The 137,362-nt window shown below is 40.8% G+C and overlaps 1 protein-coding gene across 1 annotated transcript; it reads right to left on the reverse strand.

Annotated features, from left to right (window-relative positions):
* Nucleotides 1–39,605: 39,605 nt before the first annotated feature.
* Nucleotides 39,606–114,722, reverse strand: LOC143349039 (uncharacterized). The gene is made up of 2 exons (XM_076779901.1): nucleotides 113,275–114,722; nucleotides 39,606–40,187 (listed from the first exon to the last, which is right to left on the reverse strand). Exons 1-2 carry the CDS (start codon nucleotides 114,377–114,379, stop codon nucleotides 39,820–39,822), a joined length of 1,473 nt encoding a protein of 490 aa, XP_076636016.1. The 5' UTR covers nucleotides 114,380–114,722; the 3' UTR covers nucleotides 39,606–39,819.
* Nucleotides 114,723–137,362: the final 22,640 nt, after the last annotated feature.

The following is a 137,362-nucleotide window of genomic DNA, read 5'->3' on the forward strand; positions in this document are numbered from 1 at the left end:
GTGAGTTGACTATGAAAAGGATTAAAATTTATTTTTGAATCTGTTGGTAACGTTGCGAATGACACGAAAATGGTAATAGGGTTTCGAGACCTAATAAAAATGGGGTGAAAGATCTACTCGTATACCTCGTCTCTAGAATCTTTGATGAATCAATGAGAATCAAAAATAATCTAGCGAGGAAGCTCTATATTTATGATGACCTATGCAAAGCGGATCGCAGCCAATTTGCTAATATTATTTAGTCTTTAAGTAACAATTGCATTACCCGGTTGAGAGTGATACGATTATTAATTAAACGCTAAATAATATTACCCAGGTCTCACCACGAGGAGGTTGCTGCGAATGGAGACCCAACCACCCTCCATTAATAAAGATCTTCTGTGACCAACGATCGAAACAAACGAAAGTGCAACCAACGAAGAGAGTTGAAAGAGTTTGTCTTCAAATAAAAATAGCCTGCCTAACATAATGGCTAACCAAACGCCAGCCTAACTATAAATTTAAATTCGTTTATTATAACAAGAAACAATTCTAAATTCGCAGCCATTAGCTCGGTGTCACCCACGAAGAATAACTTTTCGTGGGTGACACCGATTACCAGGTCTCACCACGTGGAGGTTGCTGCGAGTGGAGACCCGAAGGGAGATAGATGGAATCAATGTTCCATCGATCTCCCTTTCACATTCTTACAAGCTAGGTTACTAAACTAGAGAGATAGAAGGAAGCAATGCTCCTTCGATCTTCTAGTTTAGTTGTACCAAGTAATTATTTTATTAAAAAAGGAGTGAAGCTAAATTGTGGGATACGCGACGCGACGCGATGCTGAACCGTGCAGCAGATCTTCGGATCGAATCGACACTGCCCTTGGTAGATTGATTTCTATTTCTAGAAATCGATCTGTCATTGGCAGGCGACTGGATCTTTCGGACAAACTGGACGGCCGATCACGTGTTTCGTTCGACGAAACAGCGGTGGTCGAAGCAAGAAACGGGAGAACGAGTCGAGAGAAGCTACTTGTTAAATAATTACTTGGCAATATCGGGAGACGCATACAATAGGGACTTAAAATTAACGTCGAAGCTCGAGTCTGGTCAAGTTGAAGCTAAAATTCGAACGATAGAAGGAAACAAAGTTCCTTGACTTAGTTGTACCAAGCAATTATGTGGTTGAAAAGAGGGATGAAGCTAAATCGTGGGATACGCGACGCGACGCGATGCTGAACCGTGCAGCTGATCCGAGGATCGAACCTACTGCCCTTGCTAACTCGATCTCAACAAGAAAACAGAGAACTGCAACTCCGAATCGAGGTCTCCATTTCTCCAACGCAACCCGCCGGGAGCCCGAAGGACCCGACTTAGGCTGTCTGACAAAGAGAGAGTACCTGAGACAGAGTCGACTTCCGCTGGAAGGTGTGCGTTTCCGCAGAATACGGAAACTCCACACCTTCCAGCGAAGTGCCGTTTTCCCTCGATCAAGCTTACCAAGGGAAGGCGATTAGATCTTTCGGACCAGATACACGGCCGATCACATGTTTCAATCGATGAAACAGCGGTGACCGGAAGCTAGGAACGAGGGAACGAGAGAAGAAGCTACTTGTTTAATAATTGCTTGGTAGGGCGTGGAAATATGTACAATAAAGAAATCTTCGACGTTAATTTTAAGATTCGCGACGAAGCTTAAGACTAATCGACTTGGAATTAAATGTCCCTCGGCGGTTGTGGCGTCGTACTTCGATGTCCCGAATAATCTAAATTTAAACTGAAATCAAAATTAGCATTTATATTAGTGTGATATGGAAGGTTTAAGCTGAAATATGAGAATAAAAATCTTATATTAATCTGTGTCATTGAGACAAATATGGTATATGCATGGACACCATGTTATAGATATCAAAACGATCATTCGTAATAATGAAAGAAACTTGGATTGAGACACTAAGTTTAATTAACTCCAAACAATTAAACGAAATGGAAGGATTACAATAATAAATATAATAATGAAAGATACTTGGATTGAGACACTAAGTTTAATTAACTCCAAACAATTAAACGAAATGGAAGGATTACAATAATAAATATAATAATGAAAGATACTTGGATTGAGACACCAAGTTGTTAATTTTAACAATCAAAACGAAATGGAAGAATCAAAATAATAAATATAATAATAAAAGAAACTTGGATTGAGATACCAAATTGAATTAACCCCAAATAATCAAAGGAAATGGAAGGATTACAATAATAAATATAATAATGAAAGAAACTTGGATCGAGACACCAAATTGCATCAAACAATCAAACAATATGGAAGAATCAAACTAATAAATATAATAATGAAAGAAACTTGGATTGAGACACCAAATTGAATCAACCCCAAATAATCAAAGGAAATGGAAGGATTACAATAATAAATATAATAATGAAAGAAACTTGGATTGAGACACCAAGTTGCATCAACCTCAAACAATCAAACGAAATGGAAGAATTAAACTAATAAATATAATTTTGGATTGAGACACCAAATTGAATCAATCCCAAACAATCAAACGAAATGGAAGAATCAAACAAATAAATATAATAATGAAAGAAACTTGGATCGAGACACCAAGTTGCATCAAACAATCAAACGATATGGAAGAATCAAACTAATAAATATAATAATGAAAGAAACTTGGATTGAGACACCAAATTGAATTAACCCCAAATAATCAAAGGAAATGGAAGGATTACAATAATAAATATAATAATGAAAAAAACTTGGATTGAGACACCAAGTTGCATCAAACAATCAAACGAAATGGAAGAATTAAAATAATAAATATAATAATGAAAGAACCAAGTTGAATCAACCCCAAACAATCAAACCAAATGGAAGAATCAAAGTACCTCTACAGATAATTACGAGAATTCGAGCAAGAACGTAAAAATAGAAATTCATGAAATTCTACAGAAACAAATACAGTATATGATTAAAAACAATATTACATTATTATATCCTGCAATATTATACATATCAGAGCAATCACATGAATTCGAAAAACAAGGTACAAGTAGAAACAGAGGAAAGGAACATTCATAATAACCAAATAAAATCAGACAGATAAATAAACAAATATAAATAAGGGGAGTGGACTTACTACTTGTTGTCAGTAGGATAGGATAGTTACCACTGGGCCAGCTGTAAATTAAGAAAATATTCAAATTAAAGCAACATCAGTTAGGCAAGTAGAGCGACGAAATTGGTATCAATCGATAGAATAGAAGTGGGGAGAGCAATTTTAAATAGTTCTTACCAGTGGTCATCACGGTCCGGCACTGGTCAGTAGTGGTCAGCAGTGGTCAGTAGTCGAGTCTGCAGTGGTCAGTAGTGGTCACTAGAGGTCACTCCTGGTCACTTCTGGTCACTCCATGTCCCCCCAGTGGTCACTGCTCCACGAATAGCCTGACTTAGGCTCGCGAGACCCGATTCCCCTGAACGCTCCAGGGGTACTGAAGAATTTGCCTAGCGGTAGTCCTCGAGTGGGGACCTCGAAGAGTGGGGAGACAGTATCAACGCGAAGAGTTAAGAACCGCTTAGTCAAGAGAACTATTTCGATTGGTCCCAACTCTTGACCATTTCTAGATCCTCACTGGACCGTTGACCTTGATGTCAACCTCACTGTTGACCACCAAAAAAGAAAGACTCACATTCGCCTTCTTTCTTCAATTCGCGAAACTATCCAAAGCACCTAAGCTCACGTACGTAAGCTTGTTCTGGACACCGGTCTGTCGTCTGATGACACTGTTATGAATCAATTTTTAGATCTATCAAGACACTTATGTATAACCTCCGTATCTGTAGTATCACTCATTTTCTATTCGGTAATTTTCGTTAATACGAGTCTTTTTGTACATCAGTTCGAACAGTTGCCATACTATTCGCTAAATTAGTATCGATCGCGAATACACGCGAGTTGACTATGGAGAAGAGATTGAAAATTTCTAAATCTGTTGGTAACGTCGCAAGTGACACGAAAATGATGGTAATGGTAATCAGTGATGTCGGTAAGTAAGGTGTACTCGTATACCTCGTCGATGGTAAGATGCTAACCCTTCTGCCGGTAAAGAAGACTAATCTAACGGTTGTCGATAAAACAGAGAACTCTCTCTGCAGTTACATACGTATTCTCAACTGCAGGTAAGGTGCTTGTGGTTGTTGTTCGGAGCACAGATGGCCGAGTAATTCGTACAGGACTATTCCTCTGGCAATTTCACCCTTTCGACCCTCCAGCTAGAACGAATCGTAATGGCCCATAAATCCCCGCTTTTTTCCTAGGCACCGGATCGTTTTTTTACGCCCGAACAAGCGAGTGTGAAGAATCGAATAATTATCTCTCCAACTCGCAATTAGGCCACCACGGAAGAACTTCTTCTCGAAGGCTTCGTTTCGACGCTGAAGGTCTCTCTCCCGAAACGATGCTCCCCGGTGTACGACGCGCTCGAACTTTTGAACGGGACGATCCGCGACCGTTTCCAACGATCACGCGTGGCGATTAAAGTTACGGATCGTTACGCGTAATCGACGCCTCAATTGTACGAACTACCTGCAGGGAATCGTGCCTACGTGGCACCGTTACGAACCGCGCTAGAACTGATCGAGAAAGGCGGCGGAGGGTGCAATTAAACGATGACCGGTTAGTCGAATCAGCCGTCCAATGATTAAGGAAAACGACTCGCGGGAGACGATCGATCTTGTCACCGAAAATGAGAAGGAGCTGTCCAGGGTCCACCGGTAATTACGTCCTTTCGCCGGGGCCCCCTTGATGTCTCGTATCCGCGCGGAATCTCCCGAGGCCTCGAGAGGGTTCATCGATAGCTCTCACCTACGGTCGGGCCACTTCGCGCAACCCGCTAATTTTCCTAATAGATTAAGCATCGGAAGAGGTTGTCATTTCGCTGGCACGCTAAGTGAGCCCGGGCACCGTGCACCATTGTTTCACAAACAAAAGACGGCCGCTTTGCGAGTCATGGCGGCGCGCTTTGAACGCCCCTCGACCAATCGACGGCCGCCTTTAGCGAGCGCCAAACTACAAAAGAAACCGGCCCCGGAGATGATTGAGATTTTCTGTCTGAATTGCTCGCGCGACCTCAGGAGAAACTACCGCGACAGATCGGGAATAATAGGAACAATCGGGACGACGGGGAACGATAGGAAAAGTTGCAAACGGTCACCTCGAATCGATATACTGCTCGATGGTATCTTTTATCCCATTCTCTCGCCACCGTGTAATCCACGGTCACCGCGTTATAGGTCTTAAACTCTAACTGCAACATCGAATGATAGTGATTTAGGCTGACTCTTAGGCTTGACTGATAGACTCTTGATACGTTGTTGACGCCTACTGGAGGCGGTGATTAGAAAGGAACAGCGAGCATAAGAGGGACTCAGGGCCCACATCGCCGAATTTGATATCGTTATTAGTTCTGGGGACACGCACAGCAGGGCGACACACTCGTTAACGAACTTCCAACGCCACCTAGCGGGATGATACCTTCTGGTGTCGCAACCACGTTTTATTATTAGATCATTCGTGTATTGCTTTCTTTGTTATTTTTCATTAAACAACAGAATATAGTACAAATGGTGCTTTAGATCACGGATCCTTTCCCACGATCGCTTCCTTTGCTTAGGGTCGACTGTAGCGAAACACAGACGATGTTTAGGCGAGCTTATATCGAATCGGTGTTCTAATTCTGACCTCTATCTTGGTAGTTTCGATACAGGCGACGTGGAGTCACCTGAGCGATGCATGCTTTGATCTATTGCGTTAGTGAATGCTGATTTTAATCAGGAAAGTGTCACGAATATGTTGATGAAGTTTGAAAAAGGGAGAATAAAAATAAAGATTTTCGTTGTTGATTTATTATTGTAAATCGTTTATAACTTCAGTAGATACAGGGTGTTCGGTCAACCCTGGGAAAAATTGTAATGGAGGATTCTAGAGGCCAAAATAAGAAGAAAATTAAGAATTTCAATTTGTTGATGGAGGCTTCGTTAAAGAGATATTAACGTTTTAAGTTCTGAATGTTTTGATTTTTTTTCTCGGAAGTGTGTAGGATTTCGGGGGTATGTCTATTTACTAAAAATTATTGTAATTGACCCCCGCAACGGAAAATAATTTTTTCAGAAGGATTTGAAATTTTTTTTTTTCGTCGAAAAATTTAGACTAGATTTTCGGTAAGGAATTTTTTTCTCGAAAGCGTGTAGGATTTCGGGGGTATGTACAATGACCAAAAATAATTGTAATTAACCCTTATAACTAAATATAATTTTTTTAGTATGATTTGAAATTTTTTAATTTCTTCCAAAAATTTGTCCACCTACTCGAATTTTTTTCTCGAAAGTGGCTAGGATTTCTGGGATATGTGTATTCACCAAAAATGATTCTAATTGACCCCTGCAAATGAAAATAATTTTTCCGGAACGATTTGAAATTTTTGAATTTTGTCGAAAAATTTCACACATTCTCGAATTTTTTTCTCGAAAGTGGCTAGGATTTCGGGGGTATGGCTATTCAGCAAAAGTGCTTGTACTTGACCCCTCCAATTAAAAATAATTTTTTCAAAATGATTTGAAAGTTTTTAATATCACCGAAAAATTTAGATACCTACCCCCTGTCGATTTTTCTTAAAAGTTCGTCTTTCATTTTTAATAAATTTGTTTGGCGCTCTACAGAAAGGTTGTCTAATACTTTTTTGTCGATATCTATGAACTCTAGTTTCCCCCAAAATTTCAATGAAATATATTCACTATTGTAGTAGTTATGATCGTTTGAAAATTGGACCATTTCTATGGGGTTTTTCTCATTTTTCGAAGTTACGCATCAACTTTTCGAGTATTTTTGGAATTTCTACATATTCTCCACTAAAATACGCGTCGTTTGGCTTTTTGAACATTAAAATCCGTTAATCCGTTCAGAAGTTATGACATTTTAAAGATTCGCATGAAATTTCGAGGTTGTATTTTCTAGCTTCACATTATATTATCGATCAGGAATTTTTTTCTCGAAAATGCGTAGGATTTCGGTTGTATGTGTAATGACCAAAAATGATTGTAATCGACCTCTGCAACCGAAAATAATTTTTCCAGAACGATTCGAAATTTTTCAATTTTGCCGTAAAATACAGGCACCTACTACCGGTCGATTTTTCTTAAAAATTTGTTTTTCATTTTTAATTAGTTTGTTTGACGCCGTACAGAAAAGTTGTTTAATACTTTTTTGTAGGTTTCCATGAGCACTACTTCAGAAAAAAATTTCAATAAAATCCATGTACTATTCTAGGAGTTATGGCTGTTTGAAAATTGGACTATTTTTATGGGGGTTTTTTCACTTTACGGGGTTAAAGAACAACATTTTGAATATTTTTATTATTTATGCATATTGTCCATCAAAATACGCGTAGTTTGCTTTTTTAAACATTAAAATCCGTTAATCCGTTCAGAAGTTATGACGTTTTAAAGATTCGCATGAAATTTCGAAGAACCATTTCTGTCCAGAAATTATATTTTCGGTAAGGAATTTTTCTCTCGAAAGTGGCTAGGATTTCGGGGGTGTGTCTATTCACCAAAAATGATTGTAATTAACCCCTGTAACTAAATATAATTTTTTTAGTATGATTTGAAATTTTTTAATTTCTTCCAAAAATTTCAATATCGACTAGAATTTTTTTCTCGAAACTGACTAGGATTTCAGGGGTATGCCTATTAACCAAAAATGATTGTAATCGACCCCTGCAACTAAAAATATTTTTTTTATAATGATTCGAAATTCTTTAATTTTATCGAAAAATTTGCCATCTACTCGAATTTTTTTCTCGAAAGTGGCTAGGATTTCGGGGGTGTGTCTATTCACCAAAAATGATTGTAATTAACCCCTGTAACTAAATATAATTTTTCCAGAACGATTTGAAATTTTTGAATTTAATTCTTAATAACTTAATATTCTTGATTTTCGTCTTATTTTCGCCTCTAGAATCCCCCATTAAAATTTTTCCCAGGGGTAGTCGAACACCCTGTATATTAGGTTGTCAACTATGAAATGGAACAAGCTTCACGTTATTTATTTCAATCGCATACAATCTCATTTAGACGCTATATTTTGGCATAATTTGTTTTCCTTGTGAAAGGTACATCTTCTCCTCTTTCTAACTCATCGAATTGTCACGTGTGATGAGAAATGGATCATATACGATAATCGTAAGCGTTCATCGCAATGGTTGGGCAAAGATGAACCACCAAAACACTGTGCAAAACGAGACATCCACCACAAGAAGCTGATGGTCACTGTTTGGTGGTCTCAGGTGTCATCCACCACAGCTTTACGGACAAAATGATGAGAAATCTTGCGATTAAACAGCCAAAATTAGTTAATCGAATGACTCCAATCCTCCTCGCACGACAACGCTCAATCTTGCCCCCACTGACTATCATTTCTTTCAAAATTTAATCAACTTTTCAACTAGAAAGAAATTCAATCCCTTACAGGCTGTCAAAATGGCGTTTCCACAGCAAAGGGATAACCGAGCTACCTCTAAAATAACAAAAGTGTACCGATGATACAGGTGTATACTTTGATCAAAAAAATCGAATCCAATTACGTGGATTTTTGCTCCATTTGACACTCGACGACCTAACAGCTCGAACAGGGAACTTGCCCCCACTGACTATCATTTCTTCCAAAATTTAATCAACTATTCAACTAGAAAGAAATTCAATCCCTTACAGGCTGTCAAAATGGCGTTTCCACAGCAAAGGGATAAACGAGCTACCTCTAAAATAACAAAAGTGTACCGATGATACAGGTGCATACTTTGATCAAAAAAATCGAATCCAATTACGTGGATTTTTGCTCCATTTGACACTCGACGACCTAACAGCTCGAACAGGGAACTTGCCCCCACTGACTATCATTTCTTCCAAAATTTAATCAACTATTCAACTAGACAAAAATTCAATCCCTTACAGGCTGTCAAAATGGCGTTTCCACAGCAAAGGGATAAACGAGCTACCTCTAAAATAACAAAAGTGTACCGATGATACAGGTGCATACTTTGATCAAAAAAATCGAATCCAATTACGTGGATTTTTGCTCCATTCGACACTCGACGACCTAACAGCTCGAACAGGGAACTTGCCCCCACTGACTATCATTTCTTCCAAAATTTAATCAACTTTTCAACTAGAAAGAAATTCAATCCCTTACAGGCTGTCAAAATGGCGTTTCCACAGCGAAGGGATAAACGAGCTACCTCTAAAATAACGAAAGTGTACCGATGATACAGGTGCATACTTTGATCAAAAAAATCGAATCCAATTACGTGGATTTTTGCTCCATTCGACACTCGACGACCTAACAGCTCGAACAGGGAACTTGCCCCCACTGACTATCATTTCTTCCAAAATTTAATCAACTTTTCAACTAGACAAAAATTCAATCCCTTACAGGCTGCCAAAATGGCGTTTCCACAGCAAAGGGATAAACGAGCTACCTCTAAAATAACAAAAGTGTACCGATGATACAGGTGCATACTTTGATCAAAAAAATCGAATCCAATTACGTGGATTTTTGCTCCATTTGACACTCGACGACCTAACAGCTCGAACAGGGAACTTGCCCCCACTGACTATCATTTCTTCCAAAATTTAATCAACTTTTCAACTAGAAAGAAATTCAATCCCTTACAGGCTGCCAAAATGGCGTTTCCACAGCAAAGGGATAAACGAGCTACCTCTAAAATAACAAAAGTGTACCGATGATACAGGTGCATACTTTGATCAAAAAAATCGAATCCAATTACGTGGATTTTTGCTCCATTTGACACTCGACGACCTAACAGCTCGAACAGGGAACTTGCCCCCACTGACTATCATTTCTTCCAAAATTTAATCAACTTTTCAACTAGAAAGAAATTCAATCCCTTACAGGCTGTCAAAATGGCGTTTCCACAGCAAAGGGATAAACGAGCTACCTCTAAAATAACGAAAGTGTACCGATGATACAGGTGCATACTTTGATCAAAAAAAACGAATCCAATTACGTGGATTTTTGCCCCATTCGACACTCGACGACCTAACAGCTCGAACAGGGAACTTGCCCCCACTGACTATCATTTCTTCCAAAATTTAATCAACTTTTCAACTAGAAAGAAATTCAATCCCTTACAGGCTGTCAAAATGGCGTTTCCACAGCAAAGGGATAAACGAGCTACCTCTAAAATAACGAAAGTGTACCGATGATACAGGTGCATACTTTGATCAAAAAAATCGAATCCAATTACGTGGATTTTTGCTCCATTTGACACTCGACGACCTAACAGCTCGAACAGGGAACTTGCCCCCACTGACTATCATTTCTTCCAAAATTTAATCAACTTTTCAACTAGAAAAAAATTCAATCCCTTACAGGCTGTCAAAATGGCGTTTCCACAGCAAAGGGATAAACGAGCTACCTCTAAAATAACAAAAGTGTACCGATGATACAGGTGCATACTTTGATCAAAAAAATCGAATCCAATTACGTGGATTTTTGCCCCATTCGACACTCAACGACCTAACAGCTCGAACAGGGAACTTGCCCCTTTCTATCCGTACTTTTTCAATACGTAGAGCCGTTTAAACAGCCGACCTCGATCCTCCTCGATGCTAATAGAAAACCAGCGGAACAAGCTCGCCCAGAGCCGATATAAAGTTCCGATAATATGGGAATACGGTAGCTGGAATAGCTAGTAGTCCCTGGGCCGCGTCTGGGAGCCGAAAGCAGATTTATGCATTCGTAAATTGTACGCCCCTTAGACGTTTCGGGCGTCTCGTCCGAGGAATGGTCGTCAAACTTCTCCGTCGGCCGGGATCACAATGTACTTAATAACCAACAGAGCAAACCTTGTACGCGTACGAGGGGGAGGGGGGCTCTAATTTCGCGAGACTTCAATTTAGACGATTCGCCATGGCTCGCTCTTCCCGATAATCGCGCTTTCTCGCGTCCGGGGCGACGCTACACGAAGTTGTAAATCTTATCGAGTTAATTGCAGAGTGGTCGGTTCGCGCGCATTCGAGGCGACTTAAAATGCAAATGGAGTTTCGTTGCCACCAGCTCGCGATAATAGGTTTCTCGGATGAAAATTCAATCGTATATCTCGATGACCGGGAAATTGCGAGCACGGTGGTCCCCGGGAGCTTCCCGAGCAGTCCAGACCGGATGTCGGTCCACGTAGACCAAATACGCCATCCGCGGGGGCCAAGGTGGCCCAGGGAATAAAAAGGGAAACGAGGCTGCTTTTTTACCCGATCGTCCTCGATGCTCCCCAAGGACAGGGGAAAGGGACCAAAGGGGGGGAAGAAAGTGAAGGAGGAAAGACCCGGGGATCATGATTAATCAATTAGCGATCTCGGGATCCACCTAAAGCCAAAGGGACCGCCGATGACGCGGCTGAATCCCCCGGATTGTCAACCGATTTTCGCAGAGACTCGGTTAATTGTTCCACGATAAGAATTACCGATGCACTCTTACGAACGCGTTAACGATTTCGAATCTGTCGGGGAACGCAAACAGCGAACATTCTGCCCCGTAATCGCTCGCTCCTTTTTCTCGCCCCCTTACGGTTCCCAGCAATGGGCGACGCACGGTTTTTGCGGCCGTGAATAGAACCGCGCCGGTTTCTATCGTATTTAATTAATTCCCGGGCAAAAAGGATGGTTCACGCTCGAAATCCGCTCGGCCTGCCGTTTCTTTCGCGATCCGCATTGGCGACGGCATTCTTGCGCCATCGGTGTGTATCATTCCCGAGCGGAAGTTTATCTCTCATCGGGCGGACTAAACATCCGGTGATACGATTGACTTGCGTTAAATTGTGATAATTGAAATTGTTCTGCTACTGTGTGCACGGGCACGATTGAGATATTTAATTTGCCGTAGGAACAGATGGCGATGAAACGTCCAGGAAAGAATCCTATTAATTATTTCGCGGTAAATTACCATCGCCGGTTATGCGTATTCATGTATGTGCAAATTTAACCATAATCAGTGGAACGTTGGTGCTCTAATAAGCGGGATGGTTCAGACATGGCAGAATTTGAGAGTCGCGCGTTTGGTACACGCTAGAACCGAGACGATCAATTTTAGCGTTAACGGGGGATTCTGGGGGCCGAAATAAGACGAAAATCAAGAATACCAATTTTTTGATGGAGGCTTCGTTGAGAAGTTATTGGCAATTCAATTCAAAAATTTCGAATTGTTCTGGAAAAATTATTTTTGGTTGCAGGGGTTAATTATAAACATTTTTCGTAATTAGATATATCCCTTAAATCCTATCCAGTTTCGAGAAAAAAAATCGGGTAGGTGTTGCAATTTTTAGGCAGAAAAAGAAATTTTTCGAATCGTTTAAAAAAAATTTTTTCGGTTGCAGAGGTCGATTACAATCATTTTTGGTCATTACACATACAACCGAAATCCTACGCATTTTCGAGAAAAAAATTCCTGATCGATAATATAATGTGAAGCTAGAAAATACAACCCCGAAATTTCATGCGAATCTTTAAAATGTCATAACTTCTGAACGGATTAACGGATTTTAATGTTTAAAAAAGCAAACTACGCGTATTTTGGTGGAGAATATGTAGAGATTGCAAAAATATTTGAAAAGTTGATTCTTGACCCCGTAAACTGAGAAAAACCCCATAAAAATGGTCCAATTTTCAAACGATCATAACTACTATAATAGTGAATATATTTCATTGAAATTTTAGGGGAAACTAGAGTTCATAGATATCTACAAAAAAGTATTAGACAACTTTTCTGTAGAGCACCAAACAAACTAATTAAAAATGAAAAATAAATTTTTAAGAAAAATCGACCCGGTAGTAGGTGCCTATATTTTACGGCGAAATTGAAAAATTTCGAATCGTTTTGGAAAAATTATTTCTAATTACGGTGGTCAATTACAAGTATTTTTGGTGAATAGACATACACCCGAAATTCTACCCACTTTCGAGAAAAAAATTCAAGTAGAGGGCAAATTTTTCGGTGAAAAAAAAAAATTTTAAATCGCTCTAAAAAAAATATTTTTGGCTGTAGGGGTCAATTACAATCATTTTTGGTGAAGAGTCATATCGTCGAAATCCTACTCATTTCCTAGAAAAAAATTCGAGGTGTGAAATTTTTCGACAAAATTAAAAAATTGCAAATCGTTCTGGAAAAATTATTTTCGGTTGCGGGGGTCAATTACAATCATTTTTGGTCAATAGACATACCCTCGAATTTCTACTCAATTTCGAGAAAAAAATTCCTTACTGAAAATATAAATTCTGGCCAGAAATGGTTCTTCGAAATTTCATGCGAATCTTTAAATTGGCATAACTTCTGAACGGATTAACGGATTTTAATGTTTAAAAAAGCAAACTACGCGTATTTTGGTGGAGAATATGTACAAATTGCAAATATATTCAAAATGTTGTTCTTTAACCCCGTAAAGTGAAAAAAACCCCCATAAAAGTAGTCCAATTTTCAAACTGCCATAACTCCTAGAATAGTACGTGAATTTTATTGAAATTTTTTTCTGAAGTAGAGCTCATGGGTACCTATAAAAAAGTATTAGACAATTTTTCTGTAGGGCGCCAAACAAAATTATTAAAAATAATAAATGACTTTTTAAGAAAAATCGACAGGATGTAGCTGCTGAAGTTTTTCGACGAAAACAAAAATTTGTAATCGTTCTGAAAAAATTATTTCTAGGTTTTGGGGTCAATTATAATCATTTTTGGTCATTAGACATACCCTCGAAATCCTAACCATTTTCGAGAAAAAAATTCCTTACTGAAAATATAATTTCAGGCTAAAAATGATTCCCGTATCTTTAAAATACCATAACTTCTGAACGGATTGGACGATTTTAATGTTCAAAAAGCGAAACACCGCATATTTTAGTGTAGAATGAGTAAAAATTCTAAAAATATTCGAGAAGTTGTTCCTTGACCCCCTAAAATGAGAAAAACCCCATAAAAATCGTCCAAATTTCAAACAGCCATAACTCCTATAATAGTGAATATATTTCAATGAAACTTTTTTCTGAAGTAGAGCTCATAGGTACCTACAAAAAAGTGTTAAACCACTTTTCTGTAGGACGTCAAACAAATTTATTAAAAATGGAAAACGAATTATGAAGAAAAATCGACAGGGAGTGTCTAAATTTTTCGTCAAAAAAAAAAAAAATTCCAAATCATTCTAAAAAAAATATTTTCGGTTGCAAGAGTCGATTACGATCATTTTTGGTCATTAAACATACCCGCGAAATCCTACGCATTTTCGAGAAAAAAATTCGAGTAGAGGACAAATTTTTTTAGCGAAATTAAGAATTTTCAAATCATTTTGAAAAAATTATTTTTAGTTGGAGGGGTCAATTGCAATCATTTTTGGTCATTAAACATACCCGCGAAATCCTACACATTTTCGAGAAAAAAATCCGAGTAGAGGACAAATTTTTTTGGCGAAATTAAGAATTTTCAAATCATTTTGAAAAAATTATTTTTAGTTGGAGGAGTCAATTGCAATCATTTTTGGTGAATAGACATACCCCCGAAATCCTACCCACTTTCGAGAAAAAAATTCGAGTAGAGGGCAAATTTTTCGACAAAATTAAAAAATTTCAAATCATTATGAAAAAATTATTTTTAGTTGGAGGGGTCAATTGCAATCATTTTTGGTGAATAGACATACCTCCGAAATCTTAGCCACTTTCTAGAAAAAAATTCGAGATGTGAAATTTCTCGACGGAAAAAGAAAATTTTAAATCGTTCTGAAAAAAATATTGCCAGCTGTGGGGGTCAATTACAATAATTTTTGGTGAATAGACATACCCTCGAAATCCTACGCATTTTCAAGAAAAAAATTCAGTACGAACGGAACTTTAATTGTTAATAACTTTTTAACGAAGCCTCCATGAACAAATTGATATTCTTGATTTTCGTCTCGTTTTTGCCTCTAGAATCCCCCATTAAAATTTTTCCCAGGGGTGGCCGTACACCCTGTGTACCACGATTTTTAATAAGACGCTCTCCTGTTTTATGCACTTCGCGTTACGCGTCGCGCGGCTAATTGCAGGGAATTAAATAAGTTCCACGGTGCGTGCGAATGACTCGGGATCGTCTACCAGAAAAATTTCTCGTTTGACGTCTCGATCGTTTCGACGGGCAAAAGTCGAGGCGGTAACGGGCAAGGTAACAGCTTCAAGAGCTAATTAAATCAAAGGTTGCCGCCGCGGACCGGTAATAAAAGTAAGAACACGTCTAGGGATATGCATTATAGGTGGACGCAGCAATCAAATAAAAAGCTTTCAGAACCCAGATAAACACAACAGCCTGTGGTTCAGTGTTCTCCGACCTGTCGGTCTTCCGTCCTGTCGTAAAAACGAAGATTCGTTTAATTAACGTTAAAAGGGTATTTGGAAATCGATGCGGCCATCGGTACGCCTCGTAGGAGCAAGAAAGGGAAATCAAAGTATAAAATCAAAATCGACCGCGTCGCTGGACAGACTGATTCTTAACGAGCGACTGTCCTCTGCAATGTAAAAAGCATCGAAATCTCCGAGCATCCGAGTCAATTAACCGCTCGCTCTGATTCTCGTAACCAAATATGCACTGTGATTATGGCACGAGCTCTAACAAGGACAGAGAGGACTGCCCGTCGGATGGTGCAAAGGTCTTCAGGTCGCGTCTTCTACTGTTAACTTCGTTGTCCCTAATTTATCCCGCGACACGGCCACTCGTAAAATAAACACAATGATTCGATTAGAGCTCCGTAGTTTAGTGCGCGCGCAAAAAGGCTGGAAAAGTAGAGGAACGTGGCGAGAAGTGTGTCACGGGTTCGGTAAAAACGGAAGAGTCTACTAACGACTTCGGAAGATGAACCCTAATGACAGAAAGCTGGCGAGTTTTAAAGTCCCGGCGACCATAAGAAACGAAATAGGACCGTGATGGACGGAACGTTTCCAAATCAACACGTTCAAACAACAACGTTGAATTCTGTTACAGTGCAGACGTGTGTCTGGACAACTTTCTCGAAGGAAGATCCGTCTGTAACGATCGCCACCTATTCTGCAAAGGATCTTTGCTGGCCAGACGTCGACAAAATGGCGTGCAATTAGCGTCGAAAATTAAAGGAATACTGGTTGACAGTCACCGTAACTGTCGGAAAAGGTAACGTTGATGGAAGAATGCTTCAGAAGGAATTTTAGGTGGCGAAAACGTGGGGGAAGCCCGGGTCAATAGACGATAATTAACCGAGCTACCGAAAGGAAGCTGATTATACAAATGGTGTTGTTTCCGAAGAAAAGGGCTCCCGAAGGCGCGTCCGACGAGCCCTTTGAACGGCGGATCCGCGATGCTTCGCGGCGCGTATCGACGCCGACAGACAACGTCACGACGCATCTTCCTCGGTCTTCCTGCACGCCCAAGGTGCCCGACGATTACCAGTTCGCTGGCTACGGTGTCGAAATACACGGGCGCAGGACCCAGAGACGTCAAAGACAAATTCTAAACTCGATTATTTGCCAGCGCGTCGAAAAAGAAGAGCGTTGAAAGCTACGCGTAACCAGGGGAAACGGAGGAGTCAGAAGTCAGAGGTTAACGTAGACGCGAAAAGGGGGGGCCCAGCGAGAAAGCAAAACGACGGGAAGACGGGGGGAGGGGGAGAAACGCGAATAAAGACACGTGGGGGCAAGGAGAGAGACAGGGAGGAAAAAGAGGATGCCACTCGCGGACTTACGAACCCTCGGCTGGCTGCGGCTCCGGACTAATGATCGAAGAAAGGAGCCGCCTAAACGACCCGTGTCCTCGGGTGTTAGGCTCTCCTTTGGATGGGCCTGGGATTCGCTCGAGAGTCCAGGGGGTTCCCTCGTTACCAACTGCCAAAGACGGCCGCGTTTCGTAGCGATGGGATCAAGTTCAATGCGCACTTTCGAGTAGAAAAGTCCAAGATAGATCTAACCGGTTTTATCGCCTACCAAGATTAACCGACAATTTATCGCAGTGACTAGTTTTTCGCGGGACGAGACTCTAAATATCGTAATTGTCGCGATATTAGTTTTCGAGATCCTCGCGTGGAAATATCCCATCCCTAGCGGTGGGTCCTTCGGAGTAAGCCATCCGAGTTTCAGGCGGGGCGGCCACAAATTAACCGACACATAAAATAATAGACGCATAATTTTTCATCAACTGAACCCCGGTTCCCGGGTATCTCCAAGGGGCGCACCGTTCCTACGAAATCTACGATCGTTCTCTAATTTTGATCCCCCGACGGATTCGAGGCGAATCTCTGCGGCGTGTATTCATTCGGAAAGCACAAATCATCGATCGTTACGACGCCGTGGATCGAAAGGGTATGCAAACGACAGAAGCGAGCATAAAAGTGACCGGTCTCGAACGGTACAGGTGTATTTACACGCATACGTCTGACGATTAACCAAACGAGACAAGGGTCTCCCGTATCGAACACTATCTGCCCAATATCGAAACATCGCTGAGCGATTTCGTCCGTCGTGTTCGTCTCTCACCTTCGTCCGTCTCTGTCCGCCTCGCGGGATAGCTCGTCTCGCCATCTTCGTTTCGGTTTCAACGAGACAGCAGCTCGTCGTCCTGGTCGCACCGTAGCACTTCCCCTACTGTGCGTCTCTGTTGCATCAATAGCGCCAACGCATGCGTGCTGCAGCCAACTGGTTCCCCCTCTCCGACACGTTGGTTCCCCCACCACCTGGCGATGGTTTGTTCCGTCCTCGTCCTACCCCTGTCTCGCGCATGGCGCGTGTAATTTTCACGTAGCCCCCTCTTCGTCGCGACTGCTCGTCCTTGTCTGGGGCACGCGTGCACCCGTAGGTCCCTCCTCGTTCGACGGCCGCGTCAGCGGCCAGAGAGAGAGGGGAGGATCGCTTGCGCTCCATCGCAGCCGTGTCGGCGCGGATGAAGGAGAGCGGCACCCTTTGAAGTCCAGTTGGGAGCCAATTACACGAGTCACACAGGGCCGCACGCACCGCGTCTCTACCGCACCGAAAATATTATTGCGCCCGCGCCTCATAGATCGATTAAAACCGAGAATTATGATTGTGGCCGCGCGGAACGAAAGCTGGAAAAAAGGAGGGCCGCCGCGGCCGAGACACCCGAGGGGAGGGGATTAAGCGCTTAAATTAATTAACGATCGAGTCCCGAGGCCGGCACGGAAGCAGATGGAAGTCGGAATCGATTCGTGGATTATTGTTCCATCGGCGATTTTTTTTTTTTTTTCTTCGCCCGCCCGACGGGGCCGCGACCGGTTGTTTCCGAATGTTTTATCGGCCCGCTGAGATCCGTGACCAAGTAACGCGGAGAGGCGTAATATAACGACGTTTATGTACGCCCGGTCTCATTAGTTAATTATATTTGACGATATTTTCGTTTCGAGAGCACCGAGGGAACCGTTCCTTCGGCGTCGATTCATCACGCCGGAATGCAACGATAATGCGATTGCGACTCGAACAACGTGAACATCGAATCGCGAAGTTACCCCTGCCACGGGTTAGGAAAGTTGGAATTTGTACGTGGGATCAGCCATCTTGGACTGTGGAACAGGCGAAAATCTGAGGAGCTGTGCAAAGTGTGAGTTTAAAAATGCCATTAAAGAATGCTTCTACCGGAAGTGGTTTGTTTATTTACCTTTTTACAAGGCAGAATTCCGTACCTGAGATCCTACCTTCACCATCCATGCTCGTCTTGGCCCCACAGATTACCATCTGTTTCGATCTCTGTAAAATCCTTCGACGGGCTTCGATCCCGAGGAGGCCGTTAAGCGCCATTTGCGTCAGATTTTTGCCTCGAAAAGGACGGGAAAGGGTCGTAAATTTAAACGGGGAAATACATTATCGAATAAAGCTATATTCCGTCCGTGCTCGTATTTAACTAATTTCAATCGGCGATACTTTGTCGCGGAAGCGAGCACCAAATTGGCAATTAACGCGATTCTTCGTCAGCGTCGATTAATCTCTGCAACGAGAACGTAAAGTCGAAGGAGTTTTTCTTTCAGCGTCGCGTTGAATCAATTAGCGAGCGTTTTTTGTCGCGACCCGTGCCCCGAGACACAGGGCGAACGAAGAAACTGCTTTGCATTACAAATTTAATTGCGTATCGTCGCGTAATTCCAATAATTAGCGATCCTAATTAATTAGCGACATCGATGCAGCGACAAACTCCGTCCGTGCGCGCGTCTAGAATAACGCCGCGGAACCGTAAATCGATCATAACGATCGATAACGTTTTCTCGCGTAATTGGACCGTGCAATCGTTGGACGATAAGATTCCGAGGGTGTTTATCGGTACGGTCGATTCGCCGTTTTATTAAATCACGCTATCTTAATTAAACGAAGTGCTACTTGCCACATCGCCGCAGGAAATGAAGCGTATTTGCATTGTGCCCGAAGCTTCTCAGTCTTGTGGACACTGCAACGCAGCCCGTGTGCTTCGCGTTTCATTATGGCGAGACGTATCCCCGATAAGAGCGGGAGGATAACACCGGGAAAATTTATGGGTTCCCCGGTACGTCGTAAACACGAATTAATTATGCGATATTCGCAAGCGGAAATAAAATCAGAGAGTAAGAAGGGTGCACCCTCCCACACCAGGGAACGTTCTCCCTGATTCATTCGCTCTTGTCATGCGAGTTCGTAATTCGTCCACGGGCACATTCCTTTAACAAGTGTTGCTGTTTCCGCGAAAAGAGCAACGTGCCCCTGATTATTTTTGCACGGTGCCTTTAAAACCCGCCGGATTATTACGATTCCTCCGCTTCTTCGGCTCGGAGGAAGGTCGACGGCCATCCACGGACTCCTCTAGTTCTATTCTCGGACTACTATCACGCATTCTTCGCGCATTCTTACAGGACAACGGCATCCAGAGCTCTGTGCTTCTCAAAGACGATTTATTAACACTAGATTTAACCCTTAAATGCATGATGATGTATATGTACATCAGTGTTTTCTTCCTTACATAATTTCTAAACGGTAATTCAAACACAGTATTTTTTACTTTTAATAGGTGCTAAAAATATCTATCTTAGTTTTTGAACGCAAACTTTCATGATATGGCAGTTCACTTTTTTAACTGACAAAATTTGGCAGTTTGGCGCAACACTTTCAAATACACACTTTGGCGGTGAAATTGTAATTTCATTTTAGTGGATACTAAATAGTATTATTACGTGCAAAAAGTCATTCACTGCAGTAAGCCTAATTCGAAGACAATCGTATAATAGAATAGTACTTAGGGTACATTATTAATAGTAACTGTAATGCATACTGATGTAGATCTACATCAGTAAGTTTTCTTTATAAAAATATACTTTTTAGAAAAAAAAAATTTTTCTTTATTTTTCCCTTAATCTATGTTTAATTATCTACCTGTTTCAATTTATTGTATTTAAAAAGGAAAAATCATGCATTTAAGGGTTAAAGGAACACCGTCGATCTGACGGATGGAGATTCCGTATTTAAAATTGCAGAACACGTGAATATTATTTTTTAACAACTTACGGTGAATTTGATTGGTGCAATATACATATTCTAATTAAAAGAAAAATCGTATTTTGAGGTAATCGTCAATATGAGAGGTATCTATAAATATATGTACGATCAGTGCCCGTAAATCTAGTGTTAAATATTCGTTTTTAGTTTTTAATTATTTTGTTTGACATCTTAAAGAGAAATTGTCTAATACTTTTTCGTAGGTGCCCATGGGCTCTGCTTCAGAAAAAAGTTTCATTGAAATATATTCACTATGCTAGGAGTTATGGTCGTTTGAAAATTGGACCACTTTTATGAGGGTTTTCTCAGTTTACGTGGTTAAGGGCGAACTTTTCCAAATATTTTAGAATTTCTACATATTTTACACCAAAATACGCGTTGTTTGGATTTTGAAACATTAAAATCGGCTAATTCGTTCAAAAGTTATGACATTTTGAAGATACGCTTGTGACATTTTTGGCCTGAAATTATATTTTCGGTAAGGAATTTTTTTCCCAAAAATGGTTAGAATTTCGAGGATGTGTGTATTTACTAAAAATGATTGTAATTGATCCCCCCAACCGAAAATAATTTTTTTAGAGCAATTTGAAATTTTTTTTTCTCTGAAAAATTTGGACACCTACGCCCTTGTCGATTTTTCTTAATAATTCGTTTTCCATTTTTAATAATTTTATTTGACGCCCTACAGAAAAATTGTCTAATGCTTTTTTATAGGTACCTATGAGCTCTACTTCAGAAAAAAGTTTCATTGAAATATATTCACAAATGTAGGAGTTATGACTGTTTGAAAATTGGATCATTTCTATGGGGTTTTTCTCATTTTTCGAAGTCACACATCAACTTTTCGAATATTTTTGGAATTTCTACTTATTCTCTACCAAAATACGCGTAGTTTGCTTTTTTAAACATTAAAATCGTCCAATCCGTTCAGAAGTTATGACGTTTTAAAGATTCGCATGAAATTTATGGGAAGCATTTCCGGCCTAAAATTATATTTTCGGTAAGGAATTTTTTCATCGAAAATGGTTAGGATTTCGAGGGTATGTCTATTGACCAAAAATGATTATAATTGACCCCCGCAATCGAAAATATTTTTTTTAGAACGATTTGAAATTTTCTTTTCCGTCGACAAAAGGCACCTTACTCCCTGTCGATTTTTCTTAAATATTCATTTTTAGTTTTTAATAATTTTATTTGACGCCCTACAGAAAAGTTGTTTAATACTTTTTTGTAGGTACCCATGAGCTCTACTTCAGAAAAAAGTTTCATTGAAATATATTCACAAATGTAGGAGTTATGACTGTTTGAAAATTGGACCATTCTTATGGGGTTTTTCACATTTTACGGGATCAACGAGTAACTTTTCCAATATTTTTAGAATTTCTACATATTCCTTACTAAAATACGCATTGATTGCTTTTTTGAACATTAAAATCCTTCAATCCGTTCAGAAGTTATGACATTTTAAATATTCGTATGAAATTTCAGAAAAGCATTCCTGGGACTCACATTAGATTTTCGATAAACAATTTTTTTGTCGGAAATGCGTAGGATTTCGGGGGGATGTCTAACGACCAAAAATGATTATAATTGACCCCTGTAAATAACTATAATTTTTTTAGTATGATTTGAAATTTTTTAATTTTATCGAAAAATTTGCCATCTACTCGAATTTTTTTCTAGAAAGTGGCTAGGATTTCGGCGGTATGTATAATGACCAAAAATGATTGTAATTAACCCCTATAACTAAATATAATTTTTTTAGTATGATTCGAAATTTTTTAATTTCTTCCAAAAATTTGTCCACCTACTCGAATTTTTTTCTCTAAAATGGTTAGGATTTCAGGGATATGTCTATTCACCAAAAATAATTGTAATTGAGCCTCGCAACCAAAAATAATTTTTTCAGAATGATTTGAAATTTTTTAATTTAGTTTTGTTAACTTTTTAACGAAGCCTCCATCAACGAATTAGTATTCTCGATTTCCGTCTTATTTTTACCTCCAGAATCCTGTTGAGTACTGCTATTCTGTTAAAAATGAACCAAGATGCCATATTTGCTTCATTAAAATCAAAATTAGCTGCTACCATAGTAGATTTACGCGCAATTTTAAAATATTACATACCAATGAATTTGAAATAAAATGCTCGCCATTTCTTGCCATTATAAAAATTTCAATAAAATGAAAAATGAAGTTAATAAATTTTTGTCATAAACAAATTGTATTTCGTTAAATTGTTCAACCCCACGTTATTATACATAAGAAACCATTAACAATTTTTTCGTACGTCTTTCCGTTTTCGAGATATCCGTTTCGAGCCAAAACTTCAAAGGGTAGTTTCACCCCTTAAACTCGAGTTACCGTAGCTAAAAAAAATACTCGTCGATTATTTTTGGCTGCTTCATAAGTGCACGAAGTTTCATCAAAATCGAATCCGTAGCGTTCCGCGAACGTTCCTTGCGAGCCCGTGCGTACTCGTTTTGTTTGGTGCAGTCGATGGAAAGGTCGCGAAGAGACTGATTCCGATTCGAGGTACAAATTCCACGGATTATCCCGAGCGACACAGCCAATAAGAGGCTCTCGCGCGTACCTGGGTTTTACGACCTCCCGTGGAAAGCCGCGATCACGTAGCAACAGCGTACGGGCCCGATGGCATGCATGCTCTAATTTTGAATTATATACGTTCGTGGAAGGAATCTTTCACGGTAAGCCGGCATTTGGCACGGGTCAAGGAGATGCATCGTATATCAATTAGTTTTACCAAGACCTCGGTGTCCGTTGCTGGTTCTAGTTGCGACGAAACTGTCGCGGCCAAACGGCGTTAATTAAAATCGTCAGCCGGCAGGTATCAGCCGGAGGGGTTGCGTGGGATCGCGAAGGGGGAGGAAATAAATCCGTGGAAGTGGTGGGTGGCGCGGAGAGTGACCAGTTCGATCGTGCGGGCCCCATTGTATCATGGTTCATCGAGATATACGATGTAAACTCTCCTTCCCCCCTCTTTCACTACCTCTCACCCTGTTATTCTCTGTCTTTCGCCTATCGTCGCGGGTCAGGGCAGCTCTCCTCTTTCACCGGGCCTCGTGGTCCCAGGAAGGACCACCCACCCAACCTATACTTAGCGAGGTGTCGGCAAATTGAGCTATAGATGCCGAGGGTAATGCAACGGAGGGGTGTCGAGGAGGGGCTGGAGGTGGGGTACGGGGCGCAGGACCGAGACCAGCATCGTCGATACCATCCGGCGCGAGGTTATTAGGGACCTTGAGGGCCACCTCCGACCATGCACTACTACTAATTTCTTATGGCACCTGGTCCGATCTTTTACCGCAAAACCCCGTGCCCCCGAGTCTCCCTTTTTCACGGGATTTCGATTTAAGAATGGATCCTTCGACCTGGCGGACCGGTACCTGTCGTTATTACGACTCCGGGGCGTCGATTAGAAGCTCCTCCGACGCCAACCGACCGATCTCTTTGTCCACGGTTCGAAGGTTGCAGTCCTTTGCCCTTTATTTACAAGGCGCGGCAAGGGTGTGCTTGGTACCGTTTTCGTCGCGAGGCCCTCGTGAATCCGATCAAGGGAGTTTCGTAACTGCAAAGAACTACAAAACCGTAGCTTCTCACCTCCGGCGACTCATTAGTATCCCGAGTAACACCGTCGATCGCGTGTCGGAGGTAACGCCGAGGGCTCTCTTCGTGCCTTCCAGTTCCAGGAAGCGGCGGGGATAGCTTTGCGACACTTGGAAGGAGAAAAATCGCGACACTTGGAGAGGCAGCAACGTTCGACGAAATTTCACTTGCACGAAGCAGGAGGATTCGCCTGGAACGATTAGCGGGGATAATGTTGCGGTCTCGCGACCGCAGCACTTTTCCGGCATCGGAGTCGTCAATGTTTGTATGATAATGGCGAAGGTGTGGAGAAACTGAGGAGCAACGAGTGCTCGCGAGCAACTTAGGGAAGGCAGGAGACGCTTAGACAGCCTGGACAGAGAGAAACGACGGGAGGCGAGAGGAACGGGGGGGAGGGACAAGGAGGGAAGAGGAGCGGTCCTTTTGATGGAGCCTTTGTCGGGTCTCGCGGCGCTCCGGAGATTTGCAACTAAAATCGCCCCCTTCGCTTTGCAATCCTCACCCATGATTTGCTGCGAATTTATTAATGCGACGATCGGATCGTGTGTCGCGTTGCACCGATTGGTGCCCGTGCAACCGCGATGGCGGAAGGTGAATAGAGTATTTGGAGATTCGCACGGTGGTCCGCGGTGGGATTTGGCTCCGTCGCACAGTGGTTCGAGCGAGGAAAAAAGTCGATTGTTGCAATGTTGTATAACCAATTTCCGTTTATTATAATTGCGAATGAAGACGATTGAAGTATCAGAATCAACAAAGATTTCTGTAAATACCCACCTGATTGCAACGATATTATAACATGAAAGTTAGCAAATAGGGAATCGGCTATTTTGGGCTGCAAGTGCACCTACAAATAAACGCACTTACAAGTATCTGAAAAATTTAAGAAAAAATACAATTATGTAATTTGATTATGTTGACAATAAGTAAGTAAATTACATAAATAAAGTTAACGACAATCTCGTTTATTTCAATAGGACGTATGTTGAACAAAACGGTATTTTTAAGAATAGAATTGAAGTTTAATTAGACGTAACTTTTTTGCGTCAGCTAGCGTCAAAATGAGACTTAATGCTAATTGTGCACTATATTTTTAAGTTTATATCCAAATAGGTTTCAGCTGCGTAAATCTGCGATTTCGATATTGGGAGCATTTTTTCTGTAATGTTGATCAATGTCTGAAATATCTCGCTTTCATTTTGGGTCATTGATATCGTCTTAAATGGAGCCATATATCTTTTAACTTATCATTTCATTGTATGTGTTATTTTCTACAAAAAAGTACTAACATATTTATATCGGGAGACCATTAGTTTTAATTTAATGACTTAAGATTAATATTCAAAAGTCTCCGAAAGTAATGGTTTTTTGACATAAATATGTTGATACTTTTTCGTAGAGAATAATACATTCCATCTAGTCAGGTCTAGTCACCTGATTGGTAATCTTTGCAGTGCCAATCAAGTGAGAAACCCAATGACATCCACCTATTCCGCGCAAGCAGTACCAATGGGGGTGGAAGGCAAGACAAAGATGATTTTGCAATGCGATGGAATTTCCGGCAGGCTTGGGCCCCTGGACGTGACCTGGTCAGTGGCCATTAGGTCCAATCTCACGTTTATGATACCTGCAATTAGCCGTTGAAGACGACAAAATTTTAACACATACAATTCAGAGGATTCAAGAATAAACAGATTCTCAAAAAGGGCTGTACTGAAAAAATCGGTTGAAACGCTCGAGAAAATGTTCTCGGATATGCACCAATGAAGATACGATGCACATGCTTCTAGCTTCTTCCGATCCGTACATAAATAGTTTACGAACAGCGCCAAAGAAAAAGATGTTTGAACTCGACAACGATGCGATGGCTTTACTTGCAGAAGGCAATGATTAGGTATTACAAGGTAATAATTATATAAATATAACTATCCTTGTTTTTCATATTTAATTTATAACGTATTTTTCTTTACAAATCAGTAAACTATTTGTTACATTTATGTAAATGTGATATACTTTGCAACGAGAAAAACATTTCTCAATGTTTCGTCATTTACCACAAATTATTACTTCATTTTGGATCGGTCATTTCGTTTTTTGAAATTTTCACTTCAGATTTATAATTAGCAACCTCAAAAGCACGGCAATACCAATTTTTACGCAAATTGAATCTGTCACATCGATGCTATTGTATTTTTTCCTCAATATAGGTAGTTCCAACCACTGTACCACAGTGGTTCGAGCGAGGAAAAAAGTCGATTGTTGCAATGTTGTATAACCAATTTCCGTTTATTATAATTGCGAATGAAGACGATTGAAGTATCAGAATCAACAAAGATTTCTGTAAATACCCACCTGATTGCAACGATATTATAACATGATAGTTAGCAAATAGGGAATCGGCTATTTTGGGCTGCAAGTGCACCTACAAATACACGCAGTTACGAGTATCTGAAAAATTTAAGAAAAAATACAATTATGTAATTTGATTATGTTGACAATATGTAAGTACATTACATAAATAAAGTTAACGACAATCTCGTTTATTTCAATAGGAGATATGTTGAACAAAACGGTATTTTTAAGAATAGAATTGAAGTTTAATTAGACGTAACTTTTTTGCGTCAGCTGGCGTCAAAATGAGACATTTATATCACATTTACCACAAATTATGACTTCATTTTGGATCGGTCATTTCGTTTTTTGAAATTTTCACTTCAGATTTATAATTAGCAACCTCAAAAACACGGCAATACCAATTTTCACGCAAATTGAATCTGTCACATCGATGCTATTGTATTTTTTCCTCGATATAGGTAGTTCCAACCACTGTACCACAGTGGTCGAGCGAGGAAAAAAGTCGATTGTTGCAATGTTGTATAACCAATTTCCGTTTATTATAATTGCGAATGAAGACGATTGAAGTATCAGAATCAACAAAGATTTCTGTAAATACCCACCTGATTGCAAAGATATTATAACATGAAAGTTAGCAAATAGGGAATCGGCTATTTTGAGCTGCAAGTGCACCTACAAATAAACGCAGTTACAAGTATCTGAAAAATTTAAGAAAAAATACAATTATGTAATTTGATTATGTTGACAATAAGTAAGTAAATTACATAAATAAAGTTAACGACAATCTCATTTATTTCAATAGGACATATGTTGAACAAAACGGTATTTTTAAGAATAGAATTGAAGTTTAATTAGACGTAACTTTTTTGCGTCAGCTAGCGTCAAAATGAGACATTTATATCACATTTATCACAAATTATTACTTCATTTTGGATCGGTCATTTCGTTTTTTGAAATTTTCACTTCAGATTTATAATTAGCAACCTCGAAAACACGGCAATACCAAATTTTTACGCAAATTGAATCTGTCACATTGATGCTATTGTATTTTTTCCTCAATATAGGTAGTTCCAACCACTGTGGCACAGTGGTTCGAGCGAGGAAAAAAGTCGATTGTTGCAATATTGTATAACCAATTTTGGTCATTTCGTTTTTTGAAATTTTCACTTCAGATTTATAATTAGCAACCTCAAAAACACGGCAATACCAAATTTTTACGGAAATTGAATCTGTCACATCGATGCTATTGTATTTTTTCCTCGATATAGGTAGTTCGAACCACTGTGCGTCGTTGGATCGAAGGGCGCTAATCGTTCGGTGTCGTTAGGCTGTCACGGGGTCGAATAAACCGCGGCATCGATGGCAAATTGCCGGTCGGGGACCGGGGAGCGCTGCAATAAGCCGAAGATTGCACCGTGGCGGGGCGGGAATCGCGGATTTTGCAGTTTCCCCGACAATGTAGCGCGGTGCATCGGCGAGCCTGCGGAGATTGCATGTCCCGGCGTGCGCGCGGCCCCGGAGAAGACAGGAGAGAGCCGCGGATCGTCGGGCCGCATAGTCCGGGGAATACGAGCGTGGAAATATGAATAATATAGAGAGGAAAGGGGGACGGGAGAGTGGACGGAGAGGGTTGACGATGGCGGAACAAGGACGAGAGAAAGGTGGAGGCTGGTAGGCAAAGGCGAAGCGAAGGAAGAGCGGTAAAGGAGCGCGGGTAGAGACCACCCCGTGGCTTGTCGGCTCGTTTGATCTTCTCCCACCCCGACGACGATCCTCTTCCACTCCCCCCCGATTCCTGTTCCTCGCCTTCCTCTGCCTCTCACCGCCAGGCCCTCTCTCTTCCCTCGATCGGTCTCGTGGTCTCTCACCTGCGGAGAAGAGGCGTCCGACGCGTCAGAATCACACCTTCCACGACTACCCGCTCGCTAATAATCCGGACACCCGTGTGCGCCTGGGATGCTGTCGGGGCTTTTGTCTCCGCGAGGAGGCCTCTCGGTATCCCCCTAACACGCGATTGCAGTCGCCTCTCTAGCAACGATCGCGACTAAATAGTAACTCGACAAGTCTGGATCGGTGTGTGCGTTGGTCGGATCGTTCCGAGCACGCGGCCGGCGGAGTATCGTTTTTCAACCCTAATTGGATAGACCGTTCAAATACGGCGAACCAAGATGTCGGGAATGAAATGGAGGAGCACGGCGAAGTCTCTCCGAGGGAAATCCGAGGCACGAATATCGGATATCGTTTCGTACTATAGCTGGGCGTTATTCGAAGGCGCTACTTAATTATCCTGCGGCCTCTAATCTGCCTGCGCCGACACACACGCCACGCTATGCATCTACCGGAGGCCGAACCTAAGCCCGAAACCTAAATCTCACCTTAACTCCGAACCTAACTCAGACCTAGAGCTACGCGAAATCACGAGATTTTCTACGTTCATCTTCTGTTTCGAGTTACGAATATTTTCCAAGGTACGAGAATGCGAGTACAGACGCGCACGGTTAGTTTATAGATGTTTATGGGACGCCAGGCTCGTCGTCGCCGCGAATGGGACAGCTGATGAGCCGGTGTCCCCGAGGGCGATCGGCCGAGACCAATCAGCGTCCGTCCGTCCGCGCCCTAATGACACCTGCAGGCTAAAAGGCCATGATATTCAACAGTCGGACGCTAACGAACTCTCGCACCGTGTGATCGGCCGTGGACCGATTCCAATTCATTTTTCCACGTGCGAGTACGCGAGCATCGACAGGAAGAGGCAGGTGCGCGTTACGCCGCGCCAGGTAGCGTAAATGATAACGCGGTATCGGTTGCTGTTGCCGTTAATAGGTCGAACAGTTCGATCGGTCCGCCGCACAGTGGTTCGAACTACCTATATCGAGGAAAAAATACAATAGCATCAATGTGACAGATTCAATTTGCGTGAAAATTGGTATTGCCGTGTTTTTGAGGTTGCTAAGAAACCTATTTGGATGTAAACTTAAAAATATAGTGCACAATTAGCATTAAGTCTCATTTTGACGCTAGCTGACGCAAAAAAGTTACGTCTAATTAAACTTCAATTCTATTCTTAAAAATACCGTTTTGTTCAACATATGTCCTATTGAAATAAATGAGATTGTCGTTAACTTTATTTATGTAATTTACTTACTTATTGTCAACATAATCAAATTACATAATTGTATTTTTTCTTAAATTTTTCAGATACTCGTAACTGCGTTTATTTGTAGGTGCACTTGCAGCCCAAAATAGCCGATTCCCTATTTGCTAACTTTCATGTTATAATATCGTTGCAATCAGGTGGGTATTTACAGAAATCTTTGTTGATTCTGATACTTCAATCGTCTTCATTCGCAATTATAATAAACGGAAATTGGTTATACAACATTGCAACAATCGACTTTTTTCCTCGCTCGAACCACTGTGGCACAGTGGTTGGAACTACCTATATTGAGGAAAAAATACAATAGCATCGATGTGACAGATTCAATTTGCGTGAAAATTGGTATTGCCGTGTTTTCGAGGTTGCTAATTATAAATCTGAAGTGAAAATTTCAAAAAACGAAATGACTGATCAAAAATGAAGTAATAATTTGTGGTAAATGTGATATAAATGTCTCATTTTGACGCTAGCTGACGCAAAAAAGTTACGTCTAATTAAACTTCAATTCTATTCTTAAAAATACCGTTTTGTTCAACATATCTCCTATTGAAATAAACGAGATTGTCGTTAACTTCATTTATGTAATTTACTTACTTATTGTCAACATAATCAAATTACATAATTGTATTTTTTCTTAAATTTTTCAGATACTTGTAACTGCGTTTATTTGTAGGTGCACTTGCAGCCCAAAATAGCCGATTCCCTATTTGCTAACTTTCATGTTATAATATCGTTGCAATCAGGTGGGTATTTACAGAAATCTTTGTTGATTCTGATACTTCAATCATCTTCATTCGCAATTATAATAAACAGAAATTGGTTATACAACATTGGAACAATCGACTTTTTTCCTCGCTCGAACCACTGTGGCACAGTGGTTGGAACTACCTATATTGAGGAAAAAATACAATAGCATCGATGTGACAGATTCAATTTGCGTAAAAATTTGGTATTGCCGTGTTTTTGAGGTTGCTAATTATAAATCTGAAGTGAAAATTTCAAAAAACGAAATGACTGATCCAAAATGAAGTAATAATTTGTGGTAAATGTGATATAAATGTCTCATTTTGACGCTAGCTGACGCAAAAAAGTTATGTCTAATTAAACTTCAATTCTATTCTTAAAAATCCCGTTTTGTTCAACATATGTCCTATTTAAATAAATGAGATTGTCGTTAACTTTATTTATGTAATTTACTTACTTATTGTCAACATAATCAAATTACATAATTGTATTTTTTCTTAAATTTTTCAGATACTTGTAACTGCGTTTATTTGTAGGTGCACTTGCAGCCCAAAATAGCCGATTCCCTATTTGCTAACTTTCATGTTATAATATCTTTGCGATCAGGTGGGTATTTACAGAAATCTTTGTTGATTCTGATACTTCAATCGTCTTCATTCGCAATTATAATAAACGGAAATTGGTTATACAACATTGCAACAATCGACTTTTTTCCTCGCTCGAACCACTGTGGCACAGTGGTTGGAACTACCTATATCGAGGAAAAAATACAATAGCATCGATGTGACAGATTCAATTTGCGTAAAAATTGGTATTGCCGTGCTTTTGAGGTTGCTAATTATAAATCTGAAGTGAAAATTTCAAAAAACGAAATGACCGATCCAAAATGAAGTAATAATTTGTGGTAAATGTGATATAAATGTCTCATTTTGACGCTAGCTGACGCAAAAAAGTTACGTCTAATTAAACTTCAATTCTATTCTTAAAAATCCCGTTTTGTTCAACATATGTCCTATTTAAATAAATGAGATTGTCGTTAACTTCATTTATGTAATTTACTTACTTATTGTCAACATAATCAAATTACATAATTGTATTTTTTCTTAAATTTTTCAGATACTTGTAACTGCGTTTATTTGTAGGTGCACTTGCAGCCCAAAATAGCCGATTCCCTATTTGCTAACTTTCATGTTATAATATTGTTGCAATCAGGTGGGTATTTACAGAAATCTTTGTTGATTCTGATACTTCAATCATCTTCATTCGCAATTATAATAAACGGAAATTGGTTATACAACATTGCAACAATCGACTTTTTTCCTCGCTCGAACTACCTATATCGAGGAAAAAATACAATAGCATCAATGTGACAGATTCAATTTGCGTAAAAATTGGTATTGCCGTGTTTTTGAGGTTGCTAATTATAAATCTGAAGTGAAAATTTCAAAAAACGAAATGACCGATCCAAAATGAAGTAATAATTTGTGGTAAATGACGAAAAATTGAGAAATGTTTTTCTCGTTGCAAAGTATATCACATTTATATAAATGTATCAAATAGTTTACTGATTTGTAAAGAAAAATACGTTATAAATTAAATATGAAAAACAAGGATAGTTATATTTATATAATTATTATCTTGTAATTACGTAATCATTGCCTTCTGCAAGCAAAGCCATCGCATCGTCGTCGAGTTCAAACATCTTTTTCTTTGGCGCTGTTCGTAAACTATTTATGTACGGATCGGAAGAAGCTAGAAGCATGTGCATCGTATCTTCATTGGTGCATATCCGAGAACATTTTCTCGAGCGTTTCAACCGATTTTTTCAGTACAGCCCTTTTTGAGAATCTGTTTATTTTTGAATCCTCTGAATTGTATCTGTTAAAATTTTGTCGTCTTCAACGGCTAATTGCAGGTATCATAATCGTGAGATTGGACCTAATGGCCACTGACCAGGTCACGTCGAGGGGCCCAAGCCCGACGGAAATTCCATCACATTGCAAAATCATCTTTATCTTGCCTTCCACCCCCATTGGTACTGCTTGCGCGGAATAGGTGGATGTCATTGGGTTTCTCACTTGATTGGCACTGCAAAGATTACCAATCAGGTGACTAGACCTAACTAGATGGAATGTATTATTCTCTACGAAAAAGTATCGACATATTTATGTCAAAAAACCATTACTTTCGGAGACTTTTGAATATTAATCTTAAGTCATTAAATTAAAACTAATGGTCTCCCGATATAAATATGTTAGTACTTTTTTGTAGAAAATAACACATACAATGAAATAATAAGTTAAAAAATATATGACTCCATTTAAGACGATATCAATGACCCAAAATGAAAGCGAGATATTTCAGACATTGATCAACATTACAGAAAAAATGCTCCCAATATCGAAATCGCAGATTTACGCAGCTGAAACCTATTTGGATATAAACTTAAAAATATAGTGCACAATTAGCATTAAGTCTCATTTAAACTTCAATTCTATTCTTAAAAATACCGTTTTGTTCAACATATGTCCTATTTAAATAAATGAGATTGTCGTTAACTTTATTTATGTAATTTACTTACTTATTGTCAACATAATCAAATTACATAATTGTATTTTTTCTTAAATTTTTCAGATACTCGTAATTGCGTTTATTTGTAGGTGCACTTGCAGCCCAAAATAGCCGATTCCCTATTTGCTAACTTTCATGTTATAATATCTTTGCAATCAGGTGGGTGTTTACAGAAATCTTTGTTGATTCTGATACTTCAATCGTCTTCATTCGCAATTATAATAAACAGAAATTGGTTATACAACATTGCAAAAATCGACTTTTTTCCTCGCTCGAACCACTGTGCGCCGGTTTCGCCGGGTCACCTATTTGACCAAGCAACCGTTCAGTCGATTAATCACCGTTTGACAGTTAAATTAACGGTTCCATTAGGTTCTCGCAATATGTCTGGCCCCTAAACGGTGTCGAAACTCGCGATCGCGTTTGTTTTCCAACGCGTGCAATTCTCCGCGTGTCATTAATAAACCGCTTAATAAACACGCTCCGGTTACGGAAACTAGCGGTCTTGTCCGATACTCTACAACCACTAACTAGATCTGTCTAGGCGCTTATCGATCTACAAGTTATTATTATTATTACTATTAAACGTGGGGTATTACGTGCGTGGCCGTACCCACCTCGAAAAACTCTGCGCACTGGAAATCCTCCAAAGTATACGGTTCGTGTAATAACAGGGAAAGCCGGTAGCCCCGCAATAACAAATGAAAACGTAATGGCGGAAGTTTGACGTCGATTTCGTTCGCCTGACAGCCCGGTAAACGTAAAAATCAAAGCCGTCGATCGATCATCCTAATATTCGGGAGGATCTCGCGACGATCGAATTCGCGGGCAGTGCGTGCGCGTGGAATGATCGGAGATTCAGGATGACGTCAGGTTGACGGAACGGAACGAAACGGAACGGAACGGATACCGGATAGGTTAATGGTAAGGAGGCTGAGGACCGAGGCATGGGTCTGCCAGCGGCTCGGCTCCTGATTACAGACCTCCGGATCCCCTACACTCTCGCTCTCACCTCGGTTATTGTACCCAGCGAGGCCGTAGCATCGCTATAGATCACCAGTTTGTCCGATCAGCGCGGCCAGAAGTGTTGCAACCCGTGTGCGTGGAGGTGGTCCCTGGCATTCCAGTTTCCCGAGAAATTTATCGGTGGCGTTCCGCGAGAAATGGGAGACGTAGCTGGGGAACTGGCCCCCGCCAGGGCGTCGTTTTCGCGACGGCTTCCGAATTCGATCGGGGAACGAGGAAGCCGTCTGGAAATAGAACGGACAGGGGGAAAACGATCGAAGGAAACCAGGTTAATCGTCGAAAGAAGCTTCAACGACTTCTGATCGATGCAGTGATATAATATTCTTTAAGCGCCAAAGGAAGTGGAACGGTTCTCCGTAGATAATTGTATACCTTGTATGCTACGTGCACACGGCTGTTTAACTTTGAAAATGGAACGCCGTCGATGTTCCTTGCAAACGTCTAGTTAGTTTCAGCAACACACCTAGCCACCGAGTTCGCGGAGCTCTCGTTAGCGGGCTAGTCCGCCCGAAAACAAGTCCACCTCCCGTGTAAATGAACCTCGTTGGCGAGAGGAGGATCAAAGACCCCGCAGGTAGGGCTTCCCCGGAGCAAAGAGTCGGTCTACGAGGAATCTAAAAAACGCCGACGAACGAAAGGGGGCAGCGGAGGTTGGAGGATTTCGACGTACCGAGCAGGTCATCCGAGATATCGTATTAACGAGGCCCGGTGATGGGCCCAGCCTAGATTCGCCAGTGTCTAATTACATCGTGGACCGAGGGAAACTCGTTTCTCGCGTGCTGAAGCGGATCGCGTCGAAATTATGGATCTGCTGCGGGGCCGCAGTTGACTGACGCATGACTGGCTGCGGGTTAAGCGAGTCAACGAGTAAATGAGTCCGAATTACGTGGGCGTGTCAATGCCGGGGAAACGATCCGCTCGAGCCGTTATTGAGGAATCTTCTCCGCGGAGGATTATGCAAATGGTGCGCGCGCCCGTGTTCGCTCGGGCTCTAATTAACGCTCGATGACTGGAACGTTGTCGAGAAAAATCCGAGAACACCGAGAGGGTTGTCTTTGCGCTCTACTCCACGGATTACGGTCTGCCTTTCGAAATTTTTAACAGACCGATAACGAGTGCATTTTCGTTAATGCGATCGATGGTTCCACGGAGGCCGGAAGACCGTTTATTCCCATGCGACGTCAATTCTCGTTTCGCGGAGATCCTGGAGGACAATAAACGAAATTACGCCGATGCGCCGGCTGGATATCGGTTGAGTTATTGGTGTATCGGCTATATCGAGAAAATTGGCGGTGGTCATCATCGCCATTATGAATTCTTTATTTGGATGTTGCGGCGGCTGGATTACAGGGCGGCGCGGGCTACCTTGCTTACTGCTTCATATATGGACCCGTCGATCCCAGCGACGGCTACGAACCACCCTCCTGCTCGAACCACCCAACCTCACGCGTTGCTTTTGCAAAGATTAACGTCATCTCGCGGAAGATTTTTGCAGCGTGTTTCGTTATTCGTCGAGCCCGTCTTATCGAGACTGTCTCGAGCGGGTTCGCTGAACACGAGTCGGGCCGTAAAACGTGTAATCAGCGTGCATGCTCGTCGCGCGTAATCGCGCTTCTAATAGACATCCTAGATTCAGCGGCGATTAATCGATCAACGCGCCGGTAACGACGCGTGTTTTATATCGAGATAATGGACGACAGACTAATGACGGGCTCATTAACGAGACTCGATATAAAATGGTTCCGTTTAGTATCAGATATTCCATTAACAGGAAGTAGGACGAGGTATCTCTCCGCGTATCTCTTGTCGCTGGATAACGGTTGCCAATGCCTGATTAGCTTTCCTATTTACGACGTCGCGACTCCATTAAAAACGTCTCTGCCGCGATTGCTTCGCGCCATTCTCGCGAAACGTTACGACGAACGCCAGACTTCGCGCGAACGGACTCGCCCGGGAAATACGAAATGACTTCATCTTGATAAATTACGGTTCCGGGTAAACCTGGCGAACGGCTTCAAAAAGGTTCTCGGAAGGGCCTTGTGTATCGCGCTATTTTTGGAGAATAATTCTCCGTCGTTTCGCAGGCGTCTTTGAAGAGACGGACACCACCGAGTTATGCGCGTACGTCTGGCCGCGTTACGTTACGTAAATAACGATAAATTAAAAGACACACCGCGATTCTGGCGAGCAAAAGACGAATGGTAAACGTTTACCATCGCGCGTGGATCGCGCAGCGATAAATATTCTAAATAAATTCTTTTGTCCTCGATTTAAATACCGCGCGTCGCCTGGTGCCACTTACCTGTCACCTAAATCTTCCGGCGCGATGATTAGCGTCGATTTAGGAGCGGACGAGTGAAACGGGAAAATGGCAATTATTTCGCGCGTTTATTTTAAATGTCTCCATTTATTTAGACTCGCTATACACAGTACTAAGTCCGTTCTCACACACACGCACTCTCGTTTTCCCTTTCACGCGTCTATCACCTCGTAAACCACTAAGCGCATACGCGATACGGATTTACATCTTATACGCGGTCGTAAAGCTCACTAATTAAACTGATGATCAGGTATATTGCAGTGTCCCATCTATCGTTTTATAATTCTTCTCAATTTTATTCTAATCATGTCCGACGACTCTATCTCTCGTTTATACGCATTATTATCGGGCGAGACGACGTATATACAGCTTATGTACAGGATCGAGCCTCGCGTCGAGAGGCTTCTTTATAATTTATAATACGCTGTAATATTTACTTAATAACTTATTATCGATGCTCTCTCCCCGGATCATTTGGCTTTCTTCGCAATCTTTCTCCTTTTTTTTTTTTTTTTCCCCCGCAATAAATACAATATGATACAGGATGATCGTACCTTCGCTGAACGAAGAGAAATTTCGCCCGGGTTTCGGCCGGGGTAACCTTTAAATTACGCGAATTCTATCTATCCGTCGATGCCTCTCGAATACCTGTGCCCCCCTCGGACGAGTTGATAAACATACCGGAAATACGAACTTGAGAGTCAGCGGGTCTGTAAATATTTGGCAGTCTTTAATTTACAAAACCTTTACAGTTACATAGTCATCTCTCTCTCTCGAAGAACAACGAGAAACGTCACGAGCCCCTGCAAAAATGTCCACCTTCGGGTCCAGCATACTTTCTCCCCCAAAAATGCGACAGAGACGTTGCCTTTGTACTATGCCTCGTGTTTCCCTGACTATGCACACGAATTTCGACACCCAGAAGACGTGTTTTGCGAAACGAATCGTCGATCCACGAACCCATTTCCATCGCTGTGCTCGTTCCAAGTATTATACAGGGTGTTTGGCCGCACCTGGGGAAAATTTTAATGGGGGATTCTGGAGGCCAAAATGAAACGAAAATTAAGAATACCAATTTGCTGATGGTGGCTTCGTTAAAAAGTTAATAATTAAATTAAGAAATTTCAAATCGTTCTGGAAAAATTGTTTCCTGGTTTTGGGGTCAATTGCAATCATTTTTGGTTATTAGACATATCCCCGAAATTCTACTCAGTTTCTAGAAAAAAATTCGAGAATGTGTGAAATATTTAGACGAAACTAAAACATTTCAAATCATACTAAAAAAATTATATTTAGTTACAGGGGTTAATTACAATCATTTTTGGACATTAGACATATCCCCGAAATTCTACTCAGTTTCGAGAAAAAAATCCGAGAAACTGTAAAATTTTTCGACGGGGAAAAAAAATATCAAATCGTTCTAAAAAAAATATCTTTGGCTGCAGGGGGCAATTACAATCATTTTTGGTGAATACACATACCCCCGAAATTCTACTCAGTTTCGAGAAAAAAATTCGAGTAAGTGGTGAAAATTTTGGGTGAAAAAAAAGACTTTCGAATTGACTTGGAAAAATTATTTTTAGTTGCGGGGGTCAATTGCAAGTATTTTTGGTCAACAGACATACCCCCGAAATCCTACTCAGTTTCGAGAAAAAAATTCCTTACCGAAAATATAAATTTAGGCCAGAAATGCTTTTCTGAAATTTCAGCCGAATTTTTAAAATGTCATAACTTTTGAACGGATTGGACGATTTTAATGTTTAAAAAAGCAAATTACGCGTATTTTGATGGACAATATGTATAAATAGTAAAAATATTCAAAATTTTGTTCTTTAACCCCGTAAAGTGAAAAAACCCCCATAAAAGTAGTCCAATTTTCAAACAGTCATAACTCCTAGAATAGTACATGGATTTTATTGAAATTGTTTTCTGAAGTAGTGCTCATGGATACCTACAAAAAAGTATTAAACAGCTTTTCTGTACGGCGTCAAACAAATTAATTAAAAATGAAAAACAAATTTTTAAGAAAAATCGACGCGTAGTAGGTGCCTATATTTTACGGCGAAATTGAAAAATTTTGAATCGTTCTGGAAAAATTATTTTCGGTTGCAGAGGTCGATTACAATCATTTTCGGTCATTACACATACTACCGAAATCTTACGCATTTTCGAGAAAAAAATTTCTAATCGATAATCTAATGTGAAGCTACCCCGAAATTTCATGCGAATCTTTAAAATACCATAACTTCTGAACGAATTGGACGATTTTAATGTTTAAAAAGCCAAACGACGCGTATTTTAGTGTAGAATATGTAGAAATTCCAAAAATATTCGAAAAGTTGATGCGTAACTTCGAAAAATGAGAAAAACTCCATAAAAATGGTCCAATTTTCAAACAGCCATAACTCCTACAATTGTGAATATATTTCAATGAAACTTTTTTCCGAAGAAGAGCTCATGGGTACCTACAAAAAAGTATTACACAACTTTTCTGTAGGGCGTGAAACAAAATTACTAAAAATGAAAAAGGAATTTTTAAGAAAAATCGATAGGTGCCTAAACTTTTCGGTGAAAAAAAAAATTTTCAAATCATTTTAAAATATTATTTTCAATTGTGGGGGTCAATTATAATCATTTTTAGTCAATAGACATACCCCAAAATCCTATCCACTTTCGAAAAAAAGATTCGAGTAGGTACTAAAATTATTGGCAAAAAAAAAGATTTCAAATCGATCTGGAAAAAATATGTTTAGTTTCAGGGATCAATTATAATCATTTTTGGTCATTACACATACCCCCGAATTCCTACTCAGTTTCGAGAAAAAAATTCCTTACCGAAAATATAATTTTTGGCCAGAAATGTCACTCCAAAATTTCATGCAAATCTTTAAAATGTCATAACTTTACAACGGATTGGGGGATTTTAAAGTTTGAAAAAGCAATCAACGTGTATTTTGGCGGAGAATATGTATAAATCGTAAAAATATTCGAAAAGTTGATTCTTGACCCCGAAAAATGAGAAAAACCCCATAAAAAATGGCCCAATCTTCAAACAGCCATAACTCCTACAACAGTGAATATATTTCAATGAAACTTTTTTCTCAAGTAGAGCTCATGGATACCTACAAAAAAGTATTACACAACTTTTCTGTAGGGCGTGAAACAAATTTACTAAAAATGAAAAACCATCAACAAATTGGTACTCTTGATTTTCGTCTCATTTTGGCCTCTAAGAATCCCCCATTAAAATATTTCCCAGGGGTGGTCGAACACCCTGTATACGAAAAAAAGAGCAACGTCCAGCTCACCCAACGAGACCCAGAGCTGCCCCAACGACGGATCGAACGATCAACTATCAGAGATCCAGCTCCCTCTACGAGCCTCCCCCTCCCACTCGGAGGGGATTAATTAATTTGTTCTTCGACATCGATCACCACCAAAAAGCTGCTCCTTCTACGACTTTTCGTCCATGGAGTTGGGCAGAGGTCGCTTCTTGAGGATCCCCAGGTCCTGGACGTTCTCGAGGAAGGTTTTGTGGTGTTGGGCGACCAACAGAGGATTCACCGTCTGCACGTCCTTCTTCAGCTCCTCCATGTCCCTCTTGAGCTTCGCCCGTCTGTTCTGGAACCACGTGATCACCTGGGCATTGCTCAGGCCCAATTGGGCCGCGATCTCGTCCCTGTCCGCCGGGCTCAAGTACTTCTGGTACAGAAATCTCTTCTCCAGCTCGAAGATCTGCTGATTCGTGAACGCCGTTCTGCTCTTGCGCTTCTTCTTCGGCTGCTGGCGATTATTGAACAGGTTCAGGTGATTCGCTTGCTCTGAAACAGAAACGGGAACGGTTAATTAGTAACTGCTCGTAGACGACGAGTTACAGCGATCTCGAAACGGACAGGAATTCCAACGCGGTTCCCGTCGATGAGGAGCAAGAACACCCATAAATACACCTTAGAACTCGGGGGGCCCGTCGGTTCTAATATCGAAATTTCTTAATCTCCGAACGAGAGGATAGAAGAGAAATGCAAAACGAATCGGACATCCTCGGGCCTCTTTGAACGCCGGGCCCTAGGTCCCCTCCGCTCCAGTCAGCTTCGAACCACAAATCAGATGCATTTTCGAGCCACGGAAGGGATCTCTCCATAAAAGTCGTATTACCTATTCGTTACGGTGTTCAGTCCATGGAATTCCAGGACAGCTTCTTGCCCACGGAACGCTGAAACTCCAGTTGTTTTGGGCCGCTCTAACAATATCGAACCAGTCACGGAGACAGTACAATCGCCGATCGATTAACAAGAACGAATCAACCGTCCGCGATAAAACAAGCTCTTTACGTTTCAGGAATTTTTCTCCGTCGATTCCGCGGAGCATTAAAATTCCTACGTACACTTTACAGCTTCGTTTCCACTGACTCGGTTAGATAATAAACGAAACGCTCGAGGAAAGTCGTTTTTAACGATTTTATTCGGCGCGAAGCTGAAGCAAAGTCTCGCTCGGCTTTTTGTCCAGCCGGTAAAGCTGGTACATTTGAATCGGATGACGGTGCGCCAGCGACAAGATCAACCCCCGGAAAACGGAGGCGGAATCCGCGATGGCGTTAGCCATTAGGAAATAATCGAGTCGAATGACGAAAAAAAAGAGGCGGCCGATGAGTCGTGGACAAGGTAGCCGAGGAGTCTACAGGATCAAAGAACGCCGCCATCGGTCACACCTGCGCAACCCGAGCGTACAGTCCCACCTGAAAGCTGCTCCGACGATCAACGACTCGACCTTCCTTCTCGTTTCTTGCCGCGCTTTTTGAACGTCGAACCGGCGAACGACCAGCAACGCGATTTGCTCCGTTTTAGACACAACATAGACTTCTTTTTGCATCGTCATCTGTTGGTTTTTAGAACGCACTACAGCGTCGACACCATTACGGCCCTCTGTGCATCCGCGGATTGAAACGGACAAAATTATACGAATTAAATTTGCCTGTGATTAATCGGCAATAAATTAAACGAGACGTCCAGATACCAGCCGCTTAATTCCTTCCACGTAAGCCTCGGAATTAGATTAGGCGCGATAAATTATTTTCGCCGGCAAAAAGGAACAGAACGTTTAATTAAATCGTTCGAGCAAAAAGACGGGTCGCGGGGACGATCGTTACGCGTAATTTTGCTCCGATATCGAAGGACGGTGTCCACGGAAGCGGGAAACCCTTTAATTGCAAATTGTTTTCGTAATGGACGCTCGTGGGGCAGTACTCGAACTTTCGCCACGTGTATTGACACCTATCGGGCAGGATAATGTCTATTACGGTCTATTACGACGCCCGAAGATTGCTTTCATAACGGTTCTCGCGGGACGGAAGAAGCCGGTGGATTTATGCGCGAGCTTGCACCTCGTTCGCTTTTCTCGAGGATGGCTCGTTTTTCGCGGGACACACGTCCGATCGCCTTTCTAAACCGCGCCGGAAACGACTTAATCACCCGCGAGGAGAAAATTTAATGCCCGTCGAAAGTGTTATTACGTCGCCGTAAAACACGCGGATCCATCGTCCCGGCCGTTTATATCTCCGGTGATCGTAGCGTGGATTTTTTGCATCGCGTTCACGATCCGCGGAATTGTCTAATTGTGCGCGATTTGCCCGGCAGCCGGGACAAGTGTCAGTCCTAATTACGATCGTACCAGTTCGTTTACCTCGAGAATTATATCTCCGCGATCGGTGCTTCGTCCTTCGACGCAAGAAATATACGTTTCTGCTTGAATCTCTAGGGTTCCCTTTGGCGCCAACGAGCGGAATTGGTAATCATTTAGATCACGGATTACTTCTGATTTCAATGATTTTTTAATATGTTAGAGAAATCAATATTTTTAACAACTTTTTCCTAGACATATAACCGCTGCCTTAGGTTTCGAGATATTTGTATTTTTATGTTTTGATAGTATGCGATCGCCATTTTTCTACTGCTTTGCAAGCAGCTGCACACCGACGGATACGAATATATACAGGGTGTTCGGCCACCCCTGGGAAAAATTTTAATGGGAGATTCTAGAGGCCAAAATAGGACGAAAATCAAGAATACTAATTTGTTGATTGAAGCTTCGTTAAAAAGTTATTAACGGTTAAAGTTCCGCCCGTACTGAATTTTTTCCCCGAAAATTGGCGGGATTTCGGGGGTATGTCTATTCACCAAAAGTGATTGTAATTGAGCCCCGCAACCAAAAATAATTTTTCCAAAAGAATTGGAAATTTTTTTTTTCCGCCGAAAAATTTCGGCACCTACCCTTATTGATTTTTCTTAAAAATTCCTTTTTTAATTTTGATAATTTTGTTTGACGTCCTACAGAAAAGTTGTCTAATACTGTTTTGTAGGTACCCATGAGCTCTACTTCGGGAAAAAGTTTCATTGAAATATATTCACAATTGTAGGAGTTATGGCTGTTTGAAAATTGGACCATTTTTATGGAGTTTTTCTCATTTTTCGAAGTTACGCATCAACTTTTCGAATATTTTTGGAATTTCTACATATTCTCCATTAAAATACGCGTCGTTTGGCTTTTTGAACATTAAAATCGTCCAATCGGTTCAGAAGTTATGACATTTTAAAGATTCGCATGAAATTTCGGGGTTGCATTTCTAGCTTCACATTAGATTATCGATCACGAATTTTTTTCTCGAAAATGCATAGGATTTCGGGAGTATGTGTAATGACCAAAAATGATTGTAATCGACTCTTACAACCGAAAATATTTTTTTTAGAATGAAATGGAATTTTTTTTTTCGCTGAAAAATTTAAACACCCACCCCCTGTCGATTTTCCTTAAAAGTTCGTCTTTCAGTTTTAATAAATTGGTTTGACGTCATACAGAAAAGTTGTCTAATACTTTTTTGTAGATATCTATGAACTCTAGTTCCCCCCAAAATTTCAATGAAATATATTCACTATTGTAGGAGATATGCACGTTTGAAAATTGAACCATTCTTATGGGGATTTTCGCATTTTTCGGGGTCAAGAATCAACTTTTCGAATATTTTTACGATTTTTACATATTCTCTAGCAAAATACGCGTCGTTTGGCTTTTTGAACATTAAAATCGTCCAATCCGTTCAGGAGTTATGGTGTTTTAAAGAGTCGCATGAAATTTCGAAGAACCATTTCTTCAGCCAGAAATTATATTTTCGGTAAGGAATTTTTTTCTCGAAATTGAGTAGGAATTCGAGGATATGTGTATTGACCAAAAATGATTATCATTGATCCCTGAAACTAAACATATTTTTTCCAGATCGATTTGAAATTTTTTTTTTCGCCAATAATTTTAGTAGCTACACGAATTTTTTTTTCGAAAGTGGATAGGATTTCGAGGGTATGTCTATTAACCAAAAATGATTGTAATCGACTCTTGCAACCGAGAATATTTTTTTTAGAACGATTTAAAATTTTTTATTTTTGCGGAAAAATTTGGGCACCTACCCCTGCCGATTTTTCTTAAAAATTCGTTTTTTCGTTTTTAGTAATTTTGTTTGACGCCCTACAGAAAAGTTGTGTAATACTTTTTTGTAGGTACCCATGGGCTCTAATTAAAAAAAAAGTTTCATTGAAATATATTCACTATTGCAGGAATTATGGTCGTTTGAAAATTGAACCATTCTTATGGGGATTTTCTCATTTTTCGTGGTCAAGGAACAATTTTTCGAATATTTTTAGAATTTCTACATATTCTACACCAAAATTCGCGTCGTTTGGCTTTTTGAACATTAAAATCGTCCAATCCGTTCAGAAGTTATGCTATTTTAAAGATTCGCATGACAGGAATCATTTTTAGCCTGAAATTATATTTTCGGTAAGGAATTTTTTTCTCGAAAATGGTTAGGATATCGAGGGTATGTCTATTGACCAAAAATTATTATAATTGGTCCCTGCAATCAAAAATAATTTTTCCAAAACGATTTGAAATTTCTTTTTTCCGTCGAAAAATTTTACGTCTTCTTGAATTTTTTTCTCGAAACTGGGTAGGAATTTAGAAGTATGTCTATTCACCAAAAATGATTGTAATTGTCACCTACAGTTAACAATATTTTTTTCAGAACGATTTGAAATTTTTTTTTTTTTTGTCAGTCATCTAATTAGATTTTCAGTAAGGAATTTTTTTCTCGAAAGTGCGTAAGATTTCAGAGGTATGTGTATTCACCAAAAATGATTGTAATTGACCCCCACAGCCGAAAATAATTTTCCCAGAACGATTTGAAATTTTTGAATTTAATTGTTAATAACTTTTCTTGATTTTCGTCTTATTTTGGCCTCTAGAATCCCTCATTAAAATTTTTCCCAGCGTTATCCGAACACCCTGTATTTAAACATTCGTATAATTCCATTCTGTATTATTTCCAGAAGTACACAAGGTTTCGAATGGTCACTGATCGTCGTACCACTGCCTGCAAAACAGTAGAAAATCCGCCATCGCATACTAACGCGTGAAGTATAACACAGCTGCACACGATCAGCCAGAATTCAATGTATTAATTCCGACAGTTTCTCGAAAATGTCTCCAAAACTAAGGCCGAGCAGTGGTTATATATAAGGAAAAATGGAGTACCGTGTTTCTCTGGCACTGGATGCAATAAAGAAGCAATAAATGTTTAAGCAATCGTCTCATTACATCAACTGTAAAACGGAACAGTTCCGTGCAGCCATTTTTACTTTTCCATTTTCCCATTTTGTTCGTTTATCGTATCTGAGTTTATTATTTCGTATCCCGACCTCGTCAACAAAAATGCTGAGTTCTCTAACATGTTAAAAAATCACCGAAATCGGTACCGTCCGTAGTCCGAATAATTACCGCGGAATTCTTCCGGGGCGCGTCTAATTCGGTCGAGAAAAACGGGCAACAATTTTGTCATCGGGCGTCCATATTGCCGGTGGTCGGAGGAACCAGAAATACGGTGGCGAACGTGGTCGAGGATAGAGAAGCGGGAGGCGGAGAACGCGACGGAGGAACGACGAACGGAAGAACCGAGAGCTCGCCGAGATATTAGTTTCTGCGGTCGACTCTCCGCGGAGATTTAATTCGTTTGATGTTCACGAATTCGCCGCTCCGGCTGTCCTTTCGCAACCCGATCTCCCCCATTTTGCAGTTCAGTCGTCGATCTACGTCGCCTCGCGGATTTTCTCACCTCTCTTCGCGATTACACGGGACCCACACCAACTCTGTTTGGCTTCCTTTCCGATACCACGACGGTTCGACGCTGCTCGTTGTTTCTCAAGCATTATTTTAATCCGCGAGAAGATTTATAAAAGAAGGTAATCGCTGGCGAGACGGGAAGACCCGGACGATTCAATGTTGCAAAGCGGTCGCGCGTCATTAACTTCTTTGACTCGCTTCTGGGTCCTCTTTGTTGCCTCTCGCCGATTACCAGCGCGAATATATTAAAAGCGGCGTCGTCGCTCGTCGCCATTTATAACCTATCAACGTAAATCACGTTTTAACGCGTTAATCCGCAGACGTACGGCGTCCTTTAGCCGGAAGTACCCGCGTTGGCACTCGAGCCCGTCGGTCGAGCATCCGCACGCCAATTGGCGTGTCGACTCGCGATTGATGCCGTGTCTAGATGCAACCGGTGAACTTGGAATTTCCCCGTTTTTTTACGCGCTCCTCTCCTCCGTCGAGCGTTCAACCGATCGATCGTCACCGACTTCTGTGTCAAGGGTCAATTTTATCGCGACTCTGTTGAATATAGCTCGCTAAAAAGGCGAGTAAAGGACAGCAGTCGATAGAATTAAACGCGACGCAGAGATAACTGAGCGCGCCAAGCGAAGGGTGACCAGACTTCAGCAGCCATTTTGGTTCCGCTCGGGCAGAAATCACTCGAGTAGAATAGCGTCGGAGTTAAGAGCCGCGACGATCTCGAAACGACGAGCCGCAGGTCTAATGGATTATTTGGTAACAGTTTCTTGTTAGCTGGCTTTAATACGGTCCAACTGCAAACATCGTTTCCAACGATATTCCGCTGCGACCGCGAGTGCTTCGATGAAATAACTGCATTAATACGCGAGACTCTAAGGACGTTTTGCGGTTCTTCGATCACTCGTACGAATGGTCCCCTTTTTATAAACGTTTCTCGATAAACGAGTGTCGCAGCAACTATGCCGCGCCTCGACTGCATCTATATTTAAAGTTAAACTGCGCGGATCGTATTAGTCAGAGTATCTGTAATTTGTTGGACGTACAGTCGCCGAGGAATGTACGTTGACACGTTTCGGAAGTATGTATTAACAAATCACTCAATAAGTCTCTGGTCTGGCTCATATATGGCAACATTGTCGACGGACCCACGAGATTTCCGAACTTTCAAACAGTACGTGTCAAAATTTCATGCCATTCTGATCGTTAATTTAGAGGTCACAGTCATTTTAGTGACCCTAGTTTTGTAATTTTTAAGATAATGGATAGAAAGGAATTTTGAGGGTTGATTGACGCTAGGTTTACGGAATACGTCAATTTGAGGCGTTAAGATTCGAAACCTAACGTTACAGAACTCATAAATATTATTTGTTAGCAATAAATGAAGAAACTAGTTTTTCATTTTTAGTAATTTTGTTTGACATTCTACAGAAAAGTTGTGTACTATTTTTTTGTAGGTACCCATGGGTTCTACTTTAGAAAAAAGTTTCATTGAAATATATTCACTATGGTACGAGTTATGGCTGTTTGAAAATTGGACCACTCTTATGGGGTTTTTCTCATTTTAAGGGGTCAAGGTACAACTATTCGAATATTTTTGGAATTTCTACATATTCTATAGCAAAATACGCGTAGTTTGCTTTTTTAAACATTAAAATCCGTTAATCCGTTCAGAAGTTATGACGTTTTAAAGATTCGTATGAAATTTCGAAGAACCATTTTTTCAGTCAGAAATTATATTTTCGGTAAGGAATTTTTTTCTCGAAATTGAGTAGGATTTCGGGGGTATGTGTAATGACCAAAAATAATTGCAACCGACTCTTGCAAACGAAAAAATTTTTTTTTAAACGATTTGAAATTTTTTAATTTCTTCCATAAATTAGTCCATCTATTCGAATTTTTTTCTCGAAACTGAGTAAGATTTCGGGGGTATATCTATTCACCAAAAATTATTGCAATTGACCCCTGCGACCGAAAATAATTTTTCCAGAACGATTCGAAATTTTTCAATTTCGCCGTAAAATATAGGCACCTACTACCGGTCGATTTTTCTTAAAAATTTGTTTTTCATTTTTAATTAGTTTGTTTGACGCCGTACAGAAAAGTTGTTTAATACTTTTTTGGAGGTATCCATGAGCACTACTTCAGAAAACAATTTCAATAAAATCCATGTACTATTCTAGGAGTTATGACTGTTTGAAAATTGGACTACTTTTATGGGGGTTTTTTCACTTTACGGGGTTAAAGAACAACATTTTGAATATTTTTACAATTTATACATATTCTCCATCAAAATACGCGTAGTTTGCTTTTTTAAACATTAAAATCGTCCAATCCATTCAAAAGTTATGATATTTTAAAGATTCGCATGAAATTTCGGGGTAGCTTCACATTAGATTATCGATCAGGAATTTTTTTCTCGAGAATGCGTAGAATTTCGGTAGTATGTGTAATGACCGAAAATGATTGTAATCGACCTCTGCAACCGAAAATAATTTTTCCAGAACGATTCGAAACTTTTCAATTTCGCTGTAAAATATAGGCACCTACTACCGGTCGATTTTTCTTAAAAATTTGTTTTTCATTTTTAATTAGTTTGTTTGACGCCGTACAGAAAAGTTGTTTAATACTTTTATGTAGGTATCCACGAGCACTACTTCAGAAAGAAATTTCAATAAAATCCATGTACTATTCTAGGAGTTATGACTGTTTGAAAATTGGACTACTTTTATGGGGGGTTTTTCACTTTACGGAGTTAAACAACAACATTTTGAATATTTTTACTATTTATACATATTGTCCATCAAAATACGCGTAGTTTGCTTTTTTAAACATTAAAATCGTCCAATCCATTCAAAAGTTATGGTATTTTAAAGATTCGCACGAAATTTCGGGGTAGCTTCACATTAGATTATCGATCAGGAATTTTTTTCTCGAAAATGCGTAGGATTTCGGTAGTATGTGTAATGACCGAAAATGATTGTAATTGATCTCTGCAACCGAAAATAATTTTTCCAGAACGATTCAAAATTTTTCAATTTCGCCGTAAAATATAGGCATCTACTACGCGTCGATTTTTCTTAAAAATTAGTTTTTCATTTTTAATTAGTTTGTTTGACGCCGTACAGAAAAGTTGTTTAATACTTTTTTGTAGGTATCCATGAGCACTACTTCAGAAAACAATTTCAATAAAATCCATGTACTATTCTAGGAGTTATGATTGTTTGAAAATTGGACTACTTTTATGCGGGTTTTCTCAATTTACGTGGTTAAGAACGAACTTTTCCATATTTTTTAGAATTTCTACATATTCTCCATCAAAATACGCGTAGTTTGCTTTTTTAAACATTAAAATCGTCCAATCCGTTCAGAAGTTATGACGTTTCAAAGATTCGTATGAAATTTCGAAGAACCATTTCTTCAGTCAGAAATTATATTTTCGGTAAGGAATTTTTTTCTCGAAAATGGTTAGGATTTCGAGGATATGTCTAATGACCAAAAATGATTATAATTGATCCCTGAAACTAAAAATAATTTTTTTAAAATGATTTGAAATTTTTTAATTTCTTCCATAAATTAGTCCACCTACTCGAATTTTTTTCTCGAAAGTGAGTAAGATTTCGGGGGTATATCTATTCACCAAAAATTATTGCAATTGACCCCTACAATCAAAAATAATTTTTTTAGAACGATTTAAAATTTTACAGTATCTAAAATTAATGCTAAAAAACGTTTAGCGTTCGCGAAACAGTTTAAAAACAAATCATCAGATTTCTGGAAGAAGGTTATATTCATTGATCAAAATTTGAACTTCGATGTTGTAGTAGAAGGAAATATGTGTGGTGAAAGCTTTAAATCAACAGTGATAACGCCTGCAGTGAAGCACGGTGGGGGATCAGTATGCGTTTGGGGTTGTTTTTCTGCAAATGGTGTTGGCAATTTACACTTTATAGACAGGATATGAACAGGAGCAGGATATAAAAATGAACATTCACGGTGATTATAGCTCCAAGCAAGATAACGATCCCAAACATAAATGTAAACTAGCGACGAAATATTTCAATGAAAATGATATTCAATCGTTATCATAGCCTGCTCGAAGACCTGATTTGAATTTAATTTAACATCCGTGGGATCAGTTAGATCGAAATGTGAGACATTTCGGAATAATAAATCAGTATTTAAACAAGCACTTGTGCTTGGAATAGTATTGATGAAAATATTACAAATAAATTAATTATGTTGTTCTATTGTTAAGTGTACACTCAAATACGAACTTTCAATGCTGTCAACATACTTTCCACAATCGATAAAAAAGTTATTCAATTTTTTCTGTCATTATTATAAACTTTATGTCCTCTTTGGTGTTACACGTACTAGTTTGTATCATATTAAAATATATTTACGATTAATTCCTAAATAATTGATTCGAAATAGAAAATATGCGCTTTTGAGACGTGCTGATATACATTCCGCATACATGTAAGATATTTTCGAAAAAGAACTACTCGTTTGCGGAATAATCGAGGAACGAATGTACGAGCAGTCGTTGGAAGCTTTCAAGGAAAGCAGAAGCGTATATAACGTGAAATTATCAAGTGGCGGACAGGTACGGCAGTTTGAGGAACGTCCCGGTCAGACCATCGACGTGATTTTTGGAGCGAGACGAAAAACTAGCGAACCGGTTAGAGGCATGAATCGCTCGAATAAAAAAGAACCGCTCTCGCGGATCCAATAAGAGTAGCCTGGTCGATTGACTCGAGTGCCTTCGCGGTCCCATTTCATCGGAAAATTCGAGGCTACCTTTACGCGTTAAACGCGAGATATTTGCATCGAAATACTTGGAAAATCTCGGGTGGCACGCGTCGTCGGTTCCCCGAATATTTTGCTAATAGGTCGTTCGCTCGCGAGAGGGACGCTACGAAGAATATACGAAGAGACACGTAAAAAGAGGCGGGACAGCGACACCGTGGAGCAATTTGGAAGTGTCTTCCGTCGGTCGACGGTCATTTGTCTCCCGGGGGCAACCATCCGCGTCGTTTCTCTCTTTCTCGGTTCTCCTCTCCCTTTCCAGCCCCTGTTTCACCGTCTGTCGGGCCTCGTCCCTGTCTTTTTCCATCTCAAGCTACGGCGCGCGGCTCCCGAGAACTTCCTCCCTCTGGCCAACCCGAGGGGCTTTGCCCACATGTCAACGATATATTTTCTGCCGGCCCACAAATCGTTTAGCGGGTAATTTTGAAATTGGAACACTTATTTAGTCGTTTAGGCCCAAGGGCACCCACCGTCCTGCCACGCCAAAGATTTATCGTTTGATTTGTCGCCGGTTTATAAATGCGATTTTCTCCCTGTCTCCCGCCGCAACCCCTCGCGACGATCGACAAAGCTTTCCAAAGGTTCGAAATCGAGAACCGGGTATTTAACCCTTTGACTACTGTTGGCGCCTGTCGGCGCACAGTGGGAAGAAATCCAGATTTCTGTGGCCAAAAATCGATTTTTCTATGATTCCAAAAAAATAAAATTATTTATTTTATGGAAAGAGGACTGTCTACCAATAACGAATACAAAAGATTTCTTTTCCAGGGGCTTTTATTTTTGAGTAATATAATTTTGAAATTCAAATAGGTGAGGCAACTTGAATCGATTAAATAAAATTAAACAGGGCCACATTTTTTTTTGTTTCCTTTTCTTTTTAGTAATTAAACTTTGAGTCTATTAGGATAGAATAAACTAAGTATACACGGAAATAGTTGTTTTTAGCTTCAATAATTACCTGCAGTTATGTAAACTATATAAAATAAAAGAATCACGATCTTTCACAGTTCAACTGTTAATGTAGTATTGTTGTACCGTGTGACACTGACCCGTTCACGACGAATTCCATCCGTCTGTAACCGTTTGCAAATAATTTACAAGTTTAAAGAATATGTATACAGGGTGTTCAGCCACCCCTGGGAAAAATTTTAATGGGAGATTCTAGAGGCCAAAATAAGATGAAAATCAAGAATACCAAATTTCAAATCGTTCTGGAAAAATTATTTTCGTTTGCAAGATTCGATTACAATCATTTTTGGTCATTACACATACCTCCGAAATCCTACGCATTTTCGAGAAAAAAAATCGGGAAGGTGTGAAATTTTTCGACAAAATTAAAAAATTTCAAATCGTTCTGAAAAAATTATTTTCGGTTGCGGGGGTCAATTACAATCATTTTTGGTCATTAGACATACCCTCGAAATCCTACGCATTTTCGAGAAAAAAAATCGGGAAGGTGAGAAATCTTTCGACAAAATTAAAAAATTTCAAATCGTTCTGGAAAAATTATTTTCGGTTGCGGAGGTCAATTATAATCATTTTATGTGAATAGACATACCTCCGAAATCCTATCCACTTTCGAGAAAAAAAATCGGGTATGTGCTGAAATTTTTCGGTGAAAAAAAAATTTTTCAAATCATTCTAAGAAAATTATTTTCGATCGTGGGGGCCAATTACAATCATTTTTGGTCATCACACATACTCCCAAAATCCTATGCATTTTCGAGAAAAAAATTCCCTAGCGAAAATCTAATTTCTGGCTGAAGAAATGGTTCTTCGAAATTTCATACGAATCTTTAAAATGTCATAACTTCTGAACAGATTGGACGATTTTAATGATTAAAAAAGCAAACTACGCGTATTTTGATGGAGAATATTTATAAATTGTAAAAATATTCAAAATGTTGTTCTTTAACCCCGTAAAGTGAAAAAACCCCTATAAAAGTAGTCCAATTTTCAAACAGTCATAACTCCTAGAATAGTACATGGATTTTATTGAAATTGTTTTCTGAAGTAGTGCTCATGGATACCTCCAAAAAAGTATTAAACAACTTTTCTGTACGGCGTCAAACAAACTAATTAAAAATGAAAAACAAATTTTTAACGAAAATCGACCGGTAGTAGGTGCCTATATTTTACGGCGAAATTGAAAAATTTTGTAACGTTCTGGAAAAATTATTTTCGTTTGCAGAGATCAATTACAATCATTTTTGGTCATTACACATACTACCGAAATCCTACGCATTTTCGAGAAAAAAAATTCCTTACCGAAAATATAATTTCAGGCTAAAAATGAATCCCGTAAATTTTAGGCGAATCTTTAAAATACCATAACTTCTGAATGGATTGGACGATTTTAATGTTCGAAAAGCCAAACGACGCGTATTTTGCTAGAGAATATATAAAAATCGTAAAAATATTCGAAAAGTTGATTCTTGATCCCGAAAAATGAAAAAATCCCCCCTAAGAATGGTCCAATATTCAAACAGCCATAACTCCTATAATAGTGAATATATTGCAATGAAACTTTTTTGTGACGGAGAGCTCATGGCTACCTACAGAAAAGTATTACACAACTTTTCCATAGGGTGTCCAACAATATTACTAAAAAAGAAAAATGAATTTTTAATGAAAATCGACAGGGGGGTTGGTGCTAAAATTGTCGACGAAAAAAAAAATTATAAATCATTCTACAAAAATTATTTTCAGTTCCAGGGGGCAATTACAATCATTTTTGGTCATTAAACATACCCTCGAATTCCTACTCAATTTCGAGAAAAAAATTCCTTACCAAAATTATAATTTCTGGCCAGAAATGTTACCCCGAAATTTCGTGCGAATCTTTAAAATGTCATAACTTCTGAACAGATTGGACGATTTTAATGATTAAAAAAGCAAACTACGCGTATTTTGATGGAGAATATGTATAAATTGTAAAAATATTCAAAATGTTGTTCTTTAACCCCGTAAAGTGAAAAAACCCCTATAAAAGTAGTCCAATTTTCAAACAGTCATAACTCCTAGAATAGTACATGGATTTTATTGAAATTGTTTTCTGAAGTAGTGCTCATGGATACCTACAAAAAAGTATTAAACAACTTTTCTGTACGGCGTCAAACAAACTAATTAAAAATGAAAAACAAATTTTTAAGGAAAATCGACCGGTAGTAGGTGCCTGTATTTTACGGCGAAATTGAAAAATTTTGTATCGTTCTGGAAAAATTATTTTCGGTCGCAGAGATCAATTACAATCATTTTTGGTCATTACACATACTACCGAAATTCTACGCATTCTCGAGAAAAAAATTCCTGATCGATAATCTAACGTGAAGCTACCCCGAAATTTCATGCGAATCTTTAAAATACCATAACTTTTGAATGGATTGGACGAATGGAGACCGACAAGATAAATTACGTAACGAAAGAAAAAATAGTAAAACCGCAATGCATAGTTGATTACAATAAAACAATGGGAACGGTTGACAAAGTTGATCAAGTTTTATACACTCTGAATTCTGCCAGAAAAACCTTAAAATGGTATAAGAAATAGTTTTTTCATTTATTCGACATAGCTGTATATAACGCATTTATATTATATAACTATGTAACTGGAAGAAATTTCATTTAAATTTGATAAAACAAATATTAAGAAAATACTTAGACGAAACTAATGGATATAAATTAAGAGGTAGAGATACTAACAATGAGCCTTTTCGTTTCACGCAAACGCATTTTACGTCTCCGTACGAAAGCAATACAGCGATTCGGAAAAGTGCGAGGCGTAAATGTGTAGTGTGCGCAAAAAATGATAAGAGAAAGGATACACATTACCAATGTAAAAAATGTAATGTAGGATTATGTATTCATCCGTGTTTTGAAAAATATCGCACGTTATTATATTATTAAATTTTATTATTAAACATTGTTATTTAAAAAAAAGCTTAAAATTAATGTTCACTTTAAGTAATATTCGTTTAATGTAATAAATTTCAATTGAATATTTTAATATACTTCCTCAGAAATGCACGTCTAACGAAAAATTTCACCGCACCCAGTCGACGTCTCGATTGAATTCGTACCGTACCGTACGTCCAGTGCGTACCAAAGTCTGCCGTAGTGAAAGGGTTAATTATTCAAACACTCTTGTTTTAAGGAAGCTTCTGTCCACCGAGTTAACGCGTACCTGCCACGTCGCGAATCGAACAATCACCGTGTCTAGATCGAAACGGAATCACCGGTGGGGTTGACTTAGGTCGAAGCTCCTTATAATTCTTTTAGTTGCCCATTTATTTCCATAGCATGTGCGACGCGTAACGCGATCGATAACTAGCTCGGTGGTGTTCTAGCTTCGATCTACCTGTGGCCTGGTGGCTCGCGAGTGCGCGCGTGTATGTAAATATACCGGTTCGCATAATTATCCGGCCGGGACAGCGGTGTTTCCACTCGCGCCGCGGGTAACGTCCCCCGTCAGAGGTGTACCTTAATTTTCCATCCACGTCGACGAATCGTTAACGTCCACAGAACGATCGGATCCGTCGATCGAGGAATTAATTGGACTTTCCACGGCCTGAAATTGATTCGAAGCGACTCGGGACGCGCGGACAAAGGAGAGTAACGGAAAGAGAAAGGGAAGGGCGGAGCAGGAAATAACTATGGCCGCCATTTTGGGTGAGATTTGTCTTCATTAGGACTTCCTGCGGCGCCGTTAACGTCCCACCTGGAGTTACAAGGTGTTGAACCACTCGAAGCAATGATATTAGCGACTGATGAAACGATATTGCTCCTGATGGGTGGTCTCCCTTCACGGGGCCGTTGATGAAGACGCGAACAGTTGGCTCTCTTTCGTCTTCTTCGTTCAGGCTCACGAGCTGCCCGAACTGACTTTGCCCGCCCCCGCCCTGGCCAATGGCTCCGTGCTCCGGAGGGTGGCTCGATTCGCGTTGAAAAATGGAATGCAACGTCTTCTTCTCGTCTCTTGCAATAACAGAGACTTCAAGAGTCGTTTGACCGCGGCGCTATGATCCTATTAAGTCCGACTACTTTCTCAGATTTCCATCTTCCGGCCTCGCCCTCCCTGCTTCTATTTCCGGCGCTCCTCGCCTTTTACTCGTTTTTAGCCTGCCTTCGAGCCCGTCCAAATTAGCGTAATTATCAGACAAATTCCTCGTACCGACTAAACGAATAAAAGTAAACGTTCGCAAGTTAGAAGACTCGTCCGGATTGGAATTTTCCATCGTTGGAGGAGGCAGAACAGGAAGAGGACGTTTCCCGGGGCAGCTTGGAAGCTACACTTTCCATTGGAGCGTTTAAAATACGCGCTCGTCCGCACCTCGTAAGAAGGACCCTCGTAGAAGGACGCTCGTCGTGGCTACTGACAGGACGTCGTCTCCCGGTCATTAGTTACGGCGTCGTCACTTCTGCAATTAGAAGCCACTAACCATTTTTTCCCTTCCCCCTTCCTCGTACGCGGCCAATGCGCCGTGTGTGCCTCCTCCGTGCGTGTCTTTATGAGCTTGTTCCTGACATGAGTCAACACGCCCGGGTTCCCAAGGGGATCCTCTGGTATCGTCGTAGGTAGCGCGTTAACGCCACCCAACATACTTACGTCAGAATATATTCGTATCGAATGAGGGAGAACGACTGATGGCCCGTTTCTACGAACAGACGCGACCGAGACGCCATTTCCTGCCGAATTCTGGCGGTTGCTATAATTCCGCGACGGAAACCTTGCTGCTAATTTCTGGACTTTCCTTTGTTTTACCAGCTCGGTATTAACGATCGTGTTCTATTTTTAAAAATAGTCTCGCGCCAAGTTCGCGCGCGAGTGACAAGAAGATGGCAGGTCCTGGAGGACTGACGGAAAATCGATCGTCTGGCGACAAAAGTTGAAAGAAAACGAAGCCTTTGAATACCTAACGGATCGTTAAATTCGACTGTGTTACATTTTAATCGAATACTTTTCGAGTGGATGGAATTGTTCTCCAACTTTTAATTTACTTGCCTGCTCGTATGTAAGTTCGCGCGACACACCAATCGGAGAACACATCGAACATTAGGTCAGGTCAACGCGTGTTCATAGCGTATTGCGAAACGAATGACGAACGCGTATAGCGACTTGTTTAATATTCCACGACATCTGGCAAAAAGTTTTCGATGGAACGAGTTGACGCGACTGTAGAAAAAGTTATTTACATATTAAAGGAACAAAACACTGTCGCTGCTACTTAAAGAAATAGAACAAAAGAGCTAACTTTATTCGAACAGACTATGGCTGCACCGCTCGCGGATAGTGTAAAGTTAACTCTGCGAACTTTCTACGCGACGGTGTCTGTTTTAACAAGAAAATCTACGACCGACAAACTATATTTGTAGAAAATTTTTTATTCTCGTTTGCCCCAAGAATTTACCCTCCTGACGTGAATAACTTTGGAGTTAGGTTGCGATAAGAAATTCTGGTATTGGTGTTTAGAAATGTCAATGCCAGAGAACAATTTCTGGATCCTCTGATGCTCAAAATCGCGTTAGAATAAACTATATTTGTAGATAATTTTTTATTCTCAAATCGTTCTGGAAAAATTATATTCGGTTGCGGGGGACAATTGCAATAATTTTTGGTGAATAGACATATCCTCGAAATCCTACCCACTTTCTAGAAAAAAATTCGAAAATGTGCGAAATTTTTAGACGGAAAAAGAAAATTTCAGATTGTTCTGGAAAAATTATTTTCGGTTGCGGGAGACAATTGCAATAATTTTTGGTGAATAGACATATCCTCGAAATCCTACCCGCTTTCTAGAAAAAAATTCGAAAATGTGGGAAATTTTTAGACGGGAAAAGAAAATTTCAGATTGTTCTGGAAAAATTATTTTCGGTTGTAGGGGTTGATTATAATCATTTTTGATGAATAGATATACTCCCGAAATCCTACCCAGTTTCGAGAAAAAAAAAATTCGAAAAGGTGTGAAATTTTTCGATAAAATTAAAAAATTTCAAATCGTTCTAAAAAAATTATTTTTGATTGCAGGGACCAATTATAATAATTTTTGGTCGATAGACATATCCTCGAAATCCTAACCATTTTCGAGAAAAAAAATTCCTTACCGAAAATATAATTTCAGGCTAAAAATGATTCCCGTAAATGTCATGCGAATCTTTAAAACACCATAACTTTTGAATGGATTGGACGATTTTAATGTTCGAAAAGCCAAACGACGCGTATTTTGGTGTAGAATACGTAGCAATTATAAAAATATTCGAAAAGGTGTTCCTTGACCCCCTAAAATAAAAATAATCCCCATAAGAATGGTTCAATTTTCAAACAGCCATAACTCCTATAATAGTGAATATATTTTAATGAAACTTTTTTCTGAAGTAAAGCTCATGGCTACCTACAGAGAGGTATTAGACAACTTTTCTGTGGGACGTCAAACGAAATTATTAAAAATCAAAAACTAATTTTTAAGAAAAATCGACAAGGGGTAGGTACTGAAATTTTTCGGCGAAAAGAAAAATTCCAAATCGTTCTAAAAAAAATATTTTCGGTTGCAAGAGTCGATTACAATCATTTTTGGTCATTAAACATACCCCCGAATTCCTACTCAATTTCGAGAAAAAAATTCCTTACCGAAAATATAACTTTTGGCCGGAAATGTCACTCCAAAATTTCATGCGACTCTTTAAAATACCATAACTTCTGAACGGATTGGACGATTTTAATGTTTAAAAAAGCAAACTACGCGTATTTTGCTAGAGAATATGTAAAAATCGTAAAAATATTCGAAAAGTTGATTCTTGACCTCCAAAAATGAGAAAAACCCCCCTAAGAATGGTCCAATATTCAAACAGCCATAACTCCTACAATAGTGAATATATTTCATTGAAATTTTGGGGAGAACTAGAGTTCATAGATATCTACAAAACAGTATTAGACAACTTTTCTGTATGACGTCAAACCAATTTATTAAAACTGAAAGACGAACTTTTAAGGAAAATCGACAGGGGGTAGGTGTTTAAATTTTTCAGCGAAAAAACAAATTCCAAATCGTTCTAAAAAAAATATTTTCGCTTGCAAGAGTCGATTACAATCATTTTTGGTCATTAAACATACCCTCGAAATTCTACGCATTTTCGAGAAAAAAATTCAGAACGAGCGGAACTTTAAACGTTAATAACTTTTTAACGAAGCCACCATCAACAAATTGATATTCTTGATTTTCGTCTTATTTTAGCTTCTAGAATCTCCCATTAAAATTTTTCCCAGGGCTGAACACCCTGTATATCTATTTAAGAGTGAATCATAGAATAAACTTATATTAATAAGAAATTTCGATATTGGTGTTTAGAAATGTCAACGCCAGAGAGCAATTTCCGGATCCTCTGATGCTCAAAATCACATTAAGACGAACTATATTTGCAGAAAATGTTTTATTCTCGTTTGCCCCAAAAATTTACCCTCCTGACGTGAATAACTCTGGAGTCAGGTTGAGATTAGAAATTTCTGTTTTGGTGTTTTTTGAAATGTCAACGCCAGAGAGCAATTTCCGGATCCTCTGATGCTCAAAATCGCATTAAGACGAACTATATTTGTACAAAATGTTTTATTCTCGTTTGCCCCACAAATTTACCCTCTTGACATGAATAACTCTGGAGTTAGGTTGAGATTAGAAATTTCTGTTTTGGTGTTTTTTGAAATGTCAACGCCAGAGAGCAATTTCCGGATCCTCTGATGCTCAAAATCGCATCAGAATAAACTTTATTTATAGAAAATGTTTTATTCTCGTTTGCTCCAAGAATTTACCCTCCTGACGTGAATAACTCTGGAGTCAGGTTGAGATTAGAAATTTCTGTTTTGGTGTTTTTTGAAATGTCAACGCCAGAGAGCAATTTCCGGATCCTCTGATGCTCAAAATCGCATTAGGACGAACGCACGTGCGGATAGATACGAGGCAACGTAATTTCACGCGGATGTGTTTAACCCCGGAAGTTCGCGCGATTCCCCCGGGTGCAATATTCTGTTAGGAGGGTTCATGGTTTACGGTATTGAGTAACACGGCCGTGGCGGTAAACCGATGCTTCTAGGAAAACAATTTCTGTCCTCGGGGCCACCGCATTCCAACAGTTCTCGGTAACGGGTGCTTCCAGGGGCAATTAAAAACGGTTAGGACCCGAAAACTTACAACTGAAAAACGCCCAACGATGGCGGGGGCGAGTTCTGTGGAAAGTGTACCGCGTTAGCTGCAAGAAGATGAACTTCAATTATCGTATCGGTTGTTTTCGTTCGATTCACGGTGGTTCCTGCGCGTTATGGGGTGTCTGGAGGGGGCGACAGACAACTGGCGATCGAGAGAAGGGCGGCAAAGGCAGAAAGTGACGTGACGAGTATCAAAGGGAGGTGGCTATCGACTAGACAAATGATAGAGCGGCGTTTTCGGCCGAGTACAAACAGCACGATTCCCTCCACCCTCGATATATTAATTACGATCCGTCCCGACACCTGTTTCGAGCTGATAAATTGCATTTTTACACCGGGGAAAATTGTTTCAGCATGGCTGGAATTATAACGATTCGTCGATGGGTCTTCGAAAAAAGAACGGACAAGGTTCAAGGCGAGAGTCGGAACGCTACAAAGTGCCGATCGAGCGGGGAATACTAATTCGCCACATCGGCCATAAAGCGATCGCGGGTCGTTTCGCTTTTTCTCGGTCTCGCGAGTGTCGTTCCGGGGGCCCTGATGGAGAAAGGTCACGCGTCGCGAAGGTAAGAGAGAGAGAAACGCGAACGACAGCCATATAATTAGCACTTACAACGCGGTCACGCGGCAGGAGGGTGTCGCCGATTGTCGGGACGCGAAATTCGAGCCTTCGTTTAACATCTCGCGACGAAACAATGTTCTCGAAACGTTGCGTGCCACGTTAACGCATTTAACACATCTCTCTTGGCCATAGAAACACTCCGTTTCGAGGCATTACTCAGCGATTCCTTCAAGTCGGAGCAAACGGTTAATGAAACGAGAAATTAAAAGTAACTTTTTCAGCCAGCGTAATTAACAAGAGTTCGGTTTCCTCGAGGCCTCGTTAACGTGTCGTTACCCGTAAATTCGACGTTCCGTGCGCCCGTGGTCTCGTTTTAATCCCCCTCGACGCTCCCCGACGTCCGATCGTGGCTTAAAGCTCGATCGAACGGCGCTAGTGGAACGTACGAGTGTGTTTATGTGGTCGAACGAGCAGAAACCAGGCCTATTCCGAGCGTTTCGCGAGCGGAAAAACTGCACGAGATATCGCCGGTTTAACGCCGGTCGAGCTCGTTCGCGGACTCGTCCGCGGATAAGACGATGAGTCGAAGAACGCGTCAATTTTAATGGCTCTCCCTGGAGACCGAACATTGCTCTGAATTCTCTGACCGATCACCGTGAAATAACCGCTCGAGTCACGTGGAAACGCGATGTGGCCGACGTTAGGTGGTACGGGCGTCGTCCGCACAACAGTTACGATAGTTAAAAGTCGCGTTAGAGCGGTCGCGGGACTGAAAAACCTGATCGATTTCGTTGTTACGAGTTGTTGACAGTCTGGTCAGTTATATCATTCGATCTCTCGCGTCCCGCCCGATGAAAGGATCCGATAAAATCACCAAGTTCGAGCGAGTTTTTATTAACGTTTTCTCTCCCGGACGATTACTTCCTCGATCCTCGTCTATAACTTTCGAGCCACGCATCGTTTACCGGTTGCAATTAAAGTTCCTTCATTTTACATGGCAGGAATTGTTTTTGCCGCGATCGTCAAATTCGTTTTAATAGGAATCCAAGCTAAATCGGTGCATCAATTATCCAGTATATTTCGAGCACCGTTAATTCGAGACGCTTACGACCCGGAGATTTCGATGCCCGCATTTCTTAATACGCGTGTTTGTTCTAGCGTGTCTAGACAACCTCCGCGATATCCCCGTCGATTTATGCCGCGGAAAAACGATTGTAAACGTACAGTTACCGAAGAAAGTGCCCGTGCACCGCAACACGTTCAGTTTAAACAATAAAAACTTTGATTATAAAAGGCTGGTTAACTATGGAAGAACACACATGCAGTTAGGGAATTAACTCAGCTTTCAGATAGTATGAATTTTATTGTAACTTTAATAAAAATACACCAGACAAATCTCAAATGCCGAACGAAGTAAGCGAGAAATAAGTATTCATACAGAATTTTGTTTGTTTGTGAGTCAGTCATATTTATAGTAATTAATATTTCGTAGGATATCCGTTATTATCAATAATCGCTTGTAATCGCCTGGGTATAGATTCTATTCAATTATTTGTTACATTTCCCTCCATTTTTTGCCATTTCCTCTTGCAATTTTTAAATCATTTTTATTTGCAATTTTATATTTTTGCAAAGGATGTTTCAATTCTTGCCATATAGAGAAACATTTTAATGGGAGATTCTAGAGGCTAAAATAAGACGAAAATCAAGAATATCAATTTGTTGATGGAGGCTTCGTTAAAAAGTTATTAACGTTTAAAGTTCCATCCGTTCTGAATTTTTTTTCTCGAAAATGCGCAGGATTTCGGGGGTATGTCTATTCACCAAAAATGATTGTAATTGACCTCTGCATCCAAATATAATTTTTCCAAAAAGATTTGAAATTTTTTAATTCTGTCGAAAAATTTGTCCACTTGCTAGAATTTTTTTCTCGAAAATGCGTAGGATTTCGAGGGTATGTGTAATGACCAAAAATGATTGTAATTAACCCCTGTAAATAAATATAATTTTTTTAGTATGATTTGAAATTTTTTAATTTCGTCTAAAAATTTCTGTATCTACTCGAATTTTTTTCTCGAAAGTGGCTAGGATTTCGGGGGTATGTCTATTCACCAAAAATGATTGTAATTGACCTCTGCACCCAAATATAATTTTTCCAGAACGATTTGAAATCTTTTTTCTTCGCTGAAAAATTTAGGCACCTACTCCTCGTCGATTATTTCTTAAACATTCGTTTTTAATTTTTAACAATTTTGTTTGACACCCTACAGAAAAATTGTCTAATACTTTTTTGTAGATGCCCATCGGCTCTGCTTCAGAAAAAAGTTTCAATGAAATCCATTCACTATGCTAGGAGTTATGGTCGTTTGAAAATTGGACCACTTTTATGGGGTTTTTCTCAGTTTACGTGGTTAAGGACGAACTTTTCCATATTTTTTAGAATTTCTACATATTTTACACCAAAATACGCGTTATTTGGATTTTGAAACATTAAAATCGGCTAATCCGTTTAAAAGTTATGACATTTTAAAGATACGCTTGTGACATTTCTGGCCTGAAATTATATTTTCGGTAAGGAATTTTTTTCTCAAAAATGGTTAAGATTTCGAGGATGTGTGTATTCACTAAAAATGATTGTGATTGATCTCCGCGACCGAAAATAATTTTTCCAGACTGATTTGAAATCTTTTTTCTTCGTTGAAAAATTTAGGCACCTACTCCTCGTCGATTATTTCTTAAAAATTCGTTTTTAATTTTTAATAATTTCGTTTGTCGCCCCACAGAAAAGTTGTTTAATACTTTTCTATAGGTAGCCATGAGCTCTATTTCAGAAAAAAGTTTCATTGAAATATATTCACTATTATAGGAGTTATGGCTATTTGAAAATTGGACCATTCTTAGGGGGGCTTTTCTCATTTTTCGGGGTCAAGAATCAACTTTTCGAATATTTTTACGATTTTTACATATTCTCTAGCAAAATACGCGTCGTTTGGCTTTTTGAACATTAAAATCGTCCAATCCGTTCAGAAGTTATGGTATTTTAAAGATTCGCATGACATTTACGGGAATCATTTTTAGCCTGAAATTATATTTTCGGTAAGGAATTTTTTTCTCAAAAATGGTTAAGATTTCGAGGATGTGTGTACTCACTAAAAATGATCGTGATTGATCTCCGCGACCGAAAATAATTTTTCCAGAACGACTTGAAATCAAAAAATAATTTTTTCAGAATAATTTGAAATTTTTTAATAACTTTTTAATGAAGCCTCAGTCAAGAAATTGATACTCTTGATTTTCGTCTTATTTTGGCCTCTAGAATCTCCCAATCAAATTTTTCTCATGAGGTAGCCAAGCATCTTGTATACGTAAAAAATCTAAATGAAAACGAAAGAAAGAGAAAACAAAAGGTAATACACAATTTACAGCTTGCAGTAGGGCCTTCATATTTTTTGATTCTTAGCGCTTCTACATGACAAATGCGAAAAAATATTTTAGTTAAGAATTCTCAAATTTCATTAATTGTTTTCGAAATAAATAATTTTTCATCTAATTAGTTTAATGCAGATTTATAGTCAATAATGAACGAGATCAACTGGTTCATTAAAAAATATAGAATTTTTAATAATAAAAAATTATTTATGCATTAGTTTCAAGATTTATTAAATCTAATAATAAGTCCTCCCCAAATTATACATTATTTATTTTAAAAAATTTGTTGTATCGGCCACAGTTTCCAAGAGAAAACCGCGTGATTTAGTAACGCGGCCACCCTGCACTATAAAATAGGGTTGTACGATCAGTCGGGCAAAAACGGGCAGCTAATTTTTGCAAATTCTGTAAGACCAAAGCATCAAATACAAGCCTGAAGAGGAACTGTACCGTGATATTGTGGGATATGCAACTTTTTGCTTACATGTTTGCGATGCATGCATGAAATTTCACGTTCTATTTTCAGTAATAAATGTACCGGTTTACAAACTTACTGGATAACAATTTTCGATATATCACTACTCAGAAATGTTCTATTTACTTCCAAGAACAGCATCCATTTTGCAGAATTGAAATTGACGTCTTCTAAAAAAACTTATACACTTTTCACTCTACGCTATGTATTGACGATTAAAACGAAGTTTGGATCGCAATTGCCATCCAAGTATAAAAATATGACTCGTTTCATTTCCCCTGCCCTAAAGAGACATCATTAAGCTAACGATTCCGACAGGTCAAACCTCCGTAGCGAAAAGTTATTTTCCCCGCGTAGAATAATCTACAATTTCGATCACTTGGGCGTGTTGCAAAATTTCCTAAAGCAACCACGCTCAATTAAGTAACAACAAGAGCCATAATCCTGTTCCTCGCCTTCCCCGAGACATCGAGCTCGGTATCCGAATCATCGAGCGATTAATTAGCCACTGTTTATTAGGAAAACATGGATTTTGGTGTCGTAAGGGATTAGCCGTGTTTGTGGGGCAGTTCTTTACCGGTTTCCGCCGGACAAAGGAGTAAACGAATTAGGATCGAATTCGTTTAAGACCTGTTGACGCAGCTGTCGCTTTAGGACCATTCTCACCGAAACGCGAACCGCCCTGGCGTCGAAAATACCACGCCACACAGCGATACATTAACGTGGATACGATAAACGAGTAGCTGGTAAATAAATCGGTAAAGCTGCCGCTAGACGTTGCTCGTGGCCGTTGTTTTGCTGATCGTTGATAGAACGGGGATCGCGGTATCATTACTTGTAGACGATTAGGCTCCTGGTAAATTTACACGGCTACCAGGCGATATTAGACGGCCGCTAATTAGGCTACCTCGCTTCTTGCGCATCGTTGGCTGCCTTTTGCGGTGCAGCGACAAAAGTAAATAAAGGATCGGAGAGGAGTCTCATCCCTCCCTCTTTAGCTACCATCTTGCGATTTGTCGCCGTCCAGATTAACTTTTTGCACCTCCTTAATATTTACGAGTCTAATTGGGAGTACCACGACTTATTTAATTTTCAATAAAATCCCCCATATCGATCGACGATGACCAAGCATCCTCGGGACAAACCTCGTACATTTTTCTACGGTTTTTGCGGCACCGTCGGTGTGCAACTGTTTTTTACGAGTCGGAATTAATTCGAAAGGAAAGGTATATGCTCGGGGCCGAATACAAAGAGGCAAAAGAACGATCCACGACAATCGATTCGGACAGGAAATTAAGTCTGATCAAAGATCGACTCCTATTGTCTCGTTTCCCTTTCTTACAACGAAGCGCGTCGAACGCTCGAAGCTTCTCCTTTCTTGTTACCTTCTCTTTTCTTGCCGTTTACCTACGTCCAAGGGGTAAAAAAAAAAGTATCGTTTAAAACCGATCCCCGAAGCTAAACACCCGAGCAAACGCATTGTCTCTAAGAATTACAAAGAATGACGGATCGGAACTTTGCCTCGCAACTTTCTCCCCGGTAATTAATTGTCCGGCGTATACCTAATCGCGGTCGTCGTTCCCTCGATCAATCACTCATTAGAATGGTAATTAACAATAACACCGACGATTAATCATCCGTGTACTTATCGACATTTTATTCGCGCGCAGGGAACACGATAAAAGACGCGTTATTAAGAGGTACGAATTCGTAATTGATTGATTTTCATTTGCAAATCTTTCCCTTGCGTCACGGTTCCAGCAAAAAGTGCTTTTTATTCGTTCGTTTCGATACCGCAGGTGCGTTAATAGCGATCGACGATTCATTAATAGAATCATTTGTCCGTTAGAGGTTTTCCGTGGCTCGACAGGCGCCTAGACGGCCGATGTTATTAATAAGGCTACGTCAAGCTATCAGTATCGGGCATTGAGTACGCGTGTATTAGCGAATGAGTAATGCGAGTGTTGCCTCTTCGGGACGCTTTGATCCTTTCACTGCCGCTCCCGAATGCTTTCGCTTCTACGCCGTGCTCGGCGATTTGCATTCGAACCGACTCGCGATTACTCGTCGAGAAACAAAACTGCTGGTACCCTCGCGATTACTTTTTCTTTGACCGGTAACCTCGGTTCTTTGCGGCCCAGCCGATTGCTCTTGGCGCGAACAATAATGGAAACCTTTCCCCGTGAGCATTTAGATCGAAAAATCTCCATTCATTTCTGTCGAAAATTATCTTTCATCGCGATTTCTTCGCATTGGGGCTGGGGAAAAAGTATCCGTACATCGCGATACATTCGGTTTAAACGATAACTCTGATTATAGGAGGCTACTTAGCTATGAAAGGCACATACGCGGTTGGAAAATTAATTCAGCTTTCAGATAGTATTAATTTGATTGTGATTTAAATAAAAATACAGGCAAATCTCAAATACCGAATGAAGTATTCATACGTGATATTTATTGGCGAAATATACCAATAAAAGTAAAAATCTTGGGAGAATCTCGTCTTTCTTTTATTTCTGTTTCTTTCGTTTCATAGTATTTCGTCAATTGTTAGCGTGGTTTGTCAAAGAATCGTAGTTTGTATCATAATGAGTACTAAAAATAAGGAAACTACAATAGAGGAAAGAAAAATTGTAATTGAATTATGGAAAAGTGGGAAATTACTTCGCGAGATTGGTGAAATGGTAAAAAGGAGTCATGCTAGTGTTCAATATACAGGGTGTTCAGCCATCTCTGGGAAAAAATTCATTGAGAGATTCTAGAGGCCAAAATAAGACGAAAATCAAGAATACCGATTTGTTGATGGAAGCTTCGTTAAAGAGTTATTAACGTTTAAAGTTCCACCAATACTGAATTTTTTTCTCGAAAATGCGTAGGATTTCGCGGGTATGTTTAATGACCAAAAATGATTGCAATCGACTCTTGCAACCGAAAATATTTTTTCCAGATCGATTTGAAATCTCTTTTTCGCCGAAAAATTTAGACACCTACCCCCTTGTCGATTTTTCTTAAAAATTCGTTTTTGATTTTTAATAATTTCCTTTGACGTCCCACAGAAAAGTTGTTTAATACTTTTTTGTAGGTACTTGTGGGCTCTATTTCAGAAAAAAGTTTCATTGAAATATATTCACTATTATAGGAGTTATGGCTGTTTGAAAATTGGACCATTCTTATGGGGTTTTTCTCATCTTTCGGGGTCAAGAATCAACTTTTCGAATATTTTTGCAATTTCTACATATTCCTCACAAAAATACGCGGCGTTTGGCTTTTTGAACATTAAAATCGTCCAATCCGTTCAGAAGTTATGTTGTTTTAAAGGTTCGCATGAAATTTTGGAGTGACATTTCTGGCCAAAAATTATATTTTCGGTAGGGAATTTTTTTCTCGAAAATGGTTAGGATTTCGAGGGTATGTATAATGACCAAAAATGATTGTAATTGACCCCAGAAGCTGAAAATAATTTTTTCAGAATTAATTAAAAATTTTTTCTTTCGCCAAAAAATTTCAGCACCTAGTCTCTGCGATTTTTCTTAAAAATTCGTTTTTCATTTTTGATAATTTTATTTGACGCCCTACAGAAAAGTTGTCTAATACTTCTTTATAGGCACCCATGAGCTCTACTTCAGAAAAAAGTTTCATTGAAATATATTCACTATTATAGGAGTTATGGCTGTTTGAAAATTGGACCATTCTTAGGGGGGATTTTCTCATTTTTCGGGGTCAAGAATCAACTTTTCGAATATTTTTACGATTCTTACCTATTCTCTAGCAAAATACGCGTCGTTTGGCTTTTCGAACATTAAAATCGTCCAATCCGTTCAGAAGTTATGGTGTTTTAAAGGTTCGCATGAAATTTATGGGAAGCATTTCTGGCCAAAAATTATGTTTTCGGTAAGGAATTTTTTTCTCGAAATTGAGTAGGAATTCGAGGGTATGTGTATTGACCAAAAATGATTATAATTGATCCCTTAAACTAAACATATTTTTTCCAGATCGATTTGGAATCTTTTTTTTCGCCGAAAAATTTAGACACCTACCCCCTGTCGATTGTTCTTAAAAATTCGTTTTTGATTTTTAATAATTTCGTTTGACGTCCCACAGAAAAGTTGTTTAATACTTTTTTGTAGGTACTCGTGGGCTCTACTTCAGAAAAAACTTTCATTGAAATATATTCACTATTGTAGGAGTTATGGCTGTTTGAAAATTGGACCATTCTTATAGAGTTTTTCTCATTTTTGGAGGTCAAGAATCAACTTTTCGAATATTTTTGGAATTTTTACATATTCTCTAGCAAAATACGCGGGGCTCAATTACAATAATTTTTAGTGAATAAACCTACCCTCGAAATTCTACCCAGTTTCTAAAAAAAAATTCAGTATTGGCGGAACTTCAAACGTTAATAACTTTTTAACGAAGCCTCCATAAACAAATTAGTATTCTTGATTTTCGTTCTATTTTGGCCTCTAGAATCTCCCATTCAAATAATTCCCAGGGGTGGCCGAACAGTATGGAAAACTGGCGATTCCTACATTTATTTCGCATATATGTGAGCTATATTGAAGGCGCCATTTTGTTTTTTCTAATTATGATTTTTAATTCGTAATCAGCAACCTCAGAAACCCTCTATGTATCAAATTTCAAGTGATTCCTACATTTCTTTCGCATATATGTGAGCTATATTGAAAGCTCCTTTTTGTTTTCTCTAATTATGACTTTTAATTCATAATCAGCAACCTCAGAAACCCTCTATGTATCAAATTTCAAGTGATACCTACATTTCTTTCGCATATATGTGAGCTATATTGAAGGCGCCATGTTGTTTTCTCTAATTATTACTATTAATTCCTAATCAGCAACCTCGAAAACCCCTACCCACAAATTTGTAGCTAAATTGAAGAACTCCTTCATATTTTGGCCAACTTTCCGTGATTTGGGACCACTGTGCAGTGGTTGGTGGCACCGGTTTCGCTGAGATACGCTAGTTACAAAGTAAAGAAACCGAGAAACTCTCCAAAAGTTACTAGCACTTCCAACTCGTTATTAATCATCGTCCCGATTCTCCGATCGTATCTCTTCCAATATTCGACAAAAATTAATGTTCCTCCTCGCCCGAACGGTATCAACCGGCAATCAAACATAATTGTAGGCGTCGAACCTTCGACAGCATTTGCTGGATAATGGCGGGATCGACATCAATACCAATCACTTCGTTCGAGGTCCGTTTCATCGACGGGCGAGGGGAACCCATAAAAACGAAGTTTTCGTTTAACGTACTTGTCAAGATACTACTCAAAATACGCTTCGAAATAACTTCTTTCATCCTTGGCTCGGTGCACCTCGCAATTACCACTCGTATCTTGATCATTGCACGAGCTTCTGGATAAATTTGCATAAACAGGAGACTTCTGAGTTAATTGGTACGGTTCTGCGTTGCAGTATCTCAATCACAATCGCGTGCAATAGAACAATTATCGCAGCTTAACGCGAATGAACTGGTGGACTTTTCGGAGGTTTGGAACTCGTACATCGAGGGGGCCATCGCTATGGTCGGGAACGGGCATTAAAATAATAGCGAATACATTACGGAGGAGTTTCGTAGGTCGTTAATGCTATCCCGTCGTATCTGTTTACGAATGCAATTTTCCCGAAACATTACCGGTCGGGTCTTTTCGGGAAGCGTAATCGTCGACGTCGCTGGCTCGCGTTGCTCGAAGGTCCGGCGGTTCGTTTTGCAATAACCGACGAGCAGTCGCCATTAAACGTAATTGGAGGGATCCTTTCGATCAATCAATTTCGCTCGGTGCGCGGTCGGATAGCCTCACGCGCGCTGCAAAGCCAAGTGCAGGCTCATCGTAACTTCGTTTACGTACGATATCAACGCGATGCGCGCGGTGGTCTCGGGACGTTGGGCCGCCATTACGCGGGAATCGGCGAAACGAGCGATTCGCGCGGTACGTGTGGTTTGTTGTAAAGGTCAGAGTACCGGGTAGAGGCTCGAGGGTCTTGGAAAATCCACGGGTTTCGGGACGGGATCCAGGGACGATTAGCGCGCGTTGCGTAATGCACGACGTCCAACGGTAATTGGAAGGATGGGCACCCGATCGATCGATCAGGATAATCGCGGGAGAGAAGGATGCGACGCGAACGTGCCGGTGCACCGTGTCAAACGTCACCACCTGTACTTACACGCACCGTGGCTAAATCGATTGCGTTTCCGTCGACGCTTTCCCCGGCTTTCCACTAGATTGAGCCCCGGGCCCGCGTAATTGGACGATCCAAGAACCTCGTGGGAATAATCCGCGACTAATCGGCCGCGCAGATGCTGCGTGGAAATCGATATTGTTGCACCGGCGAGCTCGATCCGGCGGCAGGTGTGTAGGTAGAGTCCGGGCCACGATATAGCGAGGTTGTGAACTCGAGTGGGTGTCAAAGTTTACACGTTCCAGATCACGAAATAAATGAATTGACGGAAATACGAGCAGCTGAGGGCTTTGGACCATAGTCGGGGCTGTTCGAAGAAGTATTTTATCTAGGGTCGCCATTTTTGGAGGTATAGTAAGAGGTAAAGGTCTTACTCGAGTCTTTGATATGTTAATTTAGCTGCTTATAATACAGGGTGTTTGGCCAAACCTGGGGAAAATTTTAATGGGGGATTCTAGAGGACAAAATAGTGTTGATAGAGGCTTCGTTAAGAAGTGATTAACAATTGAATTAAAAAGTTTCAAATCGTTCTGGAAAAATTATTTTTAGTTGCTGGGGTCAATTGCAAGCATTTTTGGTCGATAGACATATCCCCGAAATCCTAACCATTTTTGAGAAAAAAATTCCTTAACGAAAATATAATTTTGGCCAGAAATGCTTTCAATTTTCATGCGAATCTTTAAAACACCATAACTTCTGAACGGATTGGACGATTTTAATGTTTAAAAAAGCAAACGACGCGTATTTTAGTGTAGAATAAGTAGAAATTCTAAAAATATTCGGAAAGTTGATTCTTAAACCCCGAAAAATGAAAAATACCCCATAAGAATGGTCCAATTTTCAAACAGCCATAACTCCTACGATAGTGAATATATTTCAATGAAACTTGTTTCTGAAGTAGAGCTCATGGGTACCTACAAAAAAGTATTATACGACTTTTCTGTGGGACGTCGAATGAAATTACTAAAAATCAAAAACGAATTTTTAAGAAAAAATCGACAGGGGGTAGGTGCCAAAATTTTTCGACGAGAAAAAAAAATTTCAAATTATTCTGAAAAATTATTTTTGGATACAGGGATCGATTACAATCATTTTTGGTGAACAGTCACATCCCCGAAATCCTACTCATATCCTAGAAAAAAAATTCGAGGTGTGAAATTTTTCGACAAAATTAAAAAATTTCAAATCGTTCTGGAAAAATTATTTTCCATTAAGGGGTCGATTATAATCATTTTTGGTCATTACACATACCTCCGAAATCCTAACCACTTTCGAGAAAAAAAATTCCTTACCGAAAATATAATTTTAGGCCAGAAATGCTTCCCATAAATTCCACATGAATCTTTAAAACACCATAACTTCTGAACGGATTGGACGATTTTAATGTTTAAAAAAGCAAACGACGCGTATTTTAGCGTAGAATAAGTAGAAATTCTAAAAATATTCGGAAAGTTGTTCCTTGGCCCCTTAAAATGAGAAAATCTCCATAAAAATGGTCCAATTTTTAAACAGCCATAACTCCTACGATAGTGAATATATTTCAATGAAACTTATTTCTGAATTAGAGCTCATAGGTACCTACAGAAAAGTATTAGTCAACTTTTCTGTAGGGCGTCAAATAAAATTATCAAAAATGAAAAACGAATTTTTAAGAAAAATCGCAGGGGCTAGGTGCTAAAATGGTCGGCGAAAAATAAAATTTCAAATCATTCTGAAAAAATTATTTTCAGTTGCAGAGGTCGATTATAAGCATTTTTGGCGAATACACGTACCCCCAAAATCCTACGCATTTTTAGGAAAAAAATTGTTTACCGAAAATATAATTTCTGGCCAGAAATGTCTGCCTGAATTTTCATGCGAATCTTTAAAACGTCATAACTTCTGAACGGATTGGACGATTTTAATGTTCAAAAAGCCAAACGCCGCGTATTTTAGTGTAGAATATGTAGCAATTATACAAATATTCGAAAAGTTGATTCTTGACCCCGAAAAATGAGAAAACCCCCATAAGAATGGTTCAATTTTCAAACGAGTATAACTCCTACAATAGTGAATATATTTCAATGAAACTTGTTTTTGAAGTAGAGCTCAAGGTTACCCACAGAAAAGTATTAGACAACTTTGCTGTAGGGTGCCAAATAAAATTATCAAAAAAGAAAAACGAATTTTTATCCAATTTAACCATTGTTTTCAATTGTAATTCGCTCTGTTAACAGTTACATTAAAATGCAATTTTTCTTTTAATTAGCGTGTATATTCATATCATTACATCAATTAAATCCAACATAAATTACTAACAAATAATATTTATGAATAATATTTAGAATCTTAATGCGTCAAATTGACGTATTCCGTAATTACAAAACTGGGGTCACTAAAACGACTGTAACCTCTAAACTAACGGTCAGAATGCCATGAAATTTTGACACGTACTGTTTGAAAGTTAGTACTACCCGGAAATCTCCTGAGTCTATCAACAATGTTGCCGTATATGTGCCAGACCGCGGACTTATCGAGCGATGTGTTAATTACTCGTATCGCTTCGCGAATATTTACGCGTCGAATGTCGAAAAATGCGCTCCGTGCTACCGGGGGTACGCGAAACTCGAAGCAACGGTCGTAATAACATCGCGACAGGCCATTAAGTCCTGTTCGCGAGAGTTCAAGGGACAAACGGAGAGAAGGCGCGAGTATGTTTTACGGTTTTGCGCCTCCACCCGCCCTGCGCCCCATGGCCAACAAACGTTTCAACTAACATTCCGCGGAAGCTCGGAGGAATGGAGTTGCTCGCGACGAGAGATTTGTAGGTCGGCGCGGATCCGACAGAGAAAATATTTCAGTCTTAACGTAGGTGGGAGGGGAGGGAAATAAAAGAAACATGCACCGATAAAAGTAATTCCGAACGACGGCCAGTAAACGACGTCGTCGAAACTTTCGACTACATTCCACGTAAATTGGACACGCGCGCCTGCTGCATGACGGGCTAGAACTCGCGCTCTGTCGGATATAAACACCTGCTAATGTCCATTAGTCGATTCCTCCTCTCCTGGCTGCAGATTTTTTCGCTCTGCGTGGATGGACACGGTTTAATGGAATGGAAGTAAGTACGCGTGCCACACGAACGACGCCGAAATCGGTTCGATACACCGCGCGTTTCCCCGATTATTCACGACCGAGTCGAATGTTTCCTGTCGCGATCGAACGACGGAATTTAATTGCAACCGGTCGCCGATCGATCACCCTAGGGGACGGAATTATCCAAAGACACTCGGGAGTGGAGAGGCGTGTGCATCGTTTTTAAAACGCGATCCGTCTGCGCGTTGCGTGCCAATAATTGACGTACGAGCGAAACGTCGCGTATTTGCCACCTTGCCTCCGACTGGCGCGCATCGTGCAATGAAATCAGGTTTTTATCGTCGTGGATCTGTGCCGATAAGTGAATCGATTCTTGAAACGGAAGCGTGGATACGTCGCTGGACAACGTCGCGGTTAAACATTGTCGGATCGTGAAATTACCGTTCGCGTTGCATCGGAACGCCGCGAGTCTCTTTTTCCTATTGCACGCTCGATTTTGCCTACTCTATGCCCCATTACGTAAAGACAAACATCGTTCTGGACAATGATTTAGAACGTGCTCGAGACAACGGCATTCTCTTCTCGATCGTTAAAGAATTCTTATATCGAATCGAGAATAACCGGGTGTATAGTTCGGGCCACGATATAGCGAGGTCGTAAACTAAACTCTCGAGGATTGGGACCGACAACTGCTATTGCACTTAGGGCCGTAGATGACATCTTGCTTGAGGGTGGCTTTCTGAATGTTTTTCTGTGTCCGAAACTGCACTATCTCTTTTCATTTTCTACATGCATATACAGAATGTTCACCCACTCCTGGGAAAAATTTTAATGGGGGATTCTAGAGGCCAAAATAAGACGAAAATCAAGAATACCAATTTGTCGATGGTGGATTCGTTAAGAAGTTATTAACGTTTAAAGTTCCGCCAATACTGAATTTTTTTCTAGAAAATGCGCAAGATTTCGAGGGTATGTCTATTCACCAAAAATGATTGTAATTGACCCCTACAAACCAAAAATAATTTTTTTAGAACTATTCGATAGAAAGGAATTTTGTGTGTTGATTAACACTAGGTTTACGGAATACGTCAATTTGACGCATTAAGATTCTAAACCTAACGTTACAGAACTCACAAATATTATTTGTTAGCAATTTATGTTGGATTTAATTGATGTAATGATACGAATATACACTCTAATTAAAAGAAAAATTGCATTTTAATGCAACTGTTAACAGAGCGAATTACAATTGAAAACAATGGTTAAATTGGATAAAAATTCGTTTTTCTTTTTTAGTAATATTGTTTGACGCCCTATAGAAAATTTGTCTAATACCTTTTTGTAGGTACCTATGAGCTCTACTTCAGCTAAAAGTTTCATTGAAATATATTCACTATCGTAGGAGTTATGCTCGTTTGAAAATTGGACCATTCTTATGGGGGTTTTCTCATTTTTCGGGATCGAGAATTAACTTTTCGAATATTTTTAGAATTTCTACTTATTCTATGCTAAAATACGCATCGTTTGCTTTTTTAAACATTAAAATCGACCAATCCGTTCAGAAGTTATGACGTTTTAAAGATTCGCATGAAATTTTGGAGTGACATTTCTGGCCGGAAATTATATTTTTGTTAAGGAATTTTTTTCTCGAAATTGAGTAGGAATTCGAGGGTATGTGTATTGACCAAAAATGATTATAATTCATCCCTGAAACTAAAAACAATTTTTTCAAAATGATTTGAAACTTTTCACTTTCATCGAAAAATTTGCCCTCTTTTCGAATTTTTTTCTCGAAAGTAGGTAGGATTTCGAGAGTATGTGTATGGACCAAAAATGATTGTAATTGACCCCTACAACCAAAAATAATTTTTTTAGAACTATTCGATAGAAAGGAATTTTGTGTGTTGATTAACACTAGGTTTACGGAATACGTCAATTGGACGCATTAAAATTCTAAACCTAACGTTACAGAACTCATAAATATTATTTGTTAGCAATTTATGTTAGATTTAATTGATGTGATGATACGAATATACACTCTAATTAAAAGAAAAATTGCACTTTAATGCAACTGTTAACAGAGCGAATTACAATTGAAAACAATGGTTAAATTGGATAAAAATTCGTTTTTCCTTTTTAGTAATATTGTTTGACGCCCTATAGAAAAGTTGTCTAATACCTTTTTGTAGGTACTCATGAGCTCTACTTCAGCTAAAAGTTTCATTGAAATATATTCACTATTGTAGGAGTTATGCTCGTTTGAAAATTGAACCATTCTTATGGAGGTTTTCTCATTTTTCGGGATCGAGAATTAACTTTTCGAATATTTTTAGAATCTCTACTTATTCTATGCTAAAATACGCGTCGTTTGCTTTTTTAAACATTAAAATCGTCCAATCCGTTCAGAAGTTATGACGTTTCAAAGATTCGCATGAAATTTCAAAGAACCATTACAGGTCAGAAATTATAATTTTTTTCTCGAAATTGAGTAGGAATTCGAGGATATGTGTATTGACCAAAAATGATTATAATTCATCCCTGAAACTAAAAACAATTTTTTCAAAATGATTTGAAACTTTTCACTTTCATCGAAAAATTTGCCCTCTTTTCGAATTTTTTTCTCGAAAGTAGGTAGGATTTCGAGAGTATGTGTATGGACCAAAAATGATTGTAATTGACCCCTACAACCAAAAATAATTTTTTTAGAACTATTCGATAGAAAGGAATTTTGTGTGTTGATTAACACTAGGTTTACGGAATACGTCAATTGGACGCATTAAGATCCTAAACCTAACGTTACAGAACTCATAAATATTATTTGTTAGCAATTTATGTTAGATTTAATTGATGTGATGATACGAATATACACTCTAATTAAAAGAAAAATTGCATTTTAATGCAACTGTTAACAGAGCAAATTACAATTGAAAACAATGGTTAAATTGGATAAAAATTCGTTTTTCTTTTTTAGTAATATTGTTTGACGCCCTATAGAAAATTTGTCTAATACCTTTTTGTAGGTACCCATGAGCTCTACTTCAGCTAAAAGTTTCATTGAAATATATTCACTATTGTAGGAGTTATGCTCGTTTGAAAATTGGATCATTCTTATGGGGGTTTTCTCATTTTTCGGGATCGAGAATTAACTTTTCGAATATTTTTAGAATTTCTACTTATTCTATGCTAAAATACGCGTCGTTTGCTTTTTTAAACATTAAAATCGACCAATCCGTTCAGAAGTTATGACGTTTCAAAGATTCGCATGAAATTTCAAAGAACCATTTCAGGTCAGAAATTATAATTTTTTTCTCGAAATTGAGTAGGAATTCGAGGATATGTGTATTGACCAAAAATGATTATAATTCATCCCTGAAACTAAAAACAATTTTTTCAAAATGATTTGAAACTTTTCACTTTCATCGAAAAATTTGCCCTCTTTTCGAATTTTTTTCTCGAAAGTAGGTAGGATTTCGAGGGTATGTGTATCGACCAAAAATGATTGTAATTGACCCCTACAATTAAAAATAATTTTTTTAGAACTATTCGATACAAAGGAATTTTGTGTGTTGATTAACACTAGGTATACGGAATACGTCAATTTGACGCATTAAGATTCTAAATCTAACGTTACAGAACTCACAAATATTATTTGTTAGCAATTTATGTTGGATTTAATTGATGTAATGATACGAATATACACTCTAATTAAAAGAAAAATTGCATTTTAATGCAACTGTTAACAGAGCGAATTACAATTGAAAACAATGGTTAAATTGGATAAAAATTCGTTTTTCTTTTTTAGTAATATTGTTTGACGCCCTATAGAAAATTTGTCTAATACCTTTTTGTAGGTACCTATGAGCTCTACTTCAGCTAAAAGTTTCATTGAAATATATTCACTATCGTAGGAGTTATGCTCGTTTGAAAATTGGACCATTCTTATGGGGGTTTTCTCATTTTTCGGGATCGAGAATTAACTTTTCGAATATTTTTAGAATTTCTACTTATTCTATGCTAAAATACGCGTCGTTTGCTTTTTTAAACATTAAAATCGACCAATCCGTTCAGAAGTTATGACGTTTTAAAGATTCGCATGAAATTTTGGAGTGACATTTCTGGCCAAATATTATATTTTTAGTAAGGAATTTTTTTCTCGAAATTGAGTAGGAATTCGAGGGTATGTGTATTGATTAAAAATTATTGTAATTGACCCCTACAACCAAAAATAATTTTTTTAGAACTATTCGATAGAAAGGAATTTTGTGTGTTGATTAACACTAGGTTTACGGAATACGTCAATTTGACGCATTAAGATTCTAAACCTAACGTTACAGAACTCATAAATATTATTTGTTAGCAATTTATGTTGGATTTAATTGATTTAATGATATGAATATACACTCTAATTAACAGAAAAATTGCATTTTAATGCAACTGTTAACAGAGCGAATTACAATTGAAAACAATGGTTAAATTGGATAAAAATTCGTTTTTCTTTTTTAGTAATATTGTTTGACGCCCTATAGAAAATTTGTCTAATACCTTTTTGTAGGTACCTATGAGCTCTACTTCAGCTAAAAGTTTCATTGAAATACATTCACTATAGTAGGAGTTATGGCTGTTTGAAAATTGGACCATTCTTATGGGGGTTTTCTCATTTTTCGGGATCGAGAATTAACTTTTCGAATATTTTTAGAATCTCTACTTATTCTATGCTAAAATACGCGTCGTTTGCTTTTTTAAACATTAAAATCGACCAATCCGTTCAGAAGTTATGACGTTTTAAAGATTCGCATGAAATTTTGGAATGACATTTCTGGCCGGAAATTATATTTTTGTTAAGGAATTTTTTTCTCGAAATTGAGTAGGAATTCGAGGGTATGTGTATTGACCAAAAATGATTATAATTCATCCCTGAAACTAAAAACAATTTTTTCAAAATGATTTGAAACTTTTCACTTTCATCGAAAAATTTGCCCTCTTTTCGAATTTTTTTCTCGAAAGTAGGTAGGATTTCGAGGGTATGTGTATCGACCAAAAATGATTGTAATTGACCCCTACAACCAAAAATAATTTTTTTAAAACTATTCGATAGAAAGGAATTTTGTGTGTTGATTAACACTAGGTTTACGGAATACGTCAATTTGACGCATTAAGATTCTAAACCTAACGTTACAGAACTCATAAATATTATTTGTTAGCAATTTATGTTGGATTTAATTGATGTAATGATACGAATATACACTCTAATTAAAAGAAAAATTGCATTTTAATGCAACTGTTAACAGAGCGAATTACAATTGAAAACAATGATTAAATTGGATGAATTACGCTTTGAATTGCTTCCCCACCCACCGTACTCTCCAGATTTGGTCCCCAGCGACTACTGGCTTTCCGCAGACATGAAAAAGATGCTCCAGGGAAAGAAATTCAGCTCAAATGAAGAAGTGATTGCCGAAACTGAGGCTTATTTCGAGAGCAAAGACAAATCGTTTTACATAAAGGGCATCGAAAAGTTAGAGGAGCATTGGAACGAATGTATCACTCTTGAAGGAGAATTTCTAAAAAACAATTTGTTTTTCTCAGTTAGACCGGAGACTTATCGAGTGATGTGTTAAGTTGGAGCATCGCCAACACCGTCGTGGACCGATGACACCGACGACACGGTGATAAAAGATTCTCTTGTCCCAAGGATACTCCTAATTGCTGGCCCGACTAATGGACAGTACGCTTCTCGGGCTTTTTACCTCGCGTTCCTCCCTCGTTGTCGCGGATAACGCGTTTGGATTGTTGCCACGGGAACGGCTCTTGGTCTAACGATTAACGCTCGAAATAGTCCAACACGAACACGTGTATCGAGAGAAAATAGAACGTAATAGAAACAAATGTCCGAAACATCTGTCACGCGAGCTCGATCTCGTTGAACGTCGAAATGGACGGTCCGGCGACCGACGGGGAATATTCTTTCGCGGCGAGGAAACGTTTCGAGATCGGCACGAAGATCGATTAAGAGGGCCGATGCGTTATTTGCATCATTGACGTCTAAATTGGATGCGTGAATGGAGGTCGCCCGCGGCGAGCAGGCTAACGGCACCATGTTCAAGCCCATGGGAGGAACACCGAGTAGACCAGAGCCAGAGATAAGTCCTCAAACATGCCGCCCGCGCGGGTGTCTGCTCGTGATTCGAAGCAGAAGCCTCGATCGCCCGCGGGACACTTATGCTTATCGCTCGACGTACAAAAATGGCCGCCTCTTACGCGAGCCCGCGTCCCGGCGAATCGCCGATCTGTCATCGAGACTAACGCGAATCAACAATTGCCCCAGACGTTCGTTTTTCATTCTAGCGCCCCGACTTTTAGCTTTAAAAGCAAAGAAAACAAGCCGAATCGTTTCGATTCTGCGACTCGCGAAAGTACTCGTCAGTGTGGTTACAAGCACGCGCGTTTCGATACGCGACAAATAGTAAAGGGTAAGCTGCTTGTGTACTCGATCGCGAAAAAAACCCCATGCAGGTTCTTGCAACGCTACCGATCCAGTTCAAGGCACATTTTGCGGCTCTTGTGTTTTCTACCGATATCCTCGTATTATATTTCAACGTCTGTCTATTCACCCTAGGTCGTTTTCTTGCTCGGTCAACAGATTGCGGACTTAATCGGCCGTGAAAAGAGCAAATCGTTTCGCGCGATTATCCGGTACACTGTCTCTCTCTACGGCGTCCCCTAGTTTCTTCCTGTCCCCCGCCAACCCTGTGTCCGCCTCCCCGGGACCACCAACCCCCGTATCTTCGTCGAGAAACTCGCGCTACTGTTTCAGCAGGGGTGTGGCGTTAATCGTCTCGCGCGGAAAGGTGTAACCGATTCGTAACGGCCGTAAGATCCACGAGAGCGGCAGTAAAATTCGACGAACGGGGAGGGCGAAGGGTGTAAACGCGTCCGCGAGGGGTGCCGTTTAATTATTTCCTGAGAATTCAGCAATTTTCCGTTTTATCGCACCCGTGCGTCGCGTACTCGTACGCGACAGATCACTTTTCCCCGACAGATTTGCCTCCGGAACCTGTTCGACCATCGAACTTTTATTTATTTCGACGATAGCAATCTCTGAAACCCCTGTTACACGTGAACTTCACAATTTTATTGATAACGCAATACCGTACGTGTTTGTTACTACATAACTTCTACAATAGTGAATATATTTCAATGAAACTTTTAGCTGAAGTAGAGCTCACGGGTACCTACAGAAAAGTATTAGACAACTTTTTTGTAGGGCGTCAAAGAATGTTGATTAAAAAGAAAAACGAATTTTTAAGGAAAATCCTAAATTTTTCGGCGAATAAAAAAAATTTCAAATCGTTCTGAAAAAATTATTTTCGGATGCAGAGGTCGATTATAAGCATTTTTGGTCATTACACATACTACCGAAATTCTACGCATTCTCGAGAAAAAAATTCCTGATCGATAATCTAATGTGAAGCTACCCCGAAATTTCATGCGAATCTTTAAAATACCATAACTTCTGAACGGATTGGTCGATTTTAAAGTTTCAAAAAGCAAACGACGCGTATTTTGCTAGAGAATATGTAGAAATTCTAAAAATATTCGGAAAGTTGATTCTTGACCCCGAAAAATGAAAAATACCCCATAAGAATGGTCCAATTTTCAAACAGCCATAACTCCTGCAATAGTGAATATATTTCAATGAAACTTTTAGCTGAAGTAGAGCTCATGGGTACCTACAAAAAGATATTAGACAACTTTTCTATAGGGTGTCAAACAAATTTATTAAAAATCAAAAACGAATATCTAAGAAAAATAGGCAGGGGATAGGTGCCTAAATTTTTCGGCGAAAAAAAAGTTTCAAATCGTTCTGAAAAAATTACTTTCAGTTCCAGGGGGCAATTACAATCATTTTTGGTGAATAGACATACCCCCGAAATCCTTCCCATTTTCGAGAAAAAAATTCGAGTAGAGGGCAAATTTTTCGGTGAAAGTAAAAAGTTTCAAATCATTTTGAAAAAATTATTTTTAGTTTCAGGGATCAATTATAATCATTTTTGGTCAACAGGCATACCCCCGAAATTCTACCCAAATTCGAGAAAAAAAGTTCTTTGCCGAAAATATAATTTCCGGCCAGAAATGTCACTCCGAAATTTCATGCGAATCTTTAAAACATCATAACTTTTGAACGGATTGGTCGATTTTAAAGTTTCAAAAAGCAAACGACGCGTATTTTGCTAGAGAATATGTAGAAATTCTAAAAATATTCGGAAAGTTGATTCTTGACCCCGAAAAATGAAAAATACCCCATAAGAATGGTCCAATTTTCAAACAGCCATAACTCCTGCAATAGTGAATATATTTCAATGAAACTTTTTTCTGAAGGGGAGCTCATAGGCACCTACAGGAAAGTATTAGACAACTTTTCTGTAGGGCGTCAAACAATGTTAATAAAAAAGAAAAACGAATTTGTAAGGAAAATCGACAAGGGGGTAGGTGCTGAAATTTTTCAGCGAAAAAAGAAAATTTCAAATCGTTCTAAAAAAAATATTTTCGATTGCAGGGGTCAATTATAATCACTTTTAGTCATTACACATACCTCCAAAAACCTACCCAAATTCGAGAAAAAAATTCGAGAAGGGGGCAAATTTTTCGTCAAAATTAAAAAATTTCAAATCGTACTAAAAAAAATATTTTCAATTCCAGGGATGAATTATAATCATTTTTAGTCATTACACATACCCCCGAAATCCTACGCATTTTCGAGATAAAAATTCCTGAGCGAAAATTTCATGTGAGGCCATAAAATGCTTCCCTGAAACTTCATGCAAATCTTTAAGATGTTATAACTCCAGAACGGATTGGACGATTTTAATGTTTAAAAAAGCGAACTACGCGTATTTTCATGGAGTATATGTAGAAATTCCAAAAATATTCAAAATGTTGTTCTTTAACCCCGTAAAGTGAAAAAACCCCCATAAAAGTAGTCCAACTTTCAAACAGCCATAACTCCTACAATAGTGAATATATTTTATTGAAATTTTGGGGAGAAGTAGAGTTCATGGATACCTACAAAAAAGTATTAAACAAAATTTCCGTACAGCGTCAAACAAATTTATTAAAAATGAAATTGATGCAAGAATTCACGATTAATTTACCGTGAGCGCTTAAGAGGTGCTAACATGTACCGAAAAGATTCAACGATTATTCGTAACATCTGAATTGAAACGCGTAGAGAGGCTCACGCTTCGCGTTGACGGGAGTACGAACCGCTGGGGACACGCTGGTGCGTCCCGCGAGGTGGAAGTTTAATTATCCCCCAGGAATTTAGTAATTTTCCATTTTGCCGTGTCTCCGACGGCCGCTGTTCCTCAACTTAAAACGGTACAGCGCGCCTTGCTAAATTTTCATTCGTCCCCGTGTCATAAACGTCTTTGAACATCTCTTCCTCTAAATATTTAACGCGTCCAAACAATAGAAAAAACCGAATACGTATTCTTCGGTACCTCAAACGACCACGGACGCCATTTAATTATTCCACAGGAATCCAGCAATTTTCCGTTTTATCGCCGCGCGGTATCGCTGTTAACCTTCGCGGAGGGTTCCTTTCAGAAAACAGGAAACTGCCAACAGCGTTTCGTTCGAAGCAATAAGGGGGGGGGGAGCGCTTATTTCTTGTATGGAAGCTCGTCGTCGCGGCCATGCTTCGGAAAAGTGGTTTCCCGAGCGACGGACGAATACCAGGCCGCCGCTGGCTCGCTTGCGTAAAATAAATGGTCCGATTTATGAGCTCCAACCTCCAGCTCGCTTAATAAAATCTCAGCTATGCCGATACATTTCCCTCGAGTGTTCAGCGTACGATCCCCTCGCAGAAAGGCTATCCTTCAGTGCGGCTACCGATCGTGGAAACGCGCCAAACGCCATTTCAACGCAATTTTATGGACCCCACTTCGCCCCTTTCGATATTTACTTTCACCCTCGAAACTATCGCGGTTACCAAATTTGTTCCAAGATCTTTCCGTGCATATTAAAGGCCAAACTATAATTTTACTGCCTCTTTTTAAAAGCTCCAGGAGTAACTATATGCGGGGAAAGTGCGTCGTTGCAAAGTTATTCGACTAACTTTTACATTATCTCACGTGTAAAGAAATCCACACGCGTCATTCGAAATGTTTCTACATTCCAGGGAAAGTGCGAGGATATAACACAACCTACCGTAACTGCTTTGCAATTTCAAATGACCTTATCGCATTCTCTAACAATTTTAAGCCGTACATTCGCGACGTCGACTCTATACGTTCGCGGCTTGTACTGTCATCGGTTTCATGGAAATTGGAGAACACCTATAGCCAGTTTCTCGGTATAAGACAATCTAGTATTTCTATTCAATTTGTTCGATCCAAGTATCGTTTACTAATGGAACAGAAATCGCGACGAAGTTATTTACTATGCACTTTGCTCGGTACGCTCCAAAGATCGCAAGTATTTACGTAGTCGTGACGTTCATAATACAATTTAATTCTCTTCTTCAACGTTTACACGCGGAGATGCAAATCAGTTCTTCGAACTGTTCGAAACGGCAGCGGTAATTATGCATTGCGTGCACGCGCGTTTCACGTATTTCCTGCAAAGAGGAGACCCCGAAGGATACACGAATTGTAGCGAACCGAGGAAAAATCATTCTCGAATGGTAACCGATCGATGGATGTACGTCGACGAGGCTATTTTCGACAGCGCAGGAATGTCGTCGACAAATTACTCTCGCTGCGAGCACGCCATCGGGTTATTAACTTCTCGCTGTTGAAATGTCACCAACTTGCTTCAATTTAATTCATGAGAGACGTACCTATCCGCTCTTTACACCGAGCACGAGGCACGCAAAATCCATCGACTTTACGATTAAATAATAACGAGGAGAAATTCCCTCGCGGTAGCGTAACGATACAAAAATTACCGTTACTTTTTACCGGCTCTCGAGCTTCGCTTTCAGCTGAAGTCGACAGAAGCATCGTCCATAGATTAAACAAAAGTCCGTAACGGCGGGAAATAATCAGAAAGGCGGCAACACCCGCAGCCACGTACCGCTCGGGAACTTTCTCGTCCAGATAGCGTTCCCGCCCAATGACCGCGGCGTATTCGACCCTCTTTCCTGACCCGGGTACGCCACGAGCCGAGCTTCTCCGTCGGTGATCAACCATTTGTCACCAGGCCGCTGGATTTCCCATTTTCCGGCCGATTTCCCCGCAACGACACCGATATTCCGCCGCCCTCGCCGCCGCCACCCTTCCCCAATCCCCTCCAGGCAGCTGTCATCATCCCCCTCCGTGGTTCCGTGACGCCCACGATGTCGCGGGTTTTCGGGGTCGTGGGGTAGGGGGGGGCAGAACGAGGCGGTGATACCTATTCTCCTAACATCGCTAAGTGACGGTGCATCACGGATCACCCCTACGCGACCAACCCCCATCCCGGAGATCGTTTGTTTTACGCGAGAACGCCATTGTTATTGTCAACCGTTTGGGGGGATCGATACCAGAGACGCCCCCGCGACAGCAAAGGAGTCGAAATCGTTTCGAGGAAGGATTGGTATCGTTATTAACCGATATGAAAACATAATATCGGGGCAGATAGCGCGAGGTATCACGACACGGCATCCCCGTAATGAGGATCGCGTGTGCTTCGTAGGCTGACCCTCGGATGCTCGAAGGTACCTACAGCATTTTCCTCGTCTTCTGGAACCTTCTGCACCCTTCCACCTCCGGCGGCGTATCCTGCAATATCCGCTCTTTAAGGGTGAAACGCGATACCGCGGCGGTGGTTCGTTCGATATCTCGTTATAATGTGGCAACAGCTAACACTCGTTAACCCCCGCGGGGGAGGCCTTGCCTCTAGTTCAATCATGTAACAGTATCCGGAGTCCTAATGCGCGCTCAAATTTTGCTTAAACATAAAACTGTTCCGGAGCCTTGCTCCCTGGAATCCCCCCTCCTAGCGCACCGATTTTACGACCCCACCCACCCACCCCTCCGGCATAATCCCCTAACGAGTTTGGATCGGCTTTAATATCCCCCGTGACACTGATCGCCAATGATTTGCGACCTCGCGCCAACTTTTTTTCAAATACTCCCGCAACCTGTTTGCCACTTTGAACGCTGCTTTCCACCCGCGCTGGATAACAGAAACATCGATAACGCCCGCGACTGCACAAGGTGTACGGTCAACCGTGGGAAATATTGTAATGGGAGATTCTAGAGGCCAAAATAAGACGAAAATCAAGAATATCAATTTGTTGACTGAGGTTGATTAATGTGTGATTCTGATCATAGAGTGTATTTTCGGCAAAGAATTTTTTTTCTCGAAACTGAGGAGGATTTCGGGGGTATGTCTGTTGATCAAAAGTGATTGTAATTCACCCCTGCAACTAAAAATAATTTTTTCAAGACTATTTGAAAGTTTCAGCACTTACTCGAATTTTTTTCTCGAAAGTGGGTAGATTTCAGGGGTATGTGGGAAATATTATAATGGGAGATTCTAGAGGCCAAAATAAGACGAAAATCAAGAATATCAATTTGTTGACTGAGGTTGATTAATGTGTGATTCTGATCATAGAGTGTATTTTCGGCATAGAATTTTTTTTCTCGAAACTGAGGAGGATTTCGGGGGTATGTCTGTTGACCAAAAATGATTGTAATTCACCCCTGCAACTAAAAATAATTTTTTCAGGACTATTTGAAAGTCTCTTTTTGCACCCAAAACTTTTAGCATTTACTCGAATTTTTGTCTCGAAAGTGAGTAGGATTTCAGGGGTATGTGTATCCATAGATTTCAGGGGTATGTGGGAAATATTGTAATGGGAGATTCTAGTGGCCAAAATAAGACGAAAATCAAGAATATCAATTTTTTGACTGAGGTTGATTAATGTGTGATTCTGGTCATAGAGTGTATTTTCGGTAAAGAATTTTTTTTCTCGAAACTGAGGAGGATTTCGGGGGTATGTCTGTTGACCAAAAATGATTGTGATTCATCCCTGCAATTAATAATAATTTTTTTAGAGCGATTTAAAATTTTTTAAGTTTCTCGAAAAATTTGTCCCCAACTCGAATTTTTTTCTCGAAAGTGGGTAGGATATCGGGTGTATGTCTATTAACCAAAAATGATTGCAATTGACCCCAGTAATCGAGAATAATTTTTTCAGAATGATTTGAAATTTTTTTTTTCACCGAAAAGTTTAATCACCTACCCTCTGCCGATTTTCCTTAAAAATTCGTTTTTCTTTTTTAGTAATATTGTTTGACGCCCTATAGAAAAGTTGTCTCATACCTTTTTGTAGGTACCCATGATCTCTCCTTCAAAAAAAAGTTTCATTGAAATACATTCACTATTGTAGGAGTTATGGCTGAAAGTTATGGAAAGGAGTTATGTTTGAAAATTGGGCCATTCTCATGGGATTTTTCTCATTTTTCGGGGTCAAGAATCAACTTTTCGAATATTTTTACAATTTTTACATATTCTCTAGCAAAATACGCGTCGTTTGCTTTTTTAAACATTAAAATCGACCAATCCGTTCAGAAATTATGACGTTTTAAAAATTCGCATGAAATTTTGGAGTGACATTTCTGGCCAAATATTATATTTTCAGTAAGGAATTTTTTTCTCGAAATTGAGTAGGAATTCGAGAGTATGTGTATTGACCAAAAATGATTATAATTGATCCCTGAAACTAAACATATTTTTTCCAGATCGATTCGAAATTTTTTTTTTCATCAACAATTTTAGCACCTACTCGAATTTTTTTCTCGAAAATGGTTAGGATTTCTAGGGTATGTCTATTCACCAAAAATGATTGTAATTGCCCCCTGGAACTGAAAGTAATTTTTTCAGAACGATTTGAAAATTTTTTTTCGCCGAGAAATTTAGGCACCTACCCCCCCTGTCGATTTTTCTTCAAAACTAAGTTTTCATTTTTAATAAATTTGTTTGACGCTGTACGGAAATTTTGTTTAATACTTTTTTGTAGGTACCTATGATCTCTCCTTCAGTAAAAAGTTTCATTGAAATATATTCACTATTGTAGGAGTTATGGCTGTTTGAAAATTGGACCATTCTTATGGGGTTTTTCTCATTTTTCGGGGTCAAGAATCAATTTTTCAAATATTTTTAGAATTTCTACATATTATCTAGCAAAATACGCGTCGTTTGCTTTTTTAAACATTAAAATCGACCAATCCGTTCAGAAGTTATGACGTTTCAAAGATTAGCATGAAATTTTGAAGAACCATTTCTGGCTAGAAATGATATTTTCGGTAAAGAATTTTTTTCTCGAAATTGAGTAGGAATTCCAGAGTATGTGTATTGACCAAAAATGATTACAATTGATCCCTGAAACTAAACATATTTTTTCCAGATCGATTCGAAATTTTTTTTTTTCATCAACAATTTTAGCACCTACTCGAATTTTTTTCTCGAAAATGCTTAGGATTTCGGGGATATGTCTATTCACCAAAAATGATTATAATCTACCCCTGCAACCAAAAATATTTTTTTAAAAATGATTTGAAATTTTTTAATTTCTTCCAAAAATTTATGTACCTACTCGAATTTTTTTCTCGAAACTGAGTAAGATTTCGGGGGTACATCTGTTCACCAAAAATGATTGTAATTCACCCCTGCGACCAGAAACAATTTTTCCAGAACGATTTGAAATTTTTCTTTTTGGTCGAAAAATTTGTACATCTACTCGAATTTTTTTCTCGAAAGCAGGTAGGATTTCGAGGGTATGTGTATTCACCAAAAATGATTGTAATTCACCCCTACAAACAAAAATAATTTTTTCAGAACGATTCGAGATGTTTTAGTGATTTTGTAACGAAGTCTCAATCAACAAATTGATATTCTCGATTTTCGTCTTATTTTGGCCTCTAGAATCCCCCATTAAAATTTTCCCCCGAGGGGGTGGACGAACACCCTGTACACCGTTGGCACAGAGTATCGCGCGCGAGTGTGTCCGGCGATCGTTAAAAATTTCGCCGCTCTTAACGACCTGAAATTACAAGCCACTCGTTCTAGTTTCCTTTCCTATCTTTACCAAGTACGAGTCTAACGACTGGGACCTCGGTGTAATTGCACTCAACCCTTTATGAAATACGGATTATTCGCTATCTAGGTTCCGCGGGGAATAAATCATTCCGTTGATCGGCTATAAAGTCGATAATAATTGACTGCGACTAATTTAATCGCAATGAATGTAATTATCGTTAACACGCGATTCATGATTGTTAACGACTGGCTCGCAAGGGAACCCGAGATCTTCGGCATTTTTTCATCGGAACTTTCGTTATTAATCGCGACGTTACGAAGCTGCATGGAAAACTTGCCGTTAATATCGCGGGCCTCGGGTATAGACGAGCCTATACGCGGATATAGTCAAGCGGGACTCTCCGTGACTTATGAACTATTCCTTATTTATTTCAGTTACAATCTAGCCGGATCGTTCGATTGCTTAGCTATAGGAACGGAGGTAAGCAGGCTGGTTAATAAGCGTAACGTGTGAATAGCCTAGTTGTACGCGTGTCGTTATAACCGTGAGAATACCAGAATTCTAAATTAATAGGTTGCACACGCTGCCATTATTGCGGAACGCGAGCCAAGTAAAATAATATTTTTCTTATTGCAAACGGGGAGCTGGATTTTCACGGTGTCTAGACGCGGTCAACGGAGTCAGGGGTCCATCGATGCTCCGAATTCTCGTTCCTCGAGAATCAATTTAAACGATCGCCAGCGCGGTGGTTACTGTTTTCGAAATTGCTCGCCGAGATTTCCCGATTAAACGCGCCGGTCCGTTCCCAGTGGCGCGAGGCTACGTGATTACGGTTGGTTACCGAACTGTCTGATTAAAGAATACGAAACGCCTGCTGTTCATGTCCACGAGACATTAATCTAGAACAAACATGGCCGTTCTGGGCTCCCGTATCGAGCAAGGCTATCATGCCTAATGCGCTAATGACTCTGGAATCGATTAGTCTGTACAGTGCAGACGTGGAGTCTATACTCTTCATTCTCGCCGGAACGTTTCCGTGTGCTGGCCGTGCGCCGTGCGTAGACACAGGCGCACACAGCCACTGTTCAACGTTTGATGGCGCATGTGCATGGCCCAACCGAAGAACATGCCCTTTGTGAAACAGGAAACGCGCGTGTCGAACCAATAGCAGACGTACGCCGCCGTGAAACTAACGGCAAGCAGCCACCGTTGTCCTTTTCTCGTCTCACGCCAGGGATGGACTTGTGTTTGCCATCTGATCGGAGAAAGCGCAGAAGAAAGCAACGTTTCTAGATCGTACGCCAATCTTTGATGGTCGCGCGAAAAAACACACCTGCGTTCATAGTGTCGTTTAACTTTTCATCGCTAGTTTGTCCTACATCGGTAGCGTGCAAACATCTTTTCGTCGAGTTTATTCGACCTGCGAAATTTTCCTTGGGATCGGACGGTATTTTTACACCTTGAGAATTGATTAAATATCGTTGTACACCACTGTTCTAACAGAGCACTCGATAAGTCCCCGGTTTGATACATACAGGGTTCGGCCAACCCTGGGGAAAATTGTAATGGCGGATTCTAGAGACCAAAATAAGACCAATTTGTGGATCGAGGCTTCGTTAAAAAGGTATTAACGTTGAAAGTTCCGCTCGTATTGAATTTTTTTCTAGAAAGTGAGTAGGATTTCGGGGGTATGTCTATTCACCAAAAATTATTGTAATTGACACCTACAGTTAACAATATTTTTTTCAGAACGATTTCAAATATTTTAATTTCACCGAAAAATTTTGACACCTGTCGATTTTTCTTAGAGATTCATTTTTCATTTTTAATCATTTTGTTTGGCGTCCTACAGAAAAGTTGTCTAATACTTTTTTGTAGATATCTATGAGCACTACTTCAGAAAAAAGTTTCATTGAAATATATTCAGTATTGTAGGAGTTATGGCTGTTTGAAAATTGGACCATTTTTATGGGGTTTTTTTAACATTACGGGGTCAAGGAACAACTTTTCGAATATTTTTATAATTGTTACATATTCTACACTAAAATACGCGTCGTTTGGCTTTTTGAACATTAAAATCGTCCAATCCGTTCAGAAGTTATGACGTTTTAAAGATTCGCACGAAATTTCGGGGAACCATTTCTGGATTCAGATTAGATTTTTGTTAAAGAATTTTTTTCTCGAAAATGCGTAGGATTTCGGAGGTATTTGTAATGACAAGAAATGATTGTAATTAACCCCTGTAATTAAATATAATTTTTTTAGTATGATTTGAAATTTTTTAATTTCGACTAAAAATTTCAGTATATACTCGAATTTTTTTCTCGAAAGTGGATAGGATTTCGAAGGTATGTGTAATCACTAAAAATTATTGTAATTGACTCCCGCAACCGAAAGTAATTTTTCCAGATCGATTTGAAAATTTTTTTTTTCGTCGAATTTAGGCGCCTAATTAGATTTTCAGTAATGAATTTTTTTCTCGAAAATGCGTAGGATTTCGGGGGTATGTGTAATGACAAAAAATGATTGTAATTACTTCCTGTAACTAAATATAATTTTTTTAATATGATTTGAAATTTTTAAATTTCGTCTAAAAATTTCAGTATCTACTCGAATTTTTTTCTCGAAAATGCGTAGGATTTCGGGGGTATGTGTAATGACAAAAAATGATTGTAATTAACCCCTGTAATTAAATATATTTTTTTTAGTATGATTTGAAATTTTTTAATTTCGTCTAAAAATTTCAGTATCTACTCGAATTTTTTTCTCGAAAATGCGTAGGATTTCGGGGGTATGTGTAATGACAAAAAATGATTGTAATTACTTCCTGTAACTAAATATATTTTTTTAGTATGATTTGAAATTTTTTAATTTCGTCTAAAAATTTCAGTATCTACTCGAATTTTCTTCTCGAAAATGCGTAGGATTTCGGGGGTATATGTAATGACAAAAAATGATTGTAATTACTTCCTGTAACTAAATATATTTTTTTAGTATGATTTGAAATTTTTTAATTTCGTCTAAAAATTTCAGTATCTACTCGAATTTTTTTCTCGAAACTGGATAGGATTTCGAAGGTATATCTATTCACCAAAAATTATTGTAATTGACCCTACTAACCGAAAATAATTTTTCCAGAATGATTTGAAATTGTTGAATTTAAGTGTTAATAACTTTTTAACGATGCCTCCATCAACTAATTGGTATTCTTGATTTTCGTCTTATTTTGGCCTGTATATGGCCGAACACCCTGTATATGGCAACATTGTTAACAGACTCACGTGATTTCCGTTACTTCAAACAGTACGTGTCAAAATTTCATGGCATTCTGACCGTTAGTTCAGAGGTTACACTCGTTTTGGTGACCCCAGTTTTGTAATTTTAAAGACAATGGATAGAAAGGAGTTTTGTGTGTTATTGGGAATATTGTGTGACCCCACATGCAAAAGAAGAAAGTGCTGTTTCACCAGGACAATGTCCCGTGTCACAAGTCGATGAAAACAATGATTAAATTGGATGAATTACGCTTTGAATTGTTTCCCCACCCACCATACTCTCCAGATTTGGCCCCCAGCGACTACTGGCTTTTTGCAGACATAAAAAAGAAGTGATTGCCGAAACTGAGACTTATTTCGAGAGCAAAGACAAATCGAGAAGCATTGGAATGAATGTATCACTCTTGAAGGAGAGTATGTTGATAAATAAAATGAAATTTCTAAAACAAAATTTGTTTTTCTTAGTTAAACCAGAGACTTATCGAGTGATGTGTTAGAGTACAGAGTGAAAGAACGTCGAATCGTGTCGAAGCAACCCTTTCGTTCAAGAATCTTCCTCCGTTAGATCCAACGACCACTCTCCGACGAGACAGCTGAGGAATATTTATTCCCCTTTCGGTGCACGAGCACGCCTGTTTCGTCGGTAACGAGAGGCCAGAACAGCCTGAAACGCGTAACTTAAGTCGCGATACAATGTTGGGCTCGCGATGAAACCGTTCCGTGGACGATTTAACAGGTGTACGCGTGTTCAGAGACGCACGGGTGACGCGACAGCCTTCCATTAATAAAATTTCCGCCGGTTATCACCTTCCCGCTGCGACATCGTTTACCTCATGAATTATATTTCGAGTTAGGAACTAACCCGGAGATAAAATCACCGATGTTCCTTGCAAGTGTGAAGGAACACGCGATTAATTCATGAGACAAAGGAGTTTATTATACCCCTAGCATAGATGCATCGTCGGTTGCGCCCGGTGTCCGCTAAATTTTTAACGACCGACCGATCGTTATCCATCGCGAACCTTCGTACTTTGTTTCGCCGAACGTTCGACCCGAAAACAATTAGAGCTCGTGCTAATTCGTAACAGCGATAAGCTATCGGTGGGATAACAATGGACGCTAATGCATCGGAGGTTCCCTGAACGAGATTTACGCGGAATTAAATCCGGAGTCGCGGGGGCAGGAAGTCGTTCGATCTCGTACGCGATAAAATCGTCCGCGTACGGCGCAAAGAACCGCGTTTCTTCGCCGATCGTCGGGTTTCGCGCCGTGCCCTTTGTTTCACTTAGCACCTCCGTGCCGGAAGAATTAGCACCGCCGTAAAGTTTCGTGGCGGGCGCCGCGAATGTCCAGCCAAGTCGCTCGATTTGCATGAAACAGAACGGAAAAAACGGACACGAACGCGCGCCAATTCACCGGTGGATCTAATTACAGAGAAATAGGCGTGTGTGCAGAGATGAAAGGAGGGTTTCTCTCCGGGAATCGCCGCGGTCCCGATGGTAATTTCGACCGCTTCACGTCTTTATTCCGTCTTGTCTCTGTTGGACCAAAGCCCCCGACCCGATCCTCTCCCGAGCGACGGCCACGGAGGGGAAGGTTCTCGAACGGAAGTCTCGAATTCGAAACAATATAGGGCCGCGGCGCGGTTTGACGCGAGCCTCCAAACAGCTTTATGGCTCTATTCTTGCTTCCCACCTCTCCCCGTTTCTCTTTTGGTTCGCGTTCTCGCGGCGTGCACCGTCGCCGCGTGCATTTCTTTTTCTACCTTTCCCTTTCCGTTGGCCCGTTCGTGGTGTGTTGCGGTGTGTTGCGGTCCCCGGGCTTTCCGTGTGTACGCGGGACGGCAAAAAGGAGCCGCTCCTGCGGGCATCCTCTGACAATCAGCCCGAGCCTTGCCGAAAAATACGTGACACGCGAAAATCAATTTCAACGGTGGTTGCCCCGTCGTACCGGCCGTGAAAGCTATTATATCGGCTTCCAAAGATCGTCCATTCTTTCCCTCGACCGTCGCGGGTTACAGCCTCCTTTTTTCTTATTTATTTATTTGCACGAGAACCAAAGACTCCGACGTATTAAATTCTATTTGACGCACCACGCGACTCTCTCCCATTGTATCGGTGAAAGATAATACTCGTACAAATTAGCAACGATGTCGATAATTTGCCCGAGTGTCGACTCGCACGGGTAACGCAAACCTCGAATGTTCGATTACATCCCAAGTACAAACGGAAGTTGTTCCAAGAGGCGTTTGCCCACCGTTGTGAACGTTGTGAGATTGTATCCCGAGTGGCTAAATTTTTTAGCGACCCTGGAAGCAAGTGGGTTCGTTTAACACTAAACCTACTTCATGTATACCCATTCCTATCATGAACTTATAATTTGTGCATTATATTCGTAAGATATCCTTCTCATTTATATTAAAAAGATTTTTAATTTCCATCGGATGGAAGATAAAACGCCCTTGAAAACGAATTTCGTTCCAAGTCGATAGTTAGATCTAGAGGAAACACTTATTTAAGAAAAAGTACAAGCTAGTAATTAGGTAAACATCTTGTATTTAAATTAATTTTCAATTAGATAAACAATTTACAAGCTAGTTTTATCGTACACTAGTCGTACGATCAGTAGGAATTGCTGAAACATCTTTGGGTATGTAGCGTCAAAGTAAATGTCAAAATAAACATAGAAGATAGCAAAAATTATAGTAAGTGATATGATCATTAGGTAGAGGGTGAAATGCCCTTTAAAATGAGCGTTCGTGAGAGTCGGTAGCTTTATTAGTTCCGGAGATATAGCGATTTTAGTTTCAAGTCGATGCGGTGGCTAGTTTCGGAGATATAAGGGCGCGAAAAGTTTGTTTACGTTTCATTGAGATCAATGAATACGCGCGCGTGAAAATAGTAAACAGTGCGTAGTAGATTCTTGGAAATACTACGCCCGAAACTAGGTCACGAGAGTCACGTACGCGGAGTAGACAAGGAGGTACGACGCGACGCGTCAGACGGAGACAGAGATAGTCAAATTAAGAAAAATTACCTTTTACATAACTTACGATATCTCGAAAACGGAAAGTCGGATCGACAAAAACCAAAAACCGTTTCAAAGAGGAAGCTTTGCCGCTGCCAACGGTGGCACGATCATGCAGAAAATATTAATAGTTTCGAAACTGCACGTAATTAAAGTTTTAGTATTTTTAACGCGCGTTAATAGCCTTTTCTAAGGCGAAGAGCGGAATTTAAAAAATTATCTTTTACATAAATTACGATATCTCGAAAACGGAAAGTCGGATCGACAAAAACCAAAAACCGTTTCAAAGAGGAGGCTTTGCCGCTGCCAACAGTGGTATAATTATTAATAAAACACTAGTACTTTCGAAATTGTACGCGTCTAAAGTTTTCGTATTTTTAACACGCGTTAATTGCCTTTTCTAAGGCGGAGAATGGAATTTAAAAAATTACATTTTACATAAATTACGATATCTCGAAAACGGAAAGTCGGATCGACAAAAACCAAAAACCATTTCAAAAAGGAAGCTTTACCGCTGCCAACGGTGGTATAATTATTAATAAAACTCTAGTGCTTTCGAAATTGCACGCGTCTAAAGTTTTAGTATTTTTAACACGCGTTAATAGCCTTTTCTAAGGCGCAGAGTGGAATTTAAAAAATTACATTTTACATAAATTACGATATCTCGAAAACGGAAAGTCGGATCAACAAAAACCAAAAACCGTTTCAAAAAGGAAGCTTTGCCGCTGCCAACAGTGGTATAATTATTAATAAAACACTAGTACTTTCGAAATTGCACGCGTCTAAAGTTTTAGTATTTTTAACACGCGTTAATAGCCTTTTCTAAGGCGCAGAGCGGAATTTTAAAAATTACATTTTACATAAATTACGATATCTCGAAAACGGAAAGTCGGATCGACAAAAACCAAAAACCATTTTAAAGGAGAAGCTTTGCCGCTGCCAACGGTGGCTCGATCATGCAGAAAATATTAATAGTTTCGAAACTGCACGCGTCTAAACTTTTAGTATTTTTAACACGCGTTAATAGCCTTTTCTAAGGCGAAGAGCGGAATTTAAAAAATTATCTTTTACATAAATTACGATATCTCGAAAACGGAAAGTCGGATCGACAAAAACCAAAAACCATTTCAAAAAGGAAGCTTTACCACTGCCAACGGTGGTATAATTATTAATAAAACACTAGTGCTTTCGAAATTGCACACGTCTAAAGTTTTAGTATTTTTAACACGCGTTAATTGCCTTTTCTAAGGCGAAGAGCGGAATTTAAAAAATTATCTTTTACATAAATTACGATATCTCGAAAACGGAAAGTCGGATCGCCAAAAACCAAACACCATTTCAAAGAGGAAGCTTTGCCGCTTCCAACGATGGCTCGATCATGAAGAAAATATTAGTAGTTTCAAAACTGCACGTAATTAAAGTTTTACTATTTTTAACATATGTTAATAGCCTTTCCTAAGGCGGAGAGCGGAATTTAAAAAATTACATTTTACATAACTTACGATATCTCGAAAACGGAAAGTCGGATCGACAAAAACCAAAAACCGTTTCAAAGAGGAAGCTTTGCCGCTGCCAACGGTGGCTCAATCATGCAGAAAATATTAGTAGTTTCGAAACTGCACGTAATTAAAGTTTTAGTATTTTTAACGCGCGTTAATAGCCTTTTCTAAGGCGAAGAGCGGAATTTAAAAAATTATCTTTTACATAAATTACGATATCTCGAAAACGGAAAGTCGGATCGACAAAAACCAAAAACCATTTCAAAGAGGAAGCTTTGCCGCTGCCAACAGTGGCTCAATGATTAAAAAACACTAGTAGTTTCGGAACTGCACGCGTCTAAAGTTTAACTATTTTTAATATGCGTTGTTAGACTGTTTTAGAACAGTGGAAACTAAAAATTCTCTCCTTTCGTCTTTGCTATACATATAGTTCCTATTTACGTCGGAAATTAACCAGAATTTGGTACCAAATTTTGTCCAGATTTTTACAAAAAACCATAAATCATTCAATATGTCAGACGACCAGTCAGACGACTCAGAAAACAAACAATAAGAATGGAAGTGGCTGTCGTAATATTGTAAAATAATATTGTCTTCTCAACAAAATTTTAAAAACGGTCATTCGACCAGTCGCGGTAGGTTAATTCTACGAAATCGTCCGTGGAAATCGAGAAGAGCTAAGACCGTGTCGACGTAGGCGAGCGTTTAGCCCGATCGAGGCTGCGTAATCCGTGTGAAATTTATTTCTATTTGTCGCGGAGGGTCGACGATGATTTCCGTCCCTCGATCGCGTCGCGCGGGAGTGATTTTCCTCGGCACGCGTCTCGCAGTTTTGCGGCCGGGCGTGTGCAGGGGAAGGAAAAAGACACGGTACGTCGGGGGAGGTGAAACACGATCGAAACGAGAGGGGTAGACGAATGGCCGGAACGATTATTGGACGCGGGGATCCGCGAGCAAACTGAGACGGATCGATCGCATAAATCTCCGCCGGCACGGTCTAATATAAAGCCGAAGCCGACCGAGGCGGACGAACCTACGTCGACTGACATAAATACGACTTAGCCAGACCCGCGATCTCCGACGACTAATTGAGAATTATTCCCCCGCAATACTGCCCGCCCGGGGGTTTCTTGCTAATTTCGCTGAGTTATCGGAGGAAATCCTGTCGAGAGGAACGGCACCGGGATTACGCGGCGCGAATGGAATTGCTCAAACATGGCACAACAACCAACCACGTTTCACCGGAATTGGACACCAGCTTCTTCCTCGAGTGTCCTCCGGAGCCTGATACCCCCCTAACGATTATCGATAAGCCCCCGATAATACCGGGACAACTTTAGAAACAGATTGTTTATTTGGTGAAATTTTCCACCGGGATAGAATCTTATTAAACGTATTCCCGTTCCGACAATTCATCGAGAAATCATATAATTACCCGCGATATTACAGTTTCGATGATGAGGCGATTTTCATGAAATTTAAATGCCTGCAATGATTCTAGGTTGCCAAGCTCTCGGAGAATCCCGTTCTGTCAAATTGAAACCTATGTATGTACAGTATGAATGATCACAAGTTTTGTATACGTTTTTATGTATCGTTAAGAATGTGGAAGAATATTAACCCCTTGCATACGTCCAATTGATCGGAACTTGAAACACTTGAATAACTTGATTGCGAGTCACACTCGAGTTATTCAGATTTGACATGAAAAGTGGGAACAAATATCTCCAGATTATTGTAAAAACTTAATAGAAAGTATGCCAAAGCAAGCAAAAGGGTTGTGGGCGAGATATTAAGAATAAATAATACATTAAATATCGTCAAATATTGAACGTGGTGCAAAACTGAGTCAATCTATTGTTCTTACGTTACTTCAGTGATAAAAATAATTATTTTTTGTTATTCTTTCATATTCCTAATAATAAACAATGATTTACGCAAAACTTGTGGTCATTGGTTCGCTTATGCTTCTCACTGTATGCACGCTGAAGAATAATTACGTTTCAGAGCTAGATCAAACGTACAAATCGCGTTTGTCGATCTCCTCGATGGGATTCCGACTTCGAACGCGACGCTTTCGGACTTTCGTCCCTAAGTAAAGTAATATTATTAACATCGCTCTGCGTCCAATTTGGCCGGCCGTGACGTTTTATTACAACGTGTACCTGGTTATTTCGCAAGCACGGCTGTGTCAGCTTGTAATATAAAGTAGCACGAACCGCGGCAGCGTCATAATTTCCAGGCCAATCGAGTCCTTCTTGCGTGCATTAATAGCCGCGCGTATCCTCGACGGCTCCGACCGGAGTGCAGGCAGCAACTGTGCACGAAATGAATTGAATCTACCGGCAGTCTAAAGCTACCATATTTCACGCCCGGTAATCGTACCGGGCGACTCGAATTAAAAACGAACCGATTCGTCACTTGGTAATTTAACTGAAACTCGCTCAAAGATTCGCGCGCGATCTCGACGAGGACGCGTCCAAAGAAAACTGCAGAACGCGAGAGGAATAATTGGAGAATCTCGTGACGCAAGAATGGGTGAAATATTAGAAACGAAAGAAACCTGGTGCACTTACAAGGGACCATCCCGAGATGTAAATCTCCAATTTCGATGAAACTTCGCAATTATGTAGTTCTCATAAATCTATTAAACACGTATTTTTTTTAGCTGCTAATATTCACTTTAAGGGGTTGAAATCAGTCTTCAAAGTTCGGGGTTCAAAACATACTTTGGTAAATATCTCGGAAATTATTAGAGATAGGGGTGTGTAAAGAGATTAGCAAAACTTTTATTTCTTTAAACGATATGTTAGAAAATAGCACATTTTTTTATTTTTCTCGTTGGATATTAATGATTCTTTTTTCTTCATTTGTACAGAGAAACTATACATACATGTACAAAATACGGATAAATTGGAATTTTGATTTTTTCACAATAAAGAAAGATTTTATATTTGTAATTTTTTTCGTATTTCGAGTTGTACGAAGTACAAGATCGCATACAGGGTGTTCGATCAACCCTCGGAAAAATTTTAATGGGAGATTCTAGAGGCCAAAATAAGACGAAAATCAAGAATACCAATTTGTTGAGGGAGGCTTCGTTAAAAAGTTATTAACAATTAAATAAAAAAATTTTAAATCGTTTTGGAAAAATTATTTTCGGGTGCAAGGGTCGATTATAATCATATTTGATAAATAGACATACCCCGGAAATCCTACCCAGTTTGGAGAAAAAAATTCGAGAAGGTGTGAAATTTTTCAACAAAATTAAAAAATTTTGAATCGTTCTAAAAAAATTATTTTTGATTGCAGGGACCAATTACAATAATTTTTGGTCAACAGACATACCCTCGAAATCCTAACCATTTTCGAGGAAAAAATTCCTTACCGAAAATATAATTTCAGGCTAAAAATGATTCTCGTAAACATGCGAATCTTTAAAATACCATAACTTCTGAACGGATTGGACGATTTTAATGTTCAAAAAGCCAAACGCCGCGTATTTTAGTGAGGAATATGTAGAAATTGCAAAAGTATTCGAAAAGTTGATTCTTGACCCCGAAAAATGAGAAAAACCCCATAAGAATGGTCCAATTTTCAAACAGCCATAACTCCTTCAATAGTGAACATATTTCAATGAAACTTTTTTCTGAAGTAGAGCCCATAGGTACCTACAAAAAAGTATTAAACAAAATTTCCATACAGTGCCAAACAAAATTATTAAAAATCAAAAACGAATTCTTAAGAAAAATCGACAGGGTGGCTAATTTTTTCGGCGAAAAAAAAAATTTCAAATCGTTCTGTAAAAATTATTTTTGGTTGCGGGGGTCAATTACGATCATTTTTGGTCAATAGTCATACCCTCGAAATTCTAACCATTTTCGAGAAAAAAATTCTTTACCGAACAATATCATTTCAGGCCGGAAATGTCACTCCAAAATTTCATGTGTATTTTTAAAACGTTATAACTTCTGAACGGATTGAAGGATTTTAATGTTTAAAAAAGCAAACGACGCGTATTTTGCTAGAGAATATGTAAAAATTCCAAAAATATTCGAAAAGTTGTTTCTTGATCCCGAAAAATAAGAAAAACCTCATAAGAATGGTTCAATTTTCAAGCGACCATAACTCCAACAATAGCGAATATATTTCAATGAAACTTTTTCCTGAGGTAGAACTCATGGGTACCTACAGAAAAGTATTAGACAACTTTTCTGTAGGACGTCAAACAAAATTATTAAAAATCAAAAACGAATTCTAAAGAAAAATCGACAAGGGGGTAGGTGCCTAAATTTTTTGGCGAAATTGAAAAGTTTCAAATCGTTCTGGAAAAATTATTTTTAGTTGCAGAGGTCAATTGGAATCATTTTTGGTCATTAGACGTACCCTCAAAATCCTACCCACTTTCGAGAAAAAAATTCGAGGTGTGAAATTTTTCGACAAAATTCAAAAATTTCAAATCGTTCTGGAAAAATTATTTTCGGTTGCAGGGATCAATTTCAATCATTTTTGGTCAATAGACATACCCTCAAAATCCTACCCATTTTGGAGAAAAAAATTCAAATAGATGGACAAATTGCCGTTCTACGGCCGCAACTTTTGAACGTTAATAACTTTTTAACGAAGCCTCCATCAACAAATTGGTATTCTTGATTTTCGTCTTATTTTGGGCTCTAGAATCTCCCATTAAAATTTTTCCGAGGGTTGATCGAACACCCTGTATGCGATCTTGTACTTCGTACAACACGAACTACGAAAAAAATTACAAGTATAAAATCTTTCTTTATTATGAAAAAATCAAAATTCCAATTTATCCGTATTTTGTACATGTATGTATAGTTTCTCTGTACAAATGGAGAAAAAAGAATCATTAATATCCAACGAGAAAAATAAAAAAATGTGCTATTTTCTAACATATCGTTTAAACAAATAAAAGTTTTGCAAATCTCTTTACACCATCAAATTCCCCGTTTAAAAACATAAATTTCATCTATTTGAAGCACACCCCTATCTCTAATAGTTTCCGAGATATTCAACAAAGTATGTTTTGAACCCCCAACTTTGAGGACTGATTTCAACCCCTTAAAGTGAATATTAGCAGCTAAAAAAAATACGTGTTTAATAGATTTATGAGAACTACGTAATTGCGAAGTTTCTGTCCAATAGGACGAAACTGTACGTTCGAGTTGGCATCTAAATGAAACCTTTTCGTAAAAAATACAACGCTCGAACGACGTTGAGAAAGCTGGCGACTGTGATAATAGCAAGGAGCATGCCATCATTTTAGAGAAAGATTATTCTCATTCATACGAGATTATACGTAACCGGTAATTTACCGTATCGTACATGAATATATTCTGCATTCCCCGGTGCAATTAACTATGCTGGAATTTGGCGAATGGATGGAGAGTAGATAGAAGGCTGTTGGACTTTAACAGATCGTTCGTAATCGTAATGGCGCGCGCAACGTAAGTACAACTAATTATCTCGGCGGTGGACATACAAGAGAGAAGGTGAATCGTGAATCACATGCCGCGTACACACACACACACGCACGGTACTTATCGTTCGCAACGAGACATTTAATAATAGGCTGCGCAGTAATTATCTTACGCGTCGCGATCGGTGACTTCTCCGACAATCTATACCGAAGGCTCGCCTGTCGAGCAGTACGCGGGGGTAGTTCCACCGAAAAGTCTGAGAAGACCCGTAGAAACGCGACTCCGTTTCGGTTCAGAGCCAAGCAGGAACGAGGGGAGTCGGGTGTCTTCCAAGAGTCCCAGCCATGCACACTTGTTCGAAAACCGAATGGTCACTTAACGCAGCGGGGGTGCCTGGTTGTCGAGTAAAAAGTTCCGCCGGCATCCGGGCTGTCGCGGCCGGGAGGGGAGGGGGCTGGTGTTTTGTTTGTTCGGCAAACTGTCACAACAACTCGAAACGAACGACCCACCCTCCTTTATCTTCCCATTTTTTTCTCTCCTCGAACCTCGAGGATCCGGAAATTCGAGTGGTCCTTTAACGTGACTAATACGCGTCTCCGAGCAGGAAAAGAAAGCAGGGGTGAAACGATACGCCACATGGTGGCGGCGTAGAGAAAACGAAAGGCAGGACGGTTGGGTCCTCTCTAACGAAACGCTAACGGGGGGACGTTCGACGAACGAGCTCGATCAACCGCGGCTTAATTATAGAATCGTCCACCGGGAACGTAAATATTTTCATCGCTGGCCGTGCTACGCGAGAGCCAAAGGCTCGTTATTATGACTGATAATTTCAGCCGCTACCGGCCGACTCGCGTAACTATGCATGTTGCCAGCGATGTCGTACTTAAGTTAATTGCCAGGCTGATCGTTTGTCGCTGTAACGAGCGTCCGAACATGCGCCAATCAGAGAACGTGAACGGCCCGAGCGTGAAAAATAACCCGAGTAATTAATATTTACGAAAAGGTGGATACCTTTGGCCGAGCATGAGACGCTCGTTACGCCACCTACGGGGAATTAATTTCGATTTACTTCGGCGGACTGAAATCGACGTAGATTATGCAAACTCGGATACCAAACGGACGATTATTCCGCGACATGGCCGAGTTCGCGGTCTTTAAAACGTACTGAGATATTGCTCGCGGTAAACAGCTAACCAAACGCGCATTAAAGTCGAACGGATAGATAAAAAAAGTGGCTTTGGCGAGGCGTTACGCGGACGAGAAATCGCTTTGAGCACTCGTTCCTCGGACTTCGCGTTTTACGTTCGAGACCTCGCTCGACCGTCAAGGAGAACTGAATATGTATGCACACTCCTGGGTAAATAATGCAAAGCTTAATATTTTTACTAAATTTCATGAAAATGTAGAAACGACAATTTATACAGAGTGTTTGAAATAAGACGAAAATCAAGAATACCAATTTGTTGATGGAGGCATCGTTAAAAAGTTGTAACAATCAAATTAAAAAATTTCAAAAATAGCAAGCATTTTTGGTGAATAGACATATCTTCGAAATCCTACCCACTTTCGAGAAAAAAATTCGAGTAGATACTGAAATTTTTAGACGAAATTAAAAAATTTCAAATCATATTTAAAAAACTATATTTAGTTACTGGGGTTAATTACAATCATTTTTGGTCATTACACATACTCCCGAAATCCTACCCAGTTTGGAGAAAAAAATTCGAGAAGGTGTGAAATTTTTCAACAAAATTAAAAAATTTTAAATCGTTCTAAAAAAATCATTTTTGATTGCAGGGACCAATTATAATAATTTTTGATCAATAGACATACCCTCGAAATCCTAACCATTTTCGAGAAAAAAATTCCTTACTGAAAATATAATTTCAGGCTAAAAATGATTCTCGTAAACATGCGAATCTTTAAAATACCATAACTTCTGAACGGATTGGACAATTTTAATGTTTGAAAAAGCAAACTACGCGTATTTTGGCGAAGAATATGTATAAATCGCAAAAATTTTCGAAAAGTTGGCCCTTGACCTCGCAAAATAAGAAAAATCCCATAAAAATGGTCAAATTCTCAAACAGCCATAACTCCTACAATAGTGAATACATTTCAATGAAACTTTTTTCTGAAGTAGTGCTCATGGATACCTACGAAACAGTATTAAACAACTTTTCTGTACAGCGCCAACCAAATATATTAAAAATGAAAAACTAGTTTTGAAGAAAAATCGACAGGAGGTGCTTAAATTTTTTGGCAAAAAAAAAAAAATTTCAAATCGTTCTGAAAAAATTATTTCTACCTGCAGGGGTCGATTACAAACATTTTTGGTGAATACACATATCCCTGAAATCCTACCCACTTTCGAGAAAAAAAATCGAGTAGGTACTAAAATTATTAGCGAAAAAAAAAAAATTTCAAATCGATCTGGAAAAAATATGTTTAGTTTCAGGAATCAATTATAATCATTTTTGGTCAATACATGTACCCTCAAATTCCTACTCAATTTCGAGAAAAAAATTCCTTACCGAAAATATAATTTCCGGCCAGAAATGTCACTCCAAAATTTCATATGAATCTTTAAAACACCATAATTTTTGAACGGATTGGACGATTTTAATGATCAAAAAGCCAAACGCCGCGTATTTTAGTGTAGAATATATAGCAATTATAAAAATATTCGAAAAGTTGATTCTTGACCCCGAAAAATGAGAAAAACCCCATAAGAATGGTCCAATTTTCAAACAGCCATAACTCCTACAATAGTGAATATATTTCAATGAAACTTTTTTCTGAAGGAAAGATCATAGGTACCTACAAAAAAGTATGAAACAAAATTTCCGTACAGCGTCAAACAAATTTATTAAAAATGAAAAACTAGTTTTGAAGAAAAATCGACAAGGAGGTAGGTGCCTAAATTTTTCAGTGAAAAAAAAATTATTTTTAGCTAAGGGGTTAATTACGATCATTTTTGGTGAATACACATACCCCCGAAATCCTACCCACTTTCGAGAAAAAAATTCAGTATAGGCGGAACTTTAAACGTTAATAACTTTTTAACGAAGCCACCATCAACAAATTGATACTCTTGATTTTCGTCTTATTTTGGCCTCTAGAATTTTTCATTAAAATTTTTCCCAGGGGTGGCCAAACACCAAGGTGATTTACAAGGAAACGCGATAAAACTATTTCGATTGTCTCTGCCAACGTCACCATAACTACCGATAATGCATGTATTCAATTTGCATTACCGGATGAATTATTAAATGCGATGTTTTGTCGACGATCTTGGTCCATCAGACTTTGAAATTTGTTGAAATAACTTTACACGTGAAGTGTTATGGTAAACGCTAGAGATTCTGAAGGAGACGAGATACAATTTGCCAATCAATTGCTCGTTTGTGAGGTTAATCAGGCGAATCGGCGCTGGTTTAACGCGGCTTATTAACGAAAGCGAACCGCCAATCGTTCCTTTCGAAAACGTTTGTAAATTCGAGACGACAGAAGTTTACAAAACAGCAAGCATCTATTTCACGTGTCGTGTGTTGCGAATCTCGTGGACGTGGTTGGAAACTAAGCATCGATTTCGAAACAACTACTGAAACTTCGTCGTTCGAACTAAACTGCCACGATCGAACGGATGCACGACGCAATTACGCCGAGGGAGAATTGTTAGATTCGAACTCGTACAGCGAACGATGAAAATCAATTGTATAAATATACAAACGGTTGCGACGATTGAATTTCGTCGAGGAAAGGCTAGCGACTCTGCGAGACGTACAATTTGAAGCTGCGATCGGCATTGCCGAAAATTGCGTCTCCACTGCGTCGGCATTTGTCATCTAGCATGGCCGATCGGCACCATAAGTACTTCTTGGCAAAGCCAAACACTCTAAAGACCTGCATCGTCTCGGATAGCATGGCTTGGAAAGCCGATCGGCACGATGTCGGTAACCATCAAAAAAGATCGTGCCAAGACCGGCAATTAACTTTTGTTGCTTCAGTATTCCCAAAAAACAAACAAAAAAATGCAGAGTGCATGAGTCAAGTAGTCTGTTGAGCCCTCAACGTACAGAGATTCATGTAAATTTCGTTCCAAAACCATCACCGAGATACAAAGATACAATTTTATTACAAAAATTAAGGTGATCTTAATTCTCTATCGAATAAAAAGATTGTTCCCAATTTTTTCGTTTACCATTTGTTGTCACATAATTACCGAGTAACTTTTATTGGAAAATTTTTTGTCAGTTTATCGAGAATGCTTGAAAAAATCGAATTAATCACTGGAGTACATAGAATATAGGGTTAAAGAATAAAAAATTAACACTTACTTGAATTTTTTCATTAAATATATTTTTTAAATCAATTATATATTATATTATGCCTACATCTGAATCAGAGTCAGTATTCGTTTCTGATTGAAGACGCGATTCGTCTATTATTATACAGGGTGAGGCATATGAACTAGTCCCCATGATTTTCCAGCCCTTTTCGATGAACTGACAAAAAAAATGTTTCCTATTGAAGTTAATCAGTATCTAACCGACAAGAAATTGCAGTTGCTTAAATTCAAAAACAAATTAATTTCTGACCTGACCAAATTAAGCCCTGATCATTGTCTAAGGACCATAGCTACTCGTATTTCTGTCAATTCCCTTGTTTCGGAAGCTGAAACATGTGAGCATTGACAACTATTCGAGTTTTCGACCTCACTATATCGTAGCACGGACTATATGTACAGGGTGTTCGGCTAATCTTGGGAAAAATTTTAAAGGGAGATTCTAGAAGCCAAAATAAGACGAAAATCAAGAATATAAATTGCTCGACTGAAGCTTCGTTAAAAAGTTATTAAAAAATTAAATTAAAACATTTCAAATCGTTCTAAGAAAATTATTTTCGGTTGCAGGGGTTAATTACAATCATTTTTAGTGAATAGACATACCCCCGGAATTCTACGCATATTCGAGAAAAAAAATTCCTTACCGAAAATTTAATGTGGAGCCAGAAATGCTTCCCTGTAATTTCATGCGTGTCTTTAAAACGTCATAACTTCTGAACGGATTGGGGGATTTTAATGTTTAAAAAAGCAAACTACGCGTATTTTGGTGGAGAATATGTGAAAATTCTAGAAATATTAGAAAAGTTATTCCTTGGCCCTGTAAAGTTAAAAAAACCCCATAAGAATGGTCTACTTTTCAAACAGCCATAACTCTTGCAATAGTGAATATATTTAAATGAAATTTTAGGGGGAACTAGGGTTCATGAATATCTATAAAAAAGTATTAAACAACTTTTCTATACAGCGCCAACCAAATTAATTAGAATGAAAAACGAATTTTTAAGAATAATCGACAGGGGATAGGTGCCTAAATTTTTCGACGGGGAAAAAAAATTTCAAATCGTTCTAAAAAAAATATTTTCGATTGCAAGGGTCGATTACAATCATTTTTGGTGAATAGACATACCCCCGAAATCCTACGCATATTCAAGAAAAAAAATTCCTTACCGAAAATCTAATGTGAAGCCAGAAATGCTTCCCTGCAATTTCATGCGTGTCTTTAAAATGTCATAACTCCTGAACGGATTGAAGGATTTTAATATTTAAAAAAGCAAACTACGCGTATTTTGGTGGAGAATATGTATAAATCGCAAAAATATTCGAAAAGTTGGTTCTTGACCCCGCAAAAGGAGAAAAACTCCATAAAAATGATTCAGTTTTCAAATGTTCATAACTCCTACAATAGTGAATGTATTCCATTGAAATTTAGTCTAGAAGTAGAGCTCGTTGATAGCTACAAAAAAGTATTAGACAACATTCCCGTACAGCGCTAACCAAATTCATAAAAAATGGAAAACGAATTTCTAAGAAAAATCGATGGGGGTAGTCCCCTTTTTCGACGAAAATTAAAAAATTTCAAATCGTTCTGGAAAAATTATTTTTGGTTACAGAGGTCCATTACAATCATTTTTTATGAATAGACATACCCCCGAAATCCTATGCACTTTCGAGAAAAAAATTCGAGTAGATGGAAAAATTTTTCAACAAAATTAAAAAATTTCAAATCATACTAAAAAAATTATATTTAATTACGGGGGTCAATTACAAGAATTTTTGGTGAATAGACATACCCTAAAATCCTACCCACTTTCGAGAAAAAAAATCGAGTAGGTACTGAAATTTTTAGACGAAAGTAAAAAATTTCAAATCGTTCTGAAAAAATTATATTTAGTTGTAGGAGTCGATCACAACGTGTATTTTAGTAAAGAATATGTAGAAACTCCAAGAATATTCAAAAAGTTGTTCCTTAACACTGTGAAGTGAGAAAAATCCCATAAAAGAGGTCCAATTTTCAAACGACCATAACTCCTACAGTAGTCGATGGATTTCATTGAAATTTAGTTTGGAAGTAGAGTTCATCAATATCTACAAAAAAGCATTAGACAACATTTCTGTACAGCGGTCACCAAATTTATTAAAAATGGAAAACGAATTTCTAAGAAAAATCGACAGGTCCCCTTTTTCGGCGAAATTGAAAAGTTTCAAATCGTTCTGAAAAAATTATTTTCGGTTGCAGGGGTTAACTACAATCATTTTTGGTGAACAGACATACCCTCGAAATCTTGCGCATTTTCAAGAAAAAAATTCAGTACGGGCGAAACTTCAAACGTTAATAACTTTTTAACAGAGCCTCCATCAAGAAATTGGTATTCTCGATTTTCGTCTCATTTTGACCTCCAGAATCTCCCATTAAAATTTCATTCAGGGGTGGCCTAACATCCTGTACATGGGAGTTCGAGACTAAACTAATAACTCTTAAACTATTCAATTTTCGACCCAAAGCCTCCAATACTTTTTTCAAAAGGATACAAAGATGCATCGATTTATGAAAAAAAAACAAACAATACAATTTCACTAAAAAAATCAAGGTGATCTTAATTTTGTATCGAGTAAAAAAATTGTTATGAGAAAAATCAACATCGTTTACGAAAGGGATTTTGCGTTTCGCTGTTAATCGAACGAGAAAGAGATAGTTTTGTCACGTAGCCGTGCATAGCAGTGGAGACTTAGCTTGACGTCGGAGTATCTATTCGGCCGGATGTCGATACCGCGACAGGATCGAGTACGACAGAACGACAGATTCTATTCGGGACGCGTAAACGGTCGAGTAATTCTTGCGGGAAACAAGTGCTACCTATAGCCCTAAAGCTCCTCTTCGAGGCAGGTTGAGGTGGGCTGCGACGAGGGCACATATCATCAAGAATCTAACGATTGGGTTCCGCCGTAAATCGATACCTGCCTCGATTCTCGTACAAGGCAGGCGTCCGAGAACGAAAGAGAACGCGAAACCGAGAGGGAGCGCGACAAAGACGCGTCCACGTCGCGGTAAGAGGAGGACGCACGGGAGGGAGAACAGGAAGAAAACGAACAAGAGATAAGAATGCCGCGTAAGTATAGATAGCATAATAATCAGAAGTAAATTGCGGATACGTGAGGCTACCGTGTTGTAGAGGGCCCCGGGGCCTTACTGGCTGCGTCCGTCTGTCTGTTCCGTCGGTTCTTCTGTTATTCCGCAAATGTGCACGGTCCTCTACACGCACGGACGTTTACCTACACACGTACACGCGCATAATATATCGGTGATAGTAAATATAATATCGGCGAGAGGGAAACACCGTAGCAGGACACGGAGGTACGTATGATCGGGAATACCTAACCTACCGGTAATCTAATTTGAATCCCAGAGGCCCCGGCTCGCCGGTAATGGAACACGTATCGAATAATATCGCGAACGATTCGATTCGATATCATTTGTAATTCCGGGGCCCCCGAGACCGCAACACTCGGGTCCGAAGGAGATGGCCGCCTTGTCGGCTCGATCCGTCGTGTGAACAACGCGTTTTATGCGTATTCCGGGTGGCTCGAGATAGCACAACGAATCACACCGTCGCGATCATGCTGCAAAAACTGGTCCACGGTGGAGCCGGTAGATTGGCAAGGTCGCCGGATAATAGACTCCCTGGAAGGCTCGAGTCTTCCTAGCTACAGTGCAATTTTCTTTTCGAACGGAGACAAATAAGCGCAGAAAGGGTTTTCGGTAACGCGTCTCTTAAACCGTTGCCTCTTTCCTTAATGTTAACCCTTTTGAAGAACGTATCATAAATTGCGTAAAGCGAACGTGCACCGGGTTTTATGCCGCGCGGCCCCGGGGCAACGTGTTCCCTTTCTCCACGCTCGTTCGTACTCCGACGAGAGGGCAACCCTCGAGGACTATTAAAACGCAGAAATTTTGGCCCAGGTAGAAGATCACAAAGTTGTGCGGGGCCAGCAGTCCGCGCCGCGATTCCCATCGCCGCTGATGTCTATTTTAACCGAGGCCCGAACGCCCTAACAAGTCGATGGCCGTTTTCCACGGGTCTATCGCCATCCACTTCCGTTTCAACCGATACCGACCTCTTCCGTTCGATTTCGAAACGCGACGAGGACGTTCCTTTGTCGAGTCGGTTCGCATATTGGCCGCCGTCGCCGCGGTCGGAAGTCCTGGTTCGCGTTTTCTGTATCACGCTATATGCAAATGAGACATATGCTCTCGCCGCGCCACATAATAAATTACTCGTGTAGGAATCGTTCGCGTATAGGTGGGCCCAAAATTACGTACTGGTCCTGCCACGAACACACACGCGGCCAGCGAGCACGTATGTACGTGGTCAATGGTCGAACGACGCGCAACGACCATCCGCGTCGGGCCCGTCTTGCCCCCCCCCTGCCCCCTCCATCGAACAATCTAATGGCAAACTGTCCTTTCGTCGGGGACCAGCGTTTTCGAAAAGTCGATTCATCGATCAACTGCGCTTCTTTCCTTTTTTTCTTACGTACTCTTGTCCGAAATTGGGCCTAAACACGTTACGATCTTTCGTACGAGAAATTGCAAGATTTTTGGTTAACACGGCTATTCGAGCAGAATACGGTGACTGGTTTTTTCCCTTTATTCGGTTTATCTTACGACGTTGCACACGTAGGTCGTATAGAAACACGGCACGACAGTTATTATGACTTCTTGTGTTATTTCGCGTACAATAAATCGCCTCCTCGTTCCCTGTTATTACAGTGCCACCGAGACGACAAACAGAATATAGAAATCCCTCGCGTCTCCCTTAACGTCCTTGTTATTACGTTACTTTAACGCTAGATCTGCCAAAGGGATAAATATGACTTGTTCTAACATTTGCATTTTAATTTATCGAAGCTTCTATCGTTCTGTAAAAATTGTGAGAAGAAGAAGTGAGATTCTTATGCTAGTTTTATATTTTCCATCATCGAAACGCTATTGACTCGATATGCTATTGTTTACGACTCTCTAGGATAGAAGAATGGACGGTAATATACCAACAGTGGCTCGAAATCTGCTTTACGCCGCTCTCGGAGGAATTCGATGTTTACATATAGGCAGACAGGGGTGGAGGGTTGAAGAAGCAGGCGCAACAACGACGGACGGGGCTGTAAAACAATTTGCCGTACCCCTGGTAAACAATGGACGATCACGAGGATGGTCCTTCGAAAGGACCCTCGGGCGCTACGAGCTTCTCCCCGAACCCTCCGCAATTCTCGTTTCATAAACCCTTAATTTTACGATGATTATTGCCCCGGCCTCTGTGCGTCTCTTTTTCGGCGATTTTAATCCCGCCAACGATGCCAAACTGAATTTTGCGGCCTAACGCTCGCCGCGTTACGGCCCTGAGTTACGGAAAACTGAGTTTTACGACGACTCGACCAGAGACGAAGGCTCGGGAAAAGGAGCCCTCCGTTTGTGTGGTCCCTGGCGCATCCACTCGGGTTTTTACTGCTCGAGTAATTGGATTAAAGAACCAGAAGAGAGATTGCCGACACGGCCTCACTGTTTGCGCCTCGATTTTCAACGAATATCATCGGTAAATCCGATTTTTTAGTTACCCCGTGACCCCGGACGTTCCCTTCTTTTATCGCGAACGTCTCAATAAAAGATATCTATTAACGCGTATTCTCGTTTCACGACAAATGTGTGTTTCTCTAAGTAATCACAAGAAAAAGACATTTTTAGAATACACGTGTGGAAGGAATTCTATGTTATTAAAATCATCCTAGAGTAAAGTTTTAAGAAAAATGCCCAGTCGTTAACCGAAACAACGAAAAATTGTCAAAAATAACAGGAACACGGGGGAGAAATATCGATTGGACGCGTACAACACTGATTCACGTTTCATCGCTAACGATCCACGATGATGCATAAATCGTTCGCCGCGTTTCCATTGACCGGGAAACAAAATAAACGTCGATCGATATCCTCGTCAATGGCTAGCGCACGGACGTCGTGCGTCGGTGTGTATTCCATTAAGCTTCGAGCGTAATCGCGCACTTGTCCCTCGTGTACCATCAATCGTCACCGCAATCTCGCTGCAACCGCCGCGAAAGATTGATATTCCGTGTCTAGGATCGACGCACAGAGCAAACTCGACCCGGGAAGCGGATCGAGCCTGCTGGGTAACAAGAAAGATTCGGCAGAGCGTGCATTTGAATAAATAAAACGCTCCCAGGGATGAAAACGCTCTTTCCAAGAAATTCTGATTTATTTACTTCGCGGGGAAAAGACCCTCCTGGCACCCGCATAAAAGAGAAAAATACACGTCCCCCCGCGGACAAGAAAGAAATTACAACGTTCGATTCATGTGTACGCGATTGTAAAAACAACCTGTTTATTTAATCATCATCGAACGATACAATTTCCTAAATTTCAGGGGACGCAAAGTTCCACGAAGAAACAATTTTCACAGTTTCGAAGGTGCGCTTTCATCCTTGGAATTGTTTTTTTAAGTTTTTCAAACGTACCGACGAAAGTGTAGGGGCGAAAAAATGTCATCGTCGTTCAATTACGGTGCAGCCTCGTAACAGCCACTGCGAGCGGCGGCCCACTAATATTAGTAGCGTTCGTAGAAACGTGCTTCTGGAAACTGGTACTTGAAACGTGCACGACAATTTTGGAGCACACGTTGCTCGTCTCTTACGCGGCGTAGCGATCGAATTGCTCGAAGGTGGACGAATGGAATAAATATACAAACGAATGGAACGCGTAGAATAAACATCCCTCGATAGACTTTGAACGTTGATCGAACGTTGGTTCCGTGGAGGAAGAAGCGGAGTAAATGTACCTCAGTGAACCTTCCAGAGTTCATTTTTCACTTTCGAAACAAGGTAAGTACGAACTTATTACGCTTGCGTGCTGTTTCGCGTCGAGTGTCACAGATGGCTGACGAACAGATGAAGAGATCACGTCATGCGACCGCGGTACAATCAACGCAAACCGAAGCGTCCTTTGTGGGACCGAGAGGAATATCGGCGTCGAACAGGAAACATTATGTTACTATTAGTCCAAGACATATGTTTCTGTATTTTCGGGGCTATTTGGCATTGCTCGAACCGAATTTCCCGTGTTTCACAAACAGGTATACTCGGAAGACTCGCAAAAATCGGGTTACACCTAAATGGATCTAACTCGAACGAAGAAACTCATTGATACAAGATCGATCTAATATTGGTTCTAGGAACCTGTTCCAATCGTTTCACAACACATATCCTGACATAGCGCCAATATCCACGTTTCTAGCACGTAACGCATCGAGGAACATTCGAGGTTGCGTGTAATCACTGGACGCGTTAATTAAATGCGATCGTGTTCCTTTCGAGGACTCACCTTGGCTGTGCTCGCCGGCGTCGAACGTTTTGCTCGTCATCTGGAAGAGGGCGTCGAGGGGGCTTCCCTGGCCCGTCGTCCTCTTCCCGTGATGCCCGCCCTGGGAGCCGTGCTGTTGCGAGGTTTTCCTCTTGAATTGTTGCTGCTGCTGTTGCTGTTGCAACGCCGGATGGTGGAGAGCAGGATGGTGCAAGCCGTGATGCAGGCTGTGATGATGTGCCAGGGGATCCGGGCTACCGGAATCGGACACGGAGCTTCGCCCGGACGAGGAGGAGCTGCTGAGAGGAGGCTCGCTGATGGAGCCGGACATAGAGGCCAACGACATGCCCATCAGAGAGAGATCCCTCGCCGCGTTGGAATGGCTGTGATGATGATGCAGGTGGTGCTGATGATGCGGCTGCTGTTGCTGGTGAAGATGGTGACGGTGATGGTGGCTCAGACTAGACTCGACGGTGTCCCAAGGCCGTACGATTTTCGCCTTGGGTCTGTGCGACAGAATGTCCAGGATGCTGAAAGACTTGACCCCCCTTTCGTTGGCGTCCCTGTCCCTGTCGTCCTCGTCGTCCGAGTGTTGCACTTGCACCATCTTGAGACGTTTCAGCGGCTTGAAGTAATCGTCCGTGGCACCTGCAGCCGAGGCACCGTTGCTGCTGGTCCTGCTGTCCAACTCCTCGTCGTCCTCCTCGTCCTCCTCGTCGTCTCTCAAGGTTGTGACGGAATCTCCACCGCTGCTCTCGCGGGCGAGCAATCCTCTGCCGTTGGATAGTCTGTAATCGCCTGTTCTCGAGTAGCTGTCCTCGTCGTCGATCGTCGAGTCCCTCGGATAGCTCCTCCGCGGGCTCAGCCTCTCCGCGTACTCCTCCCTGGATCTGGACAGCCTCTCGTCGTCCTCGGTGCTCGGCGCAACCACCACCAGAGGCAAAGGGCTCGGACAGCCGACGGAAATCTCGTCCTCGTCGTCCTGAGCGTCGCTACGGCCGGGGGAGTTCCTGCATGGCGTCCGTCGGTGAACCGGCGAGCCCAGGCAGCCTGGCGTCGTCGCGCTCGAAGACACCGTCGTCGACGGCGACATCGTGTACGATTCCGTCATTTCCGTGGTGCACATTCCTCGAGGCCTCCCGGCGCCTCGGAGCCTGGATTATTTTCAAGTTCGAATCGGAGACGCGTCAACCGAGTTACAAGCTCTTTTTATTTTTCGTCACTGAGCACGGCCTCGAGCCGTCATCGAAACCGACAGTATTCCCCAGCGAATATGTCAGCAACGCCGCGCAGAGGAACGAACGAGTCATCCCGTTTCACCGACAACGTTCCAACACACTATCGCTCGACTTTTCGACGCAGTCAGTTTATACTTTCAACGGTGCACTGTCATTGTACTTCCCGCCGATCGTCCTCAGTCATCGTCTCGACGGTTTCCGTTACATCACAACCTCTCGAGCCTCCCACTGCGTTCTGCCCGCCGTTGCGTATTCTTCATCCTTGGGACTCTCGATGGGAACCGCGAAACTGATCATGACACTTCCAGCGAACGGGGGTCCGAGGTCCGTTTACGATTCACCGATTCACTCGCGTTCGAAGGCTCTGTTCGCGGTTCCGTTGCAACACTGACACACAAGCCGTCCGTGGAGCCCGATCGTCCCGAGGCCAGCTGGGATTCGCGCGAGCATGCGAAACGAGCGATCGGTACGCGGCCGAGAAACGTCAATACGTTGATGGCGAAACGAGCTACGGGAGTTCGAGGCTTGCTATCAGGCCAGTGCAAGCCAGTAACTCGAAATGGTACGGGGACGGGGATCTCGAGCCGGTGTTCCTGCAGGGGCAGGCGCTTCTCTCTCGACCGCCTCGTCGCGACCAGTGGGGGAGTCCACCGATCGTTCAAAAACCCCCACCATCGCTTACTCGAGGTTGCAACAACTCCCCTCGATGGGACGATCCTAACCAGGCTGGGTTAGGTGCATGGGCGGCCTCAGGGTTAGGTCTGCCTACGCGAACCCCCGGCAGAACTGAACCGTGGCCCCTACGACACGGCAAAATGACGCTGCCTCGATGGAATTTTTACGAGACGTACTTAACGTCCTGTGGCGCTGCCGCCTCGTAGGGGCCTCACCAGTGCCCGGCCTTCGTCCTTCCTTGCTCCGCCGCCTCCCGCGCGGCCAGTCTCCTCGCGAGCCTCTTCCCGTGCTCCCCAGATCCGGCCCCGAACGTGAGACCTGACCCTCCACGACGAAAACCTCGCCTAACGAGGCCCACCGTGATTTCATCCCACCCGGACCGACCATTTCTAAGTTCCGCTCCACCGGGACTTATCGGACATGGCAAAAACCGGACACTTCGACCCGACGATCGTCCTCCTCTTCTTCAGGGTAGTTTTACTTCGCGGAGGAGAGGAGAGTTTCCAAACCGAGGGGTTGTTCGACCGAGTTACGCTTTTATTTTTGGCGGCGTGGCTCGATCGGTGCATAGATTGCTCCCGATCCCTTGACACGCGTGGCATCGCGGCTACGATCGTTGTTTAATCGATAGCGTGTGCCAGCGAGGAGACGCCCATCGAGAAGGAGTTACGTCGCGTTCCAGTCAGACGCTCACGTCGCGAACGGCAAGTAGATTTCCAAGCTCGATCGGGCAGTCTTTTTGGTTTCAATTTTGCCGTCTGTTGGCATTTTCGATTACAACGGCCAGCAGCGAAATTGCCACCTTCGTCGATACTTCCAGCAGTTTGTTATTATTATTATCATCGCAATGTCTTTATTACAGTAACTACAAGGCAGTGTACATACTCCAACGGAAAGTACATGCATTAACTCGTGAACGCTGAGCGCGCCTAAAATGTAACATTAAATCTGGCAGAAATGACGGCGCGTTTAAGCGCGGAATTATTTGGGAATTTATTTGCAAAAAAGCTAATTGCGATAAACCTTTCGTACCGAGCGCGGGGACCGCGTTGGCTCGGTTCTTTTTGGTCCCCTCGAGCGCTCCCATCTTGTCCGATTGATCGCTCGCGACAAGCGGAAGTCACCCGCAGAGCTCGCGGCGAACATGTTTCCGGAATCGGTGGAAACGTCGTCCGTGTAGGACAATCGAAGAAAAATTACTGAATAACATCGTTTCGAGCGTCGCTCATCCGGAACGGATCTAGAAAGGTATCGCGAACTATTACATACAGATTATTATCCTCTCCCCCGGACCGATCCTGAGAATCGATTTAGCCATGTAATTGTAGCAATCTAGTCGACAACTAGCAGTCGATGTCTCGACACGACACGAAAAATATCCATCGGATTCGAGTCGTTAGAAATTGCTCGCCGCCTCTTCTTACCTCGCGAAGATCGAGAGATCTTATATTTTTTGCGCTCTCCCTCCATCCCGACGATCGATTTCAAGAACGTCGCATGACTTTGAACTCGAACGACGGTGGAACGAGCGACCAAAAGGACAAGGGAGTTTCGGTAGTCTTTATTTACAAATATTCGAGTGTATCTCGAGCTGCAACCGGTGCAAGGGAACATAGGGAGTCGATAAGATCTTTTTAGAGCCTATCTAGCTTCGATTGAGGGAACGAAGACGGCAAACAGGGTGGAAGAAGAGGCAGATCGAGCAGTTGGAGCAGCGAAGCCAACGAGGAACGGTCCGTGCGGCCCTTTTTCTTCGTCTCTCGGCCTTCCCGTCGGCTTTCCTATCCCGATACAAAGAGGCGCGAGCGAGCCTAATTATTATGATAGCTCGCCACTGGATTCTGTCGGTCCCTTTGATCTACCGCCGTTTAGCATGATCCCCGATATTTAGGTAGGGCCCATTGTCCTGCCGGTGGAAGGGGATCCACGTCCAGCGGATCGTTACGGTGCCACGACGAGAATACCGGACGCTGGCTCACGGCGGGGGCCAACACACGATAAACTATTCATCAATGAGGACGGTTTTTCGGTGAAATTCACACTTTCCTCCCCGTCTCTGGCTTCGATCGCGGCCTCTTCCGTGCACCGTGGACCACACGCGAGCACCTCGAAGCCGATCGAGCGCTTTTTCGTCGTTTTCAGCCGCGTTCTCGGGCCACCGACTCGCCGTCACGAGGTGCAGACGGATACCAAGCCCGCCATGATGAAGAAACGAGGATGTCTCGATAATTTGCGAAACGCGACGGAAGGACTTTAGCGACCGCTCGCTAATGAAGGGATACGTACGCGATAACAGTACGCTGGATAGCAATCTAACGGATACGCGGACTTTATGCAGGCTGAATTCGTTAGACGAATAAATAAGTATGCGCTGCGAAACGTTTCGCAACGCACGCTCGACTGTTTCGTGTATCCGCGAGTCCAGCAACCGGTCTCGGCTTTCCCCTTGCAAAAGGTTTCGTGACATTTATCCGAATGTTAGGAGGTCACCGCGGGACTAGCTGAAATCCACGCGTAATCGCGAACGGGGTCAAGCCTTTACGATCTGCTCCGAAATTCAGCGTCCTCTTTCTCCGCGTTTCCTTAATTTCGATCAATTATACACGCGGCTCGTTAACACCTCGTCTGGGTTAATAACTCGTTAAACGCGTCGAACGCGGCGATAAAACTACCACCACCGATTCTACGGAAACACGGGGGACACAAGCATGGAAAAAATAACGTTAACGGAATACCTTACACAGAGACGTAGTTGCGATCGTGTAGGTAACCAACGCGACCAACGCTAATAACTATCTACGACGCAGTCGTTCTTATCGAGCCATCAAATCGGAGGTTCTCTTTTCAGCTGATATAATGGACACCTATAGTTAGCGGTAATTGCCGCGCGCGTCTCGTAATAACGATTCGGTGAACAACACGCATGGAGAACGCTTGTTTGCGTCCATTCTCGAAGGCTGACTTACAATTCCGTTCCAAATACTCTGCTATTTTTTGATCGATACACCGCACGAGTCGTCAAAGCGTAAGTCTTACGGAAATTTGGAGCAGCAAACGACAAAGGTAAACACGGATCATTTCGCCCGGGTGAAAGAGAGGTCCAAATGCAATTACAGGCACGATAATTGGTTGCATTTAGTTAGAGACCGAGTCCTAATAGTCGCGGTCGGTTGGTTCGGTGTTGGATTTTTCGGTACGCAAACATTCGTCAGGCTAACGCGGCTTTAATCAAAGACGGTGGACGGCGCACCGTGACGACGCCCGCTAATAATGTGTATACGATGTCTTCGCCGCGCTATCGACCTATTCCATCACGTTCTGTGTCCTCCGCGTTAGACGAGATACGTGTACTTAGCCATAATTGACGAGAGCCGGGGACGAGTCACGCGAAGCCGCTCCGACAGCAGTTTAACGTGGCTAGCGCATGTGCAGCTTGGTACCGCTTGGTTCCCTCATTCCCTCGCGGAACGGAGTCGCCAAGGGTAGGGAGCCTATCTATTTTCCCCTTCTACGTGGACACGGTCCGAGACACGGGCAGGAGAATGCGGCATCAAATTAACCCCACTCGTGATACGGCACAGCCCTCAACACGCCCCTATCCGCTGCTTCGTCTCTCTCCTTTTCAAGGTTATCGCGCCCGTTCCTGGTACCACCACCCTCGCGGCCTCTTTCAACGGCGAGTTGCTTCCGTTCAGTCCACGCCTCTCCTCCATCCTGATTGGCGAACGTATTTCAACGCGCCGCGAACCTCGGTCGCGGGGACCGATTTACTATCTCGCAGCGACCGCTCTTCGCACCCCCCGACGCCGAAATTTTTACGTGCAAGAGGGTTGCACGACCCGGCATCTCGCCACCTACCCCCGTCGTACTCGTATTTTTCTCCACCCCGGCGAAATTACGCGGACCCGCTGATTTAACGAGCTTTTCCCGCCGAGCTACCGATGGATCTGTCTCCGACGCCCCCGAAAGCTATCCGCAAATTGGACTGTAGGATTTAGGGTTCGAAAAGTTAGGGAAATCCGTTCGAACGAATACCTACGGATGACCAGAGGTCTTCCGACCGAACGACGCTGTTCGATGGCCGCGACCAATCGTACAAACGACCGGCCATTGTTAACCCCTGCGAAGGTGTCGGAACTCCGGAGCGTCTCTTATTAGGCACGCGACCCTCGTAGAATGGTCCAGACTCTCCTACGAAAGGTTTGCTACAAGTAGAATCGGACACCATCGAGTCAGACACGGGCAAAAGCGACGACGTTCCATTCCGTAAGCCCAAAACATTGTGACACGGTCGAATGGTCGCTGGTAATTTTAATGCGCAGTTTGATGACTCTTGCGAGTCAGGAAGCGAACGGACGAATGTTGTATTAAGTTAATACGCGAAAATATGCGCTGATAATTTACCATACTCAGCGATATATTTGGATTAAACTGACGCAGGTAAGGTTCGATCTTTCGCTTCGCCGACTAATAAATTGGCTTCGATCTTTCGCGACTGACGTGGATCGAGGGCCATTTTGTCGACAGGGGCCCGCGATTCTACGACTCCCGGAGTTTGTCCATCGCTAAACTAATGACACCGCCGTGAACGTTTAAACCAAAGTTACCAACCTTTCGCCTCTATACGCTCCTTACACCCCCGCTGGAAAGGGAATTCGTGCCCTATCGTCCGGAAATGATTCGATATAGCCGGAGAACGTCTGCCAGCGAAGCTAGGGAGCTGACAAATCGAGTGTCGTCTCGGTCACATTCTTTTCGCCCGCCATTCGATCGATACCTCTTCCTCCTATCCTGAACCTGAAACTCGGCGAAAATTTGCGCGAAAAATCTTCGATGATGAACTGTACGATAATTCCACGAGTCTGTCTTTCGACCTAAAATACCAAAGGAACTCGAAATGGGTCCGTTTAGAGGAGAATCGAGGCAATCAGGTTCCATTCTGTGGCCCCGTCGGGCCAATTCGACGAGCACTCGTTTCGCCATTATTAATTTTCCCAGCGTTTCCCACGGCTTCGTGGCCCCCAGTGAGCGCAGCAAATCGTTACCGGGGCCCCGCGCGACATGTAAATCCAAAGCGGAGGATGAACTCGGAAACGCTAGCGTCCCGTTTCATCTTCCGCTCTATGGGAGTTATTTAGACACGCTTGCCTACTTCGGGCAGTATCTATGGGTGGGCCCAAACGATGGCGTTCGACGCCTACAGCCGTGCTCGCATCCAGGAGATCGCAGGTAGGGCCGTGAATGCGGACACCGCTCCGCGGGCGTTTATTTGCGAGCGTGACTCTGGGTCCGATCGATTCGCGATACCCCCGAACAGTCGGCGCTCTCTGAGTCCTGAACTCCGCTCCTACCGTACTCGTGAATCTCCCTGTCACCCGCGAGAACCATCCTTTGGCCGCGATGGAAACCCGCGAGTATACGAGAAAGCTTTAAAAATGAGGAAAAAAAGGATCGAGAGGATGCGTGGGACGGTATTTGCTATAAAGCTCGTAATAAAGGACGCAGAGTGGCGAGGGGAGCAGATAGCAAACGAGTGCCAGTCACGCCCATCGATACCAATAAATCGCTCGAGCAGCTACCGGTCGAGCAACTAAGAGACTTCGCCTGGAACCGACCGAAACTTGAAGCAGAACTGGAAGCGACCGTTTAATCTACGATTCCCCGACGGTTTTACGATCTTTCTGCGAGACGTCGCCCGGAGGCGTCGCATTTAAATTATAAATTATTCGAGAACCGCGAGACGCGCCGTTTAGAAAGCGTGCTAACGCCCGAACGGTCTAATTCCAACGCGTTTAATCTCCCCTGGCCCCACCGCGCAGGCTCTAGCCCGCCATAACGCAACGTCAGCGTCTCGATCTTTAACGGTCGAGGAAAAATACGGATAATAATTATTACTGGGAGGCAAGAGCCAGTTTCTTCGCCGATCGAAAAACTCGAACATCGACTCCGCCAATCCACGAACCACGTGAAATTTCCCCTTCCTCGTATCCAGCGAATGAAGCTGTCGACGAGCGCGCACCGTTAACTAACACATACACGCGCGCAGTCGCTCGCACGCACGCATGCACGATAAGTTATTCTTCGCAATTTGACGTGTCGTTCAAGCTGTTCGACCGCCTCGGGGGAAGTCGGATACTCCATCACGGTGAGTTACATAAATCTCTTCATTGAATGACCCCGATAATTGGCAGAGGGGCATCCAACGATGGCGGGGCTGCTCTTCCGGAGTCGTATTGTCGGCCTAGTTTGGGGCTGGTCCGCCAAGAAAAGGGCGTGCGTAATCTTTCGGGATCAATTGCTATCCTCTTGTCATGTTAATGCGCGAGAATAACGTATCGCTCGAATGGCGGACGAATCAAGTTCCTGCCGCGATGTACATCGTGGAACATCCACTGCTCGCGATATTTTCGTGGCGTTCGAAACTGCGCTTCGATATTAACCGCAGTTCACTGTGCGCTCGCTGCTCGGTTGCCATACGACGTCGTAAATTCCTTGTGTATTTCCTGTTGCGGTTACCAGCGCGTTTTCAGCCAAGGCACTCGCCGTCAAGCCAACATGGCGACGTGTGGAGTGATCCGGCTAATCGACCCTGAGACGGATACGATTCTGCGGAATTGCCCTTTCAACAGAAACTGCTCGTAACGTCGAGCAATAAATATTTTTCTTTTATCCCCGCGGAACGTGAGATCATCCGCCGCTTACAAGTCTGTATCCACTTCGCGTTTCAGCGAACGTCGCACCCGTAACGTAAATTAATTACATTTACAATGGACGCGCAAGCTCGACGATGGTTCGTTATTTATCGCCTTTCACGGTGAATCTCGGCGAAAGCTCGAAAAAGTAGCGCGTGGCAAGCTGCCCGCTCGTGGGTGGGGTCGGACACTCGAGATGTGTCTCGCGAGTACAAAAGCCAGCGGGCCAGTCAATTCCAACTCCATTTAGGCTCCATTTAGTTCGAATCAGTTTCACTAACCACTTTTCGAGAGGGGAAGCGGCCTCTGGGCCATTCAGAGGATCCGCGTTGTGTGGATTTTCGTGGTGGCTTCGAGTTCGAACGGGGCTGGCCCCATTGTGGAGGAACTCCGTGACGTTCCATCAATTTTCCGTTCCGGCTCGCGCCTCACGGGCGCCCCTTCTCGCCATTTGACACACCTCGAGGGTCGTCTGTCGATCGCGGAGCGACGTTCGATCTCTGTTAAAACTTCACGGAGCCAACGACATCGGCTGATTCGCCATGCCCGGGAACCGTGATTCGTCCTCGCCCGGTCGCTGAATGGTCCTTGATGACTTGATATTTCGAACGTGGACGGAAGAGCCGCAGCCGGGCCGCCCGTATTACCCGTAGCAGCGTTTTGTTCGACTTTTTTTTACCTTTCATCCCGTCCTCCGTGGGGGATGACGCCGGAGCGACGCGTTTCAACGGATAGATTTCGATTTAGTCAACGTCAGGGCCGATAAACGAAGTCCAGAAAATGATATTTATTCCGTAGATCGGCGCCCGCGATGGCCGGTGCAGTAAGCTCAAAAGGTAGTACACTTTACTGGCATAGAACTTAAAGTAAGTATATAAAAGCAATTCGTGTGTGGCCCGGAGATGGCCGGTTCTTCACCTCGCGAACGAGGAGTCGGTTCCCTTTGATGTTCTGCCTACCCGCGTCTGGTGGGAGTCACTTCTCCCGTCTCTTACCCCCACCCTGCAACCCTTTCTTGAATCCCTTTACCCGCCACGCTGGCATCCGCGTCCTTCCTTCTTCTCTCAGCAGTCGTTCGCTCTTCGAGCCCTTTTCCTCCGGCTTGTCTCTCCTCGTGCATTTCCTTCGTCGTCGTTATCAGAAATTCTGGCGATCAAGTCCACGTTTTCATTATACTTTCTATCGTCGCCCCGCCATTTTTCGACGGTGAAAAATTCCTGTCGTCGCGTCGGTAATTACCGGTGTGCTTAGCTGTTATTATCGCACGTCGTTAGATCGTTACGTGCGCGTTTCATTAGCGCTTTGACATTTAATAATACGACGCGCGTCGTACACATGGGACACGTGTAAGCATCGGCCAACAAGTACCGTTGTCGACGTTCTAATCGGCGCATTATATTTAGATCCAAACCCACGCCAAATCGGTCGTGATTAATGGAAGTCTGCGATGCTCGCGCGTAATAACAAATGATAATTGCCGGCCATATTGATACAGGCACGCTCGCCCCGCGCTCGCGCGTGTTCTTATGAATATGCAATTCTCTACTCGATAATTGCGGTATCTATGGAGGTGTTCGCAATTAATTGTTTCTTGCAACAAGATTAAGTGTACTAACGATCCTACGAGCATTATTCGCGTAAATGATCGATTAAGCCAAACTTCCTGATCCACATGTAACGATCCTAGCGGTGAAGTTTCTAATAATAAACGGCAGATACGCGAAATTTCGAGGAATTGGCGAACGAGAACCTGGCAGCATGCCTGGTGAATCAGCGTGAAACTGAAGATTGAAACGGAGATGCAAGGTTACAGTTGAGGAGACCAGCGAGAAACGACTGTTTCTAGTATGTCGAATATTCTTGTACCGTTCGAAAGAACTTTCCAATTTATCGCGGTTGGTATCTGCAGAGAGTAGGTGGGTTAATTATGGCGAGATCGGGCGTCGTTGTAAATCAGGCTTCTGTCGACGACCGCGTGGCGGGACGAAATTAAAAGCGATCTACAAATTAATTAGCGCAAGCCTGGAGCCAGGTTAACGAAGCGTGTCAGCGTTTGTCTATCGCGCGGGCTGGTTCACGTGCGTGTGCAGCGAGATGGAAGATACGCCGTAAAGGGAGGTTACTTTCGGAATTCCAGCGTAACGTGAAATTAAGAATTACACAAGCAATTACCCTGCTCGGTTAAAAGCCTAACGCGGTGTATCATCTTCCAATTACTGCTCGCACGATAACTTCAAGCGCGTATTCCTCCGTTACCGTTATACTTTCGCGGCGTCGATTACGCCAAACTATCGAAAGATTGATTATACGGCGGGGTGGTTTTTACGAGAAACTTCAGCCCCGGCCTGAACCGTTCCGCCAGTAGTTACGAGTTCCTCGAACTGATCGCGATCGAATAATTGCTACGAATGGACGCATTTACGAACCTCCTCTATCGAACCGATCCGAGAGTTTGCGACTTGCTTCGCCACGGTTCGATCGAGGATGAAACGTCGTTTCGTAATCCTCGATTCGACGCTGTTTCGGAACTCTCAGACACACAGTGCGTCCAGCAATGGACAAAAGTCAGAAAAACTCAAGTCTATGTTTTACAAATTCTTGTATCCCAAAATGTTGATAAAGAAATGTAGATTTTTAACATTTGTTGAGGAGGTCAGGATACGAAATGATAAACTTAGACACAATTAACGAACAAGATAGAAATTTATAGAGTGTTCTGCCACCCCTGGGTAACATTTTAATGAAAGATTCTAGAGGTCAAAATAAGACGAAAATCAAGAATACTAATTTGTGATTGAAGGCTTCGTTAAAAAGTTATTAACGTTCAAAGTTGCGGCTGTAGAACGGCAATTTGTCCATCTATTTGAATTTTTTCCTCGAAAATGAGTAGGATTTTGGGGGTATGTCTAATGACCAAAAATGATTGTGATTGACCCCTGCAAACGAAAATAATTTTTCCAGAACGATTTGAAATTTTTTTTTTTCATAGTAAAATTTCACACCTTCTCGAATTTTTTTCTAAAAAGTGGCTAGGATTTCGGGGGTATGCCTATTCACCAAAAATTATTGCAATTGACCCCTGCAACCAAAAATAATTTTTCCAGAACAATTTGAAGTTTTTTTTTTTCATAGTAAAATTTCACACCTTCTCGAATTTTTTTCTAGAAAGTGGCTAGGATTTCGGGGATATGTCTATTCACCAAAAATGATTGCAATTGACCTCAGTAACCAAAAATAATTTTTTCACAATGATTTGAAATTTTTTAATTTCGCCAAAAAATTTGTCATCTACTCGAATTTTTTTCTCGAAAGTGGCTAGGATTTCGGGGGTATGTCTATTCACCAAAAATGATTGCAATTGACCTCAGTAACCAAAAATAATTTTTTCGCAATGATTTGAAATTTTTTAATTTTGTCAAAAAATTTGCCATCTACTCGAATTTTTTTCTCGAAAGTGGCTAGGATTTCGGGGGTATGTCTATTTACCAAAAATGATTGCAATTGACCTCAGTAACCAAAAATAATTTTTTCGCAATGATTTGAAATTTTTTAATTTCGCCAAAAAATTTGCCCTCTACTCGAATTTTTTTCTCGAAAGTGGGTAGGATTTCGGGGGTATGTGTATTCACCAAAAATGCTTGTAATTGACCACCGTAATTAAAAATAATTTTTTGAGAACGATTTAAAAGTTTTTAATTTCACCGAAAAATTTAGGCACCCTGTCGATTATTTCTTAAAAATTCATTTTTAATTTTTAATCATTTTGTTTGACGCTCTCCAGAAAAGTTGTCTAATACTTTTTTGTAGGTATCCATGAGCACTACTTCAGAAAAAAGTTTCTTTGAAATATATTCACTATTGTAGGAGTTATGTCTGTTTGAAAATTGGACCATGTTTATGGAGTTTTTCTTATTTTGCGGGGTCGAGGACCAACTTTTCGAATATTTTTACGATTTGTACATATTCTGCACTAAAATGCGCGTAGTTTGCTTTTTTAAACATTAAAATCGACCAATCCGTTCAGAAGTTATGACGTTTCAAAGAGTCGTATGAAATTTTGGAGTGACATTTCTGGCCAGAAATTATATTTTCAGTAATGAATTTTTTTCTCGAAATTGAATAGAAATTCGAGGGTATGTCTATTGACCAAAAACGATTGTAATTGCCCCCTGTAGGTAAATATAATTTTTTTAATATGATTTGAAATTTTTTAATTTTGTCGAAAAATTTCAGTACCTACTCGAACTTTTTTCTCGAAAATTTGTTGTTGAAAATGATGCTAGAAATTTATTGCAACTCTCGGTGCATTTCCTTAAACATGTACCATTTACTTTTTGCAAATTACGTACAGTATTATAGCAAAACTGCTTCCAAACTGCCGAACAATCTTCTTACAATATTACCAATTGGTCTCAATTTTTTACGTTAAATGTTTATCAACTTTAAATTGAGTTTAAAAAAAAAATACCTCGATGATCTTTTGTATATTAATTTAGGACACATTGAACTTTAATTTAACGCCAATTTTAATCAAAATCATTGTTGCAAATACCGATATCTGCTCCGAATCAGAATCAGAATTAATCTAATAAAAGATGTCCTTTTATTTACTTACAATATTAGAAATTATTTCTGTGTCTATTTCATATTTTAATTAAAAAGAAATAAGGGAACTTCCTTCCCATCTTTTCCACTTCCTCTAAACCAATCAAAAAACTTTTCAAACAAAAGTTACCCAAAAGTCACTCGACAAGAAATTAGCAAAACAATTTTTATTCAACAGAAAATCAAGGTCGTTTCAATTTTTGTCTTTGTATTCTCTTTTCTAAGAAATCTTAGGTCGACAAAGCTACGATTTTTGTTCCGAATTCCCATTCACGCGACACACTGTGCGCCATCGGAGCAATTCTCACCCCGGTAACAACAAGTTCGTTACAACCCCGCGGATAATGTGTCTGGTCATTGTCACACTTCGCGGGTTTTTCTCTCGCTGATTCCTCGCTGAACGGCGGAATCTACCACCAGAAGGTTCATCCCCTCCGATCACGCCGCGAAACTAATAGACGATCCTCTCGCGCGAAATCTCTCCTTTCGCAATAATTACTCAGCGGCTAATAATCCCCTCCCCCCGTCCATCCGCGAGCGTTTCCAACAATTTAGTCCGCGATCGGTCCGGACGGACACCTACCCGCCGTCTAATGACATTTTCTAATCTCGATTGCAGGTTCGTGTCCACCCACACACGGTCGTGGTACCGAGAGGCGAGGATAGAAGCGACGCAAACCGCGAAGGGGGAATCCGCCGAACGGGAGAGACGGAGATACGGCAATAATAATCGACGGTACACACGACGTGCTGCGGCCGATTTTTTCCGGGAATTAATTGCCACCGACGCGGCTTTTTCGTCATTAAAATGATATTATACCATCGCCGGTAGAAACACGCCGGACAATTTACATGCGGGGTGGCGCGGACACGATAATGGAGAGAGAACGCGCCGGGGGGGAGGGGGGAAGCTAAGGAAGAAAAGGCGGTACGAGACGTTACGGTATTTCGTTGATTACCTCGGATCGCCTGTGCATCAACGCCGGAATTGCTACGCCAGGCACGAGCTTCTTCTCCGCGCGGTGCCTCTCGGTTGTTTGATCGTTTTAATTACCGATCCACGCGGAAACAGCCCCGACAATTTCGTCTACGCATCGACGGTTTCGGGGGCTACGTGTCCACGGGGACGAAGGAAAGACAGGAAACGCGATTTCGTGTCTGAAACGAATTCCGTCGATGCAGATGAGTTCCAGCGGCAATCAACAGTCTGCCGCCTCTTTTCGATTCGCTCCAACAACGGTAATCTAGCCGTAACTAATTTTCACCACCTACGTATCTCTATTCGCGCTCGGTGTTTTACTGAATCCCGTCACGAGACCGAATCGTTCCTATTCCGGCGGAAGGTTGGTAAAAGGGGTATCGCCAAGTGGCCACAACGAAAAAGCAATTCGACTCACGATCGACCGTTCTTGCCCGTCGAAAGCAATCTTTCGAGACCTCGTCGGCGTGGCAACATCGAGTAGCGATAAATACGAGTTTTCATACGGGCAATTACGGTGCATTGAAATCGGGATATCGAGAGAGAAAGTAGGAAGAATAATAGGTTGGGGACAGGCGACCACGATGTTCACCGTGTACTTCCTACGAACGACGAATTGCTATAATAGAATCCTGGCGCAGCTGAAAACCGTAATCTTATCGTAACGTGGGTGTATACTCGTAAATACGCTCCGCGAGTCGTCGATAAAGTACACAACTGTACCGCGTTGCGTTTCGCGATCGTGCTTTGTGCCCGTCGGCACTCCATACCGCTAAATATAAATTGTCCGTTTGCAATGCGACATTTCGCTTCCGTAACTTACGACACCGCCATTTACACCTACGGAAGGCGAGTTTCGAACCGTACTTGTTAAGTTCGTTAAACGCTAATGCATTAAACGCTGCGAACTTACGCTGAACAGTTTATTAAAAACGCGAAAAATAACGTTCGTCAACCGTGTCAGGGATCTATAGTTGCGACAACCTCGATCGTTCGAGCTTATGCGACACACGTTGCTACAGCTTTACTCTTTAGTTCGCTCGAAGTTTTCTGTATCCTTCTCTGACGCGATTTGTCTATTGTGGCTCGTGTTATTCTATAGTCTGTGAGATAAGGACGATGTTTAAACACTTTTACCGCCACGTCACCCATGCTAGAAAAATTAATTCTCGAGTTAAAGAGGTATTGCTGTCTAGACTGTCAATTTCACGACCTTTTCTGTGATTTTTTTTTTAGTGATAGGTAGACTGTTTTGTACTGAGACTTTGTAGATGTATTTGTTCGTCTTATAAGCACGTACAGTATTTTTTTCATGGAAAAATATTAAAAATAACTTCTTATTTAATGGCTCTTTTGGAAAAGGTGCTTCCAGGATTCCAGATAATTTTAAACAGTCAAAATCCTGATAAATAAAGAAATGGCGCTTCAAGTTTCGAATTTCTATTTGTTAATCGTTCTTTTGTCTCAATATTTTTTTAAATCTCTAGTTCCAGCTATAAAGGGGTGTCTGCTGAATATTCTCTCCAAATTTGAAGTAAATCGGTCTGCTACATCTTGAAATATCATATAAGTCACTTTAAATGCGTTTTTTTTAAACAAGAAGCTATAACTCTCGCAATTTTTAATATTTTTTGATGAAAAAAATACTGTACATACCTATAAGACGAATAAATATATCTGCAAAATGTCACTGCAAAATAAACTACCTGTCGTTAAAAACAAAATCACAAAAAAAGGCCAAAAAATGGCAATACTCCCTTAAGGAGATATTGCTGTCTAGACTGTCAATTTCACGGCCCACTTTGTGATTTTTTTTTTAGTGATAGGTATGGTGTTTTGTACTGAGACTTTGTAGATATATTCATTCATCTTATAAGCATGTACAGTATTTTTTTCATGGAGAAATATTAAAAATCGCGGGAATTATAGCTTCTTGTTTAATGGCTCTTTTGGAAAAGGTGCTCCAATGGCTTCCAGACTTTAAGTTTCGAATTTCTATTTGTTAATCGTTCTTTTATCTTTAGCGTGAAACTCAGTATTTTTTTAAATCTCTAGTTCCAGCTATAAAGGGGTGTCTGCTGAATATTCTCTCCAAATTTGAAGTCAATCGGTCTGCTAGATCTTGAAATATCATATCAAACAGTTTAAATGCGTTTTTTTTTAACAAGAAGCTATAACTCTCGTAATTTTTAGTATTTTTTTATGAAAAAAATACTGTACATATCTATAAGACGAATAAATATATCTGCAAAATGTCACTGCAAAACAACCTACCTGTCGTTAAAAAAAAAATCACAAAGAAATGACAGCCTAGACAGCAATACTCCCTTAAGACGTTGAGAAAAGGAAATTTGGATAGAATTTTTGAATTTTAACAAGATCACGAAAACAAGTATCAAAATAAATTTTAGGTTATGTAGCTTACAATGGGAAATTTTACTTTTGCGGAATATTATGCGGTTTTTATCTGGCAGTGAACGTGTTTAATAAGTTTCATTGATAGAATCGACGCTTCGATCGTCGAATTAAAGGGTTAGGTAACTCTAGTGGTATGGAAAACATAGCAATTTTTTAAGCTACAATTATCCTGAGACTTTGCATTGTATTTAGGTATAACAAATATTTAAAAAAACCCTTGGCAATGTTTAAAAAATATTTATAATTCAGCCTTCACAGCGCCATGTTCCCGAGCCATTTTATTTTTCGATGCCTAATTGGTGTGCAGGATTATGGTAAAATGGTTGTCGAAATATTCCATTAACTATGATAAAAGTCCTTAACATTGACGATGAGACATTTCAATTTGTAGAAAAATGAACAATATGGCAGATATTTCAAACCTGAAATCGAATTTTATCAAAAATCGAGTTTTGCAGAATTATTAGACAATTTTTAAAAAAACGGATCGTCAATGCTTAATAAATATAATAGTAAAGATAACTGTAAATTTTCAAAGCAATTAATTAGAATTGGAGTAATTCTGTACACCATTTTGTAGAACATAGTTCCGAGGAAAATGCATTTAAAGTTTGATATAAGCAGATATACGTCATTGTTTGAGGCTCTAAATTTTCAGCAAAAACATTGTTCCAACACTAGGACCTTTCCCATAATAATTTTAAGGCTTCAAACTATTATTCAAGCCAAAAAATATCGAATTTTTCAAAATTGTAGTGTTACCTAACCCCTTAAGACGTTGAGGAAAGGAAATTTGTACCAAAATAAATTTTAGGTTATGTAGCTTACAATAGTCTAAAATCGAAATTTTAGTTTCGCGGAATATTATGCGATTTTGATCCAGCAGTGAACGCGTTAAATAAGTTTCATTGGTAGAATCGACGCTTCGATCGTCGAATTAAGCGAAATAAAATTCCAAAGTGGCAGTCGCAAAATGGCGACTCGATTAGAGACGTTGCACTTGGACGGCGGGAGAACGTGGTTGCACGCGATTCCCCTTAATGCATTGTCGTTGCTCTTGCGAGGCGTGCCAGCGTATGGAAGCTAAGACTATAGATAAAGAGGCTAACAACCCTTGTTGTTTAATGCTCCGCGGCACGCAAGATGGCCGCCGTCGTAGATGCATAAAATATTCAAGAAGTCGAGCCCCGGCCCATCAGCGAGCAGTAGTTTCCCTGCCTGCTGCTACCCTCTAACATTTTTAATAAAATGGCTGGCCCAGAGCTCCGTTCGCGCAACGTAGCATCAACGGGCGGTTCTCAAAGTGTACGGCGTACGAAAACACAAGCACTATCGAGGCAGAAGAATACACACCCGAGCAGATAAATGGACTTCGCGAACAAGAAAAGGAATACGAGCACGACCCGCGAGGACATTGAAAATTTAACAGCGTCGGGAATAATAATCACGAGGCGACCGTGTGGTTGCACGCGGCGGGGGTGCGACCATTTGTTCGGTCTAGCTAGCTGCGACTCGAACGCAACTCTGTTATTTGCTGTAATTGTTTTCCGGTTATGCGTGGCGTCCGCGTTCGTATTCGACACTTTGTTGCACCGGGTAGCCAACGGTTCCGGACTTTCGTGCAAACAAACAGACGGCTGCTAAACGATCGACAATTACCCAGCGCTCGAGTCATTGTATGGCGTAAATGTTCCATGTTAATAAATAACTGCCTTCACGGTGACTGTCGTCGGAAAGCGATCTCAACAATCTGGCACGTTTGCCCACCCTGCGCCGGACGAGACACGAAAGGTTGGAACGTTTCTCGCGCGACATCTCGACCCTTGCGCGTCCTTCGAGGATCCATCGAGCGGGAATCGATCAGGGCCAGTGTTTTTTAATTTAGGAAGCCTCGTTAATCTACCGCGCGGCGCGACAGCCTTTCCGCTTATCCGAATCACCGTCAAAGAACCAACACGTACGAATGTTTACGAGCTTACGAGTGTTTCGCGTGTACGCGAGTAATCGCTTCTAGTATCATTAACACGGGAATATAAGTCACGTACGTCTGTACAACGTCGAACGAACGCTGCTTTCTAGTAACTGTCATGGCTGCGGGTACAATCTGACGGCTAGGTTAAACGGGGTACCGCCCCTGACAGCGATTTTATATACAACGCCGTCCAGGGGCGAGTAATCTCTGCCTAATCGGTGAGATTTACCTTTCGATGCTCGAAATGAAACGTGAAACATCGAAACTTTGACCAGCATATCGGTCAGCCTATACCACCCGTGCGAAGTGAACGCGATCAATTAAATATGTAGGCTGTTGCAAGAGCCAGGGAACGTACACAATTGACATTTAAAAGCGACTGTGTATCGTTCGTACAGTTACAGAAGAAAGTGTCCATACAACACGTTCAGTTTGAACAATAAAAACCTTGATTATGGAAGGTTAGTTAAGTATGGAAGGCACGCATGCAGTTAGGGGATTAACTCAGCTTTCAGATAGTATGAATTTTATTGTAACAACAGACAAATCTCAAATGCAGAATGAAGTAAGAAAATCAGCGAGAAAGAAGTGTTCATACAGAATTTTGTTTGTTTGTGAGTCAGTCATATTTATGGTAATTAATATTTCGTAGGATATCCGTTATTATCAATAATCGCTTTCAATTATTTGTTACATTTACCTCCATTTTTTGCCATTCCTCTTGCAAAGCATTTTTATTTGTAATTTTATGTTTTTGCAAACGATGTTTCAATTCTCGCCATATATGCTCAATTGTATAAAAGCTATTCTCTAATTAAATGAGTCTTGTAGATGGGAGCGTTATCTTTCTGAAAATAGTAATTATCAGAAAGACCTAATTTCCGTGCGTTGTCTTTCAAGTTTGATTTTAGAATATCTAAATATTTATATTGGTCTACTATTCCATCAATGAGATGCAAGTTTCATAAGGCTACCTCCACTATGTTTGACTGTAGATCTAATATTTTTGGGCCTCAAAGATTCTCCCTATTTTCCGTACACTAATTTTCGTCCATCTGACCCTCAAGTATTAAACTTGCTCTCGTCTGAGAAAAAAGACTTGCTTCCAAAAATCTAACGATTTATTTATGTAAATTTTTGAGAAATTAAGTCTTTTTTCTCTATTCACCTTATTGAGGTAGAGTTTTTTCCTCGCTACTCGTTCTAAAAAAATTATTTCCGATTGCAAGGGTTGATTATAATCATTTCTGATGAATAGATATACCCCCGAAATCCTACCCAGTTTTGAGAAAAAAATTCGAGAAGGTGTGAAATTTTTCGACAAAATTAAAAAATTTCAAATCGTTCTAAAAAAATTATTTTTGATTGCAGGGACCAATTATAATAATTTTTGGTCGATAGACATACCCTTGAAATCCTAACCATTTTCGAGAAAAAAATTCTCATCTGAGGCCAAAAAAATGGTTCTCCGAAATTTCATGCGAATCTTTAAAATGTCATAACTTCTGAACGGATTGGACGATTTTAATGTTCAAAAAGCCAAACGCCGCGTATTTTAGTGTAGAATATGTAGCAATTCTAAAAATATTCGAAAGGTTGTTCCTTGGCCTCGTAATGTTAGAAAAATCCCATAAAAATGGGCCAATTTTCAAACAGCCATAACTCCTACAATAGTGAATATATTTCAATGAAACATTTTTCTGAAGGAGAGATCATAGGTACCTACAAAAAAGTATTAAACAAAATTCCCGTACAGCGTCAAGCAAATTTATTAAAAATGAAAAACTAGTTTTGAAGAAAAATCGACAGGGTTAGGTGACTAATTTTTTCGGCGAAAAAAAAAATTTCAAATTGTTCTGAAAAAATTATTTTTGGTTGCGGGGGTCAATTACGATCATTTTTGGTCAATAGACATACCCTCGAAATTCTAACCATTTTCGAGAAAAAAATTCTTTACCGAACAATATCATTTCAGGCCAGAAATGTCACTCCAAAATTTCTTGCGACTATTGAAAACACCATAACTTCTGAACGGATTGGACGATTTTAATGTTCAAAAAGCCAAACGACGCGTATTTTAGTGAAGAATATGTAGAAATTATAAAAATATTCGAAAAGTTGATTCTTGACCCCGAAAAATGAAAAAAACCCACCTAAGAATGGTCCAATTTTCAAACAGCCATAACTCTTATAATAGCGAATATATTTCAATGAAACTTTTTTCTGAAGTAGAGCCCACAAATACCTACACAAAAGTATTAAACAACTTTTCTGTGGGACGTCAAACGAAATTATTAAAAATCAAAAACGAATTTTTAAGAAAAATCGACAAGGGGTAAGTGTCTAAATTTTTCAGCGAAAAAAAAAATTCCAAATCGTTCTAAAAAAAATATTTTCGGTTACAAGAGTCGATTACAATCATTTTTGGTCATTAAACATACCCGCGAAATCCTACGCATTTTCGAGAAAAAAATTCAGTATTAACGGAACTTTAAACGTTAATAACTTTTTAACGAAGCCTCCATCAACAAATCGGTAATCCTGATTTTCGTCTTATTTTGGCCTCTAGAATCCCCCATTAAAATTTTTCCCACTCTTCCATAATTCAATTACAATTTTTCTTTCCTCTATTGCAGTTTCCTTATTTTTAGCACTCATTATGAAACAAACTATGATTCTTTAATAAACCACGTTGACAATTGACGAAATGCTATGAAACAAAAGAAACAGAAATAAAAGAAAGACGAGATTCCCTCAACATTTTGAGTTTCATTGGTATATTTCACGTATGAATACTTTTTTCTCGCCGATTTTCTCACTTCATTCGGTATTTGAGACTTGTCTGTTGTATTTTTATTTAAATCACGAAAGCTGAATTAATTTCCCAACTGCATACGTGCCTTTCACAGCTAAGTAGCCTTCTATAATCAGAGTTATTATCGTTGAAACTGAATGTATGGATACTTTTTTCGGTAACTGTAGCTCGGAAGCATCCACTCGAGCCAACAAAGTCCTCCACAGCGCGTGCAGTTTAATAAAACAGTAGAACGAAACGATCGCATGTACGGCTGCCAGTTTTTAATAGAGGCTCGAATTAATGGAAACGCGTATCACACGGTTAGTCCGCGGTCCTAATGACACCGAGTCCCGATACCTAGAATTCATAAAACCACCCCTAGGTACGTTTTCTTCCATTAGCCACGCGATGCTGTTTCCAAGATGGCCCCTAATGTTCCACGAGATTCGTCTTGGCGATTCCTTTGTTGCCGTGGGTACATCTTAATACGTCCAATTTGTTCGTTCCTGGCTCGTACGAGCGCGTAAACGTCGAGAAGTCGCGTTCGTGCTCGCGCGGTGAAAAAGACGAGCGGTCTACCGGGGTCTCTCACGACTTTTGTGCGCTTTTGCGCTCCATTTTGTTGCCAGGATAATGATACACGGGGCTAACGTTCGAGTGCGTGCAAATAACGACACGCGGAAAGCGGGCAACGCGTGTGCGTGGCCACGCGTGCACCTACACGCTAATTTTTCTGTGTCAACGAGACCCCTTGCGACAATGGCCCTCTCTCTCTCTCTCGCACGTACTCGTTATCTCGAGGAAGTCCGGTCCGTACCTCCTCTGCAATTTTAATAACCACATCCTTCGAGGCTTCGTAAGATGGTGGACTCCGAGACCCAGCAGGTCTCTTTCCCGGAGGACCTTCTTCGGAGTTACGTACGACAGTCTGACGCGTTACGTCACCAACTATTACACGGGGGAAGAATCGAAGGAAGTTATTGGCTCGTTCCGCGAGCACGAACGAAAGGCCATTGCACGAAAGGTCTCCCCGGTAACGTCCAGAACGAACGTTATTCTATAATGAACTCGTCGGCACTCCATTTGCATTCGAACTGAAAATTACCGCCGCCTTGGCGCGCGTGCCCTCGTAATCGCTTGAATTTCGAACCGACGTACCCTGTTACTTATTATCCCTTTCGAAGAAAAACACGAGACCGGATCAAACTCGCCAACTTCTTTCATCGAAACTGCAGCGTTTCTTTATCTCGAAGCTTTCCATCTTGAACGATTCGTTACGCGTTATTAAGCCTCGTAAATACCCCGAGCGGTACTCGCCTAAATTAATTAAACGCGCACAAACTGGTGCACCGATTATCTTCTAATGACACCGTGAATCGTTAAATTCGAGAGAAGCATAGTGTGCGTTTATAGATAAAAGCATCTGGAGGCTCGATGGAGGATTATTTCCCTCGAAGGTGGTCGAGTTCCAGGCCTCGAAATCATAGACCGCGTCCGCTCGCGCGATAAACCAGCCATCATTGGTCGCTCGAACCCCCGTATTACTCCACTACCGCGTCTTTCGTAACTATTATAAAACAATTATTCCCGAGTGGCTAAACTAAACTGGAATAGAGGAAACGCGGAAACGCAGGCGTTATTACACGTTTCATCGAGGATACGTCGTTCATTACGCGGTAACCGTAAAGCGCTTAAGCAACCCCGGAATCGATCGAAAAGTTCGACATTTCCCTCGGCTGATTCGAGCAATTTATCTTCCTGTTAGTCGTCACGTTGTCGAGCCCCCGCTCTACCCAAGTTTCCGTCCAAGTAGCCGCAACTTGTCGTTAGCATCGTAGTAGAAGGCTAGCAATCGTATTTTTTCCATAGACACGCGCGCTATTACGACCGAATAAATAATTTCCATCGGTTCGACGCGTGTGCGTTCAAAGACAGATCCCAAACTGTCGATTACACTGTGAGCTTGGAGGAAAAATGGAATCCCTCTCGCGACGGTCCTCCGTTCTGCCCTTTCCGACGCTCCAATTAAGACATCATTTCGGGGCAGAGTAATTCGCCGCGAAAGCGGACGTCGATAACCCGGTAGAAAGACAGCAACAATCGCGTGTTGGCCGCCACGCGGAGCCGAAAGGGCGTTCGAAACGAGCAAGAAAAAGAGGAACGAGAGAATTGGTTCGTCCAGTCACCTACGATACGCCGCGAACTACGAGCTACTGCGTTCCAAGCCTCGGGACCACCGTGATTCGACGAAAGTTTCCAATCGTTCGTCGAGCACCGAGCCTCGAACACGTGAGTTGACGGGAGATAAAAATGGGGGTTTCCCGGAGGAATCGCGAGGAGATCGTGGATCGAGAGGTTTCGCAGTGCACGAGCGCGATGGGGATAGGAAGTTCCTCGTTCATCGGCAAGGTTTGTCGGATGATCAATTGGATATTGCCGGTCGGCGAGCGTCTCCGTCGCTCCTTCTCGGCCCATTAGCCCCGAGACGCGGGGATCGAACAATTAGCGAGGCATTCGCCCGATCGTTGGCTCCTTCTCCGATCGAGGCGTCCGTCTCGGTCCCTCGTTGGTGCCCGGAGAGTCCTTAATAATTGTAACTGGACACGGAGCCAGCAGCAGCCTCACCTACAGCGTGCATCTCTCTTCGGTTCGTCCGGTCGGTTCCCTCTATCGTTCTACCCCCCGGGTTTCTCTCGTTCACTCCTTTCTCCCTCTGCCTCCCCGCCCCTAGAT

This window comes from Colletes latitarsis, chromosome 12, assembly GCF_051014445.1.
Source record: "Colletes latitarsis isolate SP2378_abdomen chromosome 12, iyColLati1, whole genome shotgun sequence".
NCBI lineage: Eukaryota > Metazoa > Arthropoda > Insecta > Hymenoptera > Colletidae > Colletes > Colletes latitarsis.

What these genes read in the sequence shown, in the direction of transcription:
- LOC143349039 (XM_076779901.1), bottom strand. Translation starts at nt 114,379, where the DNA reads ATGTGCACCACGGAAATGACGGAATCGTACACGATGTCGCCGTCGACG. An exon ending in CGCCGGCGAGCACAGCCAAG is followed by an intron (nt 40,188 to 113,274) that starts GTGAGTCCTCGA and finishes TTTCTGTTTCAG; the next exon opens with AGCAAGCGAATCACCTGAAC.